The sequence below is a fragment of the Cimex lectularius genome, unplaced genomic scaffold (assembly GCF_000648675.2).
Source record: "Cimex lectularius strain Harlan isolate CLEC.00 unplaced genomic scaffold, Clec_2.1 scaffold27, whole genome shotgun sequence".
NCBI classification, from domain to species: Eukaryota; Metazoa; Arthropoda; class Insecta; order Hemiptera; family Cimicidae; genus Cimex; species Cimex lectularius.
In genome coordinates this window covers 1,668,144-1,770,220 of record NW_019392670.1, presented here as the reverse complement: position 1 = coordinate 1,770,220, position 102,077 = coordinate 1,668,144, and the positions used below count along the sequence as shown (strand labels likewise).

The following is a 102,077-nucleotide window of genomic DNA, read 5'->3' as shown; positions in this document are numbered from 1 at the left end:
GTGTGCTCGGGGACCAGGATCGGGACGGCCAAGAACCAAGGTACTAAGCGTTTACTAAAGACCATCGTCGGGACCTCTGTTCACAAGGGACACCGACATTGGACGGAAACAGTAATGAATGAATGTTATATTTTCAGACAAGTCCCACTTTTCCCTCCATTCATCAGATGGACGTCTTCAATTATCGAGCAGCTGTAGAGTTCTACAGCTAATGCAACATTGCTGGAAGTGGGTCGTTCGGAGGTGGTTCAGTTTTGGTGAGAAGTGGAATTTCTTAGATGTAAAAACTGAGTTACCATTTTTAAAAGGACGTCACTGAATACAGAAATCTACATGACAGAAATTCTTGAGGAATATATGGCGCCATTTGCTCCGTTTATTAGCGAACAATTTTTGTGCAGTTAATGCAAGACCAATTGTCGCCACCAGTATTATGCAGTACCTTTGAGATATCAACATTTACACCTTAAGACGCCCAGCCTCTGTCCTGAAATATAATCCTATTCAAAAGAGGATTTATTAAGATTTTCAGGACTTTGTCCTTACGGGAGTTCACCTATTCCGTTATGCTGCTGGGTCGCAAGCGAGATTGTCGCTTCCCAACCGACGAGGTTAGGCTCCAGGAGCTTTCGACAACTAGGTAATTTCAGCCTCACGCCTGTCAAATATAATCTAACCTAAAACTAACGTCTATAATACAGTCGTACAAATAAATACTTTCACACCTATGTACATTGCAGTCATTCTGATTAGTCGGTGGATTACTCGATATTCCTCCATCGACCTACACAGAGGACTTATTCCATTCCATTTATACTTCTAACGATAAGATGAGCTAATCTTAATCCTTTATAGATAAAACATGTCCAGTTTTATCTAAGTTCACTTTGTCTTCTGCTTGTAGATTGTACTTTTTGTGAATTTACCCCCTATACGCCTCAAGCTCAGTGCTTTGCAATTAAGCTCGAATTGTATTTGCCTTGTTCGGTTTCATCATTTCTAATAAAAACAGCCAAATAATTTAACTTTGTCAAGTTCTTCCTTCAACATCAAGACTACTTCCACACTTTACCCAAGCATAAACTTTTGTAAATTTTAATTCCTCTATAGAAAAATATAGAGCTTGATCGATCCAATAGAAACCCCCCCCCCGGCATATTCTTAATTAGCGTTTCGAAACGTTTTCCGACAGATATCATACTGTAGGGTCTAAAGTTTAATCTATTATCTGATCTCGAGATTAATTCCCCTTTTCTAGTCATCGACTGGATTTACATAAACTCTAAAATAGGACAGTCTCTTAATTAACGTGGCCTGTCCCCTTTGAATGAATGGACCTAGAAATGGAAGAAGTCAAAGTAATATCTTGTTGTACGGATCAAAAAGTAAGTAGCGTTTCTGGAAAATTCAAATATTTCTCATAAGATGATCATTTACACGATGATGTACTTGAAAACACAAAGCCATTAAACATTTGTTTAAATTATCACTAAAAAAAGGATTAAAGTTGTTAAGAGGTACGATAGTTACTTACCCTCAGATATGCCCTAGGCAAATTTTATTTCGAAAAACAGTCATCTTATGTGGTATATTCTCTAATAAAAATTTGACCAAAATAAGTTTCAATGCCGATCAATTTTTGAAATCCATCCAAGCAAATGAAAAACCAACTGGACACTAAATTTAACGTGTTTCTTTCAGATAGAAACGCTTTCGGACGAGTCGGCGACTGACCGTCTAGAATGTGTAACAGTCGAAGTAGTAAGTACAATTAAATCTTAATAAAGCATACAACTAGATGTAATTGCACATAAAACAGGCAGTTTACTTGGATATATATTTCTGGTACACCATGACATAAGAGCCGGAGTCTTAAGGAGAAATTCAAAGGCTGATCTTTGGTTTGGGTTTGTGTCTCTCCACTGTGTAAAAGAATATAGCAATTGAGCTTTTAAAACAAGCTTGGAAATCTATTACAATACACTCTGAAAGTCATATAAACCCATACGAGTTGAAGTCAAAGTATGTCAGTGGTCTGGAATGCTTGGCACTTGGCAGTAATCAGAGGCCTGTAGTCCTAACCCTCGCCTGGTTGCACTCATATACTGTTTTTATTATTTTTCTTTTTTTTACAACTGCATTCTTCGACCCAACAAGTAAAACATCTTATATATAATTGTCAACATCCGAAACGACGATCAAAATTCCGGCCGAACCGTTCTACAGATTTTCGTTCTTGATTGCTTAAACAAAAGCCCTGACTTCAAATCTATTCGGAAAATTATCAAAAGTATGAATTATTAATCGCGATGATTGTAAATAGATAATTAAAATATGATTGGTGAGGGCAGTCGCCGGAATTCAAACTTCATAAATCATCCTTCGGCCATTGTGTACGTCTCTCCGCCTTGCAGTTTCAGCTACAGTACTTTTCAGTACTAAAAAACACTTTTCATTACTAATATTGTTGTGATAAAGTGTATTATATTTTTTATTATTGTATTTTTTTTTAATCGTGCATTGTATTTTTTGTTGTTTTAACCAGTGTCCTGTGACTAACCACATAACTGTTGTTTTTATTATATGGGAGTTTTATAGTATTATTTTTTATGTATTTTTTGATTTTATTATTAGCATGTATGTTTTATTTTATACTATATTTTTATATTATACTTTTTGTATTGTATTTTGTTATACTAACCACGAACCTTAACAGTCTAATAATGAAATGAATAATCAAGAAGTGGTCGCTCATCCAACCGAAGGCAGGTTTTCCGTTCCGAACACTCGCTCTGTGTATGATTTCTGCTTAAAAATGAATAGGGATATGGTCAATTTTGTAGTATTTTAATTCAATGATCTTGTTTACTGGACACAATATTTTTTTTAAACAATTAATACCGTGTATAATGTCCTCTGTTAGCTAAAACCTCTGTGCACATGTTAGGCATACTGTTCATATGGGTGTCATTAATTTCATAAGGAATTTCACTACATAGATGTTGCAACGCTGCACTCAGTTGCAGGAGTGCATGTCTGGAGACAACGGGGGAAGGGGCAGATGGGAAATTCCCAGGTCTTCTGAACACTGATGAACAACTCTGCCTCTATGAGGTCTGGCATTGTCATCCCGAAATCTACCTGCCAATGAGATCCCTGGTCGGAGGGATGTATCATCGAAAATTTCTTGGACATAACGGACCGCGGTGAGGAAGCCTTCAACAATATGGAATCCAGTTCGTCCTCAAGTGTAAAACCCAGCCCAGACCATTACACCCTATTCTCGGTAGACTCTTCGGTGCCTGCTATAGCTGTACAGAAACGCGACTCATCCATAAACATAACAGCATTTCTATTAGTGTTCTCTTCTAGGCGTTCGTTGCTGCTCTCTTGAGTTGCTGGTGGTGGGCTGTTGCTGCAGGTGATAAAAGCCTTGCCAAAACATCTTGTACGTCATTTAGGATCTGGGAATGGAAAGGGTTTAATTTAATTAAAATTAATAGAATAAGAATAAATTACAAATATCCCTTTTATTTTTGAGCAGTTTATGTTGAACGAAAACTCCAAACCTGAGCACAACTTAGGATGTTAGATGTGCCCACTGCAACGCTAAACACTTTGAGGCCGAGAAAACCGCAGCCATTTTAACTTCTGCTGCTACAATGGCCTTATTTCATTCCCAGAACCACTAATAAATTTGGAGTTAAATGTTCCTTAATGTCCCAATTTTATGAACAATATAACATTAACCTCTTTTTTTGTTACAAGGAATGTTTTTTGTTGCCATATGAGGGTGCAGTTCCGTCATTCGGTCAACAATATTTTATGTGCTCCTAAAAGCTGCAGATGTGCATTTAGGACTCTCAGAAAAAATCTAAAAACTTGATAATCATTGGTGGCATGTTGGCACAAAAACCCTAGCATACGTGACTGCAGCTGAAACAATGCAAGATGAAAGATTTAACTGAACTTCCGTTTGGTTAAAGTGTACCGACGGATGGGCGTAGATTTAACAAACTTAGAGCAAAAGAAATAGCTCGAGTTCTTCAGAACGCTAGGACGTCGACACTTTGTTGTGAGCTATCGTCAAAGCGGTTTAAAGTTAATTTCTGTTTTAAACCTCATTGTGATCCCATAACAACATTTTCTAACCCTACACCTTAGAAAAATATTAAGGTAATGTTGCTATTACCTTAATATTTGAGATCAAATCCCGGTAGATCAACGTCCCAGGGATGATAGGTATATCCAGGAGTAGATACTTACGGCTAGGCGAGGAATAACAACAAGTCTCCTACATAAAAGTAGCGCTAGCCAGGCTATGGGTCTTGCTTAACAGCCTAAAGCTGACTAGCAAGCTCTAAAAAAACAAAATCACAAAAGATCTTTTAGGTCGAAGAGCTAGAAGCTTTGTGGCCATCTCTGCTATGCCTACACCTTAGATAAATATTAACATGATGTAGCACCTTCCGGCGTGAGTTCAAATCCGAGTAAATTCACAAAGCTAACTATTGATTTTTAACAAACAGATCTTTTAAATCGAGATGTTAGGGGCTTTGTGGCCACCTCTACTCTGCCTATACGTTAGATAGATATTAAAGTTAATATATTGCTATGCCTTCCGGCATGAGTTCAAACTCTGAAGAATCAATACCCCAGGTGGATCCAAACGTAGATTCCTACGGCTAGGCAATGAAAAACCATAAGTCTGCTACACAAAAGAACCAACAGCTATACTATGGAGATTGATTTACACAGCTGACTTGCTGTTTAACAAAAGTAGATCACCATAGATCTTTTAGGTCGAGTTGCTAGAGGCTTTGTGGCCACCTATCCCTAGGCCTAGTTGCGTGTCCATCTGTACATGTCATGAGTAAATAAATCATAAGCTAATTAGAAAATAACATAGAGGAATTGTTTCTTGAAATAGATTTGTTTAATATTAAGGCGTTTAGCTTTGAATGCGTTTAGCTTGTTCAGATGTAGGTTAAAAAACAGATCTACAGGAGGTTCTGCAAAGAATTTCTTTGGATTTGCAATTTGGGTGTCTTTTCAGATCATTTTATAATTGTAATATATAATTGTATAATATTTTGTGTTTTCAGATGGCTTTAGAATCTATGACACGGCAAGCCGAAGACTGCGAAAAAGAATGTGAAGTTAGTCACTACAGAGAAGTAAGATGTTCCATGTTGTGTAGTATACTTAATACCAGAAATACAATTTTCACTTCATTTTATATTAAATTGTCCTTTGTTTTGATTCACAGGAGTGTGACGAAGTTATTTGTGACAACGAGAAGATGTCGAACAACGGGTGCTTAAAGCCGACTTTGCATTGCAAGTGCAAACCACAGAAACAGACAACCCTATCGCCACTTGCATGGGATGCTTTTGACCAATTGTTCAAATTGAGAATGAAGTTTTTAACTGGTTTGGTCATTTATTTCGTGTTGTGGTTAATTGTACATTTCTTGTTTATCATCTCGTAATTTCTTTCTATATTTAAGAACGGGACAAGTTTATCTTTTGTTATTATTCGAAGGGACTGGTTTATTGTACAAATACATATATTTTTTAATTTAACATTTTCACTCAATGACCCATGCCCACACTATTTTGGACCTGCTTTCTATTAAAATTTAATATTTCTATTAAGGTCGCTTTCTATTAAATCAAAGCCTGGTGTTTTTGGGTAACATAACTAATGAGTTTACTATGTCTGTCACCTTGTGTTGAAACGTATCAGACTGATCAAAACCGTGATAATAGGAGGACCAGGATGATCGGTAAAGAGCAGTATCACCAGAAGTTATCTTCGTTAATACATTTGACTATGATGATGAGGAAGATTATGTACTAAGAGACAATATTTCCCAAGTACTGCAGCCCAAAGGCTTATTGTATTTTTCCTAGTTCCTTAGTTCCGTTTGATAGCCTCGATTCTCCTCTTAAGAAGTAGTAGGTCATTGGCCGTCATTGCTGCAATTTTTTCACTTCATGGAGAATTACGTCTCATTATATCATTGAATATACCCAAGTTGTTTGCTTGCAGCACAAAGCTCTTTGCTCGCTACCGACTTCTGCTAAAACAACATTCAGCTCATCTGACTCCAATCACCAGCCCCTCTCAACATTGGCCTTTCTCTGTGCCACTAAAAGCATCAGTCGCTAAAATGAGTTTACTATATCCGGCATCGCTGGAGTTCGTCGAGATCGTCCATGTTTCTTTTGTTTTTGCTGAACACATTCCGAAATCTAGGAGTCTTATTGTCCAAATAGGTTCTAGGCCAGTATATGGTCTTGCAGATCCTCATTTGGCCTGTTTATTTGCTTTTCCATTACTCAAAACTCCTTTATGTCCTGGCACACAAATCAGACCTTATGGGCGGCAGTTTCTTCCTCCTCATTGCATAGCCTACGAATGGTTATTTTGGTCCTACGTCATTGAATATACCCATGTTTTGTATGTGTACAAATTCCGGTGACCAGAACATATCCCTAGATTATGTCTCATTGTGGTCATCATTGAATATACCCATATTGTGTAGGTGTCTAGTGTTAGTTACCAGTATGTAGCCGTATCACAAACTTGTATTTTCCCCTTTTTAACTGTAATGTTTGCCAGTTTTAGTGAGGGTTCTTTAATCATGATGTGATGACTAGAAATTTATTCGAAATTTTTGCACAAGAATCTTACTTGATCGATCGATCTTGTGGTTAGTTCAACAAATAAGAAATAATAAAGGCGAGGGATATAAGAGATTGATTCCCGTTGGATGTTGCATCCCCGAGTTTTCTTTAAAAAAAATGTACTGCATATTATAAGAAAGATTCCCTCCAATTGTTTACAGCTTCCTTTTTCACATTCTTCGTCATTAAGATATTTAAAAGACCGCTAGGGTCACGGAGTCGTGCTCTGCCTGAAATAATTGTTCTAGGTGTCTACCACGGTCGCAATTCTTCACAGGCGAGCTACGAGATGACACGTGTGGACAAATTCGGGTAAGCACTTCAGTCAAGCTTTTTTCTCCCGATTCCAATGAACGGGATAATTTTATATAAAAAAAATTATTTATTCTTCAGTTAACAGTAAAAAATAAATACATGCATAAGTAAACATACATAATACATAGTAAATTAATCTAAAATAAAATTTGTACTCTTTTCTTTTACTCCCTGTAGTATATAGTTAATCTTAAAATAAGACAAAAAATACTAATACACTAATTTAACGACAGTTACAAAATTAATAGTTAAACTCTTCTATTAGGCTGTACCTGTGTTCCCAGGCTTTTTTCGTAAAAGCAATTAATGGTTTACAGACGGTCATGTCAAATCTTTGACAATTAGCTGGACCAGCAAGGGAGCTACTTTCCATGTAGATCTGACGAAATTCGGCCACCATAGGGCATTTACAAAGGAAATTATGAAGGTCCGCCCTGGCATTTACACATAGAACATCCTGTGCAGGCCCTTCCTCAACCTCAATAATTGAGAAATAGCAATTCCCTTTTCAGCTTGAACAATTACCTCAATTGACAAAGATTCAATACAGAGTCACCGCAGCCAAAAAAAAACTAAATTCCATATTTGGCTCGAGGGATAGGGAAAAGAGAGGCTGCCATAAGGCCTTCTGCACTTCGACCTTAGTAGAGTTATTGTGCTCCTATGTTTTTTATAACTCACGTTGCCAGCAACTCCTTAGTGTAGGATCTTGCTTGTGTTTTTTCCTGTCCTAGTTGCAAGAACCTGCACCTACCTTCACAGAAACATAAAACGTGTTCTGCAGTCTCCTCCTCTTCCAGGCAGTATCTGCACAGTGTTTCTTCTGTCAGTACTCCCCTATCTGGTGCATGTGCCTTCTTAGGTGGCAGTCAGGAGTACAACCAGAATACTGGTTTTGTTGTGGTTGCCCTCCAGTAATATCTTTGTAAGTTTTGTGGATGGCCCTTCTATGAATCTCTTTGCATGGGGTGTTGTTCCACCAGGTTTTGTACTCATTCAAGATTCATTTTAAGATGTATCCTCTTTTGTGGCAAGATGCTAAGCTACAGTAGGGTTCGGGGCCTAGAGAATTCATATTGGCACCTGAATACCCAGGGACCCATGCCCTTCATGAGGCTGAAGTTTTGACATTCCAGGGTCAAGTCATTGGTATCTGCCAGTTCTGTCAGGTCACTCCTGCCAGGTGCCTGTACAATTCCATAAGCTTTATGCTTTTACCTCTCAAGACTGTCAGAGAAAATGGCTATCTTCCTGGAATGTGTTCCTTTTTAATTATCTGGCACAGTGTTCAATTGGTATAATTTCAGACTGGAAACTGTAGCATATTTTTCTAAGTTTAAAGTCAGTTTTATCTTTGGATTCATCCCAAGGACTCCAGCTTCCAGTTTTTGAGCCATCGGTATACCAGAAAGAGTTGGCCTTCAGAGACCTTCCTTTGGCCCACTCTTTCCTTTCATGAATAATTATCTTGTAATTGTTGGTGAAGTTATGAATCCAAGTGGTGGCATCGATTGGCATGCCTAATATGGCATCAGCCTGTATACCCTCCCTCAGTTTCCATTGTTTGTTGACATGGCATTTCCCTGCAGATGGTTGTCCATTTATGAGCCTGTGAGCCTGCTCTGTCTTCTCCTTAGATTAACATATGAAAAAAAAGGTGGAAGGTTTAACAACACCTCCAAGGACATAGTTTGCATGGTACTCAATGGCTCTAGAGACACTGAGACAAGCTAAACTTTGAGTGCCACTTAATAGTCTGCTTTAGCTTGCAGAGTAATATTTGTTTCTAAAACAGTTTTATATAGGTGAAAGTGTTCAGATTGTGTACCCCTCTTCACAGACTCCTCCCAATGAACAATTCCTTTCTTTTGTAAAAGTGAGGAATGCTGAGTGACAAAATTTACACTGGGACATATTGTCTATGGAAGGAATAAATTCACAAGAGTAATGGCAAGACAAGATACCCCACGATCAAACCAGAGAATGTGTGCCACCTCCTTGGCTACAGCATTTACCAATTCTTAGGTCATCTGCAAATAGAAGGAAAGGAAACTAGAGGGAGAGAGTTTGATATCATTAATTAAAATATTAAAAAGAATTGGTCCTAAATGAGATCCTTGTGAAACTCCCAAAAGACCAGAATTTCTTTCGGTTTATAGGATTTCACTTTAACTTTTTGAGGTCTACTCGTAAGATAACTGTTCTACCATTTTAGTAGTTTCCCAAGAACACCATAGGATTCAAGTTTGGCCAATAATAGAGGTTGACTGTGTAGGTACTTGCTTGAAGAAATGGAGAAGAGGAGTGGGGTGAAGAAAAGCAGATGGAATGGAAGAAAGGATGAAGTCTAGAAAAGAAGGTTGAAGTGATCAGTGATTACTCTGGTGAATGAAACCAAGGAGGCAGATGAGTGTACCCGGACGGCAGACTGTTCCAGTCTCTCACACCAGCAATCACAAATGATCTGTAATATGCCTGAATATCAGTGTAATGGTGTTGAAGTCTAGATCTAGATAAAGGAGTAAATTTAGTGTGCTAGTAAGGTGAAATAGGGCTCAATCTCATAGCCAAGAATAAGTTTTAGTAAGTTCTGGAGGGAGATTAAAAGCAAAAATAGTACAACCGTTAAAACAGATAATTAATCGAGATCTTTCAACCCAATACAAGGAAAAAATAATCAACAGTGAACTGAAGGTGAAGTACGGTAAGACAAGACTTTTGACAAGATTTGAACAAATCAGAATACTCAAATCACTGCCCAAAATAGGTGATAAAAAGGCTTCTGCTAATGTCATTAATATCTGGCTGCCATGAGAGGTTGCAGGATAATTTTACACCAAGGTTTCTCACATAATTGTACAAAGGCAACAGATTAAGGTTGATAAGAAGATCAGAATATTCTGTCCTGCAACTCAGTTGATTAAATCTGCAAAACTGAAAATCATTTGCGTAAAGGTGATGTTTGGAACAGGAGAGAGAGAGAGAGAGAGAGAGAGAGAGAGAGAGAGAGAGAGAGAAGAATATATCATTTTTGTAAAGGGAAAATAACATTGGTTCTATGATTGAACCGTGAGAAACACCACTGATCAAAGGTCTAGAGAAATACCAGTATTGGTAGATATTGGAATCTATAAGAAAGAAAGGAGATAATCATAGAGTATACAGAAAAATTAAACTTAAAAGTGGGTAGGTTGTTAATGTGAATATGATTTTTAATAAAGCTGAAGGCCTTAAAAATGCCAAGAAGTCAAGAAGGACTGTTTAAATATATATGTATATTTTAAAAAATCAAATTGGAACAAAAGTTATTGATTTGTAGCATCAATTAATTTAATATCAAGAAATGTGAAAAATTTTTGAGATTAAATATTTCAAAATTATTTTTAAGATGTTATCTGTTTGTAACTGGATTTTCACATGTAAAAAATAAATTACAACAAAAAAGGAACAAAGACAAAATTTGTCAAAATAAAACAATGGAGACACCAAGGTTTGTCTGGCGGACAAATGTTGCAAGAACAAGCATGGATATTCAAAGACAAAAAATCTAAAAAGTAAATAAAATAAATGTGTATATTTACATCTAAACAAATGAAGCTAATAAAGCTCATGACACTGACTTTTTTATCTCAACCAAGACCTTAGCACTAAAGAATAATTAATTGAAATAATTAATAAGGTCAATTATGATCACTAAACATGTATGGATTAATTTTTTTTAAATTGCATTTTCAGGTTATTTATCACATTTTACTATATTGTCATCATTACATCAGGAGAATGGATAGAACTTCCAAAATTAAGCCGCCAAGATATTCCTTCTTCATTTAAAAAACAGTCACAAGAAAGACTATCGCCAAACATTTCCCTTTTCCGTATGGCGTCTACAATGCAACCAACCATTCTTCTAGAAAATGACGAGGAAAATTATAGCTATGAATACTCTAATCAAAGCTACACATTCTTCGACCCTAAGCTTGAATCTGTACTTCTTAATGCTCACCATGTCCTCGTTGAAGAAGCACAACACCCAATCAGGCATAAGCTTAGATTTTTGAAACGCCTTCAAAATAACATTCTAAACCAAATATGTAAGTAATATTTATACTTTTAATAATTATTATTATATTATTTTAATAATTCAATTTTAATAAACTGTTAGGGAGGCGCAGTCAGTTGTTATGGACTGCGGATAATTTAGAAGGAAGGGGACACGGGCACATGATGAGCTTTCCTTCATTGGAAAGTGCACTTATGACAATTTCATTTCTTACTTTTGCTGCCTTTTTAATCAAGATTGTTAAGGTAAACGATAAGCTACATTTTTTTTTAGAATGTAATGATTGCTTTATTGACTTGCCTTTTAATACATTTTCTGTTCACAAAACTTCTGATTCATTTGTAATTTTAATAATCAGAGCTAAAACTTATATTCCTAAGTTCACTGTTTTTATAAAATTGTCATTAATATATAATTACAGCAATTTCTTCAAGGGCTGCAGGGTGCTAATGGAAACATGGTAGGCGTAGAATTTCCAGGTGCAGCAGCTCCAGCAAAAGTTGTCAGACAAAGAAGAGGTTTAAATTATGAAAATTTAGAAGTAGCACAACTTCTTCAGTACATAAATCAATTGAAGGTAATAAAAAAGGATTTATTTTCCCCTTCAGTAAATACTTATTTGTTATGTACTAATGAATAGATATTGTAAATATTATTTAAAAAAATAGTAGTTTGGTCATTTCTAATCATTTGGTCTGTCTGGAATAAGGTTTTTTCCCAACACTGATGATATTGAGAAACAAATATGACAGAGATGATACCAAATTGATTAAAAACAGTCCAACTGCAGGATCACCACTGTGTGGATCTCAGCAGTTCACTATTATTAACTTTTTAAAACCTAACTAAAATAAGCTTTTTTAGTTAGTTTATCGCACAAGCTTTATTAGGGGCCACAACTTCCCGCCCATCAATTTTTGAACTGTTTATACACTTTTAACAAATAAAACAACATTTAAATTAATCTTTCACATATATACTTAAAGTATTATTTACATCAAACTTATCTACAAAAAGAATAGAAATATTTTTACATCACAGCAACCCATCAAGTGTTATAATATATTGGTAATTAATTATACTTATTTATTATCTTATTTACTTGTTATAGTGGGCTAAAGCATGAGGCAAGCAAAAAGGCTAGGAAGTTAATAACCCTTTACACCCATGCCCACTTACACACAATACTTTTAGTTAGTGAATATCGCACAAGCTTTATTAGGGGCCACAACTTCCCGCCCATCAATTTTTGAACTGTTTATACACTTTTAACAAATAAAACAACATTTCCATTTGTATAACATAGAACAGCTCAAGGTTGTTCTTTCTGATGGATGGAAACATGGATATATTTTGGAGCTGGATTCACACGTACAGGTTGTTCATGGGTTGGGTTAGATAGAGTTGGTATTAAAGATAGGTTAGGTAGGGTTAGTAGATAGATAGATAGATAGATAGATAGATATACTTTATTTACAAAATGAAAAAAAAAATTTAAAGTTAAAAATAAAAAACACAGTATTATTATGGCATGGTATTAAAACCGTCAGCCAGAGTTCGGAGTGCATTACTATCCCAAGAATATGCATAATTATATAATTATGAGAAAAGGAGAATTTAAAATATCAACTTCAGAGGTTACAATTATTTACAGGATTTCGAAATTACAAGGTTGAATTGCGATAAATTTTGAAAATAATAAAAATGACACTTCAAAGAACAAAAGGATTCTAACTTACATAGGGTCCCGCACAGGCCAACAGGTAGGGTTAGTATTAGGAAGAGGTTAGATTATGAATGGTTAGGTTAAGTGGGATTAGTGTTATGGTCAGGTTACATTATCAATAGTTAGGATATGTAGGGTTAGTGTTAGGGAGGGGTTATATTACGAATAGTTAGGATAGGTAAAGATAGTGTTACAGAAGTATTTAGATTAGGTAGGGTTAGTGTTAGAGAGGGTTAGGTTAGGTAGGGTTGCTCCCCTGTTTTTTATAACTCACTGGCTGCAGGATTTTGCTTGTGGTTTTTCCTGTCCTAGTTGCAAGAACATGCACCTGCCTTCACAGAAACATAAAACGTCTTTTGCAGTCTCCTCCACTTCCTGGCAGTATCTGCACAGTGTTTCTTCTGTCAGCACTCATATCCAATACATGTGCTTTCTTAAGTGGCAGTGCCCTGTCAGGATTCCAACCACCATCCTGGATAAGTTGGAGTTGCCTTCCAGTAATTCCTTTGTAAGTTTTACGGATGACTCTTCTATGAATCACTTCAGGTGGTATTTTTCCACAGGTTTTGGACTAATTAAGGATCCATTTGCAGATGTATCTTCTTTTGTGGAAAGATGCTAAGCCACAGTAGGGTTCAGGACCTACAGAGTCCATGTTGGTTCCCTCTTTGGCCAACATATCAACCTTTTCGTTGCCTTTAGGCACGGCCCTGAGGGCCCTGGGATCCATGCCAGGGTCAGGTCATTGGTGTCACTGAATTCTGTCAGGGACTCCATGCAGTTCCAAATGCCATTTGCCTTCACCTCGCATGAGGCTAGGGCCTTTAGTGCCGCCTGACTGTCAGAGAAGATAGCTATCTTCCTGGAATATATTCCTAGCCTTTTTATTTCCCTGGTGCAGTGTTCAATCACTATGATTTCAAACTGGAAAACTGTAGCGTATTTACCTAGGTTTACTGTTAGTTCGGTCTTTGGATTCATCCCATGGACTCCAGCCCCCGTGCCCTAGTCGGTTTTGGAGCCATCAGTGTACCAGTAGGATTTTGCCTTTAGTGTTATTCCTTTGGCCCATTCTTCCCGTTATGCTATCAGTACCTTGTACTTTTTAGTAAAATTATATTTTGGAGAAGGGGCATCGATTAGCATGCTTAATATGATGGCATCAGACTGTATCTCCTCCCTCAATTTCCATTCTTTATTTACATGGCCTATTCTTGCAGATAGTTGTCCATTTATAAGCCTGGGCGCTGCTCTGGTTTCTTCTTGGATTAAGATATGAAGTGGTGGAAGGTTTAACAACACCTCTAGGGTTGCAGTTGGTGTTATGCTTATCGCCCCAGTCCCAGTGACACTGAAACAAGTCTGCCTTTGTGTGCCACTAAAAACCTGATTGCTTTGGCCTGGAGTCTTGGTCCACCACACCACCAACCCTACCGGTCTATGAGGTCCCCAGTTTTTGTCACAGAGACTTCTGCATTAGTGTTAGGGACAGGTTAGATATTAACCGGTTACTTTATGTAAGGTTAGTGTTAGGGACAAGCTAGATTATGAATGGTTAGCTTAAGTAGGGTTAATGTTAGGTTAGGTTAGATAGGGTTGGTGTTAGGGAAGTGCTTAGATTAGGTAGGTTAGTGTTAGTTATGTGTTTGGATTAGGCAGGGTTAGTGTTAAGGAGAGGTTAGATTAGGGAAAAGTTTAGATTAGATATGGTTAGTGTTAGGGAGAGGTTATATTATGATGGTTAGGTTAGGTAGGGTTAGTGTTCGGGAGACATTAGATTGTGAAAGGTGAGCTTAAGTAGGGGATGTTAGGGGCAGATTAGATTATTAATGGTTAGGTTATGTAGGATTTTTTTAACAGTCCACAAATTAAATGTGTTCTTAATTTGTTTCAGACTAACCACAGACCTTGAAAATTATGACCATGTGTCTACTTTTGTCACGTTTGATGAATTTGGTTTACTCTCTTATACATTATGAAACAAATTTGGATTATGAAGCTACAAATGCCTAAGCATAATGTATATGAATTGAAATTTGTAATGTAATGTAAATAAAATATTTAAAAAATGTCTTAGAATGTGTTTCGTTTAAATATATCCATCACATTTTCAATCATTACAATTTTTGTACATTTCCTACCCGTTTTGAAATAACTTGTGTGTCTATTCATGGAGTGATACCAACAGTGTAGATCCACTTTAAATTTAATTAGGTTAAATGACAAATAAAATAAATTCATGATGATAATATGTTTATTTCAGAACACTATTATGTTGCAGTTTAGAACAAAAAGTAAAAACGTTGGATCATTAAACAGCATCTGTTGTTTAATAAATACTGAATTTTACCGCAAAATTCATTGTGCAACATTTGGAATGTTATTTACAATTGTACACATTTAAAAATCACAATGATTATTTAATTTCATTTAAAATACTTTCAGTGGTAATGCTAAAAATACTGAACTAAGGCTACAAGAAACAATATTTTAGATGGGAATGTAACAAGAGCTTGAAATCAAGAAAAAATAATCTAATAAATTTAAATCAAGAGTAACCTAAAAACACCTTTATTATTTGTTAATACAGTGACTATTAATTAACAACATTTGATATTGTACATAAATTCATTCCTCGAGTTGTGAAAGCTTTGAAAATTTGACCAAATAAAATATACATTTATGAAAATACCGTAAATGGTTGTTGACAATGATAGTATTGCTTTATTCATCGAACTGCCTAAGCAAAATAATATTCTCCAAGATCATAACAGCAAGTTTTGAAAATAAATTTTTAACTGCACAGCACATTATATACACAACTGGAATCAATTAAAATAACATAACAGACAATTTAACAATATAAGCTCTATATTCCAACCATACAACTGTTGAGATGTTATTAAGAATCATTCTCTTTCAATAATAACTCAACGACTTTAAAAGTATTTGTATTATTCTCAACAAACATAAAATTCCATTTAAAATTTAACAATTCTTTTTTGACAAGCCAATTCTGTATCTACAAAAATTACAATAAAACAATCTAGTAATTATTTACAACAGTTTAAATGCAAACTATGACCGTTTACACGTTCGATTTGGTTATCAAAGCATATTATAACCACCGTTATAAGGTGTTGAGTGTTGTAGATTTAATTTTTCATAGACAGAATCAAAGGACAATTTGCAAGATGAACATATGTTGAATTTTCTGACCGCCTTGGAAATCATATTATGCTTTATCACCTTATTTAATTATACATTTTAAAAGTATTTCCAACCACCATTGATACATTGATGTTGTTTCTATTAAAAACCCTTTCTCCAATGATGTTTTACGTTTGATAATGTACTGATCCAAAAATACCTTTTTCCTGTAATTTACAGCAGCCCCAAATGTTTAAATACTATTACAAAACTACAATGGATAATATTACCTATAAGAAACACTTTTAATTCATGGTAATTGTCAGAGGTCTACAAATTCTTAGTATCTAACATATCAATGTTGATCTTATAGTACACGTAGGGATAATAATCAGCTTGTCCAAAGCCAAGTCCTGGAATGTCAACACTCTGAAAAAAAAAAAAAAATCTAGGTTTCATCAATGCACTTAAATATATGATAATGTGTTTACAAGTACTGGAAATAAACGATCCACAAGGTTATAAAGTGAAATCCTTCTTAATGGACATGCATAGCCCTGGTAAAAAATAATGATATGCATTTTAAACCCCACCATAATGGAACCATTCCATACCAGTCGCAGACCTGAGGTCAGTTGACATAAACAGTTGTATAGATGGTGATTTCGCTATTTGTATGACAAAGTTCATCAAGTGCTTCTACACCTCAAATGTACCAAAAAAGTTCATATGAACCATGGTGCGATTTTCAACCCTTTCGCAGATATTCAACATTTTACGTTTTTTATTCAACAATCTACAATTTTCGTCATAAATGTACTCACAGCTCTTGAACTATTTGTTTTTGGGAAAATCCAAGAAACCATTAAAAGAGTTTTGAATTTCCATTAAGAAAGCAACCTTTTACAACTTTCCATTTAATTTTTGGTACAAAAAAAACAAAACAAAGACTATATCTTTCAAAAACTGGTAAATTTAAAATTTCAGTCTCTTTTTATGTGTTTTGTTTGATTTTTACATAGAATTTTTCTTTCTGTTGTTTTTTATTATGTTAAAGTTGAGTTTTGCAACTTCTGAAATGTTCTATTCTTTTTGTCTGCGTTTAGTGTAGATATTTGGTCCAATTTTTCTACTTTTGTAAAATTAAAAGAGCTGTTTTGGGTAGTTTAATTTTATAAAGAAAAGGAAGAAAAAAAAATCATGGTGAACAAATTAATGATGCATCACAAGCATGTCTTTAGTTTAATAAAACAAATTAAGATTGAACTTTTTTAAATTGTAAACATTTATATATGTTTTTACTTATTAGACTCAGGTCGTTATATTTTTTCTATAAAATATAATGTATTATGTGCAATATAAAATTGCTATCCATTTTTTAAAATACCCATTTTAAAACTGTCCTTAAACATTTCTTCCTGGGTTTCATTGTACAATTAACACACAATACTCACATCAGTATTTGCACTTGACTGCCCGCCTTGTTGTTGTGCACTGCTGTCTAAGTGACCATAATGCTGATTCAAAACGTCTCGCAAACGTTTTAATGATTTTTTATGTGGATGAATAAGCATAGCTTGAAAATTGACTGGAAGGCCATATCTGCCGAATCAAACAGTAAATGAAATGAAAATTATTTAAATTTATCTGATTGTACACACATGTATACATTACCTGAGAACAGATTCAACAAAGACCCTAAGGGCTTTAACATGAATCCAAGCACAGAAACATTCACTAAAGTTGACTTTTAGCCATCTAACCAACGGTCCCTGGGAGAAAAAAAAAATATTAAAAACAGAGATCAACCAAATTATATCGATTACAATATTAATACTTACAAACTGCTTTTTCTTATCCATTACAAGTTTTGTGATCTCATTTTTTCCAGCTGCAAGTTCTTCTTCATTATATATGAATTCTCGAACCACAAACCTATAAATATTTTTCATATGATTCTGATTGATTTCTTTGCAGAAACTCTTACAGAATTTGTGTTTGGAATTAATTGGGTAACAAAAACTGTTACAAGAATCAAATAAGGATGATTGCTGGAGAAAAATATACAAGAATAAATAACCCAACTTACTTGTTCTTGCCGGCATGATGTTTAAATTCAGCAGCAACCTTTTTAAAAAGTGTGACAGTGAAAAGACCATATTCGTTATCCTGAAAAATCAGTTCAGTCGAACGTGGTACAATCATAGTCGTAATCTTCTCATAATTGGAACTCCACTCATTGAACAAAGCTCTAACAAAAACAAATAAATACATTTAAGACATTCGATCAGTGAGAAAATTTGATGAATCACATTTAAAATATGCATTACTAAATAGCAATAGTTTATCTATTTATTAAGTATAATGGTAACTTTTCAATGATGAAAGAATCAATTGAGTTTATCGGGAAAAGGTTATGATTCAGTGATTTCATCTGAAATCCATTATTCAAAAATAGTTCAATTTATATTGTTTTGTTAAAGATTAATTTAAATTCACAATCGGTATAAATAGTATAAATAATATCTATGATTAGAACCATAATTTACAAAAAGTGAATTGGTATAAACAGTGTACTCCTTCTCCAACCACATACATTTATTACAAACTACTAGTTATTTTCACTATCTGATTAGATAGATGTATAGTCAACCATCCCACACGGCACTCTTATAAACCGGTTACCATGCAACATAGAGCCAAAATTGCAACACCCCTCCTAAATGCAGTACTTACAACCCTAGGAACAACTACTATTAATTAAGGTTTTTAGTTGAGATAAAAAAGTCAATGGCACGAGCGGGATTCGAACCCACGATCTTCGGCTAGATACGCCACTGCTCTACCACTTGAGTTATCGTGACCTCGATCTACTCGGACACTAACTTCCCATCTCAACCCCACCTTTTGAATTTTCCCTCCTTTTTGCCATTTTTTGGGAAGTTAGTGTCTGAGTGGATCGAGGACACAATAGCTCAAGTGGTAGAGCAGGGGCGTATCTAGCCAAAGATCGTGGGTTCGAATCCCGCTCGTGACATTGACTTTTTTATCTCAACTAAAAACCTTAATTAATTGTAATATATTAATTGGTCAAGCGGACCACGAAATTAGTGAACCTAGGAACAATATTCAAAAAGGAAATGATATTTCACTTCCAGTTACAGAAATAGTAAAAATCACTTCTTGTTTAAGAGGTGAAGGATTTGCATTAATATATAGGATAACTTTAGATAAGGAAGAGATACATCTATCTTAAATCCATTAGTACACGAAAAGCCATTTTCACATTGCAGTGGAGTGCACATGGGTTAAGTATGGTTGGGGTAGTTTAGGTACAGTTAGGGGATGAATTAGTTTGTTTAGTTTATGTAGGATTAGGGATGTATTAAGTTGGTTAATTTCAGTAGGGTAAGGGACAGGTTAGGTTAGGTTAATTTAGGTAGGGTAAGGGATGAGTTAGTTTTGGTTAATTTAAGTAGGGGGGTATGGATGAATTCGGTTAGGTTAGTTGTAGGGCTAGAGCTAGGGTTTAGGAAGTGGAGAAAATATGCGAGTGGAAGCACAAGTTTTGTTGCACTCTCACTTTTTTATTTTGCTTTCACTTCATGCACCTAATAATTTATCTATATGTGGACGTTTGTAATAAGCAGAAAATATGCCATTCCGAAATGAGGCCTGTTAGGGGAGGTGGGATTAGGAATTTTAGTTAGGGGTTTTACAATCGCCTGCTTCCATGATTTTGGAAAAATGTAATTATATAAAGAAAAATTGTAAAGATGGAGAAGGACAGAAAGGATAAATGCTAGACATACTTAAATGAGTTTTGTGGGTATCCCTTACTATGAAATAACTGCCTCAGTATGAATGTGCATAATGGAAGCTACTAGTGATACATGTGAGTGAAAGGTGCATTTTTATTTATGCAAATTTAAAAAAGTACTTTATGTATGTATTTGACATATAAACCTGGTCACTAGTTAAGTAAGAAGTTTGCAATTTGACGCGTTTCTGACAGCCTTTCCCTAGGCAAATCCTCGGACTATTTTGATGGTCAAAAATAGTCACAAACTTGGCTTAAAAATATGTTGGAACGGCCGACTGACAATTTGAGTTTGGGTTGAAACACCAAAACTCAACATTGCAAATACCGGCCAATTTGTTGATGGTTTGAATGTGTGATGGAACAAACCTTATGGTATGTATAAATAATCTTGTAAATACTTTCTTAACTTTTTTTAAAAATTTAACTAAAGGTAAATCATTTATGTCTATGAGTACTTACTTTGGAACAATAACGAGCAATGTAGTCAGGTATTCCGAGTCGAGAATGAAATGTTCTTTCTTCACCAGATCTGCCAAGTTGCGAGTTAACAGGCTACCGCTGAAAAAATTTAAACAAAGTTGAAAAATCTTGTATATCAAATTTATTTTCATGTAATATTAAAGATAAGCGATATCTTGTAGTGATATCTCACCGACCTTTGTTTCTTTTCCATGTTCTGCAGATTGCTTTTCAAATTATTGTACGCTGTCGATTTTGTTTTCAAATCGGCGTCAATCTGGCTCACCTGTTTGCTTATTATATCGGCGATATTTCTTAGGGACTGTTTTATCGGATATTTAGCCAGATCCCAGCTAAACTTTGTTATGTAAGATGGTAGATCCACTAAAAAAATAAAAAAAAAATTAATGACACAAATAAAACCAGGCGTACAAGAATGTTTAATCTCAAAGTCTGTTGAAAACTTACTGCTGTTCGCCATTAAATTTTCATGCAGTTTATCTTTTTGATCTTCCACAACCTCTCCCAGATACTGAGCGACTTTATGCGTCACTTGGTCAACGTAATTGTCAAGTTTGCCCAAGTCATCCGACAGGCCGACCAGCTGGTCCAGAGTACCAACCTGTAAAAGATAACACTCGGGTTTATCCGAACGAAATTGATCATGGAGAAGGAAAGCTATTGATCTGAACACTCTCACACTTACCCGCCTAGGGGAGCATATTTACAAAAGGCATCTGATCGGATAAGAAAATCTCATGTTATTTTATTTTATTAATTACCTTCAGATCCGGAATGTGAAACTTGTAGTTTTCGGAAAGATTGTGCTGTTTGTTCGTCACATTGTTCATCGCCTCCCATGTCTGTTGGCACGTCTTGTCCCCAGGGGCGGAAATCAACCAGTATTCGCTCATGGTCACTACTTCCAACGGCTTGAAACCAATTCGAGAAGACAGAAAAAAGAAGAAAAAAAGATTAGTGAAGAAAAACAGCGAAAATAGGCGTAGTTCCTCTACTCCTCTGAACGTCCCTACCAATATAAAATGCAAACTCGAACTGATTTTGAAAACGAAGAATCTGAGATTGTGTTCTGAACAGTGGAAACGTCTGGACTGTCGGATTAGAAATAAGTTTTTGCCATAATCCAAAGTAAAAGGAGAGAAAAACAAGGACAACAAAGATCAGCTGCTATCAATGGGCGTAACCCATTCAATGCAGTAGAAATTTTTCCCCCGACCGACGGCCAATGTCGACTGGAGGTGCGAAGGGCCGTCCACCGCTACATCCGGCTGACTGAATTTCAATTTTAAATTTATAAAATTCATCCGAGCGGAAAAAAAGCATTTTTTTAAAAAGACTTTAGGGTGAGGCATTTTTTTTATCATTTAAGAAAATTATTTGGTTGTTTATTGGATACGAGGTGACGTCATTGATTTTCAATCAACTTTTCGTCACCTTACAACGGAGCTTCCCAAACTGTGGTCCGCGGTAAACTTCGAGAAAAATTAATCCATATATGTTTATCGGTCATAATTGATCATATCAATTATTTCAATTAATTATACTTTTTATCTAAGGTCTTGGTCGAGTTGAAAAAGTTAGTGTCATGAGCGGGATTCGAAACCGCGACCTTCGGCCCAATACGCTGCGGTTCTAACCAACCACTTGAGCTATCGTGACATTGACAGAAAAATTAACATTTACAAAAATAAACGTAGAATGAATGAATTAAATTAGAAGAGGGAATGATTAAAATTTAATTAAAAACAGAAATATATTATAAATGGACTGAATGGACACTTGAAAATGATTGGTATTAACCAACATAGTGCAGATTCTGCAAAAAGGCAGAAGAGAACCAACGCAACTATTAACAGACGGTAGTGCTAGTCTTATCCGCAGAAGGAGATGTGATATATTGGGTTGTAAAATAAGCACTCACGGTTGGTTAGAGAATTTTGTCAAAAATAATCATCAATGGATTCTATGGATTTGAAGATTTGAGATCATCAGAAAAGAATAGAAAATGGATATGTGAAAAACAAGAGGAAATATCGTTTATAAAATGTTTAAACTAGAAAGGACTAAGAACAAATCCTTGAGGAACTCCAGAAGGGACAAAATGTTTGTTTGAAACTAAAGATGACAATTTAACAGCTTGACTTCTGCTAGTTAAATATGAATATATTTAAGAATAGTTTATTATCTATGTAGCATAATCATCTGTAGATAAGTGTGCAGTAAAATATTTCACTTTTACTACTACTACTAATCCTGAAAGAGTATCATATTAGTAGCGGATCCAAATGAATGGAAGCCATGTTGTTGTGGAATTATTAAACTCTTTAATAAGGTGGTAATTTATTAAGTATGAAAGATTCAAAGACTTTGATTAGATGCAGATAGGTTTCTAGTTCTGAACGTCTAATTTATCTCCTTATTTGAAAATTGGTTTAACAAAATTGAATTTAAGAATATTTGGTAAGCCCCTAGAGTAAGTTAATCAACTTTAAATCCATTATGTTTAATGGTCTAATTGGCCAAATTCCTTCTTTCAATTAATTATTCTTTTTATGTAAGGTCTTGGTTGAAATGGAACAGTTAGTGTCATGAGTGGGATTCGAACCCATGACTTTTTTTAAATCAACTTTGTTAATATTGGAGCTAAAGTGGAATTATAGTATTGTAAAACAATTGGAGATATTTGATCAGGGCTAGGACTTTTCTTTATAATAACATTAGACAACTGTAATGAAACTTCGTAAACACTAATGTGTAAAGAGCCATTCTGCTAAAGGTTGAGCATAAAAAAAAGTAAATTCTTTGGTGGAATAGTTATGGTTAACCAATGTGATTTTTTTATAACACTTGTAAAAATGTATTTAATGAATTAATTACCTTTGTATTACAGAACAGGGATGAAAAATTCCACTTTTTCTTTAATTTGAACATGATGACCGACTACTCTGTATTCAAAATAATTTTCCCTAGCTTTTAAATATTATTGTGTATGGTTTCCTCAAAATATTTGTTTTTGTTAACAAAACTACACCAAATATCATTAATTGTTGTTATAGTTACAATAATTGTCTACTGCTTAACAGACATTTTTTTTAGAACAGCACATAATTTAAGAGATGCTGAGAGCAGGAAATCACCCCTCTATTCAAGATGTTTAAATCCCATTATTCAAGAATTTTAGCAACCTAGCTTGCTCGTTCCTACAAAGTTACAACCAATAAATAATACTCCAAATGGTCTATTGGATACATTTGAGACTGTTAAACTGATAGGAAATGAGCTTTTAGGACCTTTGAAAGTTGCCCTGGAAGCCACACTCATAGACCAAATTAAATGCCTGTTTTTGGACTATCAGACAGTCTGAAAGGGGCAAATTGACAAATATAAAAATTAAGTTTCCCAGCATAGTTCCAATTGACTACAGGTGGCTAGTGTGTCCGACTCGTGCCACACTCGCGGTTCTGGGATAAAATCCCAGCAGATTCCAAGGAATTTTAATAAATATATTTTAAAAAAAGGTACTGTAAAATGGTTCTGACTCCTTGTCAATGACAGCCAACGGTTAATCATTACAACTGGTCCTAATAACCAAATTCCTTGATGAACTGGGATTTACGTCATCAGTGGTACAAAACCAGGTACCATTAGCCAATTAGCGATAAATACTTAATGAACAAACTTATTCAAATGATCTTTTCTTGTAAAAGAATTACCCTGACCGTTCTTTTTAGTGAACGTTTGCTATCTCAGTTTTTTCTTTTTATCTTCCATTAATTTAAAATTTTATTTATATTATTGTAGTTGATTCCACGTCTGTAGATTATTATGTATATTTCTTTTTTAAGCTGTACTTCTTGTTAGGGTTTCCTGATGATGAGCAGAATAAGAAAAAATAGCCAGAAACATAGAAGTAAAAAGGTGATATAAATTAACCTTTAAGAGATGCTGAGAAAAAACGTGTCTCTTGGACTTCCCTAATTTAAAGAATCTCTTTTTTAGGAAAGGAAAGAAGGTAAAAAATATACATTTTAAATTTTTCCAAAATTACACGAAACAAGTATAACACAAAACCCACTTTAAAAACGTAACTGTTTTCTTTTTTGTGTCTTCTTCATAAAATATGAATTACCTAGTTCGCTGAACTGTCCCAAAATGAACTATTCCTCAAAAGGAACGGCTTGCCCATGTCAATCCTAGTGATGTGTAGTTCTTGAACGAACTACTTCAACTGAACTAATCCCGGAAAAGAACTGTACTGACCAATGTTTCTTTTTAATGAATTATAGGTATTTTTCAGTCCTTTTCTTCACTATTCTGTACTAGTATAACTTTTATCGAAAATTACATGATACAAGTTAAATCCAACTTTTAAAACGTAACAGCTTTCTTTTTTCCTTCTCCAAAAAGCATAAACTAATTAGTTTAATGAAACGAGCTTTCCCAGAAGGAACTATTCCTCAAAAGGAACGGCTTAGCCCAACTCTATGTCAATCCTAGTGATGTGTAGTTCTTGAACTAGTTCAAATGAACTGTTTCCGTAAAATAAATATATTGACCTGTTTCTTTTTAGAATCCACCTGTCTTGTTTTAACTTATTTTTCAAAAATTACATGAAACGAGTTAAAAAAGTAATCGATTTTTTTTGTGTCCGAAAAGCATGGACTAATTCAATAAAAAGGACTTTGCCGAATGTAATTATTCCAGAACGGCTTTGGACATCTATAGTGACTAGTGAGCCAATCCAAAATTTTCATAATTGGCCTCAAAGGAGGGAATTTTTTATTGTTGATGCGTTGAACATAATTTATCTATATACATTAGACAAATGAATAAAAACAAATGACAATAAGAAATTAATAACAATACAGTTGGTAGAGTGTAATGTGCGAGCTTTTGCCAAGGAGGATACACAGATACAGGTTATACCGGGTAGGGATAACAAGCGTGTTTCAGTTATCTTAATCGCACTTCGTGTTCGTCCATTGACAATTTAATTGCCAACAAACGTCCGCAATGATTTCTTTGCGTAATTCTTTGATTTCGCACGCCGCTTTCTTTGAGAGACACTTTTTAGAGAAATGCACAATACGAGGTAAATAATTTTAAATTTTATATTGTCTAGGATGTTTCAGAACATCTGCAGTGCGCAGGGTATTCGTGGTGAATACATAAAGGTCCGTTTTATTTACTCGTGGAATAAAATTATTTATGTGGTAGTTAAGAGGTCTGTAATTTTTCTAAAATCTTGCTTCCTAAGAGAGAGAGAGAGAGAGAGAGAGAGAGGGAGAGAGAGAGAGGGAGAGAGAATGTAAGTGAAACAGAGTGTGTGTGTGTGAGAGAGAGGAGTTCCTTCGCCGTTTTGAGTGATTTATACACCGTCTAGCCATAATGTGACCCCTGTCAAATTCAAGAATACCCACGTTTCGCAGCACTAACTGCTGAAGATGTGCAAGCAGAGAGTCGGTTCTGGCAGGTACTTTGTACGCCATGCTGACTCAAGTGGCCAGCTGTGCTAGGTCGCGCAGTTGAAGACCCATGGCGAGGTGGTCTCACAGATTCTTAATTGGGTTTAAGTTCCGGGAGTTTGGTGGCAAGGGTAGTGCTCCCTCCAGTGCTTTGCTGCTCCTCAAACTAAGCACGTATATGCGAGATGTATGACACGGGACATGGTAAAAAACTTAAATGGCCAGCACAAAATTATGAGTACCCAAAATCCAAATGAGAAACCTACAGCAGGAGTAATAACCATAAATAAAAATATAGATGCCCTCTACCTTGACCACTTATCAACTACCCTTTTAAATTGTACCCACATAAAACTTGGTACACTATAATTCTAACTCATAAACACATACTGCCAATATTCACCCAAAATAGAACCACATTTAACACAAATAGAATTAATTATAAAGGAGTTCAAAAACCACCCTGTACTCATTACAGTCCAGCCAGCGACTGTAATTGTATACATTGCCAGATATTGATTAGTCAAGCGGACCACGAAAACTAATGAATTTAATAAGTTAAAATGAAGTATACCTTAACTAAAAGCTCTCTGTGGCCATTTCCTTTGTCGCCGAGAATCAAATAGATTACACGACATTTTAAAAATGGCAAAAAGGAGGGAAAATTCAAAAGGTGGGGCTGAGATAGGAAGTTAGTGTCCGAATGGATTGAGGTCCCAATAGCTCAAGTGGTAGAGCAGCGCTAGCCGAAGATTGTGCGTTCAAATCCCGCTCGTGACACTGATTTTTTTATCTCAACTAAAAATCTTAACTAATTGAAAAATATTAATTGGTCAAGCAGACCACGAAAACTAGTGAATTTAATAATAGTAATGTTTATTTCAGAATTTGATTAATGATTTATAAAAGCTAAAATTTACACATGTATGTACGAATATACACAAATGTTCAGAGTTGAGCTTATCACTTCTAGCAGTCCACTGGCAATTCCATTTTTTGTAATTTACAATAAATTACCAGCAGGCTTCAAGAATCACCAACCCTAGGTTTTGGGAGTCCGGGGTCAGACCTCGATCTTGTCTCTTCAGCCTCTTAGGTTGGGCTCCACTAACGGCTACCAACACAGCTAGGTGATTTCAGCAACCAACACGATCAATTCCTTCACACTTTTATTCGCGCTTAAATATTGGGTTGTCCGGAAAATAATGCAGGATTTTGGTATTAAACAAAAAAAAAGAAACTAGTTACTTTAAAGCAATGTTCTTTAATCANAATGAGTAATCCTGTAAACGTAAACAGAATATTTTATATAGATTTTTTTTAATGAAAACTTAAAATCCTGCATTATTTTCCGGACAACCCAATACATTCTTACTTATTGAGATACCATTCACTCAGGGTAGTGGAGTGCTTAAAATCCTCCATCACCCTTTACACCTATATCTGAGAACCTATGAGGGTACTCGGTATTCTGCCATTGTCCCTGTCACACTACACATTTACACCAATACATGGTGAATGGTAAATACATTCACTCAGCACTCATTAGGGACACAAAACTATAAGTACTGTTACCATAAAACAGCCCTGTTTCCTCCAAAAATCAGAACAGGGGACCTAGAGACTTGTTACCTTGCTCAAGCATGGTTCTCATATTAGGTGGTGTTCCTACACGCTCTCTATATGGAGCCAAGGAAGTACACCCTTCAACTTGGTGGGACACATCAAGCATGCTGGACACATATGCAGGCTTTGGCCCAAAAGTTGTCCCTGTGTCAACTTGCACATCCTATTCTTAATTGGGTGAGGATGACCCCCCTCTTCTACCACTCAGATCCTCTGAGGGCCACCTATCGACAATGCTTTTGATACACAACAGTTTCTCTGTCTATCCTGCCCAGTATTTAAACATCTTTACTACTTATGGTACACATTTTAATATTATGACATAATACACTTATGCTTGGACAGCTGAGATAGGCATTGATCAAAATTGAAACTAAAATTCCCCTTCAATGTTCAAAAATTAAATATAATAAAAATTTCACTTTTTGGCACACAATAATATTTACTCACATTTAAATAATTAAACTAAAAAAATGAAAATTCAATTCATAAAATTCTTATTTTATGAATTAGTTACTAATAATTAATTAATTATAATACATGTATGCATACTGGATACAATTTTTCCCCATTTTTGCCATTTATGTATTCCACAAACTCCTGTTTTTCATTTGTATTTTTTCCAAACCAATCCTGCTGAAAATTACTTAAAACTGGATATTTACTCACATTTTAATATTATGGATAGTTTAGGGGCTGACAAACAGCTATTTTCATCACATGCGTTGTTGCTTCTTCTTCTTGTGTCACTTTTTTTTTTTAATCTACATACATTAGAGCAGGTTACTGGAAAAAAATGTTGAAAATTTATTGTGACTCTCTATACCCTTTCATTTAAAATAAGTATAAATAAAATAAAAATACTTGATTATTTTTAATAGTGGTTGATAGTAATGTTTGTGTTATTTGCAATGGCAGATGGTTGCTGTATTGTTTCTTTTTTATATTTACCAATCTACGCTTGCCTGAGTTCAGCCAATTTCAGTTAGAAGGATAACCTACAAACCTGGTTATTTGTTTGAAAATTAAAAAAAAAGTTGTTATTTCATAATTGATTTTATTGTTTGTCCTATTTCAGCCAGGAGGACACTGTACAGCGCCGGGTCAATAGGACTTGATGCATACCAGGACACCAGGGAAAAAATAAAATCCCAGTTCGGAGGGATCGAAGATAAATTTAAAACCAAAATGACAGAATATACCAATACAGATGCGAATAGTACCATATTTACAGAAGATTTGAAAAATATGGTTCATCTAGTCGAAAATGAGGAAGTCAGCTTAGTTGAGCAGATGATAAAAAAGTTAGTATTGGAATTTATTTTCCTCTACACAGCACATTTTAATTTATTCAGTGTTTTATGTCCATGTTTGTACTATTTTTTACTTTTTATATCAGGTTTGCAAAACAAAATAGAGAAATGCGGTTTGGCTCATTTGTATTTGGACCCGTAATTATGAGGATGTATTACCACCTGAATATGCCAGTGGCTGCACTCGAGGTAAATTCTTGAAATTGAGTTAAAAAATTATATTTATATAACAATCTTTAGAAAGTTATCAGTGTGCTTTACTACTTTTACTATTATTTATCTGTTTATCTTTTCTAATACTGTATTTATAAATTGATTCATATTCATTAACAGAAGCATCTGTTTGAGCAAGGGATTGAGACACATTTATTTGGCAGTAGAGGCAATTCATCATCTCCTTATAATATTAAAAAGGTTTTGGCTGAAGTGGGAGAGAGAGAAGGACCTGTATGATTTTAATAGTATAGAAAGAGAAAATGATAGGGGGAGGGCAGACACGTTTTAATAGATTTTTTCACTTCTCTTACAATTTTCTCAGTTTAAACTTTTAAGAAACCATATCATATCATACATTGTTGGAAAGATGAACATTTTTTTTACAAATTAATCCTAATTGGAAATATGTAAACAATTGCTATCAGTAATTAATCTGGAAGTTAGCTACTTTGTTGTTTGTTCAGATTAAAATTGTGAAAGATTTTCTGCGAGGACTGTTTTTTACATATTACTACACAGCTGTTTAAGACCAGTTGAATTTAAAAACGTATATATATATGCTATTGAGAAATTTATGCATAGGAGACAGTTTGTATAACAGGACCCGTTTAATAGTAAGAAAAATTAATAGGACAGATATGACACTGCGAAATATGAACTGAGAATAAAAAGGAAGGTATTGTGCACGTCCCTCGATTCTATTTAGACACACAAGGAGATACCAAAATGCCCTTTGTTTTGAAACAGTTGCAATTTCAAGTCCATCCATTTGCTATTACCATAAATAAGTCCCAAAGACAATGTTTTGAGAAAATAGGTTTTATTATAAATTAAAAAAAACACTATTTACACGTGGATTATGTATTATATGTATATAATTATACGTACTTCTTTCCCCACTCCTTCAAAATCAAACATATATAAACAAAAAACCTTAATATTCACTAACACTCTCAACACGACACACAACAGTAACACATCTTCACAGAAAACACACTTTGACTGAATACAAATACTTGGATTAAACCTAATCATTAAAAAAAATATATTCTGTACATCATTGTATAAATTCATATTCATATCTTATATGTATTTGTATATTTAAACAATGTTTATAAATCACAAGCCCTGAAGATGATCTCAATAAAGATCGAAATGTGAACACAATAAAGAAAATGTTTTTCTATACCTCCATCACACCAGACCCATCTCATGATTTCAAATAATCATTATATGTAGTCCTGTCGAAGTATATGACAAAGAAGAGCATTAAAATAGAATGCAAATTAAAAGAAAAACGCATAGAAAATATTGTATTCGACAAAGCTTTGGAGTAGTGTAAAGTTATTTTTTCTAGCGAGCTTGCCAAAAGTCGAGAGGCGAGGAAGTTTTTGAGTTTATTTATTTGAAGTTGCTCTTTTTGACTTATTTAAAAACATATGGTGGTACCTGGGTTGTCCCACAGCAGCCAGCACCTGCTAGTTTTTCACATGGGGATGAGTGGGCAATGAAAAAAAAAGTGAGTGAAACGAGCAGGGGGTGGATATGCTTGACACAGTCATGGTTTGATACGTTGTTGTGTTCTTGCCAAAGACTATGTGTAGAAAGTTAACCTAGAGATTGATGTTAACCAAATTGTGGGGAGGAGCCTCTGCAGTTAACTTCAAAAAGCTACAAGCCATCCAGAATAAAATGCTTAGTCCAGAAGTCCATGCTCCCTAGAATGAAATAGAAAAATTAAAAAATACAATTAATTTTAAGGAATAAATTCACGATTATGGCACACAGAATTTTCCATCTTTGATTACTACCTACATTCTAAAAGAAACCCCTAAGAAAAATGTATACACTAACTAATTCTTAATTTGTTAATATCTAGCTTATTAAATATAAAGTTAATTTATGCATTGAGCATAAATATTGAAATGTTACATATTAATATCTATATCTAGTTTATTAATTATAAAAATTTAATTAGTTTGATGTGTTAGTATAAACATTGAAATGTTATATAGTAATACCTTTATCTAGCTTATTAATTATAAAATTTAATTAATTTATGCATTACAGCATTAATATTGAAATGTTATATATTAATATCTCTATCTAATTTAGTTAGAATTTATTTTTTTGGTAAAAATACTGATTTAAAAAATTGTAATGCATCGGGATATATAACATATATTTTACATGAATAGTATCAAATTAATAAAAATAGGTCATTTTTAGGAAAAATTAAAAAACTCGATTGATTTTGTAAAAAGGGGGTAGTCCTGATAAATTAAATTGTATAAACTGCGACTAATCTATTGATTCAATTGTTTCAGATGTTCAAAGATCCTGAATTGGAAGGGTTTTTCGATCAGTTAGTGACTTTTCAAATATTGATGGACTTGCTTTTGGTCAACGATATGGATAAGGAAGTCATTGAAGTGTTTGATATGATCAAATTTAAACAATTGCAAGGTTCAAAGTATCCGAAAAATGCTGTTGTACTTGTTCTTGCTGCATGTTATAAATTGGTCTGTGTCATTGTTATAATCTACTATTTTATCTTCTTGTTTAAACTTTTTTTAATGAATGATTTTAGAACACTACAGAATCGTTTGAATACATGAAAACTCTGTATAATGATTTAAACAAGTGTGGTCATATTCCCATGAGAAGGGCTGGTACTTTTGCCGCAGCATTGGCCATTGAACAAAATGCACCCCACATCGCTTTAGAAATATTGACGAGTATGAAAAAACAGTCCTATGTGACAATTCGTAACCTTAAGGTAATACATGATTAAAAAAAAAGTAATCCTCATGTGATTAACATTTAAAGACTGAGAATTTTTTTTATAATTAAAAAGTTCCATGTGAAAAAAATTAATTTTACAACAAATTTCCTTTTTTCATATGGAGATGTCAGCTTTGGCAGCACTTGGAAGGCCCGAAGACACACTTAGCATTTTAAGAGCTGTGTTGGAATTTGATGGAACAAGCTCTATAAAACACACATTTGATAAAGAAACAGTGAGTAATAACTTCATTTCATTTGAAAATTACTATAGGCAACAGAGATTTATTAATTATCAATAGGCAACATGATGTTTACTACTTATCACTTCATAGTACTATTGTAAGTTTTATTTATTGTTTTTTTAGGTTAGAAAAGTGGCAGAGGCCATTGAAATGTTAAACAATCCAGTCCTAAAGGAAGAATTCGATCGGATTATTAAGCAGCTGCACTATTTAGGACATATTTCAGAAGAAGTAAGTCAATCAAAATTGTTTTATCATCATATTAGATGCCACATTCATAATTTGTTTATTCACCTGAACTATGCAGGTTGTTATGGCCAATTTTTCTCCTCATCATAAGTAATTTTATAGTAATAACATTACACAGAGCATATTGTGTTTATGGTCAGAATTTGTGACTTACAGGGGGAGTCTAATGGGAACACTGATTTCCATGAAACTTTTTTTTGTAATACTAGGTTGAAAAAATTAAGGCAAGTGTTTGGGCATTCTTGCCAAAAATATATGTTTTAAATAATGTACATAATTTTTAAAATTGGTTTTTAACACAAAGCCATAGGCAATTTAGGCACTCCCAGACAAGTTTGGCTTTGAAAGAGTACACATTTAGTGCCTTTATAGCTGCCTGACTGCCTGAGAGTATGTAAATCTTTGCACCTTTAATATTTTTCTTTATCCCGTGTGCACAGAGTTATATTGCATGGACCTCAACTTGGAAAATGTTGGGGTTAGTCCAAGGGGCTTCTCTAGGGTGTAGTTAGGTCCTTTCATCTCTCACTTACTGTTTTATCTTCGATCCTTCTATGTATCATATTAGGGCCCTTTTTGTTGTGTTAATCATTATCATATAAATTTAAAAAAATAATAAACCACCTACATTCTGGCAACTTTGCTCTGCTTTAAAGCGACAATACAAAAAAAAAAAAAAAATTCAAAAAGTTACATTGGGCTGAAGGGACATTTTGTACAATAAGAAATGGAAAACCAATAGAAATTGACTTTTTTCTGTTTCTTTTGGTATTAATTTGTACATTTGTGCGTGTGTCTTTAGAGATACAACGTGGTGTTGAGGGTTAATAATTAGAAAATTCTTCTTATACAGTATAATACATTAATATTTACTGAACCAGCATGTTTCTCAATAATTCTAATAACTAAATTAATTTGTTTTTGTACTTTAGCCACTGTCAAAACAATTGTGGGCGGAAATTTCAGGATCTCCAAAGCCATGGAAACTTCAACAAGAAATCCCGAAATTTGGCCGCCAGCCAAATTACTCCAATTATCCGAACAAGCAAACACAGAGACCTGGACTAAAAGATATGGCATGAATGTAACACATTTTGTATAACTTGTAGTGTTAATACTTCTTCCCAAATATGTATTTAGTCCATTAAAATGTAGAATTTAATAATAAAATGAAAATTTCCTTTATTCGTGTTATTGTGCCAGGACTTGTAAATAATTGTAAAGCGTTGTATAGTGTGTAAGACATTGAATGTTTGTCACCCCTGATTAGCTTATATCACGCGACAATTATCACTTTTCAATTCTTTGCCCAAAGTTAATGTAACCTAGGATTGTGTTTGTTGAATCGTGCAGTGAGAATAACAACATGGATGAGGGGGTGATCAAACTTAAGAAATAAACGTTCATTTACATGGAGTTACACAATTGAATAAAGTTATCATTTCATGACAGATGTCTTACTACATACTTTTCAAAATTTTCATACAATTTTCCTCTGACGGTAAGAACTTGACTTCCAGAAATATGTAGTGTTACAGACTGATAACTTTTTAAATCAGATTAGTCCGAACTTGAAAGCCTTTGTTTTTAAATGAGGCTTTCAAATAAGCTTGTTTACACATAATTGAAATGTGTAATATGAAAATGTAAGGAAACATTTGATTTATTTTAATTTTTTTTTTTTTTGTTAACCATTTTAACAGATCATTCCAGGTATGCAAGGGGATTTTCCCTATTAGGGCTGGAGTTCTGCAAGGAAACATCCTAAGCTAAGAAGGCCCTGTGTATTTATTTTACCCATTCAACACGGGAGCAAAATCTGAGTCCATCAACCACCTATGGAAAAATGACAAAATGCAAAATTGTGAAAAAAAATTATTTAGCGCTTAAATAATGAAATATTTACACAACAAAAATTTTATATAGGCAATTAAAAATAATACAAACAACTTAACAGATTAAATTAATGATTATGCATACGACCATCCTAATAAAACTTATATTATAAAACAACACGCAGTGAACAAAAAATCAATAAAATAATAAATGCAACATAATAAAACAAGATTATTATTAAAGAAAAACAATTACATTACACAAAATTTATATATTATAAAGTAAAAGTATAAAATTAATGAAATAATTATATTATGTACACATACAACGCTACCTATATACAATTTCACAAAAATGTCAAAAAATAGTACATATTTTTCAACGTATGAAACTTATTAATTGAAGAAAAATGAAATTAACTGTTACAATAGTTTTAGTCTTATGAGCATCATCTTGCATGCCATCATCTTTATGAAACAAACTAATGAGTTCAAAATCATCGTCAGATTCACATAGCACGAATTCCTTCATTGGTCATACTTTTCAAATCTTATACCATTTTAATTTTTTTTGCTCCATGAAGTCTTTTTTCTAAAAAAAAGCAGACATCAAGAAGAAAAATAAAATGATAAAACCTACTTTCTAATCAAATTAGGTAAGACATTTTAAGTAGTTAAAAGTTTAAAACCTACAACTTACATAAACAAAATCAAACACTGTATTTGAAAAAGTATTTACTATGCTGTTATTATTTTTTACATACATACATAATTATGAATGTGTGATTTGTCATAAATGAAAATTATGGCAATAATTGTTTATTCCAAAGATAAACTTTAAAAAAGCGCAACTCAATTTAGAATAAAATACGTAATAGAAATAGCAAAAAGATGATTTTTCAATTATTTTGAACTAAATTTTAAAGTTATTTGGGTGTTTTTAGTGGGAATAATGAAGAAATAAGTATTATGAGAAAATTTAGTTTTGTTTTTTTTAAATATAAAACTTACCTTATTTTTAACAATCTGTGAAGTGAGGGTCACTTGTTGAATTCCTCACTAAAATGAAGCCAGTGGTGAGTGGATCCGAAAACGATAAACATAGGTTGAAAGAAGGCATTAAATAGACCTAAGTGAACCAACCGTAGAGAATTCATAAAAATCTGGACCCACCACGACCAAACGAAAATAAACAAGACCAACACCAGCTGGCAGCCATCGGGTTCTTGGACTTGCACTACCGAGCGCCAAGTGACGCCTATTGAGCTGATAGGGTTAATTGATTTTATATCTCAAGTGGAAAAGGAAAAAATATATATGAAAATTTACACATCATATTTATTTATGAAAAATCACAGTTTGGGCATGTATATGTATTTTTTTAATTAATGAAAGTAAAACATGTAAAAATTAAAAAAATAAATAAGTTATTTCATAACAAATTATTATACTGTACAATTTTAATCAACACATATAAAAGTTCAAATATACATTCCAAAAATAAATAATTATCCTGATCTTAAAAGGGATCATTTACATTTTGATTAATTTCTTATTTGACTATATACACACTCAAATAACATTTAATAATTTATTTTTTTCTGGTAGGTACGACCATGACATTTGACTAAAATAAAAATAAATAATAAAACAAGGAACTATATTGGAACATTCCATGTTAAAAGAAAAGCTTTAATTATAACAACAATTATTTCATCTCAACCAAGACCTTAGATAAAAAGAATAATTAATTGAAATAATTAATATGGTCAATTACAACCACTAAACCTATATAATTTAATTATAACAATATGTTTAATGAACATAACTTGAAACACTTCAGTACATACGAGATTTTTCTATAATTCACGTGAGACGTGTTTGTATCTTCTGCCTAATGATGAGTATTTTATACTCAAAATCTGGGTACCTGCTTAAAACTTCTGCGAGTAGAACTATCTTTTCCAAGAAGTGCTTCAGTAGTTACATTAATTCCATAAGAACATTATACTTTGCAGTTTATATACAATTATGACTTTTTATTTCAAGTATCTGTTTGCAAGAAAAAAATATAAAAAATGTGTCTTTTAAAATATATTCATTTTTATAATAAATGTCTTTTTATTAGATTCTTATTTTATAACTGTGTATGAATTTTAAAAAAATACTAAAATCTACCACAAATGAACCACTTTTGCGGCCTATTGTATAATGATAATCATGAGAACTTAATCTCTCGCCTTTCGTTCTCAAAAAGAAATTACATTTTAATTAATTAATTGATACAAATTAAACATATTTGATACCAGGCAAAATGAGTAGTTTTACTAGAGATCACTATCATGAAAAATAATGAAATTATCCTTAAAATGTCACCAGTTGTACAACCAGGTTATGTATGTTTTGAAATCAATCAACCAGTACAAATGGAGAAAATAAAATAGCATAAGGCTCATTTACAACTGTGTTTGGCTACTGAGTAAATAGTGTTATTAAGGATATTATCTATTATTAAAGGAATTAAAGTGGTAGAATTTTTTTTCTCTATTGCTTTTCTAATTATTAAAAAAAAATCATGCACTACACATTCTTCATGTTTTCCATTTATTTGAAGAATGAAGGTTTTTTTTTATGAAATAACCAAAAAATATATAAGTATTTAAGAAATATGATTCTTCATATAATTATTAAAACCTTTTTAAATTAAATTCGAACAATATTTTGATTGTTATTAATTCTAAATCAGTCAAAGTAATGGTAACTAAATAGGCAGTGTTTCATAATTTCAATAGTACCTACCTACTAAAATTGAATACTTTGTATCCATTCGCTATAAAATATATATTATAAAATTTAACAATTCAATTTTTTTATTTAACCAAGGAAAACATTTAGGACGAGTTGAACGAGAACAATATTTAAATAAACTGTTGAAAAGTTCATGATTTGGGTTTACTTAGGGTCGTCCCTTTTCCTGAAAATGGCAGGAATTTGGTTTCATCCTTTTTTACCTAAAAACATATATTTCTTTAGTAATTTTGCTGACATAGTTGATTAATACATTACCTCTTTAGGAAGAGCTTTTACATTCCGAATAAAAGTTAAAGTTCCAAACTTCCAATCATAATCAGGAATTCCCACTTTGGCCGGTATCTTAGCTGTACCTCCATTATCTGATCTTTTGTCTTTTCCATCCAATCTAAACATTAATTCCAATAAAGTTTCTTTACATTTTGCAAGTTTAAGATTTTATTCTTCACAATATATTATGGGAATTATTTTTTCAATTGTTTAAATGAAAAATAAGCAAGGGAGATCAAAATAGTCATTTTTATTAGTAATAACCAGAGACCGGATTTTTATGCAGTAAAGATTGCCAAAATAGGCAGTTGAAAGCCGTGAAATATGCAACAATGTGCAGTATTACTATGTGAAAATATGCAATAATATGCAGTAAACCAGTTTTTTAATAACATAATAACTTGAAACATTTTTTTCCCAACTACAAGGTTATTTGAAACTCAGGGTGACAGTGTTTTCGGAAAGAAATAAAAACATTTTCTTTATCTTGCCAACGTTTCGATCTTTATTGAGATCATCTTCAGAGCCTGGGATTTATAAACATTGTTTAAATTATACAAATACATGTAGGATGTGAAAAATTGAATTTCTAGCATTGTATAAATTCATTTTTTCACATCACATATGTATTTATATATTTGAGGCTTATTATAGACATTTCTGAGCATTTTTATTGCATATAAATTGGGCTCTAGTTATAGTAGTTTTAGTTCTCATATACACAGAGGGGCTTTATTTTAGGTTAGAAGCACATTAAAATACAAAATGAAGAAAAAATAAACTGACCTGTAGCCAGTGCCTCCGAACATAACAAATCCAGTTTGATCTACCATTAAATTTTCGGATTCTTGTTGTGAAACCTCTTTTGATGATTCCGGTTCTTGGTAACCAACAGGAGCAGCAAACTCAACCTTATATTAAAATGATAACAATGTATAATAAAAATATAATATTTAACAATTTGTGCATTATAAACACAGCTGGTTTTTTTTTTTTGCTGGAAGGTCTGAATCCTTTGAACATTTCTTTAAAATATATTTATTATAATCTGTAACCTTATTTACATTAGTAGTTTAGTAAGTTGTTCACTCAAAGAAGAAGAACAATTTTTGTAAAAGAATACAGAAACAACAAAAATATTTTACTGGAAATGTAATAGCAACTAAACAAACGTGAAATATAAGATGACTTTCATGCACGGACTCAACATAGTACATAATTACAATTAATTAAGGTTTTTAGTTGAGATGAAAAAAAAGCTAATGGCACGAGAGGGATTCGAACGGCAAAAGAGGGGTTTAGATGGGGAGTTGATGTCCGAGTGGATCGAGGTCATGATAGCTCAGGTGGTAGAGCAGCAGCGTATCTAGCCGAAGGTCGTGGGTTCGAATCCCTCTTGTGCCATTAGCTTTTTTTCATCTCAACTAAAAACCTTAATTAATTGTAATGTATTAATTGGTCAAGCGGACCACGAAATTAGTGAAAATAGTACATAATTTTCTCATTAAATGTGATTATCAAACATATAATAAATTTGTGTTCATAAATTTGAAAACAAATGAAACTATGACCATAAAATATTACAAAAAATAAAAAAATAAAGATGTAACATAAAAAAAAGTTTATACTTACATTCATATCACACTCAATTATGCTCACTGCATTCCCTGGTTGAGTCTCAAGAACTGACAATTCATAATCCTTTTGGTTGTACTTAATATTAATGGTATCACCAGCAGTTAGACATGCAAAACTTCGAAGGCAATTTTCAAGAACTGCTTTGGGATTTGATATATCTAAAAATTCTGAGGACATCGGTTGAAATCTTGAAAATGTTGCTACTGGCAATGCAATGCTCTCAATTTTTATTATATCACCCTCATCTAGCAGTAAGTTATGCATCATCTAAAACAACCTCAAAATAGTAAGTAAATAATGGATAAAATTATAACAATATTTAATACAGAGTACATACCCAATTGGGTAAATACACTTTACCCTCGTCTGCTATAAATTCAAGGACACCACAATGTGTTGTTCTGTTTTCTTTGTTATTTGTCAACCGGAACAACATTGGATAACTAATATTCAGTCTGGTAAGGTGATCAAGGGCAGAAGGTGGCATTATGACTACAACAAGAAACACTTTTATTAAAAATCAATTTAGATTTATATAATCTAAAGAATATGTTACTTAAAGAAGAATTTTTTAATTTAAGCAACAAAAGATTCTTTATATAAAAATGTATATGTACTCACTTTTTCCTCCTCGTTCAACATCATCTCTTTCATTTCCTGGTATCATTGCAACAGAGTAGCACAAGTACTGCATGTTGAAAGGTCGGGGAAGAAAAGCGGTAAATCCAAACTAAAAATAAATTAACGACACTTTGCAAAAGAAATCAATTTTTTACTACACATTAATATTAATAAAATGCTATAGTATGAGTAATATATTATTTTAATGTGTTGATCAGTAATTATTAGCAAGTAGCAATAGGATAATAGTGCAAGGGAAAATATGTTTAAATTTGTGTAAATGTTTTAATTTTTGAAGTATGCACTAGCAAAAATTGAATGAAACTTCTTTTTATGAGGCCAAGTTAGAACTTGTATTGTCAATCTTTCTAAATCAAATGATCGGTTAATTATATTGTGTATAATAACATTAGAAATAATTTTATGTTAATTTCCTGTGGGTACTGTACTCTAAGGAGAAACCAGAGATTCCAAATTATAAACAAAAGAAATGTGACGACCAACAGTGACAATTTATCTCCTGTCTTATACTTAATCTTTGTAAAACAATCTTCCTTGATGATTAAACTTTTTCTGTATCATTACAAAATAGAAGATGCTAATCCAAGTAATGAAAATTTTGCACATAAATATTTAAAAAAAGTTACTTGATTTAAACATCTTTAGTTGTAAGTATTAAAGTGACTTTAATTTACAATTTATAAATACTTATTCAATAAAATTATTTGATTATTACATTGCTGCACAACAACAAACACTGGCAGACAGGAGAATTGTTAGGAGTAATAAAAAAATTGGATTAATAATTTTACAATTGGTGTGACACTGGACACCGTAATGTCATCAAACCATTATTATTGCAATAGTACTGATCGCAGGACAATGTTCTTGGACAAATAGTTGAAAATGTTTTCAAAGCAATTTTATTTCCTTAATTACTATCATTGTATTATAACAAATATTTCAATTTTATTCAAAGTCCTATATATAGTTTATTCAAGGAAACCATCATCATATCATTATCATTATTCCTATTGTATTCACCACATCCAACAACAAAATATTTAGTTCATCAAATCGCTACAAATAATATGAGACAATGATAATGCATATTTCACTTCAAATGCTGTAGTTTATTAAGATCTATTGTTTATACATCATAAAAGTTCAAAAATGTTAACAGACGATAAACGTGATCGAATGCATATTAATTATATCTGTTGTTTTGAGAGAAAATAACTTTCTGCTTTGAAACAATTTTATAACTGATTAAAATAAAAAAAGGTTATAAACTTTTTATTCAATGCTCAAAATACATTTATTCACAAACTGAACATCCCCAACTCTCCCAGACCATCTGTACTATCTGCTTACAAAGGTTCAGGCCAGACACAGTACATCAATGATAGAATTTTGCCATATTCAATGTAGTATTCCAGCGTTTTACTTACATAACAGAATTTCAGCCAAATCTGACCAAGCTATACAGTGAGAATAGGCAATTTAGAATGATCCTAGTGCAAACTGCTCAAATATTCAACACCGACTGGACAATCACACTTTACAACAAAATACATTTCTAAATGATTGTTCGACAGGAACCATAGAAAATTGTAACAATTATTATATAAAATTAATAATAATAAATAGTCAGAAGAGAGTATATATTCTTTTATGAACTCTTTGCGAGCCACTTGATTTAATTGGAAAAAAAAAATAGTTAATAAGGATCACTAAACTAAAACGTTCTAAAAATGACTCCTTTTTTTAATAACCTTGTGACCTTTGCATATGAGCCAAGGAACATGATATATACTGGTAATATGCAATGCATATATTTTTTTGTTGGGGGGGGGGAACAGTTGCACGAGAAAAAGGACCAGGGGCGACAGTGGGAATCGAACCCACGATCACGCAGACCACTCGACTACCGCCCTCCCCCCTAAAAATAAATTCACTGTCTTCATTGTTAGTTATAACACTATCGAAATGACATTTTGAGAAGCTTCATGATACTATTGCTACAATTAACCAATATGTATTTATATATATATATGCAAACATTCTCTTACACCTTTATTAACCACTACTAAAATCTTTTTTTATACATACTTTGTATATACTAGGTAAAAAACAAGGTATGCAATTATACAGTAACATATTAAATAAAAAATACTATTTTTATTTTATTTTTTATGGCAAACTACCAACCATGGGGTCATATCAGCCCCAATTTACTGTGAGGGCAGATGGGATACTTGATATTCCACCATCGGCCCCCTTTCACTCATTCGCACAACCAAAATGCATATATACACACTGTATGGCTACACAATAATTGAGGAGCAGAGAGCCAGAGCGGACAAACTTTGCTAATTTTTATCTCAGGTTTTGTATATTATATTTTTGGTTCGAGGTTCATAAATTTAATTAAAGAAAGCTATATTGTATTATAAATATTTAAGTTCAACTTTACAAAATGAGATTACACGAATAAAATATGGGATGGTTCCTCAGGTTCTTAGCTACTTAATTACATACAGTATTTGTAGATGGGAAACACCTCCGTTTTCCTAAAAAATCAAAACAAGGGACCCAAAAACCTACTCTCATATCCACCTGACAACCTTTACGTCAGGTGCCGTGCTTACTCACTCCCTGTAGGCACCATCTCCTCAAATGGGTGAGGATGATCTAATCTCAACTTCTGTCCCTTATTTTTACACCAATCCTATTTTTAGTATGCAAAATATGAATAAACTTAAATACATTCAAATTTAAGGGTGGTACATTTATTTTGTCCATCAGTGTAGTTATCACAATGAAGATGATAACAATTTAAATAATTTTTAAAAAATGCGTTTTTTTAGTGACCGGTTGTTTAATAATTTGTTAACTATCATTAAATATGACAAATTGTTAAATAATTACAAAAATTATTATATTTTATGTGAAATGGTACATATATGTATTTTTTAATGGCCTTATGTTTTACATATCCTGTACTATATAGTTGTGGGATCACAAATTCCAGGGACAATGGTGAGAATCGAACCCACGACCACAGGGTTTACGAGCCGAGAGTCTGATGCCTTAATCATTCGGCTAACGCGGTCCCCAAATTTATTCAAATATATTATTCATTGATGTTAGTTTTACATTTGTAGTTGTAAAGGTGAACCTAAATAATTAATACTGAGTGGTAATGGTGTTATATTGTACTCACTCCATAAATCATAAATAGGTGTACTACAATGAAGCCGCAAATGATGGAGAGTAAATAATCAAACGGCAGCCAGATAGGTACAAAATCCATTTTAATAGAATGAATAATTTCACCTCTTCTTTACTACAAAACATTTTTTATTAGTACGTAAACCATGTAAAACTAACAAATAACAAAGGTTTCTATAAAAATAAATAAAATATTTAGTAGTTATATAAACAGACAACTGTAGAATTATAATTTGAATCATTATGATATATTTAATTTAGTTGCAAAAGTACTGAACACAACAAGCCTTGCAAAAATATGTTAAAGTGACTAAAATTTTATATTAATAATGTTAAGGACTCTGCCGTAAGTATGCGAATTAGTTCACTGTTGAGAGCACAAACTATTATCTCCATTTTCTCTATGTGGAAATTAATTTTTTTTTTTAAATTTGGAATGTTTAACACTGAATTTAAAAAGGTCCTCTTATTCAACATATTTTACATACTTCAAAATTTCTTCTCTAAATATAATTAAATTTGAAAATATTTTATAGGTTGTTTTCGCAAATCATATTTTCAAAATAGTCAAACCAATTTAAATAAATTAACACACTAAAAAAAGCCTGGAAGAAAACTTTGTTAAAACAATTGAATGAATATTTGTTTTAGCTAGATGGTCTGTAAAAATGACTTTTGTACCATAACAAAGTGCCGGCTTTTGTTGAGGAATAGTAACGTCATCTTCAAATATTGAAGATCAAGCTCCTTTATTAATTAATCCATATATGTTAAACAGTCATAATTGACCATATTAATTGAAATCTCTTATTAATGTCGCTTGACTTTTTTCAAAATACAAATACACTAAATGAACGACAATAATTATTAGATTTAATTTTATAAAATAATTCCTACACAAAAATGATTAGCCCATGCTAGTTAAGAAGAAAATAAACTAAATTAATCACAATTCAAAATAAGAAATGTTTGTTTCGATCAAATATAATTTTAACAGTATGGTGATGAATGTTAAATGTTAAATAAATTTAAATTAATGCTTACCAAATTGTAGATAAACCACCTTTTAAATTAATACAAAAGTTACAATTGATTATGAAATTCTCAGTGTAAAAAGATTCCAGGACTAGTACATCCGTGAACAGTATATTCAATCCACCAAAATAGTCTTGTCAGCTAAAAGTTGAACTGTGGTAGTAGATATCAGTTTGGCAAATAACTGCTCTTGTAAAGTTATTGTAAAACATTTAATACCTGAAAACCTACCAATAATTGAAAGTAATAATCAATGATAGTAGTATAACAAGCAACGTTTCTATAATATGTTAATTCACATGAACAATAAGTGGAAAATAAATTTTTTAAGTTAATTGTAAATGAAATTAAGAGAAGTCACGTTTTCAATAAATTAATGGCCTCAGCAATAGGTATTTTTCCACCTTCTGCTTATTACCGTTTAATTTTCTATTAACTAACTTTTTTCAATTATGTTTATTTATTATTATTATTATTGAAAGATACTAGTGAAGATTAGAGATATGCAGTAAAAATAAGCATTGTTATGACAGTAGAATTTTTTTTTTAATTTGCCTTCATTTTAAGGAAAAGGAAAGGATGAAATCTGTTTAATATATTTATTATAGTAAACATCAAAAATTAAATGTTGAGACATTTGTGCATTTCAGGTTTCATTGTCTATTATGATTTATTCGCTCTTACATATAAAAAAAGTTATTCATTATCATTTGATTATAATACTATTACAAAGTAGCTTTTGTCTTGTAAAATCGCACATAAACAACTTAAATAAATCAACACGGCTTATCACTGAACATTATCTCTGATCTCACCAGTAAATTGTACTGTTTTTTATATCTCTTGTGCTATTTATATGAAAGTATATATCTTTATTAGGCAGGAGATGACCTTGTCCTTTCAGCATGCATTAATGAGTTTAATCCAAAATTATCTGAAAAAACCAAATATAATTTTAAATTTTCAACATATTGCAAAAGAGATTTATGTATCAAAAGTCATTAAGATTTCAATAGATGTATATTTCAATATATACTTTTAAATCTTAATGCAATCTTGTAATTAAAAATTTTGGTTTGCTGTTTTTAATTCTTTAGTTTTCAATTGTTACTGTACATCAACAATAATATGCTATAAATTATGTATATATAATATACAAAAGTGCAGGCCATATGCAGTTGACAAGCAGTGTTTAATTTATATTAGAAAAATCAATGTTAAGGGTGTTAACTGTTTTATGAAAAACAACTTTCTTTTTTGTGTCTTCGAGTAACCTACATTTGTTTAGTTAGTTCTTAGATGAAGGTATAAAAAATATTGTTTGCCTTATTTCCACATTAAGAAAAAGGTAATATAATTGAAATTTCGTTAATAATTATCGCTATTGTACTTTATTTTACAATGTTTTAAACTACCTTAATAATCTTGTATGTGATATATTATTTATTGGAACGAATGTATTTATTTGAAAGGGAATGAAGGGGCTTATGCCCAATTAACCCAAGGAAATTAAATACCTGGGTTGGTGTGAACGAATGTAAATTATTAACACAAATGAAGGGGCTTACGCCAAATTACCCCGAGGAAATTAAGTACCCGGGGTAGTGTGAATGAATGTATGAATGTAAATTATTAACATGAATGAAGGGCTTATGCCCAATTACCCCGAGGAAATTAAGTACCTGGGTTGGTGTGAATGAATGTATGAATGTAATTTTTTTGGGGTCGGCGAACGGCAAAGGTCATAGCCGACACGCTAGAAAATTTAAATGCGGGGTTAGTGTTTCTTCGTTTTGTTTTTCCATTACCCTGAGGAAATTAAGTACCTGGGTTGGTGTGAATGAATGTATGAATGTAAATTATTATTATTGTTGTTTTTTTTGGGGTTGGCGGACGGCAAAGGTCATAGCCGACACGCTAGAAAATTTAAATGCAGGGTTAGTGTTTCTTCGTTTTGTTTTTCCATTACCCTGAGGAAATTAAGTACCTGGGTTGGTGTGAATGAATATATGAATGTAAATTAGTAGTATTATTACCTGGGGTAGTGGGAATGAATGTAAATTATTAGCATGAATGAAGGGGCTTGTCCCCAATTACCCCGAGGAATATCAAGTACTCTGGGGTAGTGTCGATGAAATTTATTAGCATGAATGAAGAGGCTTATGCCCAATTACCCTGACGAATATCATACTTTGGGGTAGTGCGAATGTAATTTATTAGTGTGAATGGAATGGTTTATTCCTAATTACCCTGAGGAATATTGTACTCTGGGGTAGAGTGAATAAGGCCTAAGGTATAGAGAAGCTAGCAATAGGATAAAAACAGGGAAAGTAGACTACCATTATATCATATAACATCATAAATTGGCTGAAGAAACATTAAAATAAATTATAATTAATTAAGGTTTTTAGTTGAGATAAAAAAGTCAATGGCACGAGCGGGATTTGAACCCACGATCTTCAGCTTGATACGCCGCTGCTCTACCACTTGAGCTATCGTGACCTCGATCCACTCGGACACCAACTTCCCATCTCAACCGCACCTTTTGAATTTTCCCTCCTTTTTGCCATTTTTGGTCAAGCAGACCACGAAATTAGTGAATTAAAATAAATGAGGATTAATATGATAAACACAGATAAATAGTGATAAATAGCGATAAAATAACCATTAGCAAGCACAAAAATAAGCTGTTTACTAACACTCAGATTTTTCAATGTCGATACTTTTGTATCAGTGTAAACACTATACAACACTCACAATTTATGTGATCATTAAATTAAAATAAAAAGTAAATTTAAAATTTATTATAATTGTCCTGAAAAGGGATAATTAAATCAGCTATATTTTAATTCAAGTGATATTCACAACTATAACTTAATATTGGATGTAATATATAATAATATTTATGTGCATTTGCAAATAAAATAAATGAGTCTTTTACCTTTAAGACTAGAACAGTGGTCTGAGAAAATGTTTCATAATGCTAAACTATACAATAGGCCAGATTTTCAAGTTATTTTGGTTCAAGTAAATACATATTTTATTATTCATGACATGTATTTCACTAAATGTTACTTAAAAGTATTTGAGCACTGAAGTAAAGGGTTAATAATATTACCGCAAAATTATAATATTGAAGGATGATATTTTATTTTTCTTATATTATAGCAAGGTATTTAAGAACATTTCAAATAATTCATCTCACTAAATATTTTTCATTATGTGTTGAGTAAATAGCCGTTATGATTCAAACTCTTTTGAAGGTTGGGATTCTTAGTCAGGTAGATGTGAAAAGTAAAAGAAAAGAAAAACTACGTTTTTAAGTGGGCCAATGTTTCGTCAAATTTATTGGCATCCTCAAGGCAGGTACTAATTGAGATTTGCAGTCACACAGTGTTTACACATTGAAATTTGAAGTTTGAAACTATTTAGCCAAAACACCGCTGTATTTCTTATGTATAGACACTTAATCACACACGGATATAGTTGCAACCAAGGGCCAGCGCAGTGCAGATTATTTATTGCACTTTTACTATTATTGCATTTATTAATTTTGCAATGAATAAGCACGGTTTATATACTGGCAATGCAAATTGCTGATCAATATCACTTTTTACTACTTACTATACAATCTCTATACTTAATTTCTGAACATTGCAAATCAAAAACTCTATATTTTTGTATTTTGGCAACTTGATTAAATTCAGTTGGATCATCAAACCCTCAATATCAACAAACCCTCAATTATACCTAAGTTAATCATTGCAAAGTGTACCACAAATATATCATTATATCCTTTTTCAACTAGTTTATAAACAGAGTGAATGACAATTAAAAAAATGTACTATATAAAGAATAAGTATAGTATTTTTGAAAGATATATGAATTTTAAAAAAATGAACTAACTATAAAATAATAATGAAATTAATCCATATTAGTTTAGTGGCCATAATTGACCAAATTAACTATTCCAATTAATTATTCTTTTTATCTAATGTTTTTGGTTGAGATGAAAAATTAGTGTCACAAACGGAATTCAAACCCACGACCTTTGGCTGAATATGCCTGTTCTAACCACTTGAGCTATTGTGACTTCGATCCCCTCGGTCACCAACTTCTCATATCAACCTTCAAATTTTCCAAGCTGAAGGTCGTGGGTTCAAATCCCGCTCATGACATTAATTTTTCATTTCAACCAAAAACCTTAGATAAAAAGAATAATTAATTGTTATAATAAAATTATATTAAATAAATAATAAAATTATATTAAATAATATAATTTGATATAATAAAATGATCATCATAATAAGATTGGTAAAAGGCGCATTCAGAACGAGTCTACTAGGGAGTCATCCCCCTGCTTAATGATGGATGAGGTGCAAAGTTGAACCATTTCTCACATGAAAAACTTTTCAACTGTATATCTAGCAAAAGGTGATGAGTACTGTACAAGAAAGGCTTAGCTGGGTGGGGGAGGGCGTCGTATTGAGCCAGGTGGAACAGGATAGGATGAACAAAATGCCCTGGACTCTCTCTTTCACTGTATGGTGGGATATGGCTAAATATAAACACCACCAAATATTTACAAAATTTACACACCCTGATGGCGAAATATCATAACGCCAGGCGCTGTATACATTGATAGGCAGATCGAATGGATGACCTTCCCCCACTGCAAGCTTTTGCAGGGCAGATTTGAATGCCATATCCCCTGAACTAAGTTTAATACATCAAAAACTGGCTAGAAAGTACGGTGTCAAAAATCAGGGCAAAAGCCTCATTAATAAATAAAATATAGGCTTAACATTCAACAACCCATTGGGTGTCACAGACGAGGGGTCAAACCACTTTACAATACTATTCTCAATAATTCCAGTGTGGCAAATACAAGTCGGACGCAATAAATAAGTGTTAAGCACATCTTAAAAACCAGAAAACTAGAACCCTGCAGGATAAGCAATGGAGTTCCTGTTGACAAAATTCACAATATTATCATCTAGTGAATATGTTGGAGGGATCTTTCTTTTTCATCAAGATCAGAAGATATTAAGAAATTAAGCATGAATGGTAAATAAATTCAATTTATAAATATAGCAAACACTGGAAAGCCCATATCAAAAACAAAAAAAGAAGAACCTAGAATCAAATCCAGAATTTATTGGCTGATTGGAAAAGCTGCACCCTGTTTCTACACAACAGGCTTATTATAAAAAAAATACTTAAAACCTGTATGAGTCTATGGTATCCAGCAATGTGGCCTTGCCAATTTTCAACTGCCAACAACGCTGGGTGAGCACTGTGTGCATTAGTTGTATATATTAATTTTAATGTACATAGATTCCATAGAATGCTATGTATTCCATAAAATACATAGAATTCTAAGGATGCTGTTGGGTAAGACTATAGTTCAAAGTTTTTCTAAGTACCATTATTCATCAGACAAAAGTTGCACATCAATTATTATTGAACAGATTAAAATATTTTGTGAATGCTCACAAAGGTAGTTTAGATTTAAATTTAAAAATAAAAAATATAGCATTCCATGTTAATAGAAAATAATATGAATTAACTAATTTAAAAAACTCAAGTTATCTTACAAGTAAAATTATTAAAGAACAACTACATCCAACTGTTATTATCAATTGGAAATATAATTGCTTTTAAATTGTTTTTTTAAAGCTTTTTTTTAAAGGGGTGTCAGTGGCCGCAATGGGTTAGGCATTCCCGGGTTCACACCAGTGCCACTACATTCAAACCTGACATATTTACAAATGGGCTTTAACACCTACACCCGGAAAAGAGAGCAACAATCAAACTAGGATCATTCCCCACAGACCTAAAGGGGACATTGCAAACTTTTCATTTGTGTAGTTGTTTCCGATCATCCGCAAATCATCCGAAAAGAAGGCTGAAAATGTCTGAAACTGATTGGAGATGACCGAATAACAATTTCAGTTCAACAGAGAGGACAAGCACGACCAGAATGAACGAAAACGACTCAAACTACACACTCTTCTAGTTGTCGCAAACCTAAAGATGAAATTTTATAGTGAAGTACTGATCGGAGATGACCAAATAACCGTTTCAGTTCAACAGAAAAGAAAGGAATGACAGAATGATCGAAAATGACTCAAACTGCACATTCTTCTGATGTCACAAACCTAAAGATGAAATTTTATAGTGAAATACCGATCGGAGATGACCAAATAACAATTTCAGTACAAAGAAAAGAAAGGAACGACAGAATGATCGAAAGTGACTCAAACTGCACACTTTTCTGATGTCGCAAACCTATATATGAAATCTAATTGCAAAGTACTGATCGGAGATGACCAAAACCAAATAACAATTTCAGTTCAACAAAGAAGATAAGCATGATTAGAATGATTGAAAACGACTCAAACTGCAAACTCTTCTGATATCGCAAACCCAAAGATAAAATCTAATAGTGAAGTAATATCGAAGATGACCAAATAACGGTTTCAGTTCAACTGAAACGATAGGAACGGCAAACAATTCAAACTGCACACTCTTCTGATATCGCCAACCTTAAAAATGAAATTAAACAATTTCAGTTGATATTATATAGTACAATTTGAAACTCGTCAGGATGTTTGCCGACAAACTTGACATTCATCCATGAATGACCGATTGCAATCATCATTACTGTATTTGTTGATACATCCACACCAACAACAAATCATTCTAACTCAATTAACCACTTCCTTCTACTGTCCTTAAACAACCCTCCCTCCTGAAATGATTTTAATTCACAAAACATTGAAGTGATTTTCTTGCCTTATATTGTATGAAAATAATAATAATAATTTACATTGTGAGTAAAGTAGTGCAAATTTTTTTTCTCCCTATTCTCCACAATTTTACAATTGATCTGTCGTACAGTGAGAGGGGTTTATTTGCGTTTTAAACGATGAAATAATCCCTGAATTATTTTTTTTTTGTACCCAGAGTAGAGTGAGTCTCAAACCTCGAAGTATGAGAAGCTTTCGACGGGAAATTAACAATATTTAAAAATGACATAAGCTGATAAGGTTGGTATTTACCATTATACGAAGAAGTCGGTTTTCTTTTTATCAATAAGAGAAAAGGTTTTTTTTTAAAATTCAGATCGAAAGTATCGGTTTGACAAGTGTTGATTTGATTCCAGAATAATTGACGTAAATGGGTATATCATGACTTTTGTTAAACAGGGTTCAAATGACGATCGTCCGAAAAGAGAGGCCTAACTGATTTCACTTTTCACCGGCACTGTTAAAAAAGATACGAGTGACAGCGACCCTAGAATTGATTAGAAATAGTGCTAACAGTGTTTCTTCTCCTGACATCTAGGAGAAGAAGGACAAACCCTCGACATTGCCTATCAGATAAAAAAAAAAAAAAAAAAAACAAGATACTACTCAAATTTTTACTTTTAGTCATGCAAAAACGTCTTTTTGGTAATTGTTTTTAAAATCGGACGCTTCTTAAAGTATATCGGTTTAAAACAAGAAAGAATGGGTGGAGCTTGGAATTAAATAACGGAATGTCAAATTTTTTAAAAATTTAACATAATTGTAAAGAATTGAGAAGTATTAGAACTTAGAGCAGATAGTCCAATTAAAAAAGAAAAAAAATACTATTCTTACTAAAATTCAAAGGAGATTATGTGCTAATACAACATATACCAATGGTACCAACACACGTGCCTTTCAAATTCAAATGATCGCAATTTCCAATTAAACCGACTTTTGCAGTAATAATTGACAACTCATAAGGTCAATCGTTGCTATTATGTGGATTAAATTTGGAGAATCCATGGGTTTCTCATGTACACATGCTCCAGGATGGGGGATTTGTTGATTGTATATATGCCAAAAGGAATCACAAAAAACATTGTATATCCAAGAGCATTGCAATGAATTTAACACTGAATACAGCAGTAATTACAATTTAAAACAATGTATCCAAAACAAAAATAATATTGCAAATAACTGATATGATGACTAAATGCAATCACTTATATCAAACATTCAATTGTGTTAATTTAATTTATACATATGCTCCTATCTACTAATAGCAATATGTATACTCAAAATAATATGTTAAATAACACTTTTCATTATCCGCCTGGACAACACCGAGCAATAAAGCTAGTAATGAATAAAATTTGATATTTTGATATAATTTTTATTTTTAGTTTTTATTTATTTACTTTTTTATGAACCAACTAAATCAGGTCTTTTTACCTTATAATTAATTAAATTAATTATACTTTTCATCTAAGGTCTTGGTTGAGAGAAAGGTTGAGATTTTGGGGTTTTTTAGTCAAAATTCTAACAAAAAAACGTTTAAAAAACTTTATTCTACCAAAGTTATAAAATTGACATACTGAAAAACATCAATTGGCTCTAGTCAACTTAATGTCATTTATCTAAGATTTTAAATGTTAGATGTATCGGCCTCTTTTTTCTCTCTCTCTCTCAGGAATAATCTCCATCAGGGTAGGGTCCTGATGAAAAAGCAAATTCAATTGTTACTACCAACCTTTTGACCTATCTTAAGGCCATTATTGGGGCAAAACAATCTTAATTATCAAGTTGAAACGGCACAGGGTCAGGTCAATTACTTGGCCTGTGCTCATGGGTTATGTACATACCTTTTAAACAACATAGCCTGACTGGCTGCGTTAAAGCTGATGATGGGTTTTGGTCTGCGAGTCGTGAACTCATGTTGAACTGTAACTGGGTCACTTACTAGGTTTGTCTCCACTCATGGGTTAGAAACAGACCAGTAAGTGACCGTGTGGCGTGTGCCGGTTCAGCATGAGTTCACAGACCCATCAACTCTAATCAAAATTTGCCAAAAATTGACATATTTTTTCCTATTGTTACTTTTATCAAAATGATTGTTAATCTCTTATATTATTATATGTTAATCATTTTACATTCATCCTTAGCTTTTTCATTCCACAGAAAACTGGAGTTCTCCTTATTTTTTATGAGGGTTCACAACAGTAGAGTTCATATCAACCCTTGGGGTGCAGGTGTTTTTAAAAAAAAGGCCCATTTGTAAGTGTATAATGCAGAGCCGCTGTATTCGAACCTGGGACCTTTACCTTACAGTGATGAGCAGCCGTGTCAATGTCTTAACTGTTGCGACCAACGATGTCCCAGTTTGCCTTATTAAATTCTTAATAATTCCTTATGCTCTTACTGTAGTGCTATTTTTTCACTTTTCTTTGACTCTCAATCTGCTCATCGCGTTCAACTTGCTTACCATTCCTGCATTGCTGCTGTGATCTTAAACCAAGAGATCATATTTCTTTCTTCCTGTATTAACTTCTTCAGCAATCTTAATATTCTAAGCACTTATAAACTTAGTTTTAATATATGCATTTAAAATAAAATTAAATAAATGTCCTCAATATCTATCAACTTTTTCTTTACATTCTTTATTTTAAATGCACCAATCATATTCCAAGCCTTGAACACTCCTCAAGGCTCAAGACAATAATCATCAACTAACGGTCACTAAACACCATACATTTGAAATTTTTTTTCAAAGTTCTTGCTACTAAAACACTTATTTCACTAATGTTTACAAGTTTAGTATTGATTACATCTGACTGGAAATTTAACGTACTTTTCAGTTGGCTCAACAGATTTGTTCCAAACCTTTTAGTTTTGGAGTTATCATTGTTTATTTGAAGCAAGGTCGTGAAATCTTAAAAAATCATAAAAAGTGAAATGACTCTGAAACTGTTGAGATTCAGACCATATTTAATTAGGAATTTTGGGTTCGATTTTGAATGTAGTATGTACTGGCAAAGTTTGTAACAGCCGAACACCCTGTATATGTTTTATTATTACTACATTGTCAGGGGGCTTTGTAGCCCTATTTGTAATTGTAAAATAACTAATTATATTTGATAAAAAATAAATCTTGTAAATGTTTTGTTGACTGTTTTAATACATAAAAATCCACTACCTTGTTATTAGATCCTTTTTTTAATTTTTTTTAAAGATGGTTCCTACTCACATTAGGTAATGTGCTTAGTGTGGAGCTTAATGTGAGTAGGAACCATCTTTAAAAGGATTGAACTCAACATTCACTCCATCAATCATAATTTCTAGTTATTAGGTTGTGGAATATGAAGAAGTGAAAAAAATTGTATTTGGCAAAGTCAGGTCGAAAAATGTGAATGTTGTGATTGAAGGAAGGAGGGGCCGCTATTGAACTCGTCTTCACTATTGAAACAAATGAAAGGCGAATTTGGGTAGAAATTTCAATTTTGTGTTGAAGTGTGGATGAAGTTTGCATTTGTTTCGCCCCTCCCCTGAACAAGTGCTACTCGGTCGGAACTCCGCGACAGGGAATCGTAGCATGACAGTCCCTCGGCCCATTGGCACCACTGGAATAAACGATACGTCGTCATAAATTTCAAGCATTGTGAGTTAAGGTTAAAATGCTAGTCTTCGATTTATAGAACAAAAAAAATGAAGCGGAATTTTTCGAAACGTTTCCTTATAAACGAAACTTTGGGAAAAGTGAAAGATCGCGAGGGCATGACGGATCATATCGCGGCCTCCTATTGACCAACGGATTGGAGTTTTAAAAGCACAACTACAGATTTAGACAAAATGGATTCAATTCCTAAACAGGCAGAAGAACCGAAAGCTCCTGATAAGAATTCAATTATTCGTCAGAACGAAAAGGATTTTAGTAATAGGTTTAAGGCTGTGGGAGACAATGATTGTGATAAAACGAGACTGGTACGTATCAAACGCACCCTTTTATTTAATTATTTCCCCGTATTAATATTATTAACACGGATATCTTGTTACAGTTTTTATGTGTACAATGATGTATTTATATAAATTCGTGTATCAGAGCTTTTCATCGCTCATTTGATCTGTTTCTCTTACAATATAATTAATTTATATTGGCGAAAAGCCTTTTTTTTTAAATTGTATTATGTGGTAAAATGTCTTAACTGAAAAAAATCCAATGTCGCTGATATTTTTAAAAATAATTATTTTTCATAGTGGTATTTTTTTCTTTCAGCCTTATCCCATGATTTCTCATTTCTATTATTTATTCAACGCGATAACAAGATTATTTATAACGGCCGTTATGTCCTGTTTGTAACTTAAAAAGCAAAGAAAAAAAAGTTCAGAAATTCCATCTTTCAAACTCGTGTTATTTATAAAACCCGAAGCTCTCGTCAGAAAAAGGAATTAAAAAATTTATCCAATTTTACACCGAGGATCGTCTCGTCTTTTACGGCGGATGCGAATGCTATTAGATTTTCTTTTAGTAAAAGACGACGATTCGAGAAAAAAGAAAAAAAACAGAGGTCAGTGACAGGCTGTTTTGCCATTTTCATACGAGTTGAACTCTCGTTTTACTACCTTTATTGACTTATTTCCATGACCTGCAATTTCTTTCCACTTGAAAAACAGTCTACACAATTTTCAACACTTATCAGAATATTCATTGATTCATGGCTCAGCTATTTGATCGTTTTGTTTTTCTCTAAAAAATACAGTAATTTTTTCAAACTGGTGATTTCACCCAATTAATGTTCAAAAAAAGTTAATTTCATGGGTTCATTTCTCTAATTCCTACATAAGTTCATAGTCACATACTTCAATTTTTCTTGGCAGAGTGAGCTTTGCCAATTTTTTGGATGTTTCAATGAACAATAACAATGAGGTTTATGGATTTTCCTCAATCCTCGCATGATGAGCATAACTAAACTTTTGTTTTATTGTTTGGAATACAGATGAATCTTTTGGATTGTTTTAGGTTTTTCGTTTTTTAACCAGGTTGTTACAATATGTATTGCAATCTTTCATTCATGGCTCAAATATTTGATTGGATTGTTTGTCTTAAAAAATATAGTTTTTTATTGTGTATTTTTTTGTTATATTGATGATTTAAAAATGCTCTTTTTACTGTGACCTTATCACATCTAATCTGAATTGACCCTATTAATTTTCATCAAAAGTGCATTTCCTGGGTGCGTTTCTCTAATTCCTACATAAGCTCAAATTCACATACGTATTGATACAATGAACATGTTTCACTGTCTTCATTTTTCTTGATGGAGCGAGCTTTGCCCATTGTACGAATTTCAATAACCAAGAACCAATGAGACGTATGATTTTCCTCAATATTTGCCTGATGAGCAAAACCAAACTTTTGCATTATTGTTTGACATACCGATGAACCTTGTTGATTGTTTTAAATATGTCATTTTTAAGCCAGGTAGTCAGAATATAGAGTGCAATCGTTTCATTCATGTCTCATCTATATGAATGGATTTTTTCTACAATATTACCTTTTTATTTTGTATTTTTTTTTACATTGGAGATTTAAAAATGCTCTTTTTACTGCGACCTTATCAAATCTATTCTGAATTAACCCTATTAATGCCCATAAAAAGTGCATTTCCTGGGTGCACCTATTGCTAATTCCTACATTCATTGTGATACATGTATTGATACAATAAACATGTTTCAATTTCTTGACATAGGCATCAGTGACAGGCTGTTTTAACATTTTCATACTAATTGAACTCTTGTTTTTACAACCTTTATTGACTATTTCCATGACCTGTAATTTCTTTCTACTCGAAAAACAGTCTACACGATTTTCAACACTACCAGAATATTCAAAGATTCGTGGCTCAGCTATTTTATTGTTTTTTTTTTCCCTCTAAAACTACAGTAATACATGGTGTATATTTTTAAACTGGTGATTTCACCCAATTAATGATCACAAAAAGTTAATTTCTTGGGTGCATTTCTCTAATTCCTACAGAAGTTACAGTCACATACATCATCGTCTCTAATTTTCTTGGGCGCAATGATCTTTTTTCGTTTTTAAACCAGGTTGTTACAATATCTATTGCAATTGTTTCATTCATGGCTCAAATATTTGATTGGATTGTTTTTCTTAAAAATGTAGTTTTTTATTGTGTATTTTTTGTTATATGGGTGGTTTAAAAATTCTCTTTTTACTCTGACCTTATCAGATCTATTCTGAATTGACCCTATTAATTTCCATAAAAAGTGCATTTCTCTAATTCCTACATAAGATCAAATTCACATACGTATTGATACAATGAACATGTTTCAGTGTCTTAATTTTTCTTGATGGGGCGAGCTTTGCCCATTGTTTGTACGAATTTCAATGACCGGGAACCAATGAGATATATGATTTTCCTCAATCCTTTTCAATCCTTGCCTGATGAGCAAATCCAAACTTTTGCTTTATTGTTTGAAATACCGATGAACCTAGTTGATTGTATTCTGAAGAATGGCAAAACGAGGGAAAACTCATAAGGTGGGGTTGAGATGGGGAGTTGATGTCCGAGTGAATCGAGGTCACGATAGCTCAGGTGGTAGAGCAGCGGCGTATCAAGCCGAAGGTCGTGGGTTTGAATCCCTCTCGTACCATTAACTTTTTTTCATCTCAATTAAAAACCTTAAATAATTGTCTAGTTGATTGTTTTAAACATGTCATTTTTAAACCAGGTAGTCAGAATATAAATTGCAATCGTTTCATTCATGGCTCATCTATTTGATTGGATTTTTTTCTAAAATATATACCTTTCTCTTGTGTATTTTTTAAAATATATATTGGTGATTTACAAAATTCTCTTTTTACTGTGACCTTATCAGATCTCTTGCCCAATTTTTTGGGTGCTTCAATGATCAAGAACCAATGAGACGCATGATATTCCTCAATCTTTGCCTGATGAGTAAAACTAAACTTTGGTTTTATTGTTTGAAATACCGATGAACCTTTTGGATTGTTTTAAATGTTTTGTTTTTAGATGAGGTAGTCACAGTAACAATTGCAATTGTTTCTTTCTTTCTTCTTTGACTATTTCCATGACCTGCAATTTCTTTCCACTTGAACAAGTGTACACAATTTTCACTATCAGAATATTCATTGATTCATGGCTCAGCTATTTGATTGCTTGTTGTTGTTTTTGTTCTCTAAAAAATTCAGTAATACATGGTGCATTTTTTTTAAATTGGTGATTTCACCCAATTAATGATCATAAAAAGTTAATTTATTGGGTGAATTTCTCTAATTCCTACGTAAGTTCATAGTCACATACATTAATGTCTCTAATTTTCTTGTCACAACGATCTTTGCCCATTTTTTTGCTGTGTTTCATTGACCAGTTACAATGAAACTTAAGATTTTCCTCAACCCTTGCCTGATGAGCAAAACTAAGCTTTTATTTTATTGTTTGGACTACCGAACCTTTTCGATTGTTTTAGACTTTTCGTTTTAAACCAGGTAGTTAAATATCTATTGTAATCGTTTCATTCATGGCTCAAATATTTGATTGGATTATTTTCATAAAAATATAGTTTTTTTATTGTGTAATTTTTTGTTATATTGGTGATTTAAAAATACACTTTTTAGTGTGACCTTATCAGATCTATTCTGAATTAATACTATTATTGCGCTATTATAAAAAGTGCATTTCGCTAATTCCTACATTAGCTCATAGTCACATACGTTTTGATACAATGAATGTATTTCAGTTTCTTTAATTTTTCTTGGCAGAGCGAGCTTTGCCCATTTTTTGGATGTGTTTCTTGATCAATAAATAACCAATAAAGCTTTTAAACAATTTCATAATTTGCCTGCTCAACAAAACTTCAACTTTTTCTCATCTTTTAGAAATGTTGATTAACCTGGTTGATTTTTCAGCCCTTGCCATTTTAATAATAAGTTTTATCCTGTTTATTTGTCTAATTCATTTTCAGCATAGTATATAGTGTAGTTGGTTAATAGTCGTTTTGTTTTGGAGGTTATAGTGTGTTCTGTTATGTGTTGTTAGTTATTCTAAAATCTATTAAAACTTGTACTTTTATCTTTGTTGACACTCTTAGTGTATTTCCTTTGTCAGATACACTGAAGATGGCGAAATGCCAGTATGTGGCCGGCAGACCACCCCAGAAGCATGAATAGAGACAATTCTAAAGTAATGCTTACAATAAAATTATAATATTTTAGCATCACACTTTCTACTCCACTTTAAGCTCATATTTATTTTTTGACTATTTTATTGATTGAAAAAAAAAAAGTTCTGTGTAAAATTTGAACATTAGACAATCAACTGAGATGTTCAAATATTTCAAGTTACGTTTCAATTTGTAAGGAATAACTTATTACTTGAATGATAAACATTTGACTCGTTCAAACATTAAAAAAGTTGAAGTTTGGATTGAATTCCACCTGGGGGGGGGGGTTGAATATATAAATTCAACAGTTGAAAAGGATGTTGTACTTATACAGATAGGCTTATTGATATTGTTCTCTAAGGATTTTATATATGTAACTGTTTAGGGGTAAATCAAAATATTTTATATTATTTATATGTTCAGTTTGTTTAGTTATTACTAAACTAACTGACTTTCTAGCCCATGAAAGGCATGAGCCTCAGCCACCAGTTTTCCACTTCTCCCTATCTTTGTCCTTCTTTTTCCTTTGCATACCTAAAGCCTCCAAATCATTTTCCAGGTCTCTCAACCATTTAAGTCACGGTCTTTTTCTCAGTTTGGAACCTCTTGTCTCATCCATGCTGTGCACATGTCCCAGTCACCACAGCCTACTTATCTCAATAAAGGCCAAATATCACACAGTTTGGCAACTTTTTGGTTCGTCCTTACTCTAAAGCCCCCATGCATCCTCATAGCTCTGAAAATCTTTCTTAGGATAGTACTTTCCTTGCCCATCTTAGCTATTTCTGTTCGTCCACTCTAGTTACAACCCATATTTAACAACTGATCTTAACACCCCCAAAGAGATTCTTAATTTGGTGTCCCTAGATTAGATTACAAAAAGAGTCAGCCTCTTTATGTGTGCACTGTGGCAGTATTGGTCTATTATGTATCTTTATTATCAAGAGCTCCTCATTAAGCTTAAGGGTTTTTACCAGACCACAAAGCTTTTTCAAAGACTCCTGTGTGCATTTTAGCCTATTTTGATAGCCTTCCCACCAACAGAGGGTATGGTCCACCCGCTTCTTCTTTATGGCAATATCTGCCCAGGTTTGTTTCTGCCACTCCAAGTTTATACATATGCTTCTGGAGTCAACAGTTTAGGGATGGGAGTCAACAGTTCAGCTAATATTCTAGTACTAACACATCCTACATTTAATAGTTATGCTGTTAGTTTCTGTGATGGTACTTTGATGCAATTTTTGTCCTGGGCTACATTCCCATTGAATGGAGGACTGATTTTTAATCTATTGTCTAATCGGTCCAGATTTTTGGAGTTTGGTATGTCACAAAAGGCTTCAGGGCATTCTTATCGAACTTTCCGTGGCCAATTTATGGGTCTCTTCATTTCCCCTCTGCTCTGGTACCCAGGCAAGGGTAATTTTATTGTTTTCCCCAATGTATGCAATCCAAAACAACTCTGGACTTGTGATGTGGGAATTGGCCTCGGTGCCACCTGGTTGTCTGAGTAGATTCTTCTAATGCCTAAACATTTAATCTCCTTGGCACAGTGTTCAGTAACCCTAGTCTCAGCTTGAAAGACAGCGGCATATTGCCAAAGACTTATATCCTTACTGTTCGTAAGTACCATAATGTATATAAATACCAGTTCTTGACATGTATTTGATTTTGGAGCCATCTGTGTACTAGATATGATTGGGTATTTACTGGGATCCTTTTCTCCCAGTCTGATTTACTATTTTAATTTGATTTGTCAAATCTGAATTTAGAGGTCATGGCATCAACAGGTGTTCCTTTTTATGCAAGTAGGCCATTGGAGCCTGTCTCTGCATTAGCTTATGAATTATGGGTCTGACCTCTCCCTGGATAAAGATATTTAGTGTAGAAGATTCAGAAGGGCTTCCAGAAGATCAGTAGGTTAGGCATTCTCCTTGCCCCGGTTAGGCTCAAGCACACAAGTCTCTAACCACTACTTAGGATCTGATCTCCCTTAGCTGTAATGTCTTTGTCCACCAAATCACCGATCTTTAGGCTATCTTGGGTTTAACAACAGCTGTGTAAGCCATAGGGACATCTTTGGGTTGAGTCTAGTTGGCTGCTCTATAGATACGTTTCTAATTTCAAAACAGGTTGGAACAGTCATAGAGATTTGTTTTGTGCTACCATTCTTCCTCCAATGTCCTCACTAACCCTATTCAAGGAAATTAAAACCATCTAAGTATTTAAAATTGTTAACTGCTTCAAAGGAATAGACCCCCATTCTAAGGTTCTGGAATATTCTTCTTCTACTATAATTGGTCTTTTGACCTTTTATTTCCAGACCTAATTCTTTGGCAGCAGTCTCAACTTCTAGGAATATTTACTTCTGCTCAGCTTGGTTTTGGGCTAAAAAAGCCACATCATCAGCATAAGCCAAAACTTTTATCATCCTGCAATTAATATTGCCATAGTAAACTGATCAATTCCTCTAGTTACCAAGTTCCCTCATACAACTATAAAGACTAAATCGTCTCAGAGTTAACTTCTTGAAGCCAATAAACAAATGTCTGTTCATGTCACTTTTCCATGGCGAACCTGACTGTGAAAATGTCAGTTATCGATCTGCCTAGTCTAAGCGCTTTGATAATCCCCAGTGTCAGATTCAGATCATTCCACTGCTCTTCTCTATATCAAAGTAGACAAAATTCTGTATGGGATTGTTAAATTGCACATCTTTTTATACCAAAATTTTCTTGCTAATCTAGTTTTTATTCTTTGTTGTAATTGTAGACGCTTTTCTTTTAAATCTATAATGAAGTGGTGTTTAATATCATTTAAATGTATTTTGAATTTAGAGAATTCGTTGAATTTTGGGATATGTTCTTTAACTGTCATTTTTATTCCTTATCTAACTAAGAACAATTACCTCTACCATTTATACAAAGGCTCATATTTGTCAATGCACTTTTCAAATTTTAAGCACCCTCTTTTTATTTATTTAGCGAGTGGACCCGTAATAATTTTTATAATTACATCAAGCAGAGAATTTTTATTTTAGAAAAGTATGTAAAATAAACATTTAATTTGGGTTGCCATGGATCTATTGAAAGTAAATTTATTACTGTTGCCGAGGAAAACTCATTTTTAATAGTTAAAATAATTTGTGCTTATTCTACTTACACATTCGATTTTTATGTGCAATTCTTGGAAACGTATAATTTAGGATAACAGCAGTCTGAAGAAATAGAATGGTAAATGTTTGCAATTTTTTTTACGATTGTGGTATAAAATGTGAATTGACGTGTTTTAATTCTTATTTGATATTATAATATATTTATACATTGTATGTTTTATAAAACATATTTTGTCACTTCTGTAATCTTATTTCAGATTTTTGAGCTTGGCCATTGTTTTATTCGATTACCCTCCTCTTCACATATATTATTTTATTTTTTGATTATTAATTTATTTTATTTAAATTACTGTTTCCACGCCTGTAGATTATTACACTTTTTAATACCTTTCTTCTCTGCCTAAATAAAGTTTTTTTAAATTAGGGGTAGTCCAGTAGTCCAAGAGACATGTGGTTTTTTTAAGGGTTAGTTTATTTCACATTTTTCTTCTACATTTTGGGCTATTTTTGCCTGCCGATTAAAGGAAAACCTAGCAGTCACACCTACCATCCCCTTGTGCTTCTTTTTTTTTCATGTAAGGAAGCTTCCAAACGTCTCTTCTGAAAAGGGCATTAGTGTCTCTTGGACTACTCCCAATTTAAAGAAACTCTTTTTAGAAAGAGAAAAAAGGTAAAAAATATACATACATATTAATTTATTACTACAGATACTACTAATATTTCACTGGCTGGTTAGACCATCAAAATCAAAATAAGGGAGAAAAAGTAATTTCACGAGTTTTGGAAAAAAAAACAGTGAGAATAATAATTATCAAAAGATTGCAGTAAAATTAAACTTACCTTCTCATAGTAGAATCTATGTGTATAACAAGAAGTAAACATGGTCCTCCTCCCACACATACCTAACAACAATAATAATTATATAAAATAATGAACAAGAAAAATTTATTAACATAATAAATATAATAACAAAAAATAGTTTTATACGTGATATTAAGAGGGTGATTTTTACTCTTGTCAGAGTTAGTGTGAGTTTTGTTATGTTGGGATAGAAGGTTAGCATTAAATTTATATATAGAAAAACACACTTTACACTTTGTCAGTTAAATAAGATACAATGGATTTTCTTTATGCTTTATAAACACATAGATAATAATAATAAAATTTGACTTGTACATAATGCTACCTTTGTCTTAGTTTTAACAATGCAACATATTCTTTAAAAAGTGATAAATTATATCTGCCAGGAAAAGCTAGTTTTCAAAATCAATTTGTACCCTTAATTGGACTAAATGGATAATGGATGCATTCAGTTTGGCCAAATAATTGTTCACATTGCTCAGTAGATTAAAATTAGGTCTTCCACTCAAGGATCAGTTGTAGAAGTATTGAGGAAATGGAATTTACTCAAGTTCATTTTAAATTTGCAAAACATCTTGATGATGATGATCTTAAGAGTCATACCATTTGTGTATTCATTTTCTAAAATGATTACATAATATTGTAAATCTTTATTTAAAAAATAAATGAATAAAAATGTATGGCCCACCGGGGTTTGAAATGTACCCCCCGAGGTACCCGATTAAGGATTGGCCATACCCAATTGACACACGGGACACCTGCTTTTGGGGCAAATCCCGAGCGCTTGTACTGAAAGGTTGCTCAGTGTGTAATAACACCTGGTTGGCTCCTTACAGGGAGTGTGTAGGCATGGCACCCAACATAAAGATTTAAAAAAATTAACATTTCAAGTAATCAGGTAGTTTAACCTAGCATGTTTATTTTTTACATTTTCTACGACAAACATGAGGTAGTACATAGCAGGAATATAGTAAATAAAAAAATAATATTAGCAGTGCATACAGTAGATCAAAAATTATTCGAAAATCTTAAATCTGGAAAATAATTTGTTTAGTAGGTAGAATTATAGTCGTTGAATGAAGATTTTTTCCACAAAGTACAAGTGATTTTCCTTGATGTTTTTTCTTGTTAAAATGAAAGTTGAAACTACCAAAATGCGACAATTTATATTCTACATAAGAAAATCACTAAATATCATCATTAATCAGAAAAAGAAGTTTTGTATCATAATTTGTCATTATGCCTTTTTTTTTATTAGCCCTTGAGTTGCCAAGTTCATGCATATTTTATTAATTGGTTATTTTATAATGTACAACGTATATGATTAAATCTGGCCAACATTTGTCTTGATTGAAACTTGACCTATTATTTTTTTTTTTAAATCTAGTGAAATAATTGCATGAATCACACTTGCTTAACAATACATGCCTGAAAACACAATGGTTATTATATTTATAAAAATATTTTTCAAATTTCAGAGTAGTGGGCAGGACTCTACCGTTTCCTCCTTGGACGAAACTGGATTAAAGGCACTATTAGATGAGGCCATTGCGTATAGAACTCCCAATGATGTTCAAGGAAAAAGTGATCTTTTTAAGGTAATTGTCATTCTTTTTTAGCTGTTAAAAAATAGTACGCTTAAAATATTTACATATTTGTACAATGTTATATTAAATTAGTGTAAATTTAATACATTTATAATGAAGAATATATATTTTTAATCAAATCTACTTTACTTTATAATATAATAAAATAAATATAATAATATAACACCTTTAATTATACCTTACCTGGTCCTGATAAATGTACCTGCCAAGCCTTATGTATGTTATTTAATAAATCTATACGTCAAGGTACTGTTCCTAATATTTGGAATATATATATATATATATTGTTTTATGAGGGTTCCCAACAACAGAGGTCATATGAACCCTCAGGGTGTTGGTGATTTTGAAAAAAAGCCTAATTGTAAGTATGTCGGATTTGAATACAATGGCCCTGTATTTGAACCAGGAACCTATACCTTGCAGTGATGAGTGCCATGTCAATGCCTTAACTGTTGTGGCCACCGATGCCCCAAAATCTTTTATTACACCTGTTTTTAAAAAAATGTTACAGAACCAAAATTGTTAATTATCGTCCAATTTCCAAGTCTTATTCCTGAGTTATTTGAATCTTTTGTTCTTGGTACAATACTGATTTTTCTCTGGTTCAAAGCATTTTGAATTATGATTGCCATATTTGGTTTCCCTATCATTTTTGTTAATTTATTGAACTTGTACAAATTTTGAGACTTTTGATTAAGCACCTTGTTTTTATTGATTTTAGAGTAGACTATCATACCAGACACTTGTCTGATTGGCCCGTTTCAATTTACACCTGTTCTGGGTCCGATTGAGGTACATGGCTGCTTGTTTTATTTTAAAATTTTTGTATGGAACTATTAACAACTCTGTTCATTATTGTTAAGTGAAGTTGGATTCAAAGCCCCCCCCCCAGGAGCACCCATTTGTCAACACTTTTTCATATCATACCATACCATGGAATTTGTTATGTTAGAAATTTAAGTTTAAGCTGTTCGTTGAATGCAGGTATGTTTGTTAACTCAACCGTCCTTCTTGGTGTTGACTGCACAAATACATAAAATTTTGTTTATTGCCTGATATTTAATTTTCTGCTGTGCAAGATATTTGTGTGATGTTAGTACGATGTATTTATACATATTGTCAAGTGAAATTATTCTGGTGTCTGGTGTAGTTATAATTTAAATTCAAGGATGAAACCAAATAAATCATAAAAATAATTACAAATAAAAAAATTTTAAAAATGGTAATACATGTATAAGTAAAAATTTAGATATTTTCTCATAGTTTTTGGTTATGTTACTTCTCGTGTGATTATGGGAATATGTATCTATTCCAATGTTCGTTGAAGAGCCTATCCTCAATTCTGTTTGTTTTAGCCATCAAGATTAGATTGCAGGACCCCCCCAACAATTGTCATTTCAGCACCTAAAATAACTGATTACTGATCTAGACATAAACACAAATATGAGCTAGCTGATAAATACTTTAGAATAGATTACACAACTAAGCTGGATAGTTTGCAAAAATCATTCGAGAATTCACCGACCACAACTGTAACTGATGATTTAATTGCATAATGGAAGAGTATTGCTTAATTCATTTACCGAGTAAATTATTACATATGACAGACAAGTACAAAAACTGTTTAAAGCGTTAGATGTAACTAATACTTTTTACTCACAAATAATTTGGAACTCAGTATGATCTGGAAAAAAAACAAATTCAATTATCATCAGGGCAAAATAATTTTTAAATTGTAAGATGATAATTAAATTAATGTTGCAGTCCTTTGCAATGTTGGGATTGTGAGTCGGTTTTCAAAGAAATTTGAAACCATATATTAAAAGCTTAATTTTGTCAATTTGTAACATCTTTAAGTTTGTTTTGCCCTGATGATGACCTTCAAATAGGTTGAAAGCTTGGCAGGTAACAATTGAATTTATTTTTTAATCTCGACCAAACTGAGATCCAGATTATTCGTAAGTTCAAAGGTTGACTCCATAAAAAACAAATTAATTTAAAATGTATAATTAAAACCATTTATATGGTACAATATTGAGAAAAACCTTTTTTTTTTAGTTTTTTGTTTGTGTGGCTTAGTTTACAAGCATATTTATTTTAGTGACAATGTTCTGCCTTCTCTCTACATTCCGCAATTTCTTGCTGTTATCAGTTTATTTGCCAAATACCGTTGCACTATATCACTATGACTTTTATATCAAGATAATTTGTTCAATAAAACTGGAATTTGTAAACATTTAACTTATCACACTTTCATTTAATACTTGTGGAGACCACTTAAATTGTTTGACAAAAATATTTTCATCTTAGAATTATTAAAAACGTTTTTTTAGATTAATGCTATAAATATCTTATCTTTTTATATCTAATAAAAAAGGTTACTCAAGCTCCATTATCATCAATGCCTTAGCTTTTTCACTCCACAGAAAACTAGTTTCTCCTTATTAAATTACTAATAATACTTTACTGTTGCGCTAGTATTTCACTTTCCTTCAACTCTCAGTCTCCTCATCACCATCAAATTGCTTATCATTCCAGTTATGATCTTAAACGAAGATATTATATTTCTTCCTAAGTCTTCAGCAGCAATCTCAACATTCTAAGCGCTAATCTACTACATTTTTTAGTTGTTCCAATTAACCAAAGTTATAACTTTAATTATTATGCAAAGCATGGTTCATTTGAAAAATCAGTATCAGGAATGGGACTCGAACCTACTACCTCTGAATCAGTATCCCAGCATAATAATTATTGTAAGCATTTATAAACTTAGAGTTTTAATGTGCATATTTAAAATTAAATCAGATAAATGTCCTTAATACCTATCAACTTTTTTCCTACATTATTTACCCATATGTAATCATATTCCAAGCCTTCAATACTCGTCTAAAACTTTAGCCTTATCCTTCAGAATTGTAGAGGAAAGACTACGGAATTTGCTTCCCCATTAGGTTCATTTCTAAGTTTTTAATAAATCAACTCCTTTGCTTCTCTTTTCCTTTTTGTTTCATTGTTTCCCTTTAAACTTCTTTCAAGTTCTGCTTTTCTTTCTTGATGTGGTTTCATCATTTGATTATAAATAATTTATATTTTAAATAATGTATTATGTGTCATTTTGTTTTGTATATTTTGGATTTGGATTGATGTAAGCTCAAATCTGTACATGTATGAACGTACATATATATAAATTAATTATCTAGGAAATGCTTTTGGTGCTGAATTGACCTAGTTGTTGTCAGAACCTGGGGTTGTTCGGGTAAGAATGGGGTAGGTGGAATTTATGGTAACAAGGTGGTTACCAACAATTCCAGCTTTTTTGATTTTCAGTAAATTCCCTGCAGGCCTCGAGAATCACTCACCTCAGTCTTATCTGTGGTTGGGATCCGAGTGTTGTCAACAACAACAATTCAGCACCCAACAGATTCAATTAATTTCCTAGATCCAAACCCATTCACACTCTCTCATTCATTAATACATTTTTTCCTATTTAAATACCATTCACTAAGGGTGGTACTGTACTCAACCCTTTATACTTATTATATAACTAATCTAATTTAGTGTCAAAGGGGTAGTCAACATTCCGTCTTTGGCCCTCTTTCTCTATTCACTGAAATAAATACAATCACTCTCAACACATCACAATATACAAGAAACAACCCTGTTTCCTCCAAAAGTAAGAACAGAGGATGAGATACTCGCTGCCGTGCTCAAGCACAATTATATCGTATGGCATTCCTACATGCTCTTTCTACAGAGCAAGTAGTTGTACCCTCCAATTAGGTAGGTTTTGTGTATTTATTATTCTTAATTTTTAAGGGCATTTTAATAGCTAAGGTTATTTCATGCTCTAACTAATATATTTAAAACCTCTATCTTAAATCAGCTATATTCCTTCTGAGTGCTATAAAGCCCTGACTCTAAACGCTCACTCATAATCTAATCTATCCTATTGCCATCAAAAGGTTTAATTATTCATTTTAAAATACTTTGGAAAGCCAATGTATACAAAAATTATTTTAAATTATAAAATTTATTCCTGTTCTTTATTTTGAATTTTTGTTCCATAATTTAAACATTTCCCTTATGGCCAACAATAATAATAATAATATTAGTAACAAGAATTTCAATTAATTAATATGATCAATTAAGACCGTTAAACATATATGGAATAAAATAATAATAATAGAGTCAGACTAGCAAAAAGTCTCAGGATGAAGCTCATCGTTTTCCTTTTATTCTTCCATTCAAATATACTAATGCTACTTAACAATAAAACAAAAAACACTTCTTTCTCTTTCTTTTTTTATACTTTTTTGGGAGGATGTATGGGCTGTCTTTTCTTATTTAAATTGCTGTTATAGTTTATTATTATCATTATTTTAATGTTTAGAAAACTATATTTACTTCTAAGATACTTTGAATTTTCCAGTTTATATATTTTTAGGAATTTTACAAATTCATTGCTCGTAATATTTGAATTTTCTAAGTCACAATATTTCTAAGACAAACTACACTTTCTATTTAATCTTAATGGAAATTTGTATTCTAAACTCTCCCCTGGGTAGACTTGAAACAAAGGGAAAATCGTGAAAACCAGGCGATATTGTTTGAGAATTAAGGCAGAGCTATTTCATTGCCTTGGATTACCGGTTAAGAATTATTTTGAAATTGTGTCTTTGTTTTCGAAAAGGGACGACAGTCCTCCTAATCCAATGAGTGAACCTTTTTCTCAAGGCTTATCCTAAGAAAGTTTCCTCTAATCCATATTCTTGTAAACACAACTCACCTTTGCGATTTGATGATTCGAGGAACAGTTGACGCTAGTTCGAATTTTGGGGTTGGGAACAAAGCTTACCACAGGCTCTTCCTAAAATGGCTAAATGCCCGTCAAATCACTTTTCTGACTTTTGCTAGCGTTAAAGATGGTCTTATTTTGTTGTAATGTTCATAAAATTCCAATGACCGGCTTAACCCCTCTTTAATGCTGTAAACAACACCTTCTACGTGTAAAAATTCATTTCCTCACTGCCTTTGGTAAGTTTTTTTTTCAGTTTTCATTCTGTAATTTAAATATGTTAAATATTGTAAAACAAAATTTAAAAAAAATATATACACATAAATATATATTTCAAATTTATTTGGAAGAAACGGAAAAATTCAAAACTCGATGTTAAATTTGTATCCATTTAGTGCAATTGTGATCATGGGGTTTTTGAAATTGCCCTACGAAATTCAGCAGTGCAATCGTTCCTAGTTCTCAGAAATTAAGTTTGTATATTAAACTATTGTTTAGTTATTTTTTGTCACAGTGTAAACAGCGGTCTTTCCAGTTTTTGATATAAAAACTTTTAAATATCCTTTTGTTGTTAATTGTTGTAACATTAGATCAAAATTTTAGACCTTTTAACGTTGACCGTTAAAGATAAAAAAAAAATAATACTCCTGATCACCAAAGAACAATATTTCCAGTTAAGTAGTTCGTGTTTTTAGCGAGTGTAGTTGTAGCCCATTATTACAGGTTGGTGCCGGTGTTAATTAATTTATTTCGCCGAATTTCTTGCCATTTTTACTTCGTAGTACAGCGGTTATAGGCAGCCATGTGCAAAAGAGTAATCAGATTTTTCTGATTTTACTTTCTTCTCATTTTAATTATTATTATTGTTTCACCACAACAAACACATTTGCCACTAATGAACATTCATTTGCTTTATGAAGTCTACTTCACTAAAACACAGTAATAATACAATGATAATTATAGACACCCTTACTTGTTTACCCTTACGTTGATTAGGTTTGTCAGAATAATTTGATGTTTTTCTATAAGAATCTATGTTTTTACAAGAATTTCAAAATGTTTTAGATTAAAAAGTTGAAGGATTTTCTGATTAAGATCTCAGATTAGACTTGAACGGGGAATTCTACCGTTTTAACAGAAAATATAATTTAAAAAAAAAACTGAAAATGGCTTTAATTGACTGTTTTTTTTCCATATTATTAACACGATTTTCTTATTTAAAAAAAATATCCTACGACGCCAATTGAATAGGGGTTCTAGCATTAAATAGGCCTTCTATTGGATAAATTAGCAAGGCCCATATTTGTTTTCTTAAAAAAAAAAAAGATTTTTTGTGATTAATACATATTATTGAGCAACTACAATGATCTGAACACTACTTGTTCAAATCAGAATACTGCTTTGTCGAAAGCTTTCTAGGTTGATCGAAGATTCTAAGATGTTGATCATTTGAAGAACCTGACTGTCCTGACATTGCTGCCTGGTATAAATTACAAAGTATTCACTCACAATTTCTATCAAACCATAGACTGGAAGTAACGAAACGTGTCAAAAACCCCATAAAGCACTTTAAGGGCATGGGTGGTCACAACGGTTAAGGCGTTGACAGTGCCACTCATCGCTGTAAGGTAAATTTTCTGGGTTTGAACCCCCAACTTACTTACAAATAGGCTTTTTTTCTATCCCCCAAAACAATGGGATTTGGAGTTCATCAATTTAAATTTATTTTTAAAATTTCAAATTTTCAAATATCCTTGAAAAAACATCCAATCACTGTCTTCTTGTGTAAATTTAACCAACAATTTAAAAGTGCAGACAAACCGGTGACAGTTTATATGTTCAGCATGTTCACCATTCAACAATTCTTCGCACCCACCATCAACTTTTAATTTGAAAATTTCTGTAATAAAATTATTCTAGCCTTTCAATAAACCTCTTACTATTGGACAAGACTTTTTAAAAATTATTTGTCAATAATGTTTTAGCGATTTTTCTTTTTTCTTCGTATTCTCTTTTAGCTGACCTAAAGTTATTTTCCAATATTTCTTCCATTGCAGATTGTACATTTCTTCCATTAGATTTAAATGCTTTCTTTGGTATTGTGATAATGATTTGTGTGCCAATCAATCAAAATGCAAATACATTAAATTCAATGTGTATTCTAAGCCGAAGGATGGTTATATCACATTGGTGGACTTCCCCTGGATTAAATAGATTAAATAAATGACTTGGGTATCATTTTTATTAATAAATGCCATTTTCTTGATCACATTTCCAAGATTAAGTAAAGTATTACTAAAGAATCCTGGTCCGCCAGAAACTAAATTCTCAATTCTCAGATCTCTCCAAAAATTCTCTCAAGTCTTGGCCTGAGAGTTCCTCGACGTGAAAGGGCTTTAAACTTGTTTTGTGGAGCACCATCACACCGATTATGGGAGGTGTTAAACGCTTAGCCTTCTCGCCTCCCTTGGAACCCTGCAGACTCTTTTTTATGAATTTATTTAAAATTTGTCACACATTAATGTTTCTCTGTTATATCAATAACGGAATGTTAACATTTTGCAGCCCTGAATCTACCATTATCAAATTATTGAATTATGAAAGTATCTAAATCAAGCACATATCAAAAACACTAATATTGAGTAGTCTCGATACCTCCAACTTGTTTAAAGGTGATATATCACTAACTATAAATGTTATAATTTTTTAACAGTGTTAACCAATCTAAAATATATTTAACAACGGATCAAAATGAGGAATTAAACAACAAAACAAATGTTTTTCTGCATATAATGTTATTTTCGATTTTAAATCAAAACGAGACATGTCTTGGTCATTTGTGTTAATTTTAATTATGTAAACCAAGCAATTTTATTATCTGAAAGACATTTTCATGAATGTAATCATTTATAAGAAATCTCTGTTAAATTTTATAAATGCACAAATATCTTGTCTGACAGTTGATTCATTTAATAGTTTTACAATGACATCACAAATATTTACAGGAAATGATATTTTGTTTTTAAAGCTGGGTTGAAGTAAAAGTTGGTTATGGAAATAATGCTCCATTCTGACTTGGGACACAAACAGGGCACTGTATTAAAAAAAAAAAAAGAAAAAAATGATAGCCAGATAGAGAACTGTGTTCTTTGTTGTCCTATAAAACTATCAATTTATTGTAGTAAATTGAGTTCATCTTAAAAAACACATGTTTATACATTTACGGCTTATACACATGTCAGGCTATATTTTAAAATATGTTTTTACTATAATTTAATTATTGGATTATTCAAGTTTTTTTGTATTTTTAGGAGTTATTACATTGTGCGGAGACTGAAAATAAATTTTCTGGAATGGAGCGACCTGAAAGGCACAATCGAAAATTGAGAAGGCGACAAGGATTCGGGAGTAAGAAAGATTGTGACAAAACGAATACGCACGGATCCTTACAAGATTTGGCTCAAGTGCACAATCTAGTCCCTAACCAAGACGAGTTTTGCAAATCACACGCTAAGAATAACAGCAGACAGAGGCTTAGTTCATGGAAAAGCGGTGGACAGGACATAAATATGATCCCTTACAAGGAGGAGGTAACTTATTTATTATAATAAAAATTCATCCAAACGAAAAAAATTGATTAAGCTTCTATCATTTAATCAACTAAGTGAGATAAAATTAATTTTATTTAATGCGAAGTCTTCTGTATCTGTTTTTCTAATATTAAGTATGTAGTTTTATTGTGGAACTGCAATTGATTTTACTAGCTTTTCCACTTTATAATGTTTTGTTTTAGATTTAGGTTTAGTTTTTGTATTAACTTAGTTTAAATTCGCTAAAAGTGTTTTTTTTTTTTTAAGTAATCTTTTTAAAACAATTTTACACTATTATTTTAATTTTAATTAAATAGAAAATAGAATGTGTGATGTTAAGCAACCTATGGTCCAATGAGTGATTGAAATAGTGAGGAGCGGTCAGGTTAGATGTATGTCAGAAAAACACATTTTTCATTTAATTGCCCACATTTCGACCTTTGTTTCATGAGACATGCAGATGGCACATTAATTACAGACTCGTATCAAAAACCAGTGAACACAGACACAGATCTTAATTACACATCAGACCACCCCACACACGCAAAAATAAACACAGCTAGAAGATTATTACATATAGACTCAAATCCGTAAGCCATGAATCTTTGCACCAAAAAAATTTTCTAGCACACAAACAAATCCTACAAAACAATAATTACCTTAAAAACTTACTTAACAGAATCATAACCAATTACAACCCTACTTCAAACCAAAAAACACCCTCCACATGGAACATCACATAACCAGTCCAATAACACACAGTTAAACCAATATACATAACCATTCTTTCATTCATTCCCTATTTCACAAGTACTTTCTCTCCTCACATACCTTCAAAATAGCTTTTAAAAACGCAAACTGTACACACCCTCTTCTCCACAATTAAAGACTCACCAAAACTAGCCAACAAATCAGATGTACTTTACAAAATCAATAGCATAAATTGTCTAGCCACATACATTGGAATTGCATCACTGTATCTTGACAAACGGATAAAATAACATATCTATGATTGTAAAAACTGAAACCTAACTCCACAGCATTGACCACCCATCATTTTTACAAATACAAATGAAACTTTTTAGAAATGGTTTACATCAACAGAGACATACACAACATTAATTACAGAATAGACAGCAACCTCAGAGTAGATAGCAAACTCAGTTGTAGTGTAGCTACACCACATTATTACCACATTTTATTAAGTTCCTTTCTAATATTAGTAACTGTATTATCTGAATAAACTCCCTTTGAATAAAAAAAGCCACCCACTTTCAAAGAAAATTTCCAATTCATACCACCTTTCCTCACCCTGTCATAATCTTATAAAAACAGCACTGTATAAATTTGCATCTCATAACTATTTCACCACTTGTTACACTTGACAAAAATGCAGTAATATCACTACATGTTATATGATAAAAATATCTTGATTAAATTAAAATTCGTCTTTATGTTAGCATAATCGTACACATTTTTCTTGTATAATTTTTTACACAAATTCTCAATCAATATATGGTGGTATGTAGAGACTTGTTATATGGTGGTATGCCTTGTAGATGACCCGATTAAGGTTAAAACGCCAGAAATTAAATGAAAAAGGTGATTTTCTGTCATATATTTAACATGACTTGTCCTCACTATTTCAAGCATTTTAAAAAAATAGAATATTCACAAACACAATTGTATAGTGCAAATTTTTTAAATTGACCACCTCAGTTTTTCAGGTGCACTTAGTTGTGCCATCTATCTTTCATAAAATGTTAAGCTGGCATGATATTTTGACTTATTTTAGCCTTCGGTTCTGTCACCTCCAAAGAAGAATTGTATGATGTTTTAAATTTATTTTATTGCCTTTCTATATATAAGCACATCTTTCTCAACTCATTAACTGTAAAATATGAAGCTACCGCTTTGGGAAAAGCCTATCATATAACATGTATTTTTATTATGGTGGCTATATTTATTTGCCTGGTAATATCTATTGCACAGAGGTTTCTATTTATGAACTTTGGCAGTGTGCAATTTCACACGATTAAACATTTTTATGGTGATTTTTATTTTTTACCGAAAATTTTTTTCTCAACAATGTCAGCTCAGAAAAGAAATGCAGTTATTATCACTAGTGTTCATGGTTAAGCTACAACTGAAACAATTACACTTAAATTGTAACAACTAACTTTAATAAAATAATTTATTAAAAAATAGTGAAAATTTGACAAAGACTGCCACATATTGAACCCTTTTTGGAATTGCTTTGCATTTATTGAGGATATATTATATAATAATAAAGTATTGTATGTATTTTTTTATTTCTTTATTTTAAGGATTATTCATCTATAATAAACAATGGGAACTATGGTTCATTTACAAATTTCTATAAGCTGCAACAATTCATCTCAAATGAAACCAACATTTATAAAGTTGTTGACGATCAAACTGGAGCATCTCCTTATAGTTGCCCTGAGGTAAATTAGCGCCATATTCATATAAGCAATATGAATTACTACTTTATTATATTGTAAAAAGTTTATTTTAATTAACTTGTTATAAATGTCTGACTCTTATCATAGCAAATCCCCTCCTGATAACAAAAAAAAATTGTATTATAAAAAGGAATTTTTAAATTTTAAAATGTTTGAATATATTTAATTAAGTTTAAGGGAATATATGACAGATTTGTTATATAAAAGAAAACAAATAAATTGTAATTAATTAAAAGTAAATTAAGATGAAGTGTTACGTAATCAATTCATTATTATTAAAAAAATATACTTTTTATGGTCACAACATTATATATGACATTAATTACGCATTGTGGTATAAACTACATGCTATAGCTCCCTAATTTGGTGCTAAAGTAAGCATATCCAAACAGATGATTAAAAAGCCATTAAGTTCTTTTTTTTTTGTAAATTCGTTTATTTTTTTTTAAATTATATTTTTTAGAAAAAGTCTTGTGATGAAAATAGTCAGACTGCAGAAGATGGAGTGAAGACGATAATAAAAACTGTTACTGATGAAAAAGGTAAATAAAAACAAAATAATTATTAGGAATATTAAAATAAATTGTGCTGTAACGTTTTTAATTGTATGTACACTAGCCATTGCCCCTTGACGGTACTGTAAATATGTTAAGTAAAAAGTTATTTTTCAGTTTTTCCCTCGTACCCTTCATATTCTTACACATTTTAGCATGTAAGAGCCAGACAATAAATAATATACTGATTATGCGTTTTATAATTGCTTCTGTTAAATATTGAAAATAGAGAAAAAGAAACTGCATTCAGAAAAATAACAAGAGTTCGAACCTTTATTAAGTGAAACCCCTCTTGGCAGTCAATTTTTGCACTCGCTGGCAAAATAGATAGGATTTCTGTACATTTTGAACCCCTCTATAAAGGAACCCTTCCTTACCGGTTGTAGATATTGTTGACTATCCCCATCAGAGTAACTCACCCCTCTAGAATGGGCATAAACAGGGAAAATATATTAAATTTCCATGTGAAAACAATATTTGTTACAACTTTACAACAACTTTACTTCTTTTTTAGTCAAAAACCTTCCAGCAAGGTATGCTTGTAATCTTTTACTGGGAAATCATGAAAATGGTTTTATTTTGGTTTGATACAGCTGTTAACCCATTCAGGATGGTGAGTATGTCCCACTCTCACTTCCCCATTGACGTACTATGAGCATGATACTGTGCTCTAATCTCTTTAGTTTGGACTGAAGTTCAAAGAAGCAATGTGTTGCTTAAAATGGTAAACGGCGTTGCTTTTCATTAATTTGTACTTCGTGACGGTTTACTTGGCTGTACTGACACGACACGATACTGTATTGACATCTCCCTCTCTGCATATATCCCTTACTTTTTCACCAAGCATCACTGGTGGTAATTAGCAGTTACGCCGAATTGCTTTGTGTTGTGGTATGCACAATGACAGGTGTAAACCATATCTTTCTTGACACTGCAATAGTAAATGATACGTCATTCCTGTGATCATAAGAAGCGCAAAAAAAATTAATCAAAATTGGACCAGTAGATTTTGATATTATCTCTTACAAACAAACTTTCTCTCTTTATTATATTACTACAGATAATATTGTATGTTGTAAAACAAAATGGATTTAATACAGCCGTACAAAAAGCATTAACTAGAAGGTTTTATTGGATAGTTTTTTCTTTTAGCTTTAAGCGACAACAAAAGGGTTAGTTTTGTCTATAAGTTCTATTTTCTAAGTAGTACATATTATAAAAACATCAGTAACTATTTATTTATAATAAAGGAGTTAAAAAGCAATTAAAAACGCAGAACATTTTTGGGATCAACAACTAAAGTAATTTCAATTAACAAATCTAAAACTATGCCATATAATATGGTTACTAAAACTATAAATTTTCTCAATCAAAATGAAAAAAATAATTTAACTTGATTTTGTTGATAATTAAGAACAGCTTTTCGTGAAAATTAATTATAACAGCTTTTGATCGCTTTAGCAAGTTTTCAATTTCTTTAATCTGGCTTTATTTTTTTTTCCAGAGAAAAGTTTATTGATTGCTGAAGCACTGAACCGTGAAGGGTTGATTGAAAAGGTAAATATTTTTCAAAGAGTGAAAACAGTTAAAAACAAAAAAGAAGGATGTTCACAATTTAAACAAAATAGAGGGTTTTTCATAGCGTTTAGAGATTTGGCACAAAATGTTGGAAATTAATTTGGAATTGACTTAAAATTATACACGACTTCAAAAACATTTACACCTATTTTACTATATGATGTTTTTATTATTTGATTTCAGAAAAATCTGGATGAAAATGGTAATGCTCTTGGCAATAATCTTGAATTCAAGAGAAAACGCCGAGGAGTAAAGGTGCGTTCTAGCAACCAATATTTTCATTTTGTACTTCTATTGGCTAAAATAAGCTGACATGATATAATATTAAAAACTGCATTTACTCATTCAATTTTATTTTTTTAAATGTATCCAATTAATAATCAACAAAAGTGATCAAAATCAAATTACGTTACACTTAAGAAAATTCATACCGTGTAGTTTTATGGTAAGTTTATTATCTGTGTTTCCAATTTTTTTGTATCATAATATGGTTTATAGTGGTCAGGGGTATTTTTCCCTTTTAATACTTTCTTCTTGATAAAACTGTCCCCTGTGCTATTATGTAACAGCCATAGTGTGGTTCAAAAAGCAGCATATATTTTTGTGTTTCTGCATGATATTTATTCCTTAATAAATTATTACTAGTTGGCAATGGAAATGGCAATTGTGTAATAATTGCTTTAAAAAGCTAACAATTTTGCTGAGTTCGTTTCGTTAATCTGTTCCACATTATACATCAATGTTGTTCAGTTGGATTTTATTGATTTTAAAGATACAGATACCAAATAAGTTGGCCAACTACCAGACAAGCAGAAAAGTTTGTGTGGGTTTAAAGGGTTTAATAATTGTCACAATTAAAATTAGTTTAGAAATAATTTATTTGGGAGTCTCAATCGGCACTTATAACCTTCACCCAACTTGCTACTAGCCCAGTTGCTGTTTTCATAAAAATGGGTCCCGGGATTTCAAAATTCAGCTCATTTTTCAGCTGGAAGCGATTATCGCTCTGTTGCGCATATGCCCATTGCTAAGAAAAGGTGAAAGTCAGATGGTGCCTAGGTCCAGGTCTACGGCTGTATCAGGTCTCACATTGTTCTGGAGAAAAATTACTCCTTTCTGGGCCAGGGCAAGATATACTCATTGAAATTGGCTTGAGTAGATTTCTACGGTGATGGTCAGTCCACATGGCAGGTGTTTGTAGCATATTGCCAACTGTACTCTACCAAACACAAAGCATTTCTTTTTGTTGGTGAATATTTGGTTTCACGTCAATTGTACAAAGTCATTTGGTGAAAGCCAATGGTATGACATCCTGGACTGTACAGGATCCATTTTTCTTTGTATGTGTCAATGCGGTAAAAAATATCTCTTTGTGCCATGAAAGCAATAAAAGGCATATGTTTAGACACTGCAGCTTGCTATCATTGTGAGGAACCCATTTGCTCAGATTCCATACCTTCCCGTTAATGTATGCTAGAACGAATGGTTTTTCGTTTACTTTGAACACTGTCTTGAGTTTTAATAATCATCTTTGATAACTTCCCTCAACTTGTTGTGATTCAAGTCAGGTCTACAAGACAGTGGTTTATCTTCTGCCCCTTTGTATCCAGAAATAAACTTTTTGATTGGAGTGGGCAATGCACTCCACTTATTGTTTCATCTTGAACGCTGTGCCAATTTGCCTCAGCTGTTACATTACCAAGCTTAAATTCATTCATTAATGCATGAATTATGGGTTTTGAAGCCATGTGGAACAAAACATTTTTTAACTTAACAGTGAGCTGTTTGAAACTTTTTCTTTAAGAATTGAATGAATCCTCTTAGTATTTTTTTTAAACATGGGTTCGCAACAACAGAGGTCCTATCAATCAATTGTATGTTGGCTGCATTCAAACCCGGGACCTTTACCTGATTAGTGTGTCAATACCTCCCCCTCTTGGTAATATGATGTAAACACCTAATCCTCTTATGTAAATAAAAATGTTGAGTAATGGTATTAAAATGATAAATAAAATACCGCACTAACTATTCTGATTACCTGGTATAATATTATTTTGAACTGGCATTTAGTTTAACTTGAGAATTTCTTTTTAGATAAGTATAAAGGAGGTTAAAATAACTAATTTTCTGTTATTTTTAATGTTTACTTAAATTTGAGTTTAGACAAAATTTGTTTCTTATCACATCTACAAATTATCAACAATTGTTGTTATTAACAAATGTGTCAGAAATGTTGATTGTAAAAAATAATTTAAAATCCTTTCTATTTTCTGTAGGCAAAGAATGACAAGAACACAATTTTATCACAACACATTGAGGGACATAGAAGTGATATTGCTCAAGATATAGATGCTTTGATGAAATATATTGAGTCGCCCACTCATGGTGAAGACAAAAGAGGAAGGCAGATGAATTTCACAAAAAATTCTGGACATATTGCTAGCAAACTTCAGCCACGAGATAAGAGCTCGGAAACATTGAGAAAAGGTCGTAAAAGTAAAGATACGCAATTTCATAAAAGCAACAGTCTAGAAGAAGTTTCAGTTTCAAAGTTTGAAGATCTCACTCAGAGCGAGGTGAAGAAAAGTGAAACACAACAGGATATCAAATCTTTGCCTTTGAAACTTGAAAATAAAACAGAATGTCAAAAGGTAGAACAAAAATCATGCCCGACAAAACTCGACAAGAACAATTTAGAAAAGGGAAATAAAATAAATCCAAAACCTGACTCTAACGTTATTATGATTGAAAATATTATGCCAAGAAAAGAGGATCCTGAACTTCAAGATGCTGAATTCCATACCGTCACAAAAAAACAAAAGAAAAGGAAAAATATTTTCTTTGTAAACAGGAATAGGGGAAGGGAGCAACATCAATATGGCCACAAGCAAGAATATAGACATGACTACAAAAACTTTTATGCTCATGACAACAAACAAAGAGGTGGACTATATTCATTTAAAAGAAAAAATGATTACCATAGGAGAAAATCTACATCGTCAGTTCCGTCTTCAGAAAAGTCTGGTGAAAGTTCCGACTTAGACAGTGTCCATTCTTTGCCTGTCTCTAGTACCAAGGTTAAAAGGAATGAAATGAATTTGGAAACAAGAGCAAATAGTAATCACACATCTTATGCTGACATAATTAAGGCTGTACCAACACCTTCTAAACAGGTCAATGAGTCCTCTTACATCTCAGAATCTTGTGATAAAACATCTGGTTCAAATGATGTTATTGAACCTAATGAACCTGTACCATCCGTTATGGTATCACTGCCAAAGAAACGTGAAAAAAATAGCTTTAGTCCTATTTGCAGCCCTCAAGATTATCCACCTTTGTTACATATTGGGGATTCAAATCAGGTTAACTCCAGCAGTCATAGTAGAACTAACACCAGTAACAATCAGAGTACTTCAAGTAATTTGATTAGCACAGCTCCAAGTACTGCAAACGATAGTGCAAATAAAACATCAAATAGTTCAAATGACATGTTTGTGGAATTTACTTTGGTTGTTCCTCCTAAGGATAAATATGTAAATAAGTGTGTGAATGTGGAAGAGACAGTGTATGTAAAAATTAAACCCAGTGATAATGTTACCCCTGCTCCTCCACCTGGTGAAGAAACAGTACCAAAACGGCCTCCTGTGATACTTTTGAGCCGAACTAAGGAAAGGCCAATAGTTAATGACTTAGAATTTGGTTTTGAGATTAATGAACAGCTGTTGCAAGGTGAAGAAGAATTGGCTGTTAAAAAGAAACCCACTGTAGAAAATTCTCACTTGAATCAGTGTAAGGACAATTATTATGCTAACGTAATGAAAGCAACTTCAAATGGAGACATCGACAGCATAATCAAATTTATTTCATCAGGTAATTGTTTATTATTTTATTAATTTGTTTGTTAATGTATATTTACTATTTTATGTCGTAACACATTCAATACTGGCTGAATTTCAATTTTCACCTCTATAAACAGAATCGTTTTGTTTTTCTTAAGTTTTTACACTTTATGACCTGCGTGCATGTTCCAAATACTTTCCTGTAAGTCAGCCCGCATTAAGCGTGTTAATCATTTCCTATTTTATTTTTGTTTCCATAGTTATAATTATATTGTTTGTAAACTCGTGTGCAGTGCCCGGATTTATATTGCATATAATATATATACACTAATAAAACCTCTGATATATCATATAATTTGCACTAAAAATATTAAATACGCAGCATGAATGTCAGAGACATCACTCAAATTAACATTTTTTAACGCAGACGTATTTTTGTTCTAGTAAAAATTAAGTAAAATAATTCCTGTCATAGTGGAGGGCTTAACCTCCAACCTACCCATTGGGTGTTGTAACGCTGGGCCAAATCACTTTACAATACACTTTTCATACTTTAATCCAATAAAATCCATGGGCTCTTCTGGGATTGACTAGTTTATTAACACAACAATGAGAGTTTGGGTTGTCGTTAATTCAGATTTTTGAATGATTTCAAGAAGTCTAGTGTGTAAAATGAAAAAAAAATATCCAACATTTTCGTGTTCATTTTCTGGTGTAAGCATTTAGTAGTGTGAATACATGGTGGGAGAGTCAATGGTGAAATATTTTCAAGGTGGTAGAGTTTCTTTTCGTTTTGCACAGTTAGACATTTTTCCTTGTATTCTGTGTAAATGGTGGGTGTGAAATAAAATATGCCAGTTTTCAATTCTGCCCTTCCTCTTTTTTATTCTTTGTTTTTTAAAATATCATTTGATATAACAATATTCATTATTGTATTAGGTGTATGCATTTTTTTAGCTTTCCAGAGAGAAAAATAGTAAAATTTTCAAAATTTATATTTATTTTATTTTTAATCCAAAACATAATTTCTTTTGTTTTTTATAACATACTACCAACGTCCTGGTGTTAGAAATATCCAATTTTTGTAAAAGTCTGATGACAGATGAGAAGCAAACTGTAAGTCTGATTTTCAGCGCTTTTACATTAAAAAATCCCTATCATCAATGTAGTTGTGTAGCAAGCTGAACGAGTAAAAATTAGAAGGGACAGGCTACTCAATGATTTTACTCTAAGTGTAGCATGGTGTTATGGTGAAATACAATGTTGGTTCTATTCTCCAGGGCTGGAAGTTTTTCCTTCAACTCGTACCCAAGACGCTCTAGCTGCATCGTACACTTCTGCCATAGGGGTTTGATTGTGTGGTAACAATTCCTGATAATTTTTTTCTCTAACATACGTTGACGGCAACTTTTCTTTCTTCTTGCAAACAGTCCTACGGCTTTTAACATTTTTGTAAAAAACCATCTTATCCCCAGTGACAACATTGGAAATAAACCCTTACGATTTATTCCTATTCAGGTGCAAAATGCAGCATACCGTCTTCCTTGTTCCTGAGGGACAATTCATGTAAACCCTCAGTTCACAATATAACCCAGGGTTCTTTCTATTATTGTGCAATGTTCCTGAAATCTCTTGATAGCTCTGCTACACTTAATTTTCCTCATCCTTCAATGTCAGTAATAATTCGTCATTTTTAAGCTCATTAGGCGTTCCACATCCAGGATGGTCTTTGGTTAAATCAGATCCACTGTTAACACATTCAGTTACTAAGTCATTACCATAAAATTCCACAAAATTTCAACAGGCATCCAAAGCACTGCCCAAGAATGAACTTTTATAATAAAGCAATCCTCAAATGAATTTTATCTGCTTCCATGTCGTATGTGTCGCAGTTTATTTTAGACTGACTTTTGGGATTAACTACCTATTTTTAACAATGTTTTTCAAAAGGGTTTTTCTCACCCTAGACCGGTGAGTGATAGTTCATCAAGGAACTTGATCAGTAGGCCTGGTTTCAGTGGCTACATTTCTTGTACTGTTACATTCTACAACCCAGAACACATCCTCCTATGGGCAAATATGGCACCACAGTTTGTTAGTTGGTGTCTCCTTTGTTTCTTTGTATAATCAGCACATGCCGTTGTGTTTTGCCAATCTTCTTCAGATGCCCATTCAGTCTGCCGTGTCCTGTTAAGAATCTGCCAGGATTCGAAGTTTTTTCTTGCTTCCTCTGATACATTCCATTCTTAACTTCCAAAATTAGCTTGAAGGTTCTTGAATTCTTTATATCCAATGATTGAATTCAGCTGATTCCTCATTTTCAATTTGTCCTTTTGTCTAAGGTACTTAATGTGAATCCCTATACCACATCCTGTATAATTATGGTGAATCATTAAATTTATTATAAAATGTTGTAGTAACTTTCTTGTGTGAATCAATGTTTTGAATAGTGTGAATGTATGGTGTGTGTGATTTGATGCAGAATATCGAGTTACCCAAACAAGCCTTATTAAGTTAGTTGAGATATCGAGTATCCATTGTTTTATTGGAATGAACGGTATGTATATAGGAGAGGAAGCAGCATTTTGAGAATGAGTGAATATATTTCTAGCTTGTAACTTTCATGCATTTTGAGCTATCTAATTGTCAATAACCCCAGAGCATAATTGTATTGGGTAGGTGATACTCATGGCTCACTGTGATAATAACATTCATTATTAATGTTACTTATACTGTGATTTCTCATATTATTTCAGATTGGGAGTACATACAGAGTGGACTTGCAGGAGAAGTGAAGTACTTTTCTGGATAATTATTGTTACTGGTGAGAAATATACTTTTTGTGAGGGTTATTGTTACCTATTAATAAAATAAAGATGTAAATATTACTTGAATTTAAAGATTAATAATTAATAGCAAAGGAATTCAGCCATGTGTTCAATATTAATCTTATTAATAACATCTCTCGAGAATTCCTTTTTTATTTACCAAGGCCAAAGATATATTAATGTATATTTATTAACTGTTACACTGAACGGGCTTTAATGTGTGATATTCATTCTCTGCAGTTTATTTATTTATTGCATTAACTTTTAAGTTTCTGAAAATATTGAGTTGTGATGCTGAGCTCACAGAATTGTTTTAGTTTTTGTTTTAAATTAAATTGTTTATTTGTTGTTTCTATGGTTTGTAATTTAATTTTACAATTAATTCTGTTGTTTATTGTTTCAAAGCGATATCCAATATTGCACGTTTTGTGTTTTGATTAATGACTGACTAGTTGGTTAGTTCAATTGGTGATAAATGCACAGAATGTAGTGGAATGGTTCTGTGGTGACTTGGAAATATTTCTCTGTTGTTCTGTGTTTATAAGAGGTTTTATAAACAATATAAAAAAAGCTAAATTACAATTTTATGCGTGATTTTTGTAGTTTTAAAATATTTTGTACAGGATCAATTCATTACCTCCCCCCACTAAATTTCATATGAAGTTCTTTCTTATTTGAACGACAGTGTGTCTGGCCGGTTAGGAATTGTTATGTATGATTTGCAAAGAAGGCATAGAACGGATGATACAAAACAACAAAATGAATGAACTTTTAAAATGAAATATCTTAAAATCTGAATTGTAGTCTCTACTAGATATTTATTTTCCTTTATTCAATTTCTACACAGTTTAAATGCAATAAATTATAAGCACAAATCTGTTATTTAAATATGTCTTAAAGGGCATAAACAATATTTGTTTTTGCTTAATGAAAATGGGTAATTTTAATTTATAATTCTCTTTTCAGAGTTTAAAATTGTACATTCTTCAATAAAATGATTAATTTTACTTTCTTCCCTTTTCTCACTGTTAAAGGAAGATCTCACCGATTTTTTCGCTTTTAAGGTACGTTTTAAAACTAATATTACTTTGTATTTGGAAATGTATGTATACAAGTTTTCATATTAAATACAAATTCTTTGTATATTGGATATTATTATTTTATTCCACGGAAGAAAATATATATATGTTCTATTGAGTATATTTAATCATTTAACATTGTCTTCTACTGGTTTATTTTTAGCCAATTTTATACTAAAAGAAATGCAATGACCGAACTGGAATTATATTAAAAAAATAATGTTATAATTTTTTTATACTAAGCAGAGACCCATTCACTGCCCTAAAGTATTTATTAAAACCTTCCAATTTTTCTAAGCAATAACCATATATATCGACTATATAAATATATATATATATATATATATATATTGACCAATAATAGTTAGCAATAATATATAATTTTTCATGTAAGTCGTATATGTAATATGTAATGTTGAACAACAATGTGAGAACACGCCGATCTCATTTGTTCTATTTTTTCTTATTTTGAGATTTGTTTAATAAGTAAGAAGAATAAAAGTGCAGAAAATGAATGAAACACATTTTTAACTTTTAAGCCTTTATAAATGATATTCATGTAAATTATTAAAACAAAAATATACATCTTAAGTAATTAGATATTTATTAATTGTATATATATGCATATGTATAATGGTATTTAAGTAATGTATATGTGTATATATATATAATTATAAGTCTTATCTTTGTAAATAAAATGTTGTTGTATATGTGTATTTATGTAATTATATTAGATAAATTAATTAACATATCCCAAATTGAGATATGAAAATAAAACCCAACTAATAAAGTTATTTTTTTGTACCAGAAATAAATTGTTATCGATCCTTTTTCACAATGTGTAGATCCAGCTATGTTTATGTTAAAACTATTATTTAAACACTAAATACTTGGATTTGTACCTTTAACAAAGTTAATTGTATTGTAACATCAATCATTGCAAGCATTCATTACTTTAGTCGTTTTCATTGTTATTTATAAGACCTTTTTTTAAAAGATAATTACAGAATATTGATTTATTTGAATAAATGCTTACATAATGGTTTCAATTGGCAGTATGAAGATATAATAGTAGTCTAATTAAACAGATAATATAATAATACTTTACTGGAATTATAAGTGTCCTGTTGCGGTATATATTTAATGATCAAATTATTTCATATGTACTTGTTTTTCAGTTTTTAATTTTACTTTATGTGCTCAAAGTTATTCAGCCATTAAAAAATAAGGTTTATTACATTTTTGAGTAATATGTTTGCTTGAATTGTTTGTTACTTCACATTGCGCTGAGAATTAAAGCTTAATTTTAATCAATTTTAATTTATTCCTTATGTGTTAAATAATTTTTCAGTTGTGAGAGTGATTTAAGTGATTTATTAATTCGTGAAATTTTGATAGTACACAGTAAGAAGATTCTGTCTTGTTGAAAAGAACAACAACAAAAAATGTAAAAAATACAAAATCATTTTTGTACATTTCATTCCAATTTGGAAACATTCAATTTTCAAATTTAATTCTTATTTACAGATGTTTTTTGTTTTGTTTAAATTTTGATTGTATTGAAGAAATTTGGCAAATGAAGGATCTCAACAATGATTTTATACAAATCCAGTTTCAGATTGTACCGACATAAAGGTATTAATTATTAATGAATTAATTATATAAGAAAGAGCAATGTTCCAGTATATATGAACGAACAAATATGTACCTTTTGGGCGATACTTTGTTAATTTTCCTTTTTAGTTTTTGTTTGCTTATGTTTCAAGTCATAGTTAGCACTTTGTTGCCTCATTAATATATTATGCTGGATACTCAGGAGGACAAATTAAATTTGTTATTTTTAAAATTGTGTTTTGTTTTCATTTCCTTAACTGCAAATACGTATCTGCACCCTCAGGGCAAAACTGTATTAGCCAAAAAAACAACTTTTCAAGTTTGCAATTTTAAAGTTTAGACCAACCTTTGGATACCTAGTTTTTTAAAAACATAAATGGGCGCTTATGATCACACTACCACTTCAGATTTCTTAGGTGAGTAAAACTAGGTAAGTCACATTCCAAATTCAGTCAAAAACAAAATTTAATCAATGGAAAACCAAAATAAATGCTCTTAATTCACTTTTTATCAACAACTGTTAATATCACACCTTGACGAATATTCACTAGGATATATATAAATAAACTTTATGAGTTATTTCGGTTTATAAATAGACAACTATAGAATAAAAGAAATGTCGATGTAACTTTTCAAGATGTATAAAAAGACATTCGTTTTAAAAGTAAATTCAACTTAGTTATACAATCTGTCAAGCCTAAAAACTTGAATGGACCTGTACATTTTGACCCTGAGGTTGCAGATATAGTACTGAAGATCAATTAGTTTCTGCATGTTCCCCTCTCTAAGGAGAGATAAATAAAACAAAGAAAATTAGTCTAAAGTGTCAAACAATGTGAAGATGGGTTTTAAGTGTTAAAAAAATAAAAATATTTAGCAAATTATTTGAAATTCATTTCTCTCAGAGCATAATGTAGAGAAACATTAGATTAGATATGAAATAAAATTAAAACAGAAATTTTTATAATAATAATAATAGTACTTTATTTGATAAACTTTACAGTAAAATCACTATATGGCATGGAAAATTCCATCTTCCTGAAGCAAATGAATACTCAACAACAAAATAGTAAAAAGAAAATTAAATTAAGAACTAGAACATACAAGTAAAGCGAAAAATATAGATTTTTAGTAGGTTTTAGAGTGACTGCTTCCACATTTACCGCATGAAAACACTGGAATCTGTTGCAATGTTATTGCAGGAGTAATCATGTTACTAATATACACACCATTGCACCAGACCTAACCTCTCAACAAAAATCTCATAAATCAAGAGCACTGTCAATAGGTGGCCCTTGGAGGATCTGACCACCACCGCCTAACATGAGAATTGCTCATGAGCATGACAACTATCTGGGTGTTCTGTTCAAGTTTTTGTAAAGAAACAGGAAAATAACTAATTATAATTCTATTGTATATAATACTGATAGTTTTGTGTCTCTAGTGCATATTGCTTTTATTGGCATGAATTTGAATGGCCAACTGTCCACAAATTATTTATTTATTTACGGATCGAAATCCACTATAAAAAAAGACATTTTACAATATCAAAAAATATAAATAATATATGTAAAAATACAAATAATATATATAAAAAGAATAAGGACGTATATGCATGGTAATAATATAAATGATAAATATAAAAATACAATTAAAGAGTAAAAACTGAACAACAAAAATGAAAGACATAATTACTAACCAAATAAGGCAGAGGAAACAAAATAAAGCTGAAAGACAATTGAAACTACAATAATTAGGTACATATTTAATGAAAATAATGCTCTTTGTAAATATATATTAAGACTAGAGTGCGAGAATTAGTTGAACCAGTAAATGAAATAAATTGTAATAATTTTGTACAGTATGAAATATAAAAGCATTCAACTAAGGTTGTAGGATATGGTTTTTCACATATTGCACAGAACTATTGAAGAAGTCAATGGTATTGCAGATGTTGTTACTCTTGATCATCATTCTGTGTAGAGGAGAAGAGAGCATGTAGTTAGAGCTTTGGAATTCAATATAAAATAATTTATAGGTTTTAAGAGAGTGCGAAGGGACTTGTAGCTGTCAGCTGAGAGAGGAGAGAAGGACTATCAATGAGATTGTTTAATAATTTAAATACAAAAACAATATCAAAGTAATCCCTTCTTAGTGCCAGTTCGAAAAGTTTAAACTGAGAGCGGGGTAGGATTGCAGGGTAGGAAGAATTCGGAGGACGATTGAGTTTGTAAGAAAGTTTTTTAAAAATTTGTTTTGTACAGATTGAAGAATTTTTTGATAATTTAGATAGAATGGGTTCCAATCAGGTGTAGCATATTCTAGTATGGGTTGTACAAAAGCTTTATAAAGATGGACAAAACATAGAGGATTTTTAAATTCATAGGTGCTCCGGATGATGAAACCTAGCATCTTCATAGATCTATTTTTTATTGAAGAAATATGTTCTTTAAACTTGAGCTTTTGATCAAAAAGTACACCAAGATCCCTTATGATCTCAACTCGCGTCAAAAGAGCATCATGGAGAGTATAGAGATAAATAAAAGGTTGTTTGTTATGAGAGAATGTAATTGTGTAGCCTTTGGAAATATTAAGAGCAAGTTTGTTATTAGAGCACCAGGTTAGCACATTATTGGTAGAATTTTGTAATTGTAAGCAATCAGAAGGAGAAGTGATTATGGAATATATTTTCAGATCATTAGCAAATAATAAAAATTGAGCAGAAGGGAGAGCAAGATGGATGTCATTAATAAATAAGAGAAACAAAACTGGTCCAAGATGAGACCCTTGCGGGACTCCCGAGGAAGCCACAAAGGGACAAGATTTAAATGATTTTATTTTGACTATTTGTTTTCTGTCAGAGAGATAGCTGGATAACCAATTCAAGATAGTTCCGGTGAAATCATAATCCATTAGTTTCCTTAACAGTATTGTGTGATTTACTTTATCAAAAGCTTTAGAAAAATCAGTATACACTGAGTCTACTTGGTGTCCAGAGTTTATTGCATCTAAGATGTAATTTTGAAATGTGAACAGGTTAGTAACAGTTGATCTATTAGAGCAGAAACCATGTTGCTGAGGTATAATAAAAGATTTAATGTCGTTTTTAAGTTTATTACAAATAATAGAATCAATTTCAAATATTACTCATGTAATGTTTTAGAAGCCATTCTTTTAATTAAATATAATGCTACAGGTTCTTAGACTTGTCATTCTTTCCCTTCCTGTTACTTTAAAATAAATAACCCACATTTTAAACTTCTTTCTCTCCTCATCCTGCTTTCTTTCCTCCTGGAAGGAAGCCCTAATAGTTGCTTTACCCAAAAACCTAACCCCCCCCCTCTTGCTAATGATTATCACCCTATTAGTATCTTCCATCACTATCTAAAGCATTTGAAGAGATTTTGTTTAAACAAATATCCTTATTTATTGACTCCCATGCTCCTGTATCTCCTTTTCCATCTGGCTTCTGAAAATTTCATAGTTATGAAACAGCCCTTCTGAAAATCTCAGATATTCACCTTAGCATTGTTGATAATAAGTGTATTATTATTTTTGTGTAATACTCAGCGATTGTTAATTACTGATTATTTAAAGATGGTGAGATGTGGTCTAGTATGATGTAGGTAGAAAAACTTTTTTCTTTTCAAACCAGACCGCATCTCACGATCTTTAAATAATCTGGACTATTATTGGTCTACTGGTTTTCCAATGCATTCAGCTCCTTAAATCATAATTTGCTTATTCGGAAATTGATGCACATTTTTGGTTTTTCTTCTACTGTTACTAATCTTCTCTACTGCTATCTGTCTGACAGAGCTCAAAGAGATAAAGTTCATATTCTACCTCCTCTTCTGTATTAATTTCAGGTGGTGTACCCCCAATGTTCTATTCTTGGACCATTACTCTTTTCTATGTTCTTAATTTCTCCCAATTTCATCTGTATGCTGATAATACTCAGCTTTACATTCAATGTCCTACATACAACTCTGAAGCTATCACTTTGCTCAATCGTTATGTTCATTCCCTCAATCAATGGTCAAATAATAATGGAATTCTTTAAAATCCTTACAAATCTTAGTCTATTAATTTTCAAGACAGAAATAAATAAATTAATTAAAAAATAATGGCATGGTCATATGAGCTCTATAATTAAAAAAGTCTACTCAAGCCTCCATTCTCTTAAATGCCTTAGCTTTTTCACTCCACAGAAAACTAGAGTACTCACTATTAAATCATTAATAATTCATTTATCCTCTTACTGTTATACTATTTTGTCACTTTCCTTAGACTCTCAATCTGCTCATAACCTTCAAATTGTTTATCATTCCTGCATTAGATACTGTTATGATCTTAAACCAAGAGATATTTCTTCCTATTTTAACTTCTTCAGCAATCTTGACATTCTAAGCATTCATAAAATTAGAGTTTTAATATATACATTTAAAATTAAATCAAATAAATGTCCTCAACATCTATAAACTTTTTCTCCACATTCCTTATTCAAACGGACAATCATATTCCAAGCCAATTACAGGGTCAAGACTATGAAATTTGCTTCCCCGGTAAGTACTTTTTTGCTTCCTCGCAGGCTTGTTTCAGACTATGGCATCTGAGTTTATAAAAATGACATGAATCATCTCCTTTTCTTCCATCTTCTTTTTTCACCGTTTTCTTTTACCTTTTTTTTCTAATTTGATTATAAATAATTCATATTTTAAATAATAGATTATTGGCACTATTGTTTTGTATATTTTATTTAATGTTTTGTGGTAGCCGTGTGGTTAGCGTGAGAGACTCTTGGCTCATAGACGCCGCGGTCGTGGGTTCGATTCCCACCGTCGCCTCTGGCCCTTTTTTCACGATAAACCCTCCCCCCCAAATATGAACACACATACAAGAATTCGTCACCATGGTTAATATGCATAGATCATAAGGCAAAAAAAAAAATTAATTTTTTATTTGGACTTTCATCCCGATATTATTATTATTATTATTATTTGGACTTTTACCCAGTTGTCACTCCCTGATGTGCTGACCCACCATGTGGCTAGGTTATAGTATCCCCCTTAATACGTCACTTCCCTACCAACAGGGTTAAGCTCCGATGGGGGCTATTGACAGCTAGGTCATTTGAGCCGCAAACTCATGCAACTCTAATTTTGCCTAATACCAGCTAAATTAGATCAGTCAGTCACACAAATAAATACATTCATGAATTGCACTCATTCTGTTTAGTTAGTGGAGTACTGGATATTCCTCCATCGACTTACACACACTATTAATAATCTAACCTAAATTAGGGTCGATGGGGTACTAATATAAATATTCCACCATCAACCCTAAACACGTACACACACTGCTGGAGGTGCAATGGTGAAACTGCCTTTCACCATCACTCCTCACACTCACATTAATAAATACACACCATCAAACAAAACGTATTTTGATAAAACACATAGGATATAACTATTGATACAGTGAAAAAAAAAACCCACGTTCTCTAAGGAAAGGAACAGGGGACCCACAAACTGACTGCTGTGCTTGAGAACCATTCTTAAATCGTAAAGGGGTTGTGTCCACAAGTGAAGCATGTCGTAGACAATGGGCACTCGAGGATCATACTAGCAAGAGGGTGCCCTGGTTTGGTCAAGAACCCAAACATGTAACCGAGCATAAGCTCCTAAGTTCGGGAGGCAAAACCCCAGCTCACAGCACAGATTGGCCAAGGGCCGGAACGCTCTCAAGATTGCTCTGAGACCCTGATTACCAGAGCCTATCAAGCTTTCTTAGGCGGGTTTTCCGGGCCGAGGAATAAGCCATGCGCATCCATAGAAGACACTTGATTCAAATATTTAAATTTCCTCTCTCTCTCTCTCTCTCTCTCTCTCTCTCTCTCTCTCTCTCAAAACTTTTTCAAATTGATTTATATGATAAATTTGTTGGGCTTTCCTATTTGAACAAAAAGTTCATCTAATAGATTTTTGGTGCAGCAAGAACATTCTAATTTAAAGTCATACCACTTATTGTTCTCTAGTGCTGTCCAAGCACCTGGAATACTCTTCCTTTGGCAGTGAACTTGTCTTCCCTCAAGCTTTTAAGTGCTGCACTCTCAAATATGTTTGATTTATTGTTCTCTTTAGAGTATTATTTGTACGTTATCTTTTAAATATCTCTATTATTTTACTTTATTTATTAACGATGTTCATGAACTTATACACAGAACCTTATACATCAAGAAAAACTATAAACTTTGTGCATTATTAATAGAATCTTCGCATTAGTCTATCGAATAAATTTTCAAGTGTAAGGAGGACAAAAATGGGAAAGTGAATAAATTGAAAAAAATTCATTCTCAAACTAACTAGCACAATAAAAAGTTGGTGAAACCATCCAGGATAATGACAGTCAGAGGAGCTTTTAACTCTCGTGCCATAAGAAAAACTTAAGCGAGTCAAATTTTCTATTATTTAACTTTGGAAAAAGAGTTCCAGTTTTCTGTAGACAAATGTACTCTGGGTGATCAGTACAGAGCATAGATTGAGTAGAATTGGTGTAGCTTCAGAATGTTGGTAATTGCAGATCAAAATGGTTTGAAATTTCATTGCACAAAAACAGGAGCCCCTTCAATGATTTCCATACATGACTGTCACATTGCCGTATAGCATGTCTCGCTTTACGTACTAACAACTATTAGATCTTTGCTGCTAGCTATGATGGAAGGATCAAATTGTTCAATATTTGGAGCATACAGTGTAAATTTACATATTCCAGCTATAAGAACATAATAATTTCAATTGAAGCAAACAGCTCCTATCTTGTCTTGTGCTGAGCAGATTGTCAATACAAAGTTTTTAGAATTGATAGTGCAACCTGCATCCTAACACTTGAACTTCAGGAAGGTTTGGCAATGTAAATGGGAAAATGGTGATGCTCAGGTTTGATGATTGTGGTACTGCTTTGGAAAAGATCTCATGTATCTGCTAAACATGCTCATTGTGGTGAAATCACGTGTCTAAGTGCTTATCCTTTATTTGTGATATCTGGTGATATTGATGGTTTTCTATGAATATGTAATGCCGACATGAACGACCCACACTGGATTCCAACGTACAACAATAAAATGGTTAACAGTGCGATTGTGACATTTTTAAAGCTAAAGATGACTATCAATATAAAATGGTAGACCTATTGTTAACAGGACTTCTTTAGAAGAGCAGTTTTTCATTAAACTTGTTCATTGAATTGGATATAAAATTGTTAGATTTTGGATTTAGATTTATATAAGCTCAGATTCATACATGTATGTACATAAATACACATGCATAGTCGAGTTAATCACTTCTTGCAGCCTACCGGCATTTCCAGCTTTTGTAATTTATATGTGGCATCAGACCACATCTTATCTATCCAGCCACCTAGGTTGAGCTCCGGGTGCTGTCAACATGAAGATCTACTCAGCAACCAACACATGCAGTTCCTAGATCCAAACTCATTCATTCTTAAATGCATTCTTTCCTATTTACATACCATTCACTCAATCGGTGATGGAGCAACCTTTACACCTATCTATTATATAATAATATAACTAACCTAATTGAGGGTCGATGGATTACTCAATATTCCTGTCAACCCTTTCATACTATACCTTCACGCTAATAAATACATTTATTCTCAATACATGCTAGAGAAACAAAACTATCAGTACTACATACAATAAAACAATCCTGTTTCCTCCAAGAATCCTTTGGTCCAGAAGTAAGTGTCCATGTGTCAATCTCGCATGGCCTATCCTTAATCGGGCGAGGGTCATACTTCTTCTAAGAGTCAAATCCTCCGAGGGTCACCTATCGACAGTGCTTTTGATTCGTGATATAAAATTGTTAGAAATCGAATTTCCAATGTAAATTAAGTGAAGACTATAAGAGGCCTAGTAGAACAAAACGACTCAGGGGCATGGATCAAAAAATGATAAGAGGAGATCTTCAAATGATGAAACTTTAATACTACATTGAAGAATTTAAGGTGAGAACGGACTGAAGATCAAAAGCCAACAGTTTATTCAATAGCAATGGCTTAAATGTTTTAAGCGGTTTTTGTAAAACGGAAAAATCACAAACAATCACCAATATGAAAAAAATAAAAATAATAATTGTATTTTAATTTAAAAAAGTGTTGTAACAAAAATATATTTTTATAAAGAAAACTAAAAGAGATAACATTTGATTTTAAAAGTTATGTTAAAATATTAATTGGTGGTCAAAAATTAATAATAATAACAATAATAATAATTTCCTTTACTTTTATTTTTCTTTATAAAACGAGAATTAAATTCGATTTTAAATTGATGTTTGTAGATTCTGAAATAGGTTTTATTATAGAATAAAAGATTCTTTAAATTAAAAATAATAATTAATAAAAGAAATTGTAATCTTATTTGGAAATAAATTGTAATAAAAGATTTAAATTTAATTAATATTTTGGTCTCGTATTTATTTTGGTTTGGATTGAATATTGGAATTTTGTATATCAAAAAAGGTGCCTGATCAATTAAATTAATGTAGTCAGGTCCGATCACAAGAAAACCTCTGGGACCTTGCTTTCGGTTCTCCGAATTCAGGGTTGGGCCCAAAACAGAAGAGGCGCGCTTACAAAATTGGTTACAAGTGTGTAAGTTCTGTAGATTCAAAATTCGTGCAACAATTAAACTTCGATACAATAAAAAACTTAAGAGTCTTACTTTCCTGCTGAACCGGCATAGAGTGCATCTTGGGTCATCTTATTCACTCGCTGGTTTGTTGAATTACTCAAATGCGGCTTCTTCAGAGAAGAATGAAGTTCCTCAATCCGATTAATTATCTCATAATCGTATAATAAAACGTGTCTTCGTCTTCGGATAGAGTGTTAATTGTAAATTAGAGTCGTTCAGTTTTAAGTGAAGGGCGGTTCTTAAAGGGATTTATTTTAGGGGGCCGAGAATGCCTGAAAGTGTTTTACTACTCTTTAAATTGCAAATCCGATTCAAGACGTAAAGTGATTATTTACCAAGTTGAGGCTTTAACATTCGAGGATAAAGAGTCGAGGATCCGTTCCGCTTTTTTCCTAATCACTTCAACACTTACTTCGATCGACTTTAAATGACAATTGCGTTTTACACTATTATACCTACTTGTTGAATCAAATTCACTTATTCTAATTGGAAGTATTGCCCGTCGCTAGTTGGATCATTACATCGGCATAGCGTGCTTCAGACGAGCTCTATGCTATTTTCATCTAAAGGCATGTCCACAGCATTAATAACCATCGTCCTATCATCAATATGTTATATTCCATACCAGTTAAATTATTGAATAGGTGTCCGAGCTTTACAAATAAAACTTTAATATTTAAAACAGCAAAGGAAATCCATAGTTCGTCAGATCCTTCTACGTACCAAGTTGTGGATCGATCAAGACGTAATCCATTACTATTCATCAGCACAGACTGACATGTTCCCGGAAACACTTTTTACAACAATGAAATCTCGACAGACTACAGGAGAAGAAGATCCAAAATAAGTGAAGAACATAAAACCCAAAACATGAGCAATGAAACTCTACACCTGTCTTTCAAACTGACTTACATGTCATAAACTAAAGTAAAATATCGCTAATGACCACAAGAAGAATCCTAGGCAAATCTTGGGGATTAAAACCGGAAGTAGCCTATGGGCTGTACACGGCAGTAAAAGACCCAAAATAACCTACGGATCATTAATCTGGTGGACCAAAGATGAACAAAAAGCTGCTACTCAAACATTAGGCAGCTTGCAAAGACTAGCAAACTTATATATCACATGGGCAATGAGAACAACCCCTACAAGTGCACCAGAAACTTTGCTAAACCTACCTCCACTGGAAATATGTATACAAGGAGAGGCTAGGAAAAGCTCATTTAGGCTCCAAAAACAATTAAATTGGATAGGAACTAAACAATTCGGGCATACAACTATAATTAACAAAATCAGACACCCATTCTTAGAAATGGGACTGACCATATGATTCTTCACAACATCGTATAAAGTCTCAACGGACCATAAAGGAGAAGAAGAACACAGGAGAGCATAATTTACAATGATATGGTATACAAATGGCTCCAAAACAAATGAGGAACCGGATCGGGTATTTTCTGTACAAGCCCAAAACATGAGCAGTCAAACACATTACGGAGGTATACTTCGGCCTTTCAAGCAGAAATACATGACATCAATGCTTGTGCCCTGGAAAATCTTAAAAGAGGTTACACTGGCAAAAAAATCCTCAGAAGATCTGATAGCCAAACAGCCATTAAAGCATTAGCATGTAAAAAACACATAAAACTAGCCAGTGAATACATAAAAAATCTTCAAAACCTGGGGAAACATAACCTGATGATATCTGTACTTGGACACAAGGGATTTTGTATAACGAAAAAGCAGCCACACTGGCCACAGGAGGTTCTACAAATCCGTAGGCTCTAAACCTATTCTTGGGATAATAAAAACAAACACAGAATCCTCCATCACAGAATGGATCCAAAAAATGTAAAAGTAGATGAACTCTAGAGGTTCTAGACGCAGTAAGCTTATTTAAAACAGCCCTTACTAAAACTGACAAATTCACTGCTACTGTTAAAGAGGGCAAAACAAAGATTGATATCGGGTTGTCCGGAAAATAATGCAGGATTTTAAGTTTTCATTAAAAAAAATCTATATAAAATATTCTGTTTACGTTTACAGGATTACTCNTTCTGAATTCTACTCAGACGGAATTAATAAGTTACCAACACGTTGGGAGAAATGTATTGAGAGTATGGGAAATTATTTTGATTAAAGAACATTGCTTTAAAATAACTAGTTTCTTTTTTTTTGTTTAATACCAAAATCCTGCATTATTTTCCGGACAACCCAATAGGACTACCGGTCACTGGCAACTGAGAAAACATCTTCACATCATGAGCCTATTCAATAATAATCACGTTTGTAGGTTCTCAGTGAGGAGGACGAAACAGCCAACCATGTCATTTTGGAATGTGAAGCAACCATTCTATGGAGCCATAACCTAGGTACAAAGAAAACCCAGGAAAAGGAATTGCATTAACGAAAGTCAATGAACTAGTACTTCTGAGGAGAAGGATCGAGTCAATTGTACTGAACTAAGGGGCTAGGAAATAAGCCAGAAAGCTGCAGTACTTGGGGATCAAAAACCCCCACTTCTAGTATACACCATCCTCATCAATCGACGTCAAAGTTTATTTAGCACATACATTAGACTCTTCTGATATTCTAGTAAGGTTATTATAATTTTATTCATTTCGATATACTCTTTCAGAAATATGAAATAACTCCAGATTTTCCTTGGATGGCATTCACTGTTGCTTCAGTATTTTTCTTGTTTTTATTTCCGAATGAACTTTTCCACACCCAGTACGGAGCAATCTGTCAAAATGAATAAACAAATACATTGTTGTCATCCTGAGCCTTCAAAGGATATGTCAAAACACCTTTACTGAGTTTTAACCTTGATACTAGCTAATGTTAGTAGGACAACTTTTTGACCTTCTTATCATTTCTTATCATCAGAGCTCTTCGATAAGTTAAGGCTTTTTAGATTTTTATATCCCAAATCTTTCTTTCAGGTTTTAGTTTTCATCTCCCAGGAGTTGAATCTCAGTCTAGGACATGTAAGGACTACAATGACAATAAGGACACTTTGGACACCAGAGGCATATGTATAAACTAGGAACAGCAGAAATAATCCTCTGCATATATTGCCAGGAAGAAGAAACAGCGGAACAAGTCCTCTGTTGGTGCGAAGACCTATGAAGGCTAAGATTTCAACTCCTGGGAGAGGAAAAGCCAACTTCTTAAAGATACACATGGCAGTCCTTAACAAAGCTTAACGAAAAGCCCTATATAATAATAAAAATGGACCAATAACCAATATTGGTCGCAGTGTTCATTAACATTTTTTTTTAATTTAAAGACCATCAACCACCTGGGTCTTGTCCGCCTTGAAAGATTTAAAAATGTAAGCGGGCCATCATCCGGCGCCAGGACGCCGTTCGTCCGACGAGCCAATAGCCAGGGCACCCACCGTCTCAGGTCATCGGCTTCTCTTTGTGTAGTCATTTAGCAGATGCGGGATCTATCAGGAAGCGAACACTTCGTCCACAACCCAGGATCACCCGTGGTTTCTTGAGAACCAGCAGCGCGACAAAACCCCAGTCTCGACTCACAAACGCCCCCAACTCTTCATCTTATTTACTAGGTTTTCAGCATGTAAGAATTTAAACGGTTTATATATTCCTCTGCATGGTTGCCCAATATCTGGTTGTTTGAGCTTTGGTGGTTATAAGCCGCTCCTGCCTGCCTCGTGGATGGGACAGTCAGTTAAGATGTTTTTGATCGACAATGCTTCTTCACAGTGTTGGCATTCTGGTGGTGGGTACCTTACCATAAGAAAATCACAAGAGAGACGTGCACAGCCTATTCTTAGCCTTGTCAACACAGTTTCCAATAATCTGGCTATCCTAATGGATGATCTCCAGGTTTAACATTTTTACCTCTTTCATTTTGTCACTTTGTATAATAATAACGTTTAATAAGCAAAGAGAAATTAATTGCTTCCAGTTTAAATCAACTTGTAACTACTATTTAAACTGAGACTTAATCTAAAGGAATCGTTTAATCCTCCATCTTAGAAATTGAAGTATTTCATCATAGAGAAGGATGTGCGTTAGTACGTTGTGCTAAAAGGCGTTTGTTTGAAAAATGACAGCGTGAACAGGGAGGCAAGAGAAGTTGGAACTTACGGACTACAGTTCATCACCTGGCAGACCACTTTGCATAAATGCACAACGTTAGTTTGTTAGTGATTGCATTAAAGCAGCGTTGACTTTGTTGTCATATTATTTTGTCTGGTCGATTTATTGTCTAATTTCCACAGGCTGTTCATTATGATGAAAGTTCCGAAATGTTTAAATGGATCGAAATGAGCAAGCGACCAATCCGAGGAAAAAGTTAAAACTCAAATTTTTGCAATCGGAAATTATAAAAGGCTCGATTACATTGAACGAGTTTACTATTGTAGTCGGCGACTGAGCGAGTAGAAAATTTTGCGTCATCATCATTATCGCACTAGATGCTCGCCCGCTTCTGAACTCGCCGGCTAGTAACTAGAAAACTCGCTCAGTGTAATCGAGCCTTGAGATTTAAAATATCCTGATTTTCAATTATTAAAAACACACAGAACACGCTTAATCATCCGAAAAGAAACTCTTATTCAAGTTCTCACACATCGTTTTCGATTGAGTCCAGCAAATTAGAATGGATGTGGGGTTACATCCTATCTACAGTTCGGATGTTGCGACTTCTTTTATTGCCTTCACGATGATAGCTAATTTTCAAATTGGAAAATGAGAAAATTTAACGAGCCTTTTCAGCCACAAAAATCAATACCGCTTTCAACATCATCATAGAAATGTGTGAATTTAGTAACCGTTAATTAACGATTATTTAAAGATAGTGAGTTGCGGTCTGGAGTGATGTAGGTTTTGAAAAACATTTTCTTTATCGTGGCACGGCAAACCTACATCACACCAGGCCGCATGTCACGATCTCTAAATAATCATCATCATCATGAAGTAATTCAATAATAATAATAATAATAATAATAATAATAATAATAGAGATTTTAAATTGTCAATCAAATCTCGTATTCTTGAGTATTGATGATAGTATGATATCAGCTACATTTGTATCATCAAAAGGCCTACGGGGTTTTTCTACCTCAACCATCTCAAATCAACTCTCCCTCTCACTTACTCACTCCCTTCTTTTTCTCTCTCATCCATTCACTCACTTTCTCTCTCTTTTTCTTTTACCCACTCACTCACTCCCTCTCTCTCTCTCATTCACTCTCTCACTCACTCCCCCCTCTCTCTCTCTCCCTCTCTCTCATTCACTTTCTCACTCTCACTCACTCACTTTCTCTTTCTCCTTCACTAACTCACTCTCTCTTCCTCTCTCACTTACTCACTCCCTCTCTCTCTCTCACTCACTCTCTTTCTCTTTCTCGTTCACTCACTCACTCTCACTTATTCACTCTCTCGTCCTCTCTCACTCTCTCTCACTCACTCACTCTCATTCACTTTCTCACTCTCACTCACTCACTTTCTCTTTCTCCTTCACTAACTCACTCTCTCTTCCTCTCTCACTTACTCACTCCCTCTCTCTCTCACTCTCTCTCTCTCTCTCTCTCTCTCTCTCGTTCTCTCTCGCTATCTCTCTCATTTACTCACTCACTCTTTCTTTCTCTCTACTTTGTATTGTAGTATAAATTGTAAACTGTTCATTCTTGTTCTACTAGCGTTTGTGTGTTTTTTTATCTATACAAAAACAGAGCTATCCAGTAAGCAATCTTTGGCTAAGCAAACAGACAATAAAATTGTGAATTGAAGAAGTGCTACGTTTCGAGGGATTTCTTCTTAGATTCATCAGGGTGAAAGTAATTGGGACGTTTCGGATGTTAATCAAAATTGAATGTCATCATTCAATCCCTTAAGACGTTAAGTTAGTTTAATTTAATATTTAAGAGCAAGAAGATTTATCTAATAGTTAACCTATCAGATACAAAATAAAAAAATAAAAAGAAGATATTTATTAAATACTTTACTATATTTTAACGACTACTAAATATTAATCACAGTAGATCTTTGACTCGGCCGTGTGGTTAAGGCGTCCGATTCGTATTTGCCAGGCTAGCGGTTCAGGGTTCGAATCCCGGCACAAACGGAATTAATGGAATTTTAATTGAGAATAATATGTAAATTGTAAACTGTAGTGAACTTTCGGATGTTACTTTTACTTTACTATTTAAAAGCCAGCAGATTTATCTAATTGTTAACGTGCCAGATACAGGCATCAAAAATATTAGTTGAATATGAAAAAAGAAATATAAAATATTTTACTAAAGACTTTTACAAAAAGGACACATTAGAGTCGTTATTCCCTTTCTTTTCCATATTAAATTTAATACGTTCTGGAAACATTATAGGGTAGCCATATGTGGAGGCAGTCTTTCGTCCGAGCCACTTCCGACTAATGCTCAAACAGTTTTTTTTGGGTCTTTTTATCGCATTTTGTAAAAGCAAATTATACAAACGGTAATCGATTTCGTGTCATTTGCGGTCGCATTACTCTACTCTTGCGGAAATGAAAAAAGAAGTCACGAAGAGGTGGTTTTAAAAAAAATATCAGTCGTTATTACGTTTTCTCTCAATTGAATGGAACAGCATGTAATGGCTTAAAATTCTCAATGTTCAATAAGACGATGAAATCATCTACATGAAATTATAAAAATAAATGGAACAACTTGGGAAATAGCAAGTTGGCTAGCTACTATTTGTCCTAAATACTTAAGTGTAGAGATTAGTGACCGTTAATCGATAGTTATTCAGAAATCGTGAGATGCGGTCTGGTGTGATGTAGGTTTCAGAAAAACATTTTCTTTATCGTGCCAACGTTTCGATCTTT

General features: G+C 32.6%; 6 protein-coding genes across 21 annotated transcripts; 4 read left to right on the top strand and 2 right to left on the bottom strand.

Moving 5' to 3' along the window:
• The first annotated feature begins 1,244 nt into the window (after nucleotides 1-1,244).
• On the top strand, nucleotides 1,245-5,585 carry LOC106667153. The gene is made up of 4 exons (XM_014394880.2): nucleotides 1,245-1,385; nucleotides 1,702-1,761; nucleotides 5,106-5,177; nucleotides 5,270-5,585. The coding sequence occupies exons 1-4, from the start codon at nucleotides 1,332-1,334 to the stop codon at nucleotides 5,489-5,491; spliced, it is 408 nt and encodes a 135-aa protein (XP_014250366.1). The 5' UTR covers nucleotides 1,245-1,331; the 3' UTR covers nucleotides 5,492-5,585.
• A 659-nt stretch (nucleotides 5,586-6,244) lies between these two features.
• LOC106667154 lies at nucleotides 6,245-16,077 on the top strand. The gene is made up of 5 exons (XM_014394881.2): nucleotides 6,245-7,004; nucleotides 10,743-11,098; nucleotides 11,170-11,312; nucleotides 11,489-11,644; nucleotides 14,688-16,077. The coding sequence occupies exons 1-5, from the start codon at nucleotides 6,982-6,984 to the stop codon at nucleotides 14,703-14,705; spliced, it is 696 nt and encodes a 231-aa protein (XP_014250367.1). The 5' UTR covers nucleotides 6,245-6,981; the 3' UTR covers nucleotides 14,706-16,077.
• LOC106667222 (V-type proton ATPase subunit C) lies at nucleotides 15,030-23,244 on the bottom strand. Of its 4 annotated transcripts, none has more exons than XM_014395045.2 (10): nucleotides 23,124-23,242; nucleotides 21,008-21,157; nucleotides 20,694-20,847; nucleotides 20,423-20,609; nucleotides 20,226-20,324; nucleotides 18,033-18,194; nucleotides 17,785-17,878; nucleotides 17,618-17,715; nucleotides 17,398-17,545; nucleotides 15,030-16,372 (listed from the first exon to the last, which is right to left on the bottom strand). In XM_014395045.2, the coding sequence occupies exons 1-10, from the start codon at nucleotides 23,175-23,177 to the stop codon at nucleotides 16,274-16,276; spliced, it is 1,245 nt and encodes a 414-aa protein (XP_014250531.1). In that variant the 5' UTR covers nucleotides 23,178-23,242; the 3' UTR covers nucleotides 15,030-16,273. The 4 variants fall into 4 exon arrangements, with proteins under 4 accessions (XP_014250531.1, XP_014250532.1, XP_024081024.1 ...); XM_014395046.1 differs by lacking the exon at nucleotides 23,124-23,242 and adding an exon at nucleotides 21,260-21,470; XM_024225256.1 differs by having other exon boundaries at nucleotides 20,423-20,847; nucleotides 23,124-23,244.
• A 1,785-nt stretch (nucleotides 23,245-25,029) lies between these two features.
• Nucleotides 25,030-33,329, top strand: LOC106667248 (pentatricopeptide repeat-containing protein 2, mitochondrial-like). Its single transcript, XM_014395091.2, has 8 exons — nucleotides 25,030-25,338; nucleotides 28,416-28,641; nucleotides 28,737-28,839; nucleotides 31,194-31,388; nucleotides 31,457-31,645; nucleotides 31,776-31,886; nucleotides 32,019-32,126; nucleotides 33,077-33,329. Exons 1-8 carry the CDS (start codon nucleotides 25,260-25,262, stop codon nucleotides 33,224-33,226), a joined length of 1,161 nt encoding a protein of 386 aa, XP_014250577.1. The 5' UTR covers nucleotides 25,030-25,259; the 3' UTR covers nucleotides 33,227-33,329.
• Nucleotides 33,330-36,831: 3,502 nt separating this feature from the next.
• On the bottom strand, nucleotides 36,832-69,035 carry LOC106667184 (ubiquitin recognition factor in ER-associated degradation protein 1-like). 8 transcript variants are annotated; one of them, XM_024225273.1, is made up of 11 exons: nucleotides 68,948-69,035; nucleotides 62,534-62,595; nucleotides 43,820-44,522; nucleotides 43,598-43,729; nucleotides 42,546-42,668; nucleotides 39,320-39,428; nucleotides 39,036-39,190; nucleotides 38,693-38,965; nucleotides 37,847-37,971; nucleotides 37,046-37,178; nucleotides 36,832-36,990 (listed from the first exon to the last, which is right to left on the bottom strand). In XM_024225273.1, exons 5-11 carry the CDS (start codon nucleotides 42,633-42,635, stop codon nucleotides 36,919-36,921), a joined length of 957 nt encoding a protein of 318 aa, XP_024081041.1. In that variant the 5' UTR covers nucleotides 42,636-42,668; nucleotides 43,598-43,729; nucleotides 43,820-44,522; nucleotides 62,534-62,595; nucleotides 68,948-69,035; the 3' UTR covers nucleotides 36,832-36,918. The 8 variants fall into 8 exon arrangements, with proteins under 8 accessions (XP_024081041.1, XP_014250439.1, XP_014250440.1 ...); XM_014394953.2 differs by lacking the exons at nucleotides 62,534-62,595; nucleotides 68,948-69,035 and adding an exon at nucleotides 50,653-50,884; XM_014394954.2 differs by lacking the exons at nucleotides 62,534-62,595; nucleotides 68,948-69,035 and adding an exon at nucleotides 50,653-50,884 and having other exon boundaries at nucleotides 43,598-43,815; nucleotides 44,404-44,522.
• LOC106667183 lies at nucleotides 53,980-85,260 on the top strand. 6 transcript variants are annotated; one of them, XM_024225272.1, is made up of 10 exons: nucleotides 53,980-54,360; nucleotides 64,033-64,152; nucleotides 72,268-72,546; nucleotides 74,874-75,014; nucleotides 75,496-75,574; nucleotides 77,091-77,143; nucleotides 77,348-77,419; nucleotides 79,441-81,034; nucleotides 83,760-83,827; nucleotides 84,866-85,260. In XM_024225272.1, exons 1-9 carry the CDS (start codon nucleotides 54,229-54,231, stop codon nucleotides 83,813-83,815), a joined length of 2,526 nt encoding a protein of 841 aa, XP_024081040.1. In that variant the 5' UTR covers nucleotides 53,980-54,228; the 3' UTR covers nucleotides 83,816-83,827; nucleotides 84,866-85,260. The 6 variants fall into 6 exon arrangements, with proteins under 6 accessions (XP_024081040.1, XP_014250434.1, XP_024081039.1 ...); XM_014394948.2 differs by having other exon boundaries at nucleotides 84,798-85,260; XM_024225271.1 differs by lacking the exon at nucleotides 84,866-85,260 and having other exon boundaries at nucleotides 53,981-54,360; nucleotides 83,760-83,842.
• Nucleotides 85,261-102,077: the final 16,817 nt, after the last annotated feature.

Coding starts and splice junctions, on each gene's coding strand:
- LOC106667154 (XM_014394881.2), top strand. CDS start 6,982: ATGACACGTGTGGACAAATTCGG. Junction 11,099..11,169: donor TAACATTCTAAACCAAATAT/GTAAGTAATATT, acceptor ATAAACTGTTAG/GGAGGCGCAGTCAGTTGTTA. Junction 11,313..11,488: donor TTTTAATCAAGATTGTTAAG/GTAAACGATAAG, acceptor ATATAATTACAG/CAATTTCTTCAAGGGCTGCA.
- LOC106667183 (XM_024225272.1), top strand. CDS start 54,229: ATGGATTCAATTCCTAAACAGGCAGAAGAACCGAAAGCTCCTGATAAG. Junction 54,361..64,032: donor ATTGTGATAAAACGAGACTG/GTACGTATCAAA, acceptor TTCAAATTTCAG/AGTAGTGGGCAGGACTCTAC. Junction 81,035..83,759: donor AATCAAATTTATTTCATCAG/GTAATTGTTTAT, acceptor ATATTATTTCAG/ATTGGGAGTACATACAGAGT.
- LOC106667248 (XM_014395091.2), top strand. CDS start 25,260: ATGATTTCTTTGCGTAATTCTTTGATTTCGCACGCCGCTTTCTTTGAG. Junction 31,646..31,775: donor TGACAATTCGTAACCTTAAG/GTAATACATGAT, acceptor TTTCATATGGAG/ATGTCAGCTTTGGCAGCACT. Junction 32,127..33,076: donor TAGGACATATTTCAGAAGAA/GTAAGTCAATCA, acceptor TTTGTACTTTAG/CCACTGTCAAAACAATTGTG.
- LOC106667184 (XM_024225273.1), bottom strand. CDS start 42,635: ATGGATTTTGTACCTATCTGGCTGCCGTTTGATTATTTACTCTCCATC. Junction 38,966..39,035: donor AAGTGTATTTACCCAATTGG/GTATGTACTCTG, acceptor AGGTTGTTTTAG/ATGATGCATAACTTACTGCT. Junction 37,179..37,846: donor TTCGGAGGCACTGGCTACAG/GTCAGTTTATTT, acceptor ATTAATGTTTAG/ATTGGATGGAAAAGACAAAA.
- LOC106667153 (XM_014394880.2), top strand. CDS start 1,332: ATGGACCTAGAAATGGAAGAAGTCAAAGTAATATCTTGTTGTACGGAT. Junction 1,386..1,701: donor CTTGTTGTACGGATCAAAAA/GTAAGTAGCGTT, acceptor TGTTTCTTTCAG/ATAGAAACGCTTTCGGACGA. Junction 1,762..5,105: donor AATGTGTAACAGTCGAAGTA/GTAAGTACAATT, acceptor TTGTGTTTTCAG/ATGGCTTTAGAATCTATGAC.
- LOC106667222 (XM_024225256.1), bottom strand. CDS start 23,177: ATGTTCAAATTAAAGAAAAAGTGGAATTTTTCATCCCTGTTCTGTAAT. Junction 20,848..21,007: donor TTCACATTCCGGATCTGAAG/GTAATTAATAAA, acceptor TATCTTTTACAG/GTTGGTACTCTGGACCAGCT. Junction 17,716..17,784: donor TGGATAAGAAAAAGCAGTTT/GTAAGTATTAAT, acceptor TTTTTCTCCCAG/GGACCGTTGGTTAGATGGCT.